Raw genomic sequence first — 144179 nt, forward strand, 5'->3', positions numbered from 1 at the left:
TTTATTTCTCGTTAAAATGCTATTTCATACCCCGACTAGCCCAAGAACATGAGACTCTCATTAAAAAATACGTTGTCACTATAAAGTTTGCCAGATCAGAACGGAGCACAGCAAGAGTCCTATCAGATTCTGAAGGTACATTAAATTATTTGCACTGTAAATTATATCCTATCAGCAGCCCGCGTCAATCTGCAACATATCATAAAATCTGCTGATCTTCACTGCCAGTCTGGGAGCTAAAAGAAATAATGTTATTTTACTATTATTTTACCGCTTCCTTGCGGTATGCTCGACTATATTGTAAGTCGTTTAAATACGCCGCGGCAGCGGCTCTTCGTTCTCCACGCAGCTCAGCACCACAGATAATATTTATATAACTGAAAATGTCTCAACAGGATGGGATAATATGCAAGCAAGCTTAACAATATATAATACAAGTTTTCATTTATACAACTCTATTAAAACCTTTAAATATCTCAGTGATTACAGACCTTTGTGAATTCACACGTAATGGCGTACATTGCTTAGTCTCGACAAAAGAGTGCTACATTCGCGTTCTCTACGACAACAACAGGAGATCTTACTCGCACAACTTCCAAATTAAGAAGACAAAGACATTAATCTACATCACGCATTATATACTAGTTCCTTTTTTAATCTCTGTTTAACATTTATCTTCTGTGTCGGTTTTATTACTCGCCGACGCAGACGTTTTCAAAAATAAATAATAAAATAAAAATACATAATTTTATGCAATGACACAATATGATACATCTAATTCTCTAATTACTACATAATATATTGTTTTTGTTTCTCTAGACGTTACAATGCCCCCTGGCAGCAATTCACTAACGTTGGAAATGTTCGGCAATATGCTGCCACTAACGTCTGTTTGGTTATTGTCTGTTACCTTGGTTGGATCATTCACTTTACACTTCTTAGTTCTTTTACACTGTAAGTTTAATTACACTTTTTATACTGTTCTTACACTTTGCGAGGTGACCGTCAACCTAGTCCCAGGGTCATTACATTTATTTGGCTCCCCCATTCGGGCTACGTGCGATCAGAAAACCTGGGAAAACTGCGCCGGAGCCATGGTCAACTCGCCTGGTTTGTTTTAATACCCAGTTTGATCACAAAAAGTTCAGATTCTATCCAATGTTCACATATAACAAAGGCTATTTGTGAGAGCATGTTAAACCTTTAGTCTCTTTGTTACCCATATAATATTTGTGTTTTGGATTGTAATGAAAGTCACTTATTATACATTTTTACAGTCGTATCATGAATCGTCCTTGCACTTACTCGCGACAATTGGTTTAAATTGTCTAGCATTCGTGCGAGTATATTTCATTAACATGACGAAAACATATTATATCTATATATCACTGAACCAATGAATACTTTGAGTCTGTATTGAATAACTCAAGAAAAAAAAAACAAATGTTTGTCACGTCATTTCGTGTCCACTAAACCCTATTTATGTTAGTGCATTAAACACATATTTGATAGTTCATTTGAATGACAACAATGTTGTACGGAGCTGGCGGCGCGAAGCAATTGTTGAGTAGCGTCGTCTGGAACGCCGCGTGCCGACGGCCGCTGGGTTCGACGACCGGCTCTCAGTAACAGCGACGTCGTGCTGACGTGGCGCCCAAGCAGTCGCGAACCGCGCTGAACCATTCGCCGATGTCGGCGAGTGGCAGTGGTTTACCGCGACCGGCTGGCTGGCGACACGGCACTCGTCTCGGCTTCTCCGCATGGCTCCCCGTCGTAGCGCATGAAACAAACATTCCACAACGGTGTACTGTCTTTAAGGACACAGATTACTAGCTGTGGAAGAAGATGCAACTTGTTAAAAGCGTTTATTGTTCAGTAAGCCGTCGCTTCACTGGTATGCATAGGATGGTTTGGCGTGATAACAGGTTTCTTGTGGCATTGTGACACTGGTATTCAAGGTTCGTCACACGCACATTGTACTACACATTTTCACTCACTCCACGGTTGGTACACTGCCAGAGCGTCTTTCAACACGTGAAAATGTTTCGTAACACACATACTAAATGTCCCCATCGAGCGATGTTCGTTTAAATCGACTCCGAACGGATCAATAACTACTGTTTTTATACACTGTCTATTGTTCGTTGAGCACTGCACTAGGACAGTCTGTCACTCAACACTAGACTTATCGACGTACATATTGGTGCAGATACAACAGTCATTTTCTGTCCCTGCTACACACAATATTCCGTCCTTTCCTCCATTGTTTATGCACACAGTTTATTTTTTAATACCTTTTAACTGTTCTTCGCATACTCACTCTCATCTACATGGCGTCTATTTGTTTTTACCTTATCACAACACACTTTTCATATTGTTACTAGGCGTATATAGCCCTTTTGTAAAATTTTTTAATTTTCTTATCAGTGTAGCTTGCCTGGTTATCACCCATCTATCAAACAGATTTTACCATGTGCATGACAGCTTGACTTGGGCATATTGCTCAATAAATACTTCATTTAGCACTAGCATTATTTTTAATGATTTTTCCTATATGACTACAGTGTAGGTTCCACATTGGTTGACTTAATTCGCGTATCGCGTAATGAATATTCAAGGGCGTGTAACCAGTACACAGGCTTCAATTGAAGCATTGCTATATACAAAGCGGAGTTTCCACGGAACGGGCTTGTTTTTTGATTAGCTTATGCTCCAGTGTCGTTCTCAAATCACTACTGGCAGCAAACATCACATAATTGTTGCATATCACAAAGTCCATGTTTGGCTAGTCAAGACTCTCTCTCTCAGGGTTCCTTATTCTAATACAATTACAACAGTTATCTTACTATATTAGATTGCGTCATTAATTGCACTTACACACTACACATAGAAAATGGTTCAAGAAATTAATCCTTTGTATAATGATTCAAGAAATTAATCCTCACTTTATCAACAAGAAGATTGTTCGTTGCTTAATGAGCATATAATATTTTAAATGGCTCTAATTGTCTGTAAACAAAATCTTTCCTGTGTAAGCTATTGCCTACTTTCTGAATCCACTTCCTCCAAGTTTCATTACACACAAATTTCTTTCTTAATACTAACATACTTATATTCTAAAACACAATTAAAATCTTCTTACAACTATTACTCTTTATATGTGATATGTCACTGAATAAATAACTTCACATCTTTACGTGGATACAATCCTTTGATCTACCCCGTATGGGGATGTGCTAACAAATAGCTACATTCGTGTGGCACGTTTATTACTTCAAAGGGCCCTGAATATAGCAATTGCCACTTACTATTCTGTTTTAAGGTGGCTGAGGATTTAGGGTGGTTACGAATAAGTACTAGATCTCCTACATTATATTTCTGTTCGTTAGTTACACCTCGGTCGTACTTCCTTTTCCTCTTTGCCGCACAGCTGATTAGTCTGTTCCATATCTTTTCCATCTTTTCCTCCCTTGTTTCTGCCTTGACTGGTAGTCTCGGCAAAGGCATGAGCCATTCATTCGGTGTCTCATTAAATCCATTCAATATCTCTACCGGTGGATAGCCTGTACTTGAATGGGGTGTTAAATTGTCTATTTCTACAAATTTCGGTACTAGCCCTGGCCATTTTGTATGTCGGTTCCCTATGTAGATTCTAAGGAACTTATTCAATTCTCTGAATATTCTTTCAACTAGACTTGCTTCGGGATGGAACCGGGATACCAGAATATGCTGTATATTTTGTTCCCGTAGGTAATTTTTCCAAGTTTGACCCGTGAAATAAGAAGCATTATCAGTCGTTATGGCTTCGGGTTTTCCCACTTGAGGCAAGTATTCTTGATTGATCCGCCTGACCATGGTTTTGGCAGTAGCTGATTTTATGCAATAAATTGCCAAGTATTTGGAAAAAATATCGTACATGGCCAGTATATATTTCATACCTCCTCTGGCCATGGGATAGGGACCGGCTACATCCACAGATACTATTTGAAGCGGCCTGAGCGGAACTATGGGATGTAGTTCAAACTTAGTGGATCTATTATAATGTTTTGCTTTTTGACATATCACGCAAGTTCTAACTGTTGCCTGAATCTGGTGTTTCATACGGGGAAAGTAGCAGTATCTCGCCATGATCTCTGCACACTTTCCAATCCCTGCATGGCCCCATGCCAAGTGCGTGTGCCATATCATAACTTTTACCGACTGGTTAGGTATACATACTGCCCAGCAGTCTTCTTTCGTACTAAGTTTATGATACAAAATATGGTTCACTATTTTAAAACCTTGCTCATCTCTATTGTTAACACCCTCTTCAATATTATTAAAGATTTTTTTTCACATCGGATCTGCCCTTTGTAATTCGAACATGTTTTTACATATATATATAAAAATCCTTCATGTAAGTATTGTCACGCACTAACAGCACTTTATACTCCGCGGATTACTCTAACATTTCTGCTAAATCCGGTAATCCTACCGGCAGTCGCGACATAGCATCCGCTATTACGTTATCTTGGCCTTTTATGTACATAATCTTTATCCGGTATTCTTGTAAGACAAGCATCCATCTTCTCAGCCTGGTATGGAATAGTTTGCATGACATCAAAAAACTTAACGCCTGGTGGTCACTATACACTCTAATCTCCTTCCCTTGTAGATAATAATTAAACTTTTTCACAGCCCAGACTACTGCAAGTGCTTCCAGTTCGGTTGCCGAGTAGGCTCTCTCGCAGCTAGTTAAAGTCCTACTGGCGAAGCCGATAATCTTTATTGTTGTCGTGTCGTTCCTTCCCCCCACTGAAACAAGCACGCTCCGAGGCCATAGGAACATGAATCCGTCGCAAGACAAAAATCTTTTGACAGATCTGGGTGCTGCAAAATATTTGCATTCAGTAGGGCGGTTTTAATCGCTTCGAAAGCTTGTTGACATTTGTCAGTCCAAACCCACTGCACATTTTTTCGTAGTAGATTTAGTAGTGACGCGTCATTTAACAACTGATTGGGCACGAACCTTCTGAAAAAAGACGTGAGCCCAAGGAACGCTTTCAATTGTCTCTTAGTGCGGGGGCTTGGAAATTCTCGGATCGCCTCTAGTTTTTTGTTGTCTGGGCGGATACCAAGTGGTGTAATAAGATGGCCTAAAAATTTAATTTTATTTCGTCCAAATTTTGACTTTTCTAGGTTTGCTGTCACACCTGCTTGCTTAAATCTCTCTAGTACTCTACGCAACAATTCCATATGTTCGTCCCAAGTAGCAGTAGCGATTACCAGATCATCAACATATACAGTGATTTTTTCTAATAAGTCTGGACCCAATACCGTGTCTAATGCAGTAATAAACACTCCAGCACTCACATTCAATCCGAAGGGAAGTACCTTGAATTGGTAACTTCGCCCTCCGAATATGAAAGCTGTGTACTTTCTGGATTCCGGTGTAAGGGGAATTTGCCAATATGAACTTTTCAGATCGACCGAGGTCAAGTACTGTACTCCATGAAATTTTTGTATCTGCTCATCTAAATTCTCAGGGCGAGTCCGGACAGGTATGATAATTTTGTTAATGTCCCTCGCATCCAACACTAGCCTGATTTTTCCATTGGCTTTCGCCACTGCTACAAGAGGACTACTGTATGGAGAGAAGGAGGGCTCAATGATATCCCACTCTAACATCTTCCGAATCTCTTTAGCTACCAATTCCCTCCTCGACCAAGGGATGGAGTAAGTTGCTCGACAGTATGTTTTGTGGGGCATCACCTCTATGTGATAGTGGTACCCTTTGACTATTCCTGGTCGGTCGGTAAATACCATAGTGTATTCCGATAGCAGCTGCGTCAACTGTTGCTTTTGTGTATCGCTTAACCCTTCAGATTCCTGCACTTTGGTTTGAAATGCCTGAACATTTATTTCAAAATTTCGATCCTCTAAATTCGGATAATAGAGGTCTGCTGCATGTGAAAAATCATCAAGGTGTAGTACCCAAGGGTTCCTACCTTTGATATTGATTCGATTACAACACGGCACAAGTACCTCCTTCGATTTCATCATAGATAACTCAATCCTCCTACCCCTATTAACTATGCTTAATTTCCCCAAGGAGAGGTCGATCAATGCGTCCCTCTCACGGAGAAAATCTACTCCCAGAATGCAGGCCACCTTCAATCCTTTAACAACGAGGAACGAGCTCACTATGGCTTCGCCCTCCTTACAAATCTCCACCTGCACCTGGTACTTAACTGATTGGCTCTGTGCACTAATGGCTCCAGACACCTTACAATTATTAACCGGGAAAGTCGGAATGCTATGTCCTTTTCCCAGTGCCTTAAATAACTCCATACTCATTACACTTACTGAGGCACCTGTGTCGATGATTATACTCACTGCAACATCATTGATTTTCGCTTCGATAATAGCTTGCACATTTTCGTTATTATCTTTCTTACATTCATGCGGTTCGTTCAGTAGATCTTTATCCATACTGCCACCGTCGTTGTATCGCAGCATACGTATCCCAGGTATATTATTATCACTCGTGTTGCTCTCACTCCATCCCTCGGCCATCGATGGAGAGCATATCGAGGCCGATTCTAGTTTGTTGGATTACTTACTTGTGAAGTACTTGGACGGCTATTGTCCGCGACCTCCACTATATGTACACTCTGATTTGTCGGCCGCCACGGCTGCGCAATAGGCGCGTTTTGCGGTGGTGGTCTATTGTTGTCATACCGGTCATTACCCTGTCGCTCTGGGCTTCTTCGCTGAGTTTGCTGCCAATTTCGATTACTATCACTATAATTGCTCTGCCACTGACCTCGCGCATTCTTCCAGCGGTTGGTCCCTGACATTCCGGATTCGTACCGGTCGTCAAATCGACGCCTTTTGTTATAAGTTGTTTGTCCATACCCGTTCTGGCCTCTACCATTACTACCATTTTGCGAATGTTCTTGCCGCTTGTTACCACCCCCACCATTTCCATGGTTGTGGTTTTGGGCACTACTATTTCTGTCATGTTTACATCCTGACCCATTATTCCGCGAGTGATCACACGCTGATTTTGCGTCTTCCTGTATCAAGTCTATAGAGTCTAGAACAGACAGGAAGTTTTCCATATCACTTTCTGGTACGTGTATTAATTTCTCTTTGATATGAATGGGTAAATGTGATTTTAGTAGTCTTATTATGTCTCTAGGTGATATAGGCTCGTCCCAGTAGCGTGTTTTGTTTATATATTTTTCAAAATACCGTCTCAAATTCCCCAGACGAGGTGAGTGCGGTTCGGGATTATATACTTCTTTTCTTAGCCGCTCTTGTATACAAGGCGACCAATATTTCGATAGAAATGCCCTTTCGAACTGTTCATATGTCATGCAGCTGTCTGCCACTTCTGTAGCCCACAACGCTGCGTCCCCTTGAATGTACGACATTACGTATTGAATTTTCTGTGTTTCGTTCCACACACTGGGCAAGATATTTTTAAAGCTTTTTATGAATACTACTGGGTGTACTGATTTCCGTTCAGTAGTAAACGTTTGAAATTGTCTATTTTTGATTAAACTTTCTTCCACTAATATTTTTGAACTACATGGTTTTGCTCCTGGGACATATGCTGTGTGCTCCGAACCGAAGCTACAGCTCTTCGCATTATCGACTACAGATTCCCCATTGTTGTATCGCGTATAAGTTTGTGCGTTGCCAAAACCATGGGCTGTTGGCGACAGAGGTTCCTGTTCCAAATGCTTTCTGCTTTGTGCTAAACCCTTCTCCAGGTCGGATATCCGTTTGTTCATATTCACTTGCCACTGCGGAATATCCTCACTGAGTATTTGTTTGATGGTTTGCACGTCGTTCTGTACCTGACTATTTACTGCGGTACTGAACGATTCGGAGCCTCTATTTGCTATGGCTGCTTGTACTTTGGAATTAATGTTCTTGTCAATCTCACACTCCTTCACTTCTAGCCATGAGTTGAATTCTGTTTCAATTTTAGTTGCTTGTTCGTTCCACTTCTGCTCTACAAGCTGCGTGGAATCTATTTCTAGCTTTTCTACTCGATTGGCTAATACACCTATTTCGTCTACCCTGTTAGTGTTTGCTACTTGCAGGTTGTTGACCTGTTCAGTCAGCTCCTGCACGGCCTTAGGTATCGACTCATAATTCTGTTTCATATCTGCAATCTCTTTTTTCATGTTTTCTAACGATTGCACAAGTTGCTGGTCCCGCTCAGCTTGCCGGCGATCTCGCTCAGCTTGCTGGGCAAGTAAATTTTCTGCTAGCCTACGATCTCGCTCAGCTTGCTGGCGGTCTCGCTCGACTTGCTGTCGCGCAAATTCTGCCTGGTAATTCAGCACGCGCTCTAATATAGCCTGAAGCGAATACCCACCAGGCAGATTACCACTCTCTGGTTCCTGCTTTTCTGGTGGTGGTACAACTTCTTTCTCTACATCCCCTTGAGGACTAGTGGGCTGTGGCACCACTTCCTGTGCCCCTGCCCCCACATTCTCACATGTTATATCCTCAAAGAGAGTACTAGTACTACTTGAGGTACCCGGTTCCACATTTCCTGCATTAACTAATTGTTGTTCCTCAGTATCCATATTGCTCGGACGTTGACTACGCAACTTAACCATATTCCTAAATTGCTTACTAAAACACAAAGTCTGACAGTTTTGCCCTTTGCACATAAAATACGTTAATTTATCTACACTAACTGCACACTAAAAATTACTATCTACCATCAACTTTGTCCTGTCACAAACACTAACATCAAACTACGCACAATATGCACACCACTAGCGAAATGAGATCACTTCACTGGAGCTCGACTTCTACAAACAGGACAACTACACTGTAGTCTTACCTTTAGTTTATCTTATCTCGGGGTTCGGCTGCCCCCGGATTACGTAGTCGTTACAGCTTCTCAGTACTATCAGGATCGTCTTCTCAGACTCGTTTGTAGTAGTACGTTTTGTCATGAAAGAGTGTTTACACATTCATTAATACATAGCATTGATCATGATATACATACATACATTCATCACTAAATACATATATATCTATACATACATAACAATCAACACTGAAAGAAAAATACATAAAATTTTATATTTGTGGCCACTGCAAATTCGGGCCCCGCGTTTTTGGGCGACAGTTTCGCGTAAACTCTCTCGCGAATTGTTAAAATGTTGCTCTTTGGTTTATTTATTCTCTTTGTAACAACACATTTACGAAAAGAGTTACGTGAAATACTTTTAGCAACGCTGTGCTTTGCTTTTCTTTATCATCATTACCTTTTAGCGGAATAAAATGTATAAATGGAAGTCTTATTGTTCTGTATCTGGCCTACAATTTAAGGAACGATTTTTCGTAACTGCAACTCATGCTAAGAATCAATATATCTTCCCTACTTCATAGTGATTAAAAGTTGAAATTACTTTGTTCTGAACACTGATGTTACAGTTCGTATGATCGTTCGAAAACACAAGTTCGCAGTGGATTTTATTTCTCGTTAAAATGCTATTTCATACCCCGACTAGCCCAAGAACATGAGACTCTCATTAAAAAATACGTTGTCACTATAAAGTTTGCCAGATCAGAACGGAGCACAGCAAGAGTCCTATCAGATTCTGAAGGTACATTAAATTATTTGCACTGTAAATTATATCCTATCAGCAGCCCGCGTCAATCTGCAACACATCATAAAATCTGCTGATCTTCACTGCCAGTCTGGGAGCTAAAAGAAATAATGTTATTTTACTATTATTTTACCGCTTCCTTGCGGTATGCTCGACTATATTGTAAGTCGTTTAAATACGCCGCGGCAGCGGCTCTTCGTTCTCCACGCAGCTCAGCACCACAGATAATATTTATATAACTGAAAATGTCTCAACAGGATGGGATAATATGCAAGCAAGCTTAACAATAAATAATACAAGTTTTCATTTATACAACTCTATTAAAACCCTTAAATATCTCAGTGATTACAGACCTTTGTGAATTCACACGTAATGGCGTACATTGCTTAGTCTCGACAAAAGAGTGCTACATTCGCGTTCTCTACGACAACAACAGGAGATCTTACTCGCACAACTTCCAAATTAAGAAGACAAAGACATTAATCTACATCACGCATTATATACTAGTTCCTTTTTTAATCTCTGTTTAACATTTATCTTCTGTGTCGGTTTTATTACTCGCCGACGCAGACGTTTTCAAAAATAAATAATAAAATAAAAATACATAATTTTATGCAATGACACAATATGATACATCTAATTCTCTAATTACTACATAATATATTGTTTTTGTTTCTCTAGACGTTACACTGACTAAAGGCTCCGAGTTAACACAAAAGGAAGAAATCTGGATACACAGGCTTTAGCAAATCAAAAAATTAAGATAATAATAATAATATAATATAATAATAATTTGTAATAATAATAATAATTTTTTGTTTTTGTTGAGTAAGTAATTGACAGATTAAAATTTACGCCGTGAATTTATCGAGCTTCGCACGTCCGAAGATGTACGGAACGTAGCCAGGGCTCATTATATATTTTTTTTATACAAAGTCTAACATCTTACCTGAGCTTCAATCATGAAAATGGAGTGACTAAAATTACTAAAACAAAGAAAAGCATACGATTAAATAAAACATGTATTCATTTTAACATATACATTACGATATAACTGACACTTACGTAAAATTATAGGGAAATAATTGCAGATCATTCACAAATGACAGCGACTTATTAATTCTGCGGCTCTTTTCTGCTAATAAACATCAATATGGCTAACTGTGGAGCCGCACAAAATATTAAGTCCTTCTAGGACAACGAATGACATGAGAGTGTGCTGATGCCTACTGGCTGTGACAAGAGAGCGGTGTTAATTGCTTTATTTTGCATTCTCTTGTCTTAAAAAATCGATACATATAATCTAAGTTAACTAAATTAAATATTGTCTGTGCTCGAGTGCAAATGGTTCCTTAAAAGGCCTAGGATTACCGATAATGAAATGGTGAAGTAATAAAGGAGAACGTAGTATTTTAATGTATATGTACAGACGCATGTAATATAACATATCTAATTTCTGTAAAAATATTTGTTTCATGTGAAATATCATTTGACAAAGTCGTGGGCATTCCTCAAAAGCATCGGGTACCATGAGGGGTCTGCGCTTTGAAGTCCTTTTGAAGGATGAATAAAAGGACAGTGCAATGAGCCAAAACACTCCCGATTCATCCAACGATTTTGACATCCAACAATTCATCCGAACAGAGCATATACCTGTGTCTGAACTTTCTCTTGTTTTGCTCCCTTTTCCCCTCTTGTTTCTGTTTCAGGCATGAGGGACTGTAACTTTCTTACTGAAAAAAATTTGTTTTATTCTGTTATCGAAATATGAATGTATAAAATACCTGCAAATAGAGCTATCACCTTGTAACCAAGAGGTGATAAGAGGTAAGTCACGTGATGTAACTGGATAAGTTAACACGATTTTTTGTGCGTCAAGACAATATTGTGTGTCTATCTGTAGTTGAAAAAAAAAACAGAATGAAAGACCATTAAGTATTACTGTAGAAAGTGACAAGTGAAAGAACCACGTACGAGATCACCTAATCTTAGTAACATGGACAGTAATAACGAATAATAAGATTTTAAAATACCGAAGAACACACCGGCACAAGTGAAAGACAGTATGTGTCAAATATTTTGTGAAGTGATTCATTGGGCTCCGCTGTATGAGTGTGAACCGCACAGCTTCGCGCAATCGCGCATTGATGTGCTACATAAGCAATTTCGGTGTCAGATGGAATATTATGATCTCTGTAGAAAAACAGTAAATATGTTGAGGTTGATCCTGTATCGTCACATTCTTATATCTTCACTTTTTCAGCTTGGACAGATGGGACTACGCCTATTCATTAATTAACAATAACCATTCAAGTGAAGCAGTAGGTGAAACAATCGTTATAGTCATTGGTTCAAATGGCTCTGAGCGCTATGGGACTTAACATCTGAGATCATCAGTCCCATAGAACTTAGAACTACTTAAACCTAACTAACCTAACGACATCGCACACATCCATGCCCGAGGCAGGATTCGAACCTGCGACCGTAGCGATCGCGCGGTTCCAGACTTGTGGCACCTTTTACTGCAGAGAAGACGGAGGGGTTTAGCTGTTCTTCGAGGCTGTGAAAGAAGATAAGTGAAAACAGATTAATTGGTGGTTGTGTTGGACGGTGTCAAAATGGCCACTCGCGCGGTACCTAAATTTACGCGAGAGTAATTCTCACCATTTTGAAGAGCTTTCAGTCTTCAACGTTTCGATTTCACGGTCAAAACTTGGCGGGTTTTCTGCCTTAAGAATAATTCTGTCTATCTGCTCCATTGTCGCGAAACGTATTTTTTTCCTCTTCCGGGTGACTGAGACGTTTCACAAAACGCAGAGCAGTTTTTACTAATCTACTTATCCGTAAGTGACTAACAAGATCATCATAATCAATTACGTTGCCCTTGTGTTGTTTGGGGTTTCTCTGTGTCCTGTGATACCCTGTACATCCCGACATTCGTCTTCCTCTCTTGTTAGTGTACACGTGGAATTATGAGTGACTGATGTATTTGTAACTGTATTGATAGGTAGATTACTTGTATTTTGTATTGCAATACTGTTTGCCTACCTGAGGGTTATTTGGCAACTGAATGTTTCTTTGTGGCTATTTCCTTTAGTGGCTATTTCCTTGTATTGCTGTGCTGTGAATACTGCCACCATATATAAACCGTGCAGGCCTTATATACCGTCTGAATGCAATTTTAATGGTTTTTTTTAACTGGTAAACTGTTTAGAGAAGTTGTATCGTTTCGTGTTTCTTGAAATGGTGTAAATGTCTATTAGTTTCTTGTTTTTCTACGTTGTGAGATGAGTATGTACGGATATCATTGAGGTGCCCTACGGCATTCTCTTGTGAATTTTTCTTATTGTTTTGTTAATTCCCCGCTACATTGGTGGAAAAAGGGAAACATACTCTTCCAGCTCCTCCATTCGTAGCAGATTGCCCAATGGAACACGTCGTGTTTTAATTTCTTTGCTACGTGATAGTCAATGGGTCCCTGCATACACATGCCGTACAAGTAATCTGTGATGTTATAGTAGTTTTGCTGTATTATGTGACACGTTTCCAGCGCTTGAAGCTCGTTCGCTTCTAGTTCTCTTAATTGTGCTATACCCACGTGTTGCACTCACGTGACCGCTCGCTGACAGTCCCTGGTTTCAGTTGATGGAGACCTATGTTTGCACCTACATGCATTGTTTCTCCGCAAATGTACACCTGCGGTCAAGGAGTAATTAATGGCCGGCCAGTGTGGCCAAGCGGTTAAAGGCGCTACAGTCTGGAACCGCGTGGCCGCTACGGTCGCAGGTTCGAATCCGGCCTCGGGCATGGATGTGTGTGATGTCCTTAGGTTAGTTAGGTTTAAGTAGTTCTACGTTCTAGGGGACTGATGACCTTAGAAGTTGAGTCCCATAGTGCTCAGAGCCATTTGAACCATTTTAGTAATTAATGTCTGAACGCCGCAGCTGTAATCCGTGTTAGCGATAATGTCGATAATGTCGTATTCGATGAGTTCTGTTTGCCTTTAATATTATCGCTTGTTAGTATGGCAATCAGGCCCTACTGCCGCATCACATATCCTGTTTCTAAGTTTGCATGGTATACATCTAACTGTGACTTCCTCTCAGTTCCCTATCGCATTGTTTTGGCCCATGACCCAGACCCCAGCAACTGAAGCATTTATGAACAGCCACAAAATCTTTGCTGTGTGAGGGCTCTAAATGAATATAGACTCTTTCCGTTTGCAGCAGCAGAAGACGAAACCTTCACGTGATTTCGAGGACATTATTATCTGTTCTTTTAACCTTTGGACCTGTTTTGAACGTTATTTTAAGTTCCTCATACAACTCTTCCTTAGAGATTTGTTCGCTTACTTCGATGTCATATAATTCTTCCAGGAAGTCCCGATCAGGTAGAGTAATTGCGACCTGATATACTCCTAGGAGAGGTCGGAATTTCCTCAACTCTTCACATCTATTATCTTTTAGTTGGGCTATCTTTTCTGTGATTGCCCTTCAATCTGCTTTTGCTTCCGTTCCCAAAATTGTGTTTACTGTGGATCGGATTCCTTTAATTTTAACTTTGTTTTGTCTTGGGTTGGCTGTTTTAGTGACGGTTTAACATATGGAGTTGGTGTTTTGTTTGTTTTTCGACTTAAAAAAGAAGGTATTCGACTGTTTTGATCTCGTTTTGCTCTGTGCGTTTTTCTGCTTTGCTGTATGGTTTTGAAGCTAAGCCAGCGACAGAAACTGCCGCAAAAGAGAGTGGAATTGAGTCACTTTCTGCTCTCAGCTTGTGATTTTATACTTTGACATCTGCCATTTCCAATTTTACGCCGTATTCGTGCCAGCGCATCTGGTGCATTGGGAATAGATAGTTCTTTGCGTAAATGCTGATCGTCTCATCTAAAGAAGTAAGGCACGGGTGCTCATTTTTTTTAAATATGTCTCAGTCTGCAGTTGGCGCTCTAAAAAAAAAAGTTAGTAAGGATTTAGAGACTGTTGTTGTTGTGGTCTTCAGTCCAAAGACTGATTTGATGCAAGCTACTCTATCCCGTGCAAGCGTCTTCATCTCCGAGTAACTACTGCAACTTACATCGCTCAGAATCTGCATTGTATATTCATTTCTTTATCTCCCTATATTATTTTTACTCTCCACACTTGCCTCCAGTACTTAACTGGTGGTCCCTTGACGCCTCAGAACGTGTCTTACCAACCGATTCCTGCTTCTAGTTAAGTTGTGCCACAAATTAATCTTCTGCCCAATTCTACCCAGTACCTCCTCATTAGTGATCTACCAATCCAATCTTCAGCATTCTTCTGTAGCATCACATTTCAAAAGCTTTTTTTCTCTTCTTGTCTGAACTGCTTATAGTCCATGTTTCACATCCACAAATGGCTACAAATTCTTTCAGGCTTCATGACCCTTCAAACTACACTCGTGGTTAACAAAATTCTCTTCTTCAGAAACGCTTTCCTTCCCGTGGCCAGTCTACATTTTATATCCTCTCTACTTCGACCATCTTCAGTTACTTTCCTGCCCAAATAACAAAATTCATCTAGTACTTTAAGTGTCTCATTTCCTAATCTAATTCCCTTAGCACCACCTGATTTAATTTGACTACATTCTATTATCCTCGTTTTACTTTTGATGCTGTTCATCTTGTATCCTCCTTTCACAACAGTGTTCATTCTGTTCAACTGTTCTTCCAAGTCCTTTGCTATCTCTGACAGAATTACATTGTCATCAGAAAACGTCGTGGATTTTATTTCTTATCCCTGGATTTTCATTCCTACTTCAAAGTTTTTTTTGTTTTCCTTTACTGCTCGTTCCATGTACAGATTGAATAATATCATGGATAGGCTACAACCCTGTCTCATTCCCTTCTCAACACTGATTTTCCTTTCGTGCCCCTAGACTCTTAAAACTACCCTCTGCTTTCTGTACGAATTGTAAATTGCCATTCGCTCCCTGTATTTTACCTCCTCACCTTCAGAATTTGAAGACGTTATTCCAGACAACATTGTCAAAAGCTTTCTCTCAAACTACAAATGCTAGAAACGTAGGTTTGCCTTTCCTTAACCTAGCTTCTATGATAAACCATAGGTCAGTACTGCCTCGTGTGTTCCTATATTTCTACAGAATCCAAATTTTTTACCCCAAGGTCGGCTTCTACGAGTTTTTCCATTCGTCTTAAAGAATTCGTGATTTATTAAACTGATAGTTTGGCAAAATCACACCTGTCAGCACCTTCTTGAAGTCGGAGGTTATTTCCCCTGAGTCACACATCTTGCCCACCAGGTGGAAGCGTTTGATAATGGCTGCCTCTCCCTAGGCTGTCAGTAGTTCGAATGGAATATTGTCTACTCCCGGATCCTTATTTCTCTGTCAAATTTTTCATGTACTAATATATCTCCCATCTCATTTTCATCTACGACCTATTCCATTTCCATAACATTGCCCTTAAGTACATTGGCCTTGTATAGACCCTCTATACACTCCTCCCACCTTTCCGCTTTCCCTTCGTTGTTTAGGATTGGTTTGGCATCTGAGCTTTTTATATTCGTACAGGTGGTACTCTTTTCTCCAAATATCTCTTTAGTTTTTGTGTGACATATGTTCCCCTAGTGATACATGCTTCTACATCCTTACATTTGTCCTCTAGACATTCCCGCTTAGCCGTTTTTCTAAGAAGCTTAATTAAAGAAGATAAAATTAAAACCCAGTGACTGCTGCATGTAATAATGCGTATAATTTCCAGCCATTTAGTCTGTAATTCAGAGCGATTCCATAGTGAAACATTCTTCTTTACAGCAAATATGATCTGCTCTGTGAGGATGCTCTTTTACTGCAAGTCGTAATACCACAATACATTATTAGTACCCAATTAAATTATGTTACAGGAATATGCTTCTATTTTATCATGTTTCCTATGTGAGATTACCAATACTGGTCTACAGCTGTTGCGTAGCTGGCGTATCAGAGAAGCCTGCCTGTGTGGCCGAGCGGTTCTAGGCGCTTCAGTCTGGAACCGTGCGGCTGCTACGGTCGCAGGTTCCAATCCTGTCTCTGGGATGGATGTGTATGATGTCGTTAGGTTAATTAGGTTTAAGTAATTCTAAGTTCTAGGGTACTGATGACCTCATATGGTCCCATAGTGCTCAGAGCCATTTGAACTTGGTTTAAATTACTAATTTGTGAATTTAATTCCCTAAATTTTTGGCTGTAGCCGTCTTTTCCTCTCACAAATCATCTCTGAAAGTTTTGTGAATTAATTTTATGTTTTTGGTAATCATGATGATGTCTTAATATAACCTTAATTTGATCTTACCGACGTCTAAAACGACATAGTTACTCTGTTCACACGTGTGTCATCTTAATCACAATTCTTGTAAATTATATTGAGTGAAGGCATCATAGGCTTAACCAGACGAGGTCAGAAGGCAATAAATTATCGGCATCCAATAAATGACATTAAAGAATTCTGTCTTCACTCTATGATGCATTCCTAATGGTATTTCCAGTACTATTCGAAAGATGTTTCGTAGCTGGGAAATCAGGGATTATAACTCAAACGAATGGTCATCAAAGCATGTCTTTTAATCCTAGCCAGTGCAAGAGTTAATTGTTTTAACGTCCTAACATAAACGTTACAGCGTTAATCTCCGTCATCATTTGACTACATAAACTAGCCAATACCTGACCCTGTAGAAGATTTTTCTCACCGGGTGACAACTGCAAGACAAGTGAGAGAGCTCTAATTGGATCACAGAGTACGAATATCGGTAGACCACGTAATCAAACACGTGCAACAAGTTTTCTTATTTTTAATTTACGTCGACTACAAATTCAGGTGACTATGTCTCACCTTTCTATGGAATGAACAGTTCCTCCTTTCAAATGTTTTGATTTGCACGCAGAGGAGTAACAATGACTTTCCATGCATGTTACCTGTAAATAAATATGTAAGAAAAAGATAAACAGATGTATTAACAAAACAGAAGTATATTTTAAAAATAGAAAAACATTATCAAACTGAATCATATCAGCATTTCAGTTGATGTTGACATTATGATAATCAGTAGACTATGGTCGGTCCATAGATAATCATACACCACTAGATACTAAGGAACTGTAAGCTGCGTGATAGGACCAAATTAACAGCCTTCTGTTTTTGGTTTCAACACAAATATGCGAAACATTTTACTCAGGTTTTGGCAGTCACTTTTATAACAACCATTTGTGTAGCATTTACATTAATGCCCACAAAAGTAGTACAACACATTAGGCACTGGCAGTGCGGTAGAAGACCTTGGAGAGAAGGTGCAAGGGGCGTAGCACATTACGAAGTGATGGTATGATATGCCATCGTTGATGGGAAGGCGCAGTTGGTGGAGGCGCCTTCCGGTGTGGCTCTAGACTATATAAATGTTGAAGTGGAGGCACAGGTGGTGGAGGCGCCTTGCGAAGTGGCCGTAGACCAGATTGCTGTTTTAGTGGAGACACAGGTGGTGGAGGCGCCGTGCGAAGTGGCCATAAACCAGATTGCTGTATTAGTGGAGGCACAGGTGGTGGAGGCGCCTTGCGAAGTGGCCATAGACCAGATTGCTGTTTTAGTAGCACAGGTGGTGAAGGCGCTGTGCGAAGTGGTCGTAGACCAGACTGCTCTTTTAGTGGAGGCACAGGTGGTGGAGGCGCCTTGCGAAGTGGCCGTAGACCAGATTGCTGTTTTAGTGGAGGCACAGGTGGTGGAGGCGCCTTGCGAAGTGGCCGTAGACCAGATTGCTGTTTTAGTGGAGGCACAGGTGGTGGAGGCGCCGTGCGAAGTGGCCGTAGACCAGATTGCTGTTTTAGTGGAGGCACAGGTGGTGAGGGCGCCTTGCGATGTGGCCGTAGACCAGATTGCTGTTTTAGTGGAGGCACAGGTGGTGGAGGCGCTGTGCGAAGTGGCCATAGACCAGATTGCTGTTGGATTTGAGGTGCAGACACAGTAGGCTCCATGCAGTGTGGCCGCAGTAGCTGCACGGAAGGCTGATGCTGATGAAGTGACACCGGATATGGCTGTTCCACAGGTGGCACAACTGAGACAGTTGTGTTTGAGGTCGTACCTGCTGATGCTGTCACGGTGGACAGGCACACCAGCTGCAACAAAAAATCAAAATTAGATCACATCATCACAACTTACCATTCTCTAGACCAACACAAAATGTGTGGGTTCTTGTCTGTGAAGGTGATAGCTTGCACTCAGTGTACCAGCCCTTGTAATCTACATTCGTAAGCATACATCTCAAATATTCATTGCTGCTCTGCTGTTGAGGGAGCTGGGTATTAAATGAATCCTGTGTGTGATATTGTGTGTCTTGTGCAAGATATAGTTCTAACTGTGTCTCATTCCCATACGTTGTGTGCCAATAGTTGCCTACAGAAACAATGATACTTACCCCATGTAGACAGTTTCATCTATTCTTTTCCTTGACACTGGTGTACAATCCAGCCGATTATTATCCTCTCTCAACAGGAGTGTTTTGTTGTTAAGACATAGGTTACCGTATTTTGGACAGAATACCATACAAGACTCAGCCTTAAATATTTCGCCATTTGTACGATGTTCACATCCAGAAAACCTTGAATTTAGAATAACTTTGACTATACTTTTTTGGACACCGGTACACTACAAGAGTTTCTGAAAAGCCATAGATATTTGTGACATGAAATATATGAATACGTACGTAAAGGTGATGTTCTCCGTCTGGGTGTGTGTGTGTGTGTGTGTGTGTGTGTGTGATTTTATGTGTGTTTATACTTGTTATTGTTGTTGTGGTCTTCAGTCTTGAGACTGGTTTGATGCAGCTCTCCATGCTACTCTATCCTGTGCAAGCTTCTTCACCTCCCAGTACGTACTGCAGCCTACATCCTTCTGAATCTTGTTAGTGCATTCATCTCTTGGTCTCCTTCTACAATTTTTACCCTCCACGCTGCCCTCCAATACTAAATTGGTGATCCCTTGATGCCTCATAACATCTCCTACCAACCGACCCCTACATCTAGTCAAGTTGTGCCACAAACTCCTCTTCTTCCCAATCCTATTCAATACCTCCTCATTAGTTATGTGATCTACCCATCTAATCTTCAATATTCTTCTGTAGCACCACATTTTGAAAGCTTCTATTCTCTTCTTGTCCAGACTATTTATCGTCCATGTTTCACTTCCATACATGGCTACACTCCATACAAATACTTTCAAAACGACTTCCTGACACTTAAATCTATACTCGATGTTAACAAATTTCTCTTCTTCAGAAACACTTTCCTTGCCATTGCCAGTCTACACTTTATATCCTCTCTACTTCGACCATAATCAGTTATTTTGCTCCCCAAATAGCAAAACTCCTTTACTACTTTAAGTGTCTCATTCCCTAATCTAATTCCCTCAGCGTCACCCGACTTAATTCGACTACATTCCATTATCCTCGTTTTGATTTTGTTGATGTTCATCTTATATCCTCCTTTCAAGACACTGTCCATTCCGTTCAACTGCTCTTCCAAGTCCTTTGCTGTCTCTGACAGAATTACAATGTCATCGGCTAACCTCAAAAGTTTTTATTTCTTCTGCATGGATTTTAATTCCTACTCCAAATTTTTCTTTCGTTTTCTTTACTGCTTGCTCAATATACAGATTGAATAACATCGGGGAGAAGCTACAACCCTGTCTCACTCCCTTCCCAACCACTGCTTCCCTTTCATGTCCCTCGACTCTTCTAACTGTCATCTGGTTTCTGTAAAAATTGTAAATAGCCTTTCGCTAACTGTATTTTACCCCTGCCACCTTCAGAATTTGAAAGAGAGTATTCCAGTCAACATTGTCAAAAGCTTTCTCTAAGTCTACAAATGCTAGATACGTAGGTTTGCCGGGTACGATGCTGACGTGAGGTCTGGAACATGACAAGGAATTAGAATTCAGAAAGCGGACGTAAATAGTTTGATACTTAACTTTATTAATGATGAACGTCGCTATTGACGGCACATGATTCGCAATATCAATATCAATAGTAACTGAATATGGCGCCTTCCTAGGTCGTAGCAATTGAGGTAGCTGAAGGCTATGCTAAACTATGTGGTGTCTGGCGGTGACGCCACAGCTTCTAAGATAAGTCGTAGGATCACTATTGCCTCACGTGTTCCCATATTTCTACGGAATCCAAACTGATCTTCCCTGAGGTCGGCTTCTACCAGTTTTTTCATTCGTCTGTAAAGAAATCGCGTTAGTGTTTTCCAACCGTGACTTATTAAACTGATAGTTCCGTAATTTTCACATCTGTCAGAGCCTGATTTCTTTGGGATTGGAATTATTATATTCTTCTTGAAGTCTGGGGGTATTTCGCATGTCTCAGACATTTTTCTCACCAGATGGTAGAGTTTTATCAGGACTGGCTCTCCCAAGGCTGTCAGTAGTTCTAATGGAATGTTGTCTACTCCCGGGGCCTTGTTTCGACTCAGGTCTTTCAGGGCTGTATCAAACGCTTCACGCAGTATCATATCTCCCATTTCATCTTCATCTACATCCTCTTCCCTTTCTATAACATTGACCTCAAGTACATCGCCCTTGTATAGTCCCTCTATATACTCCTTCCACCTTTCTGCTTTCCCTTCTGTGCTTAGAACTGGGTTTCCATCTGAGCTCTTGACATTCATACAAGTGGTTCTCTTTTCTCCAAAGGTCTCTTTAATTTTCCTGTAGGCAGTATCTATCTTACCCCTAGTGAGATCTTTATCTTCTAGCCATCCCTGCTTAGCCATTTTGCACTTCCTGTCGGTCTCATATTTGAGACGTTTGCATTCCTTTTTGCCTCCTTCATTTACTGTATTTTTATATTTTCTCCTTTCATCAATTAAATTCAACATTTCTTCTGTCACCCAAGGATTTCTACTAACCTTCGTCTTTTTACCTACTTGATCCTCTGCTGCCTTTACTACTTCATCCCTCAAAGCTACCCATTCTACTTCTCCTGTGTTTCTTTCCCCCATTCTTGTCAATTGTTCCCTTCTGCTCTTCCTGAAACTCTGTGCAACCTCTGGTTTAGTCAGATTATCCAGGTCCCATCTCCCTAAATTCCCATCTTTCTGCAGTTTCTTCAGTTTTAATCTACAGTTCATAACCAATAGATTGTCGAGAGACCACATCTGCTCCTGGAAATGTCTTAAATTTAGAACCTGGTTCCTGAATCTCTGTCTTAGTATTATATAATCTATCTGAAACCTGTCAGTACTTCCAGGATTCTTCCATGTATACAACCTTCTTTTATTATTCTTGAACCAAGTGTTAGCTACGATTAAGTTGAGCTCTGTGCACACTTCTACCAGGCGGCTTCCTGTTTCATTTCTTACCCCCAATCCATATTCACCTACTACGTTTCCTTCTCTTCCTTTTCCTACTATCGAATTCCAGTCACCCATGACTGTTAAATTTTCGTCTCCCTTCACTATCTGCATAATTTCTTTTATCTACTCATACATTTCTTCAATTTCTTCGTCATATGCAGAGCTCGTTGGCATATAGACTTGTACTACTGTCGTAGGCGTGGGCTTCGTGTCTATCTAGGCCACAATAATGCGTTCACTATGTTGTTTGTAGTAGCTTAGCCCCACTCCTATTTTTTATTCATTATCAAACCTACTCCTGCATTACCCCTATTTGATTTTGTATTTATAACCCTGTGTTCACCTGCTCAATAGTCTTGTTCCTCCTGCCACCGAACTTCACTAATTCCCAATATATCTAACGTTAATCTATCTATTTTCCTTTGTAAATTTTCTAACCTACCTGCCCGATTAAGGGATCTGACATTCCACGCTCCGATCCGTAGAACGCCAGTTTTCTTTCTCCTCATAACGACGTTCTCTTGAGTAGTCCCCGCCCGGAGATCCGAATGGGGGACTATTTTACCTCCGGAATATTTTACCCAAGAGGACGCCATCATCATTTATCCATACAGTAAAGCTGCATGCCCTCGGGAAAAATTACGGCCGTAGTTTCTCCTTGCTTTCAGGCGTTCGCAGTACCAGTACAGCATGGCCGTTTTGGTTAGTGTTACAAGGCCAAATCAGTCAATCATCCAGACGGTTGCCCCTGCAACTACTGAATAGGCTGCTGCCCCTCTTCAGGAACCATACGTTTTTCTGGCCTCTCAACAGATACCCCTCCGTTGTGGTTGCACCTACGGTACGGCTATCTGTATCGCTGAGGCACGCAAGCCTCCCCACCAACGGCAAGGTCTATCGTTCATGGGGTGGGGGGGAGGGGGGGTGTTGGTACTTATGGGTGCTGAACGCTGAGGTTATTGGTGCCCTTAGACGCATTATAGGAAATGAATCTGCACAAAATTAGTAAAATGCGGTCATACACGCAAAGGCAGTGGGAAAAGACTAAATATGTTATACAAAGACCGAAACATACGTAAAACAAGAAAGGAGCTAAAAGCACGCCACAGGAAATTGTTAGTGTCCGGCCACTAACATAAAACATGGGTGAGCCAGTCACTCTGAAAACGAATTAAATTCTACCCTATAATCTTGGTAAAAACATAAAACTCTAATCACATTTGTTTCATTATTACGTAAAAGAGATTGAAGAAGAGTCAGCACACAGGCCACGCTCCACTGGTCAGAAAATAAAACGCAGTCCGTTAAAACGTGGTGCACAAATCTGTATAACACAAGCACTGCACGGTGGAGGGTCCTGTCGCTGGAGCAAGAAGTTATGCGTCAAAGGGCTGTGGCCTATGCAAAGAGGAGTGAGGAGAAACTCGTTCCGTTTATGTGGCTGGAAGGAAGTACACCACAACTGTATTGTGGGCTTTACTAAACACAGCTTATTGGCGGTCGTTTCCAACCAGTCGTCCTCTCTCCGACGCAAGATCTCTTGAGCTCAACAGGGAGGTGGTAGCATGCAGGGGGATGGCACACTGAAATACAAAAATACCTCCCCCCCCCAGGGGGCCCGCCCCCCTTTTTGGGGGGGTTCATGTTTGTCTCCTATGGGGACCCAGCCTTTGTAGCATTTCTTCCCTTCCGAGCTGCATGTCTATCCTCTTGCTATTCTTTTTCCCATCCCTTGGGGGCATGTCTGGGATGTTATTGGTAAGGTTCTGCATTGCCTGTTGGTGACATAAGAGAAGTCCCACCTTGATTTTTCGCTCCATTTTCCTTTCTTTGTTTTCCTTCTCCTCTCGTTCCTCCACTTCAGCGTTTGTGGTTCCTCTTTCTCTTTTTCCCCCCTGTGCGCTCCTCAAGGCTTGCCCACGCGTCTGAGGCATAACAGGTGTCTGGGTAACACGTAATTGCCAGCCCCAGATTGACAGGTAGCGTTTGCACATGGCCCCTGGTACAGGACAGGCCCAGGGAGGGGTGATTGCCTGAGCTGTAACCTTCGAAAATTTCTGATCTGCCCCTCAGTCAGATGTTCAAGAGGTGTGACCTGAGGTGTGAACAATCACCTAAGGTGGGTGCGCCCCCTTGTGAACGGAGCCCTCAGTTTTTAAGGAGCCCGCAATGAGCCAATCATCATCCCAGTCATCGTCTATGAAACGTAAATGTAATGAGGCTGATGATTCAAAGTCCCTTCCCGTAGCACCACGGTTCCTCATGGCATCACATACTGAAAATGGTCAGTCCTTCACCATGGTAAATCTGTTCATTATTCAAAAGGTGAGGATGCAATTGCCGGACCTGTGAAATCCTGCTCTCGTTTACGGAATGGCACTTCGCTTTTGGAACTACTTCTGATTCTCTAGCACAACAATTCCTTGCTGCCTCGCTTCTCCATGGTCACCCTGTTCGTGTTGAGGCCCATAGAACTTCAAATTTTTCCCACGTTGTAATTTATACCCGGCTGCTCGACGGTCTAACTTAGGCCATAATCCAATCTTACCTCTCTGATAAGGGTATCATTGCCATCCATCATGTAATGAAAAAGGTAGATTCCTCCTTAGTGCCCACCCGCACTCTTTTCCTCACCTTTGATAGAGTCGCGCTGCCGTCCAAGATCAAAGCAGACTATGAAATTATCACAGTCTGGCCACACATTTCGAACGTGATGTGCTGCTACCAGTTTCATCGTTTTAACTACACTAGATAATCTGGTCGACACCCAGGTAAATGTGTAACCTTTGTAGGGATGCACACGAGGGCGGTTTTTTTGCCTCTTTCTCCCCACTGTATCAGCTTCAATGGCGGCTATGCTTCCTTGTTCCATGTATCTTCATGAGTGGGCTGTACAAGATATCTGGGTAACAATAAAAGTGCCTCACACAGTCGGTCGCAAGTTACTGGCTAGTCGGTCGCAAACCCTGCCGTCTCCTGTCCGGCGCCTATAATTCCGTTCTTGTTACGCCTCGCTCAATGAAGGACATGGCCATGCAGACATGCGACCTCGAATTTAGCTCTGAGGTTATGAAATCGCCCAGTGTCAAGGTACAATCGCCATCTCCAAGGTAGCATCGCCATCTCCAGGTCCAGCTGTGCAACAAACCGTCAAACTCCCGCCTGAAGGGGCGAAGCCAGCAGCTACACAACCGGTATGGCGGAAAGGGCAGAAAGAGTACTCCCGTATAGACTTCCTCTGTCCCTCCAGCCAAACAAAACCCGAGTCTTCCTCTAACCCGAAAGGCTCGAAGAAATCCACCAAAGGCAAACAGTCTTGTCCTTCGCCATTTCGAAGATCGTCTTCGAGGGTGTCGCCGCATAGTACCTTAGCCTGGCCGGCCTCTATATCGCTGGTGTACGCCACTAACATTTTTTTATTTTTATTTTATTTTATTATTATTATTATTTTTTTTTTCATTGGACTCCATGGACCGACCGCACAAGCAAGCCAGCGCTTCAGTGGAAGCCATGGAGCACGATCCTCCTGCTTTTGCACCCTATATTAGTGACTCTACACTGGCCGTCACTCGGCAACCGGCGAGTTGACACCCCTATATCTCTTCCTCATCATGACTGTCCTCCAATGGAATGTTCTCAGATTTTGGTCCCACAAAGACGATTTACGGCTGCTTTTAGCATCACATCATCCCGTTGTACACTGCCTTCAGGAAACGAAATTGCGCCCTCACGACCACTTTGAGCCTTCACATTACTTACCGACTTGTTTTCACCTTCCCCCTGAGGTCGGCATTCCATCTCACGGGGGTGTCGTGCTGCTAGTATTGGATGACATTCATAGTCAACCCATCGCCCTGACTACCCATCTTCAAGTTGTTGCAGTTTGCTTTTTCGTTCACCATCTGACTTTTTCCCTCTGTGCCATTTATGTTCCTCCATGATTCGATGTCACCAGGGCAGACTTCCTACAGCATATTGGGCAGCTGCCTCCACATCTTTGCTACTCTGTGATTTTAGTGCACATCATCCCCTTTGGCGTTCCCCCGGGACCTGTTGGAGAGGTGCCCTCTTGGCTGACCTTCTTAACCATCTTAGCCTCTTCTGCATTAACACTGGAGCACCCACTTTCCTCTCCGACTCCTCGCACATCTATTCCAATTAGGACCTATGCTTTTGCATTGTCCAGTTGCCCATCGTCATGGATGTGTGTGATGTCCATAGGTTAGTTAGGTTTAGGTAGTTCTAAGTCCTAGGGGACTGATGACCTCAGTATGGGCATACACTTGCATGGGGTAGGAGTCAGCGACGGATAATACACAGGAAATGGTCGCTCAAGTAGATGTCAGAAAAAACGGACCACTCAAGATGTGCTTTTAGCTCCTTCCTTGTTTTACGTATGTTTTGGTCTTTGTATAACATATTTAGTCTTTTCCCACTGCCTTTGCGTGTATGACGGCATTTTACTAATTTTGTGCAGATTCATTTCCTATAATGCGTGTAAGGGCACCAATAACCTCAGCGTTCAGCACCCATAAGTACCAACACCCCACCCGCCCTCCCCCTCGCCATGAACGATATACCTTGCCCTTGCCGTTGGTGGGGAGGCTTGCGTGCCTCAGCGATACAGATAGCCGCACCCTAGGTGCAACCACAATGGAGGGATATCTGTTGAGAGGCCAGACAAACGTATGGTTCCTGAAGAGGGGCAGCAGCCTATTCAGTAGTTGCAAGGGCAACCGTCTGGATGATTGACTGATTTGGCCTTGTAACACTAACCAAAACGGCCATGCTGTGCTGGTACTGCGAACGGCTGAGAGCAAGGAGAAACTACGGCCGTAACTTTTCCCGAGGGCATGCAGCTTTACTGTATGGATAAATGATGATGCCATCCTCTTGGGTAAAATATTCCGGAGGTAAAATAGTCCCCCATTCGGATCTCCGGGCGGGCACTACTCAAGAGAACGTCGTTACGAGGAGAAAGAAAACTGGCGTTCTATGAATCGGAGCGTGGAATGTCAGATCCCTTAATCGGGCTGGTAGGTTAGAAAATTTAAAACGGAAAATAGATAGCTTAACGTTAGATATATTGGGAATTAGTGAAGTTCGGTGGCAGGAGGAACAAGACTATAGAGCAGGTGAATACAGGGTTATAAATACAAAATCAAATAGGGGTAATGCAGGAGTACGTTTAATAATGAATAAAAAAATAGGAGTTCGGGAAAGCTACTACAAACAACATAGTGAACGCACTATTGTGGCCTAGATAGACACGAAGCCCACGCCTACGACAGTAGTACAAGTCTATATGCCAACGAGCTCTGCATATGACGAAGAAATTGAAGAAATGTATGATGAGATAAAAGAAATTATGCAGCTAGTGAAGGGGGACGAAAATTTAACAGTCATGGGTGACTGGAATTCGATAGTAGGAAAAGGAAGAGAAGGAAACGTAGTAGGTGAATATGGATTGGGGATAAGAAAGTGTGCACAGAGCACAACTTAATCATAGCTAACACTTGGTTCAAGAAACAGAAAACAAGGTTGTATACATGGAAGAATCCTGGAGATACTGACAGGTTTCAGATAGATTATACACTCCTGGAAATTGAAATAAGAACACCGTGAATTCATTGTCCTAGGAAGGGGAAACTTTATTGACACATTCCTGGGGTCAGATACATCACATGATCACACTGACAGAACCACAGGCACATAGACACAGGCAACAGAGCATGCACAATGTCGGCACTAGTACAGTGTATATCCACCTTTCGCAGCAATGCAGGCTGCTATTCTCCCATGGAGACGATCGTAGAGATGCTGGATGTAGTCCTGTGGAACGGCTTGCCATGCCATTTCCACCTGGCGCCTCAGTTGGACCAGCGTTCGTGCTGGACGTGCAGACCGCGTGAGACGACGCTTCATCCAGTCCCAAACATGCTCAGTGGGGGACAGATCCGGAGATCTTGCTGGCCAGGGTAGTTGACTTACACCTTCTAGAGCACGTTGGGTGGCACGGGATACATGCGGACGTGCATTGTCCTGTTGGAACAGCAAGTTCCCTTGCCGGTCTAGGAATGGTAGAACGATGGGTTCGATGACGGTTTGGATGTACCGTGCACTATTCTGTGTCCCCTCGACGATCACCAGTGGCGTAGGGCCAGTGTTGGAGATCGCTCCCCACACCATGATGCCGGGTGTTGGCCCTGTGTGCCTCGGTCGTATGCAGTCCTGATTGTGGCGCTCACCTGCACGGCGCCAAACACGCATACGACCATCATTGGCACCAAGGCAGAAGCGACTCTCATCGCTGAAGACGACACGTCTCCATTCGTCCCTCAATTCACGCCTGTCGCGACACCACTGGAGGCGGGCTGCACGATGTTGGGGCGTGAGCGGAAGACGGCCTAACGGTGTGCGGGACCGTAGCCCAGCTTCATGGAGACGGTTACGAATGGTCCTCGCCGATACCCCAGGAGCAACAGTGTCCCTAATTTGCTGGGAAGTGGCGGTGCGGTCCCCTACGGCACTGCGTAGAATCCTACGGTCTTGGCGTGCATCCGTGCGTCGCTGCGGTCCGGTCCCAGGTCGACGGGCACGTGCACCTTCCGCCGACCACTGGCGACAACATCGATGTACTGTGGAGACCTCACGCCCCACGTGTTGAGCAATTCGGCGGTACGTTCACCCGGCCTCCCGCATGCCCACTATACGCCCTCGCTCAAAGTCCGTCAACTGCACATACGGTTCACGTCCACGCTGTCGCGGCATGCTACCAGTGTTAAAGACTGCGATGGAGCTCCGTATGCCACGGCAAACTGGCTGACACTGACGGCGGCGGTGCACAAATGCTGCGCAGCTAGCGCCATTCGACGGCCAACACCGCGGTTCCTGGTGTGTCCGCTGTGCCGTGCGTGTGATCATTGCTTGTACAGCCCTCTCGCAGTGTCCGGAGCAAGTATGGTGGGTCTGACACACCGGTGTCAATGTGTTCTTTTTTCCTTTTCCAGGAGTGTATAATACTAAGACAGAGATTCAGGAATCAGGTTCTAAATTTAAGACATTTCCAGGAGCAGATGTGGTCTCTCGACAATCTATTGGTTATGAACTGTAGATTAAAACTGAAGAAACTGCAGAAAGGTGGGAATTTAGGGAGATGGGACCTGGATAATCTGACTAAACCAGAGGTTGCACAGAGTTTCAGGGAGAGCAGAAGCGAACAATTGACAAGAATGGGGGAAAGAAATACAGGTGAAGTAGAATGGGTAGCTTTGAGGAATGAAGTAGTAAAGGCAGCAGAGGATCAAGTAGGTAAAAAGTCGAGGGCTAGTAGAAATCCTTGGGTGACAGAAGAAATGTTGAATTTAATTGATGAAAGGAGAAAATATAAAAATACATTAAATGAAGGAGGCAAAAAGGAATACAAACATCTCAAAAATGAGATCGACAGGAAGTGCAAAATGATTAAGCAGGGATGGCTAGAAGATAAATGTAATGATGTAGAGGCTTATCTCACTAGGGGTAAGATAGATACTGGCTACAGGGAAATTAAAGAGACCTTTGGAGAAAAGAGAACCACTTGTATGAATGTCAAGAGCTCAGATGGAAACCCAGTTCTAAGCACAGAAGGGAAAGCAGAAAGGTGGAAGGAGTATATAGAGGGGCTATACAAGGGCGATGTACTTGAGTTCAATGTTATAGAAGGGGAAGAGGATGTAGATGAAGATGAAATGGGAGATATGATACTGCGTGAAGCGTTTGATAGAGCCCTGAAAGACCTGAGTCGAAACAAGGCCCCGGGAGTAGACAACATTCCATTAGAACTACTGACAGCCTTGGGAGAGCCAGTCTTGACAAAACTCTACCATCTGGTGAGCAAAATGTATGAGACAGGCGAAATACCCCCAGACTTGAAGAAGAACTGTATGGTGTGCAGGTGAAGTCGGAGTTGCGAGAAACTTACATGCCTGACACACCAGGAGGAGTACCGCCGGATGGTAAGTGGAAGTTCCCCAGCCTCAGCACAGTGGCTGGGTATGGGACTGTCCTAGAAGCCTGTGGTCAGCCAGAGCCCCTCATGATGGACAGCGTCACTGATCAACTAGGGAGGCCGCGCCGATCTGTGCACCTGCACTTGTACTCCAGATGTGAATGCACGAAAGCCCCATAAAACTGAAGGAACTGCGCCCTTGCCGCTCCCAAGAACCTGCAGCTCAGGCATTTTAAGATATTCTGTGAATTCAGGGTTCTGGACTTCAGCTCTGCCAGGTGTGACAACCACAACAATCCGGAGTAAAAAATGAGGCCCAAACCTGTCTTCGCAGCCCGCTCCTCTATCCTCCGCAGTGTAAGTTGCAAGTGACGTTTTGCTATTGCAACATTGGCGGAGGAACAGAAAGCAGCCGATTACTGTAGACATGATGCTGTTTATGGCTATGACAAAGAGGGTAACAAATCACTGCCATGAGGGAAACCATTCTCCTGCTGAAAACGATCTGACAGCGAGCCCCCAACTCGGATCCTAAAATAGCGCTGAAACTGGAAAGACCGGATGAAGATGGGGAGCTTCCCGCAAAAGCTACATTGATGCGGTTGAGCGAGAATACAATGCCACCAAGTAGTACCATACACCACACTGATATCGAAGAATATTCCAATTCAGTGATGTCTACATAGGAAAGCCTGCTGAATAGCCACCTCTAGCAGGGTCAGGTGCTCGACAGTGGACCGAAATCTTCGGAATCCACACTAAGAGTGTGGCTTGGTCACTAACAGCCAAACCATACGACGGTTAACGATTCGCTCCAGGGTCTTTCCTACACAGCTCGTTAAAGTGACAGACCGATAACTAGTGGGACATGTGTGCTCCTCTCCTGGTTTGAATAGAGCTACCAAAGTTTCCTCTCTCCACGAACTGGAGAAGTTACTCATCTGCCATATAAGATTAAAACATTCAAGGAAGACTTCTTTCGACGCTGCTGGCATATGTGCAGGCATGCAGTACAGGATCTGGTTGTGTTCGGGTGTAGTCACACGAGTCTCAGACAGCATTGATTACAGCTCCTAATGGAGAAAGGCTAGTTGTAAGTTTCGAAATTGTTTGAACCACTGTCCAATTTTATCCACTCTGCAATCGCACGGTAGCGATGAAACGCCGGATATTGGCGGCCATTTGCAGTAGTTTGTGCAAAGTCCTCCGCCATCGCGTGAGTGGTGTGTCCAGGCGCTCTTTGGAGACACTCTCATGTCAGCACTGTGACTATTTTTCAGCGACTGCAATTACCAGGAATCGACGTGATGTCTCCCCATACTTTTGTAGAACAAGTGGAACGGTGGATGGAGTCCAGAGACGCTTGCCATGATCTTTCCTTGTTCTCCTTAATCACACATCGGGCATTTGCTCTCGCGACTCGAAAGGCTATAAGGTTGTCTGCCATAGGGCGGCTTTTGTATATTACTGGACGGCACCCATCCGTCCACCAAGGCACAGATCGCCTCCGAAGATCACCTAATGGGTTTGAGACGGATAAGTCAGTGGCATGATGGATCACTTGTATGATATGGTCCTCCCATTCCTGAACGTTGTTGCAATGTTCGAACACAGCTATCTGGCTGAACACCACCCAGTTACCCCTGATGACCATCCATGTCGGTGGCTTCTCTCCATGTAGTGCTCCATCAAGTAGGTGTATGCGGAGTGGGAAATATAGTCACTGGAATGGAGGTCGTCAGTGACCTCCCACTGAACAGTCTGTGAGGGCTGGAGAACAGAAAGAAAGATCGATGGCTGAGGATGACCCAGTAGCAGTACAGTAGTGACTGTGAGTACCCGATTTTAGGAAGCACAGCCCGTGATATATCATGAGGCTCTCCGAAGCCCGACCCTGAGGACAAACAGAGGCCGAGCCCCACAAAACATGATGGGCACTGAAATCTCCCAGTAGGAGGAAGGGTCTAGGAATTTGTTCGACAAGATCTATGACAGTCTCAGAGTCGATCGCATCTTGTGCATGGAGATACAGTGAGCAAACTGTTGTTCTCCAAGCCCATGAATTTTGCCAACAACTGCTTGTAGGTCGGTAGCCAGGGAGGAGAGCACAAGAATGATGCATGTTACTGAGACAGCAGCACCCCCTCCCCCCCTCCCTTTGGCTCTGTCCCCACTTGCGTGATCCTTCCAGTGAAGATTAAAGCCACGTACCACAAGGGTGTCAGTGGCTTTAAAGTGTGTCTCTTGTAAACATAGGCGAGTTCCTCACCTAGCAGTTTCAGTTCCTCTGTAAGTGTCCTCGACCCATTAATTTTCCACTGTAATATGGAAACCATCTTCCAGTCTTCATCGGTGGTGGATGCTTGGCCTTTGATTTTTTTGCCCTGGGTAGGCTTTGAGGCCAATGCCGCGGCAGGGTAGTGGCACCGCTGGATGATGGACCAGACTGAACCTTTGAAGGAACCAGGAGCTTCAAAACATTAAGAACAACAGACTTGTCTGATGTTTTAGAAATGGGCTTTGAAGGAATTTCAGTGATGCAAGTGCACTGGGAAACGAAGGTCCTAGTACTGACACTAGCAACCTCAGTTTGGGTACCAACATCAGTCTGCGGAATTGGCTGTTTAAGAGCAGACGCAAAGGAGGTAACAAACTTTGGGGGCTGAATGGGCGTATAGATCGTTTTGGCCTCTCCATATGAAATATATTTAATTGTTTTTAATTCCTGAATCTACCTTTCTTCAAGTAAGAAACTGAAGTCCCTACTCTAGACAGGGTGATCGCCAGAGCAGTTTACACACTTTGGTAAAAGGTGAAACTTTCTCAAAATTCACCTCTTTTCGTTTAGTTATAAGAAACACGTTCTAGCAACAATGTGCGTTCTCTTACTCAGTACTGACAATCTGTGTAAATCTCGTTCGGAGGACTGGCTAAACAAGTTCTCTTTTTCAATTTGGTGTTGGTACCCATCAGCGTCCCACCCTTTACACTGGGGGTGGGAAGAGAAGATTCCGAAGGATCCATGGTTGTCTCACAAGCAGGTAGGGAACTAGGAGTCCATAGGTTGCCCACTTATGACTGTTTCACTTCAGCAGCCATGCATCTCATCAGCGCACAGCACACCTTGAGATTAAGGAGCTTTTTATAGAGGTTATTACCATACTCGCGATCCGAGCAGTGAACGTAGGATCCTTGTCCCTGTGACACACAACTTTCCACTGCCGCACCATACTGTGGTCGTTGAAGCATGCCCAGAGCATATGGTGACAGGACATGGGCGGTGCTTACCAGTCCCCAGCTCAGGAACTCAAGCGTCGCCAAGCCCTTAGTCAGCAAGTGAATGCTGAGCCTCTGATGGGAGGTGATGTACTATGAAAAGCACAAATTCAGTGGAATGGGCAGCAGGTGGAACTTATTCATCATCCCTTGTTATTGTTGATATCATTGTTCAGTCTGTTACTTGTACGTTATCTCACATAGGAAGTAATCCAGCTGTAATCGGTAAAACTAAATGCAGTGTATGAATCAATCAGTATGGAAGGAGGAAACTTCACGATTTGAGAGTATATGTGATATTATTTCAGTGATTACAAAATAGTGAAATCTACAAATAACTTTACAGTAGGAGCCGACTTACCACTATGAGCTTGCACAGCCTCTGCCCTGGAGCATGAACTGATGCGATTATGGAAAGTCTCAGAAAGCCGTTGCGTTCCTCCCTGATCCGTATCTGTTGTAAATGGTCTTTGATATCCTTTATACTGGCAGTGGAATAGAGTTGACGTCCGATGTGGTGCCACACATGTTCTATCTTAACGGCCATGGCACTACCGTAACATGACACAGACAGTTCCTAAAGACACTTTCCATGAGTGGGCAAGAATTGTGCTGTGGAAAAATGGCACCATGATACTGTCACAACAGAGGTAACTATGACGAGACGTAATGTCCACAGCTGTGCCATCTGATTTCCCTCTGCCACTACCAGACATTACCTGAAGTCATACCCTATGGCTTCCCACACAATGAATCTAGCAGTCAAACCGCTGTGCCTCTCCAACACATTGTGGAGGCTGGCCGGCTGGCCTCGCCTGTTCATCCTGTCAGTGGGCAGGTGGCCGCTCCTTCAGCAGGGTCCGAGCAGGCACACGGGGGCAAAGGCTTGCTGGTTCTTGGGAGCTCCAACGTTAGGCGGGTGATGAATCCCCTTAGGGAAATAGCGTACAGGGCTGGAAAGAATTCCAACGTTCGCTCGGTTTGTCTGCCGGGGGGCCTCATCCAAGATGTGGAGGCGACCTTGCCTGCGGCTGTCGAGCGTACGGCGTGCAGTCGTCTGCAAGTAGTTGCTCACGTCGGCACCAATGATGCCTGTCGCTTGGGTTCTGAGGCGATCCTCAGTTCGTACGGGCGGCTGGCGGATTTGGTGAAGACCGCTGGCCTCGCACGTGGGGTGCAAGCAGAGCTCTCTATTTGCAGCATCGTTCCCAGAGTGGATCGGGGTCCTTTGGTTTGGAGCCGAGTGGAGGGTCTCAACCAGAGGCTTCGTCGACTCTGTGACGGTCTTGACCGCAGATTTCTAGACTTGCGCTATTGGGTGGGAAATTGTAGGACGCCCCTAGATAGATCAGGGGTGCACTACACAAAGGAAGCGGCTACTCGGGTAGCAGAGTACTTGTGGTGAGTACATGGTGCTTTTTTAGGCTAGGCAGTAGTGCGAGGTGTCCTGATGAACACTCACCAGTCGACGTGCAGGCAGGGAAATCTGGACGCGCTCAGTGTAAAGACACTTCAGCTATCAAGATATTAGCAGTAAATTTACAGAGTGTTCGGAATAAAGTTCCTGAATTTACTGCCCTCCCGGAAGCGTGTGGCGCGCAAATTATTCTCGGGACTGAGACCTGGCTGAACCCTAAGATAGGAAGTTCTGAAAAATTTAGTGAGGGTCGGAACGTGTATCGGAAAGACAGATTAGACACCGTAGGAGGTACTGTCTTCATTGCAGTTGACAAAAATATTGTGTCTACTGAGGTCGAAGTAGAGTGTGATTGTGAAGTTATCTGGACACGTTTAAAAGGGCTAGGAGAAATAAAGTTAATTGTTGGGTGTTATTACCGGCCACCAGGTTCCACCGTGACAGTTCTAGAATCATTCAAAGGGAGTCTGCATTCTGTACCGCAGAAGTACCCGGATCATGCTATATTAGTCGGAGGCGACTTCAACCTACCTAGTATAGACTGAGATGTCTATGGATTCATTACAGGTGGGTACAGACAAGCCATCGTGTGAATTACTTTTGAACACATTATCCGAAAACTGTCTTCAGGAGCTAAATCGACAGCCAACGCGTAATGGAAATATTTTAGATCTGGTAGCCACGAACAGACCAGACCTCATCGACGGTGTCAGTGTTGAGACAGGGATTAGTGATCATGATGTTGTCATTACGACTATGGTTACGAAAGATAAAAAGTCGGTCAAGAAGGCTAGGAGAGTATTCTTACTAGAAAGAGCAGATAAGCAGTTGTTAACATCCCACTTAGTAAATGAATCGACTTCATTTACTTCCGGTACGATGAACGTGGAAGAATTATGGGCAAATTTTAAACACATTGTAAATCACGCATTGGAGAAGTACGTGCCGAAAAAGTGGGTTACGAACGGAAAAGACCCACCGTGTTTTAACAGCGCAATTCGGAGAATGCTCAGGAAGCAAAGACAGTTGCACTCGCGGTACAAGAAAGATCAGGAGAATGAGGACAGGCAAAAGTTAGTAGAGATTCGTGCTGCTGTAAAAAGAGCGATGTGCGAAGCATACAACCACTACCACCGTCATACCTTAGCAAAATATCTTGCTGAAAACCCAAGGAAATTCTGGTCTTACGTAAAATCGGTAAGCGGGTCAGTCACTCACTGATCAGTCTGGCCTGGTAACGGAAGACAGCAAAACGAAAGCTGAAATTTTAAATTTAGCATTTGAGAAATCTTTCACGCAGGAGGATCGTACAAACATACCACCGTTTGAGTCTCGTACAGATTCCCGTATGGAGGGCATAGTGATAGACATCCCTGGGGTTGTGAAGCAGCTGAATGGGTTGAAAATAAATAAATCGCCAGGTCCTGATGGGATTCCAATTCTGTTTTACAGAGAACTCTACTGCATTGGCACCTTACTTAACTTGCATTTATGGCGAATCTCTTGTCCAACGTAAAGTCCCGAGCGGCTGGAAAAAAGCGCAGGTGACGCCTGTATATAAGAAGAGTAGAAGGACGGATCCTCAAAATTATAGACCAATATCTTTAACATCGGTTTGTTGCAGGTTCTCGAACATATTCTCAGTTCGAATACAATGAATTTCCTTGGGACAGAGAAGTTGCTGTCCATGCATCAGCACGGCTTTAGAAAGCAATGCTCCTGCGAAACGCTACTCGCCCTTTTTTCACATGATATCTTGCGAACCATGGATGAAGGGTATCAGACGGGTGCCATATTCCTTGACTTCCGGAAAGCGTTTGACTCGGTGTCCCACTGCAGACTCCTAACTAAGGTACGAGCATATGGGATTGGTTCTCAAGTATGTGAGTGGCTCGAAGACTTCTTAAGTAATAGAACCCAGTACGTTGTCCTCGATGGTGAGTGTTCATCGGAGGTGAGGGTATCATCTGGAGTGCCCCAGGGAAGTGTGGTAGGTCCGCTGTTGTTTTCTATCTACATAAATGATCTTTTGGATAGGGTGGATAGCAATGTGCGGCTGTTTGCTGATGATGCTGTGGTGTCGTTGAGTGACTGTAGGAGGATACAAGATGCCTTGGACAGGATTTGTGATTGGTGTAAAGAATGGCAGCTAACTCTAAATATAGATAAATGTAAATTAATGCAGATGAGTAGGAGAAAGAATCCCGTAATGTTTGAATACTCCATCAGTAATGTAGCGCTTGACTCAGTCACATCCATTAAATATTTGGGCGTACCCTTGCAGAGCGATATGAAGTGGGACAAGCATGTAATGGCAGTTGTGGGGAAGGCGGATAGTCGTCTTCGGTTCATCGGTAGAATTTTGGTAAGATGTGGTTCATCTGTAAAGGAGACCGCTTATAAAACACTAATACGAACTGTTCTTGAGTACTGCTCGAGCGTTTGGGATCCCTATCAGGTCGGATTGAGGGAGGACATGGAAGCAAGTCAGAGGCGGACTGCTAGATTTGTTACTGGTAGGTTTGATCATCACGCGAGTGTTACGGAAATGCTTCAGGAACTCGGGTGAGAGTCTCTGGAGGAAAGGAGGCGTTCTTTTCGTAAATCGTTACTGAGGAAATTTAGAGAACCAGCATTTGATGCTGACTGCAGTACAATTTTACTGCCGTCAACTTACATTTCGCGGAAAGACCACAAAGATAAGAGAGATTAGGGCTCGTACAGAGGCATATAGGCAGTCATTTTTCCCTCGTTCTGTTTGGGAGTGGAACAGGGAGAGTAGATGCTAGTTGAGGTACGAGGTACCCTCCGCCACGCACCGTATGGTGGATTGCGGAGTATGTATGTAGATGTAAATGTAGATGTAGATGTAGATGTAGATGTAGAACCTCTCCCCAGGTGCCGCCACTCTCGCCGACGGTGGTCATTCAGAGTAGTCGGCAACCACTAACCAATCGCTGAAATCATTGCAATGGCTTTAATTATCAGCACATGCTTCTCTTCTACGTAGCATTTTGCGTTGTGTTACTAGCAGTCTACACATGGGATGGCAATTGAATAGTCTGACTACAACTAGTCTCTGACCAACGCCGCGAGACGATACAGAATGTTGCAAGGATTCCATTACTTGTTCTCGGATAGCAGGCACAGGAGTGGCTACGTTCCTTGTGGTGGTTAAACGTAGTCAACTGGAAACATGACAAGGAGTATGGCTGCCCTCAGGTTCCCATGCAGTTGATAATCGGGCCACTGTCTCACCCTAATCTCCTTTAAATCATGATATTGCTCTATTCGGGCAGCCCGCTAGATGGAGACCCACAACGATCCCTCTCTCAAACACTGTTGGTTCCCAATATGCGATAAGCGGTATCTCAGTCTCCTTCACAGAGATCACACATCATCTGACTCTGTTGACACCCCATACATACCCTTCCAGGCCTGGTAAAAAGTATACACATGAACTCTAGTGATCAATCTACATGTCATTGAGAACTGCAGCTCTTAATAATTTACATACAGTGCACGCTGACGATGAGTTCTTGTGCAGTATTAAATTGATATCCGACCATATCTTCTGGGTGCTTCAATATTTTTCTTAGGCATTGTATAAGCCGAGAAGACTCAGACAATAAATGAAACGTGTCATAACTAGGATGTCATGAAATGACATAGTCGTAAGGAATTATCTGGAGGGAGACTCCATGCAGGCTAGTTCGTCTGCCTAGTGCAACTTTTTCTGTTCGACACCTGTTCCGCAACTTGCACATTGAATGTGATAATGTCAATTAACTTCAGATGAAACAATAATGGTCGTCTCAGGACGTAGTTCCCAGAGAACTCAAGTCGAAAACATCAGAGATACAAAAGGGAATCTCCTAATATTTAAAATGTACGTGATAACAACTTGGCCACAAAGTTGGCAAAAAAGCCCTGTAACGTAAGGTACAATAGGCAATGAGCATCTTTAAATCTTACAGAGAATAGGAAATGTGAAAGGAACCCCTCACAAGAAAATGAGCATGTCTCGGCGCTAGAGGAAGCAGTGGATGTTAATTAGTAACGTTTTGGATGATACAGCGAAACGATTTAGAAGAGATTCTCTATGGTGCGATAATTGGCAACTGACCCCAAATAACGAAAAGCGTGAGGTCATCCACATGAGTGCTAAAAGGAATCCGTTAAACTTTGGTTACTCGATATATCAGTCAAATCTAAAGGCCGTAAAAAAACTAAGTATCTAGGAATTAAAGTTACGAACAACTTAAATTGGAAGGAACTCATAGAAAATATTGGGGGGAAGACTAACGAAAAACTGCGTTTTAGTGGGAGGGCACTTAGAAAATGTAAATGATCTACTAAGGAGACTGCCTACACTGTGCTTGTCCGTCGTCTTTTAGAACTCCACTGCGCGGTGTTGGATCCTTACCAGATAGGATTGACGGAGTACATCGAAAAAGATGGACGGCTCGTTTTGCACTATCAGGAAATAGGTGAGAGAGTGTTTCTGGCATGATACAGGATTTGGGATGGACTTGATTAGAACAAAGGACTTTCTCGTTGCGGGGAATATTCTCATGAAATTCCAGTCACCAACTTTCGGCTCCGAATGCGAAAATATTTTGTTGACTCCGACCTATACAGGGGGAAACGATCACCATGATAAATTAAGGGATATCAGGGCTCGTACAGAAATATGTAGGTGTCCGTTCTTTCTGCGCCCTATACGAGACTGGAATAACAAAGAATCTTCCATCCCTCCGCCAAGCATTTAAATGTGATCTCCTGAGTTTCCATGTAGATGTAGATGTAGATATCCTTGAAATAACTGTGAGCAATGCAGATCAAATTGAGTAGGATTCTGCAACATTGATGAAACATAAGATCAGGACATAACGATGTTCCAAGAAGTAACTGTTGTGCAAGGCGAAATTATGAACGAAGTTAGCAGCTGTAGCACCAGTAAACAGAGCAGTCGACGCCCTGCAGTAATTGTTTGTATCCTAACGTAGACTCGAATGGTGTAGCATAATAAAGATGCAGGAATTAGTTGGTACAATGCGTGAACATCCTCTGAGCTAGACAGCTTAAGTAACATATAGGTTGAGAAAACATTGTGCTTGTCGTTAGTCTAAGACTAACTGAGAACATTGTAGAATACGTTTGGCAACTATGTGATGGTCGATTTACTTTCTGGAGTGGTTCAGAATTATTTTGCTAAATTCACTCGATATTTTCTTGACATATAGGTGAAATATTCTGAAAACCAAAGAAGTCCTGCTATAAAAAGAAATGGCACCGCAGACTATCACTCCTGGTCGTCAGCTCAGGGGCGTCTGCTGAAGCGCCTTCACTGGTCATTGGGGCTCAGTAGGGAGTGTGACTCGTCGCTGAAGACAACTCTACTTCTGTCAACGAGATTCCAGGCCGAAGACGTGTCTGGAGACGCCCTGGGCAGCGAAGGGATACCAACCTAAATGTCGCCCAACACACGACCCGATAACCAGCAGTAATGGTGAGGGGTGGCAGTTCCTTTCATAGCAGGACTCCTTTGGTTGTCATCTGCGCCAACATTACAGCACAGTGGTACGCCCAATCGACGATATTCTACACTCCGGTTTATTGCCCTTCATGGCAAGTCACCCAGGATTTACGTTTCAGTATGACAATGCCCTCCCACACACGGCAAGAGTCTCAGCTTCTCGTCTTTGTGCTTGTGAAACCCTACCTCGGCAGTAAGATCAACAAATATCTTCGAAATTGAGAACATTTGGAGCATTATTGGCAGAGGCCTCCAATCTCGGAATTTTGACGTTCTGATGTGCCATTTTGACAGAAGTTGGCACGATATCCATCACGGGACATCCAACGGCTCTATCAATGAGTGACAAGTCGGATAACTGATTGCATAATGCCCAGAGGTGGACTTCACATTTCGTGAAGCTTTTTCTCTTGAATAAACCATCCCATTTTTCTGAGACTTGTAAGAGGTATGCGATGTATGCGCTGCCTGCAACAGGCAAGACTTAGGAGAGTCTCTGACCAGAGAGCAGTATGTAGTTAGTTGTTGCTTGTCGCTGGTCGACAGTGGTCTGCGTGAGTCGGCAGTGGTCGGTAGTCTGCGCGTGTCGGCGCGTGTCGGCAGTCTGCTCTGGTCGGGACTCTGGAGGATGAGCATTATCGTATAGGGTAAAGAAGCAGCGTTGCGCATATCTAGTAATGTATGTTAACTGTCATCCAATTTCTTTCAAAAAAATGCCCCAATAATAATTTTTATAATATAAAGTAATTTTCTTAAAAAAAGGCATTCATTTCAATTTAAAGATTTTATTCAATGGATTATCTTTCCTTTCATGAATCACAAAGCATAGGCCAGTATTGCACGGAGCTGAGCCGAAATTTTTTTAGGTGAGAGCAGATATATTCGGAGTTTTTATTGAGGTAAGAATTTTTGCTTTTTTATTCAGAGTACAGGGCCGTGGCGCAGCGTTGCTGTCGTCATAAAATTTACCAGGTTACTGAATTTTTTTTTATTATTTCCGGGTTTAGGAATTGAATTTTGTGTTTACATTAAATGTGAATGCATTTCTGCATGGAGACTATAAATGGGAACCAATTTTGTTCAGAGGTTACAATATTTTTAAAATTCATTTAATTAATATTTACGTGGGGAGGTTACACTTGGTTCATGGTTCATTTTCATTTTTTATTACGATTTTTGTGGGGAGGTTACAGACTTCAATCCCTTATTTGCCTGTACGTGTTTATCAAATTTACCAATTTTCCCCCGTTCGGGTGACATCCTCGTGGTGCGTCCTTTCTCTTATAATGTATTCGGTGGTGTAGGCCCACTTGCTGTTGTAGTTCACTGCGCATGGCTACAATCTGCTGGACACGATCGTTGCGCTGATAGCAGTCATAGCTGTGCTAAGATCTGCTATATCAGTCATCTGAGGTTTTGGTGCCCATGTGCCATGTTAGCGTAACAAGGTTAGGCCTACTATTATTCCGTGACAGAAATGACAGATGTGGTACTCCATTAAGGCCTGCCCGACTGCAGCATCAGCCATATGCGTGAACTGTATGCCGATGGACTTGCACAACGCGCCATTGTATCTGCAAGACATTTGGTAGGACATTCTAGAGACTTGCAGACATTAGATCACTTGCAGCAATGTCAATGGACTGTCGTAGGCCTCGCACGGGTCGCACGCCGGAGATGGAGAAGCAGGTATTCAGGCATAATGGAAATGATCGAGATACGGGTATGACAAGAGTTGTGGTTGCCGCAGGTACCAGCCGTACTCTTTTATGGTCAGTTCTGCACGAGCAGTTGCTTTATCCCCATCATAAGTGTGGTGTCACCGCCAGACACCACACTTGCTAGGTGGTAGCCTTTAAATCGGCCGCAATCCGGTAGTATACGTAGGACCCGCGTGTCGCCACTGTCAGTGATTGCAGACCGAGCGCCGCCACACGTCAGGTCTAGAGACACTTCCTAGCACTCGCCCCAGTTGTACAGCCGACTTTGCTAGAGATGGTTCACTAACAAATTACGCTCTCATTTGCCGAGACGATAGTTAGCATAGCCTTCAGCAACGTCATTTGCTACGACCTAGCAAGGCGCCATTATCATTTGCTATTTATCTTGTGATGCATGTACTGTCAGACCGATGTTCACCAATTATGGATTAAAGTTAAGTATTCCAGAAGCTACGTACTTTTCTTCCTACTATAAACTCCTATAACTGTTCCAGACCTCACGCCAGCCTGCGTGAGCTTAGACGTGTGCCTTTCGGCTACCAATCATAGTGGCTTGGCTGTCTTGCCAAGTCACAACAATAAGCAACATATGCAAGCTCGTCGGTTAAGGAAACCACCAAGCCTGGTTACAACTCTGCCAATGGCTTCTACAGCAACTGCTGAAGATTCACAGTTCAGAGTCAAATTTTATTTATAAATGAGTGAGGATTTACGAGAGATCGCCAAGTAAATAAACGTAATGGGCACGCCTGGGCAGATGCAAACTCTTGAGGAATTTGCAGGTGAGGCATCGGTATGGCTTTGGTATCAACGTACGGATAGGAACTGTTGGTGGCAGACTCGCGGGACCATACTCCTTACCAAACTGACTAACATGTGTTGGTTTCTGCGAGATGAGGTACCAGAGCTACTGGAAACGTTTCCGTTTCAGAACGACAGCGAATATGGTTGATGCGCGACAGGCCACCACTGTCGTTCGTCATGGGAAAAGTTTGTCGGCGGTGGATTGGTAGAGGAGGTGGACCTGAATATGGTGTATTTCTGGCTATTCGGGCGCTTAAAGCCACTGGCGTATTCCCGACCCATCGACAGTGTATTGACGATACATAACCGTGAATATGACGCAATCCGAACGGAACCGGTGCATTTGAGTGAGTGCGTGGTTTACTGCGAGGAAGGCCTAAGGGTGCCTCACGATGCGTGTTAACGACATGCAGCACTGTGGTATCCGCGTGCTACGCAGCCTATAGTGTTTAACTCTATATAACACACACACTGAAGCGCCATAGAAACTTGCATATGCGTGCGCACACAAAATACAGAGGCAGAATAGGGTGCTGCGACCGGCAACGCCTTTATGAGACAACAAATGTCAGGTGCAGTTGTTAGACCGGTTACTGCTACTACAATGACAGGTAATCAAGATTCAAGCGAGTCTGAACGTGGTGATATGGTCGGCGCACAAGCGATAGGCGACGGCCTCTCCGGGGTAGCGAGGAAGTGGGGATTTTCCCGTACGACCATTTCACCAGTGTTACGTGAATATCAGGAATCCCTTAAAACATCAAATCTCCGACCTCGCTGCGGCCGGAAAAAGGTCCTGCAAGAACGGGACCAAAGACGACTGAAGAGGATCGTTCACGTGACAGAAGTGCAATTCTTCCGCACATTGCTGCAGATTTCAATGCTGGGCCATCAACAAATGTCAGCGCGCGATACATTCAACGAAACATCATTGATACGGGCTTCCGCAACCGAAGGCACACTCGTGTACCCTTCATGGCTACACGAGACACAGCTTTACGCCTTTTGGGCTCGTCAACACCAACAGTGGACTGTTGGCGACTGGAAACATGTTGTCTGGTCGGACGAGTCCCGTTTCAAATTGTATCGAGCGGATGTACGTGTACGGGTATGGAGACAACATCATGAATCCATGGACCTTGCTTGTCAGCAGAGGACTGTTCAAGCTGGTGGAGAGCCTGTAATGGTGTGGGGCGTGGGCAGTCGGAGTGATATGGGATCCCTGATACATGTAGATACGACTCTGACAGATGACACGTAAGCATCCTGTCTGATCACCTGCATCCATGTATATCCGTTGAGCATTTCGACGGACATGGGCAATTCCAGCAGGAAAATGCGACACCTCACACGTCCAGAATTCCTATAGAGTGCCTCCAGGGACACTCCTCTGAGTTTAGCCACTTCCGCTGGCCACCAAACCCCCAGACAAGAACGTTATTGAGCATATCAGGGATGCCTTGCAAAGTGCTGTTCAGTCAAGATCTTCACCCTTTCGTACACTTACGGATTTATGGACAGCCCTATAGGACTTATGGTGTCAATTCCCTCCAGCACTACTTCAGACATTAGTCGAGTCCATGCCAAGTCGTGCTGCACCACTTCTGCGTGGTCGCGGGTGCCCTACATGATATTAGGCAAGCGTACCAGTTTTTTTGGCTTTTCAGTGTAGATGGGAATGAGCTGACAGATTAGTCCATACCTCAGTAGGTATTATTGGTTTCAGATCTTTGTAAACACTTTTCTTCTCGTTCTGGACAGTTCTATGTCCTGAAGAAATATTTGACACTTTTTGAAAACATATGTGTATGTATAACACTATAATGGCTCTATGTACTGGGTCACTGAGACGTGCCGGTATATTTATGTTGAAATTGTGATATGCCTGATCGATATGAAGCCAGACAGCGATGATACGTTTATTTCTACTAAAATAATGAATTACATCTACGTTCCGTTAAACGTGAACAGCCGGTGCACGATTCCTTGAACATTCGTATCAACGAGTCGTATTTTGGGTTGAGGTACATGCAGCTCACTACACTGAGCAGAGATTGTTTTCCTCCATCTAGTTCGTGTCTCAGCATTTGCTGGTTGACATTCTTCTTTAGTCTTCGTAGCGTAACACATAGCACAAGGTAATGTTACTCCAGTATACACTCCTGGAAATGGAAAAAAGAACTCATTGACACCGGTGTGTCAGACCCACCATACTTGCTCCGGACACTGCGAGAGGGCTGTACAAGCAATGACCACACGCACGGCACAGCGGACACACCAGGAACCGCGGTGTTGGCCGTCGAATGGCGCTAGCTGCGCAGCATTTGTGCACCGCCGCCGTCAGTGTCAGCCAGTTTGCCGTGGCATACGGAGCTCCATCGCAGTCTTTAACACTGGTAGCATGCCGCGACAGCGTGGACGTGAACCGTATGTGCAGTTGACGGACTTTGAGCGAGGGCGTATAGTGGGCATGCGGGAGGCCGGGTGGACGTACCGCCGAATTGCTCAACACGTGGGGCGTGAGGTCTCCACATTACATCGATGTTGTCGCCAGTGGTCGGCGGAAGGTGCACGTGCCCGTCGACCTGGGACCGGACCGCAGCGACGCACGGATGCACGCCTAGACCGTAGGATCCTACGCAGTGCCGTAGGGGACCGTACCGCCACTTCCCAGCAAATTAGGGACACTGTTGCTCCTGGGGTATCGGCGAGGACCATTCGCAACCGTCTCCATGAAGCTGGGCTACGGTCCCGCACACCGTTAGGCCGTCTTCCGCTCACGCCCCGACATCGTGCAGCCCGCCTCCAGTGGTGTCGCGACAGGCGTGAATGGAGGGACGAATGGAGACGTGTCGTCTTCAGCGATGAGAGTCGCTTCTGCCTTGGTGCCAATGATGGTCGTATGCGTGTTTGGCGCCGTGCAGGTGAGCGCCACAATCAGGACTGCATACGACCGAGGCACACAGGGCCAACACCCGGCATCATGATGTAGGGAGCGATCTCCTACACTGGCCGTACACCACTGGTGATCGTCGAGGGGACACTGAATAGTGCACGGTACATCCAAACCGTCATCGAACCCATCGTTCTACCATTCCTAGACCGGCAAGGGAACTTGCTGTTCCAACAGGACAATGCACGTCCGCATGTCTCCCGTGCCACCCAACGTGCTCTAGAAGGTGTACGTCAACTACCCTGGCCAGCAAGGTCTCCGGATCTGTCCCCCATTGAGCATGTTTGGGACTGGATGAAGCGTCGTCTCACGCGGTCTGCACGTCCAGCACGAACGCTGGTCCAACTGAGGCGCCAGGTGGAAATGGCATGGCAAGCCGTTCCACAGGACTACATCCAGCATCTCTACGATCGTCTCCATGGGAGAATAGCAGCCTGCATTGCTGCGAAAGGTGGATATACACTGTACTAGTGCCGACATTGTGCATGCTCTGTTGCCTGTGTCTATGTGCCTGTGGTTCTGTCAGTGTGATCATGTGATGTATCTGACCCCAGGAATGTGTCAATAAAGTTTCCCCTTCCTGGGACAATGAATTCACGGTGTTCTTATTTCAATTTCCAGGAGTGTATATAGCTGTAAAACTTTCTTCTTCGGAGCTCTCTTTGAGCAAATTGACAACTGCAACGTAATCTTTGCTCTCCCGAAATGTATGTTGTGTGTTACGCACCACTGTCTTCTATTTGTGTAAATAAATTCATTGTACCTTTTGGAGCAGATGGTCATCTACGACCTTCTAATAGGATGTGACTGTAACAGTTGTTGTATCACTTCTCACATTAGGGCTGGTGGCCTGACTGTAGACATCGTGCCTTGAAAATGAAGGACCAAGGGGTCGAATTCTGGCAAGACCACGGAATATTCTATCGGCCATTATTCTTGCCTTTAGCTCTCAATGACGTGAAGTTTACTTCAAACAAACGTTCTTTTGATACCACATTGGATTTATAAGTCTGCTTTCCCTGGTAGGTTTACGTAAATGATCGTGAAATGCCAGAACTTTCGCTCAATTTAATGATTTTCATCAGGAAGTTAAGCCACTATGGTTTACTATTACTAGAATTGTTATTATTGCCCCACCAGACGAGGGTATTTTACCGCTCCCCTTACGATGGTATGGCGCCTGTGGGTTGTCATATTATACTGATCTACTGCGGTATTTCAGTGCTGACTTGAAGTTACTGTTCAGCGAAGTGTCCCCCACTGACCTGGTCTAAATCCCAAAGTGAGGGCCTCTAGGGTTCCTCATGTCAGTTGGACTGATCGGACCGGTGACGGATTTCGCGTTCTTACTTTCTTCTCTAACATATATTATTATGAAACTTCTTGGCTGCCTTATACTGTGTCGGTAGAGCACTTGTCACTTGTCTGCGGAAGGCAAATGTCCCAATTTCGAGTCTCTGTTCCTCACACAGGTTTTATATGCAACAGGCCTCATCTGCCATATTAGTGAACACTCTGCTGCACTGTGAAAATTGCGTTCCAGATATAATCTTGATAAATACGACGGTAGCTGCACTTGAAGTCTTCACCACCAAGTGTGCAGAACAATTACGCGTACAACATAAATATTTGTGAAAATAGTGAACACTCACGGTATATCCCAATTAACCATACAACAACATATAATTTTACTTAACTGAAATAACGATTTTGTTGAAGAAACAGCACTGCATTACATAGCTACCAGTACTTTTTAAAGAAGGTACCCCATCAGACACAACAGAACATTACGGGGCTACTAGGCAAGAACGACCTCAGACCGTTCCCATACGCAGTCGAGAAGGTGGAAAGTTTCGATGTGATACTAGCCCCATGAAACTACTCATATCCTTCAAGTATACGCGCAACCTCCCCGTAAAGAAGGTCATGTATCCACTAAGAAACAGCTCCAAGTCTTTGGATTATGCTGCAAGTTGATAAAGTGTATTGCATTATGAAGCTAACCCATTAATATACGTTTTACTGGTAACGCTGTTATCGCTTCCTGTTGTAAATTCATTTCACTAGTCGTAATAAAGATACAATTCTTCATCCACGTTCGTAATTAAACACAAGCGTCTGCATAGTGCTAATTGAGCTTGGTTGTGATAGTGTCCACCGCCTTAATCTTAGGTACTGTGTCTGAGTGATGGTTTGCGTACACCCAAAGCGCCTCTAATGGGTAGCATAGCCCGAAGTCTAAATCACGCTGGAAGCGACAGTTTGGTAGAGAGATGCCGAATCTATTGAACGTGAAAGGTTACATCGTAGAAGCATTACTGATCTATATGTCCACACTATATTTGAAGCACTTCAGGTTATCACAATTAAAGCTCTGCAGTAAAATTAGAAAATGCGTATTAGACAAAAGACAAATCTTAGTCTAGTATTTTGCAGCGTTAAATCAAATAAGTCTTACATAAGGTACAAAATATGCAAGTGCGGGCACTTAAAACTCTTGCAGATAATCGTAATTACAAATGAAGTAAAGAGGCGACAGTGAACACAGCGGAACTTACCTGTAGCTGGACAAGATGTTTCAAGCCCACGAAGCTGAAGCTCGGTTTTCTGCTTCGTATGAACCACTGATAGATGACGTCTGTCAGAAATTAGCGCTCTAGATAACAATCTGGGCGATTAATTAGAGTCTGTAGCTCCTTTAAAGCACACGAAATTCGAATCGATACTTCACACACGAGGATTACCGACAGAATAAATGCTAGGCAACGGCGCTCGCCGCTTCAGCCCGCACTGCATTGTTGTAAGCCCTCCCGGCCATCATTATTAAGCAACAGATCCAATATACTCCGCAAACTGCTGACCACCAAGCAATTCCCTGTTGATGATTCGCAGCAGGCACACAACAGTTGAGAATAGTCTGGTACCGAGCGCCACGGGTTTCGAATCCGCGCCAGACGACATGGACCTCGATTACCACTAGAGGTCTCTGCAGCCGTCGCGCCATAAGTCGTGGCTGCGGGCGTTCCTGGCCCACATATAACGTGAAGGCGCCACGGTAGATCACGTGGTCCCAGCAGCCAATAGCGGCATACCGTATCCTGTATATAAGCACCTCCTTCTCGCTCAGCTAACGCATACGCAGCCTCTACACCTCCCGCGATCCCCCTCACCCGCTTGTCTCTCCTATCATTTCCCACCCCCGTCCGCTGCCACGCCTGTGTTCCCACATCCCACCCGCTCTCCATATCTCCACTCTCCATACCCTTGCCCAAGGTGGCTTCCGCCAACTCCCCCTCCCTGATTATGCCCTCAGCCCCTCCATCTGCCCCTCCTACCAACTTTGATCCTCCTCTTCCACCCCCTGTGTTTTTCTCAAGAGCACCCTGTCTCCATTCTCTCCTTCTTCTCTTCCTCCCTCCCTCCTCTCCCCCGAGGCTTTCCTTACCCTCCCCCTACTTTCTTACCTGCCCCTCCCCACTCCTCTGTCACTGGCATCTACACCCTCCCCTCTCCCTCCTCCCCCACCTTTTCCCCTTTGGCAGGGCCCCAGACTCGTTCACGAACAGTGAAATTTCGCGCGCCGGAGATCATCGCCTAGTGTTCGTGTGTGCCTTCGTGTTCGTGTTCCATTGTTTCATCGTTTGTGCTCCATCGTTCGCGTGTGTCATTTCTGTCGTCTCTGTTAGTGTCCACGTTTCTGAACTTTTATTTTGGGCACTGCCCCGTGAACGGCTCTGTGTATTTTAATTTGGTACGTCTACTGTTGTTTATCAACCATGTCAGTTTTTCGATGTCTCCTTATATATAGTTGGTCCTATCTGTGGCCGAAGAGCGGCGTAGTTTGCCGCTGCCGGCCTACCTGTATAAGATATGAAAATAACAATAAAAAAATCTCAGCTAAGCAGTCTGATATTGTTGGAGTCTATCGACATGTGCCAGCCGATGTGGCCGAGCGGTTCTAGGCGATTCAGTCTGGAACCGCTCGACCGCTACGGTCGCAGGTTCGAATCCTGCCTCGGGCATGGATGTGTGTGATGTCCTTATGTTAGTTAGGTTTAAGTTCTAGGGGACTGATTGACCTCAGATGTTAAGTCCCATAGTGCTCAGAGCCATTTTTTATTGACATCTCGACTACAGAGAGTGTGTTTACCGTACTTTGTTTTCATTTACGAGTGGACGTTGTGGATTCTTTTGGTTGTCGATTGTGTCCCCATTGCTTCTGGAGTGTTGTCGTCGTAAGGTCTCGCTCGGTACTCCGTCGTTGTTCGTGTCCGTCCTTTCCCGTCCATTTCTTTGTTTTTGGGCTGCTCCCGTTTGGTTCCACCGCGCTTCGTTCTCGGCAATCCCGCGACCGCTCTGGTCGCGGTTCCAACAAATAGTTAGGAAAGCACACACCACTATGCATAGTTCTTGAAAAGAACAGTAAATATGGGGCTTGCGATGGTGGCCTTGTTCCATCTTCTTCGGGCACGCGAGCGACCAGTGGAAACTGTTGCTTACGTTCTCCGCACCTCTTTGGCGTGTACAGTGGTACGCTGGACGGCACTGCGCACTGGGTTTGCCCTGGACTTACCGCTTTACAAGAGGCAGTTTGGCTCCCTCAGAAATAGCCGGTTTTGGGAGCTCTTTACGACAGAAAATTAATAGTGGAAATTTTCCACGTCAAATGGACCCGGCAGACGTGGGGTGACTTGTATGTCTCGCGATTAAATAGCCATACGCAGGCAAAACCATATCCGAGGGGTCTCTGTAAACAGGACATACTTGCACTAGAATATGGCGTCCACAGAGCGGCAACCAACTTTCCAGTAGCTTAAAGGACAACAACATGAATCATTGACTAATTTAACCTCGTAACATCAGCCGAACAGACTTTCGTATGTTGGAACTTCAGCACAGCTGAGAGCATGGGGAATCTACTTCCGTTCTACACTGTCGATTCAAATTAATATGATCAGCTGTCAAAACTCTATATAACCGCCTTTTGCAGTGTGGACTGCTGCGAGACGTGCAGGAAGAATCAGAGAGTTTCTGGAAGGTATCGACAGGGATATGCAGCCATGACAACTCCAGTGCTGAAGCCTAGGTTCCTCGGGTGAGAATGCGTGGAACGAGCAGCCCGATAGACGTGGCGCCATAGAGTATCGACTGGATTAAATCCTGTGTGTTTGGTGGCAAGGCAAGTACGGTTAACTCACGCTGGTGGTCCCCCCACGACGCACGTACTGTGTGAGCTTTGTGACAGGTTACAATGTCTTCCTGGTAGATGCCATCGTGAAGAGGAAAAACAAATTGCATGGAGATAGATGCATACTTATGGTGATCCGTAGTGCATTCCAGAATGTCGAAGTTACCGAGGCAATGGAACATAAAACGCCATTAATCTGAAAAGCCTACTTGTTGCCACTCCCTCAGTGGACGAACAGTTGCGACACTGGCGTGGGAATTCCAGCGTTCGTCTTCAATGAACAGCAGTCTGCTTGGGTTCATGAGCCATACACCTGCTTCGGAAGCCCACACGCAGCAACGTTTGCTGAACCGACGTTGAGGACACACTGTTGGAAGCCCCTAAGCCCCTAGGTTCATCTGAGCTGTCAGCTGATCAACAGCTTCACGTCTATCCCTTTGTACACCTCTATGCAACCGTCGTTCACCATTGTCATCTATGGCCTTCCATGCATTGCAGATGCCTTGGCGCAAGTTTTGAATAGCTACATTTTGCCATGCACGGTATAAATAAACCACAACTCCGCGCAACCTGTTTCCAAATGTAACTGTTTCTGAAATGCTTCCACCCTTTGCCCGAAATCCCACGGTCACGCTGTTTTGGACGTCAAATAAGATTCTCCATTTCCGCCATTTACGCTCTACATACCCTGCACGACACAGTTAGTGCTGCCACCTATCGTGTGTGAGAGGTTATTACGCTACGACACGTTGACGTCAACACAGGCGGTGGTCACATTAATGACACTGGACGGTGCATCTGCCGAGGATACTCCGCTGTTCCGTATCGTCTAATGACGATCGCGTCGTTCTAAGCTGATGAAACAGCCCCTCTTTCGGATCATCCGGCAGGGCATTCTACACTCCTGGAAATTGAAATAAGAACACCGTGAATTCATTGTCCCAGGAAGGGGAAACTTTATTGACACATTCCTGGGGTCAGATACATCACATGATCACACTGACAGAACCACAGGCACATAGACACAGGCAACAGAGCATGCACAATGTCGGCACTAGTACAGTGTATATCCACCTTTCGCAGCAATGCAGGCTGCTATTCTCCCATGGAGACGATCGTAGAGATGCTGGATGTAGTCCTGTGGAACGGCTTGCCATGCCATTTCCACCTGGCGCCTCAGTTGGACCAGCGTTCGTGCTGGACGTGCAGACCGCGTGAGACGACGCTTCATCCAGTCCCAAACATGCTCAATGGGGGACAGATCCGGAGATCTTGCTGGCCAGGGTAGTTGACTTATACCTTCTAGAGCACGTTGGGTGGCACGGGATACATGCGGACGTGCATTATCCTGTTGGAACAGCAAGTTCCCTTGCCGGTCTAGGAATGGTAGAACGATGGGTTCGATGACGGTTTGGATGTACCGTGCACTATTCAGTGTCCCCTCGACGATCACCAGTGGTGTACGGCCAGTGTAGGAGATCGCTCCCCACACCATGATGCCGGGTGTTGGCCCTGTGTGCCTCGGTCGTATGCAGTCCTGATTGTGGCGCTCACCTGCACGGCGCCAAACACGCATACGACCATCATTGGCACCAAGGCAGAAGCGACTCTCATCGCTGAAGACGACACGTCTCCATTCGTCCCTCCATTCACGCCTGTCGCGACACCACTGGAGGCGGGCTGCACGATGTTGGGGCGTGAGCGGAAGACGGCCTAACGGTGTGCGGGACTGTAGCCCAGCTTCATGGAGACGGTTGCGAATGATCCTCGCCGATACCCCAGGAGCAACAGTGTCCCTAATTTGCTGGGAAGTGGCTGTGCGGTCCCCTACGGCACTGCGTAGGATCCTACGGTCTTGGCGTGCATCCGTGCGTCGCTGCGGTCCGGTCCCAGGTCGACGGGCACGTGCACCTTCCGCCGACCACTGGCGACAACATCGATGTACTGTGGAGACCTCACGCCCCACGTGTTGAGCAATTCAGCGGTACGTCCACCCGGCCTCCCGCATGCCCTCTATGCGCCCTCGCTCAAAGTCCGTCAACTGCACATACGGTTCACGTCCACGCTGTCGCGGCATGCTACCAGTGTTAAAGACTGCGATGGAGCTCCGTATGCCACGGCAAACTGGCTGACACTGACGGCGGCGGTGCACAAATGCTGCGCAGCTAGCGCCATTCGACGGCCAACACCGCGGTTCCTGGTGTGTCCGCTGTGCCGTGCGTGTGATCATTGCTTGTACAGCCCTCTCGCAGAGTCCGGAGCAAGTATGGTGGGTCTGACACACCGGTGTCAATGTGTTCTTTTTTCCATTTCCAGGAGTGTATTTACTTATTAGTCACCAGCAAAAGCAAATGTTGCGTTTCACAGTTTGGCGCGTGGATTGTTAGATTACTGAGATTGGAAAACTTGCAAAGAGAAATGCATAGTTTTAAATCAACTATAGTGGAAGTTTGTGAAGTACGGTGATAGCAAAAACAAGACAAAGAGAAAATTACCAAATATGCAGCAACTAGTCGCAAAATCATGTTTTATTTATTCACTTTTACAAATCGATTTCAGCTCATTAACAGCCATCATCGGTACTAAAAATACAAGAATAAAAATAATTAATAAATAATGGCTGTTAATCAGTTGAAATCGATTTGCCAAAGTGAATAAATAAAACATCATTTTGCGACTGGTTGCTGCATATTTGGTAATTTTATCGTTTACGGTCGCTGCACGACTTGGGAACCACATGGAGCCCACAATTCATACGATAAAGAGAGTTCTGATCTGGTGACTACTGGTTTGTTAACATATAATCAGATAGGGATAGTGCAGGAGTAAGTCTATTACTGAACAACAAAAAGATAAAAGCAGGTATTTCGAGGTGAAATGTTCGCTGATGCTTCCCACCGATGCTTATCGTCTTTTTATAGAGTTCTGCGACCCATGGGACTAGGAGAAAGTAGGTGCTAACAGGTATTAATATTACCGACTTATTGGTTTGATACGATACGATCGAATTTTGAAGGTAGCAGGGATAAAACAGACGGAGAATAACATTATTCAGAACCTGTCCAGTACTTGGACTGCAGTCATAAGAGTAGGACATGAAAGAGAATCAACAGTTGAGAAGGAAGCTAGAAAGGGCTGTGCCCAACCTTGATGTTATCAATCTGTACTTTGAGGAAACATCAAAGGATGCGAAAGAAAACTTTTTAGATCGAATTAAGTCTTCCGGGAGAAGAAATAAAAACTTTGAAGTTTGCCGATACTATTGTTATTATGTCAGATACGACTAATGATTTGGAACACTAATTAACGAACATTCTCTTGACAGTACGATACAAGGGCAATGGAACATAAGCTAATTAAATCAAGCGATGCTCAGAGAGTTAGGTTACAAAATAAGGCACTAAAAGAGTGGAGGAGTTGTGCTATTTGGGCAGGAAAATAAATGGTGATGGTCGAAGTAGCGACGAAATAAGATTTAGACTGGCAGTGCCAGGAAGTTTTTCTGAAGATGAGACATTTGTTCAAAATGGTTCAAATGGCTCTGACCACTATGGGACTTAACATCTAAGGTCATCAGGCCCCTAGAACTTAGAACTACTTAAACCTAACTAACCTAAGGGCATCACACACAACCATACCCGAGGCAGGATTCGAACCTGTGACCGTAGCGGCCGCGCGGTTCCAGACTGAAGCGCCTAGAACCGCTCGACCACACCGGCCGGCAGAGATTTGTTGGCTTGGAATATAAATCTTAAGTGTTCGGAATTCCTTTCTGAAGAGATCCCTCTGGAGTGTAGCTCTGTGCGGAACTAAAATGTGGACGATAAGCAGTCCAGAAGAATATAAGCTTTTGACATGCGGTGCTACAGAAGAATGCTGAAGATGGAAATGAGCGTATGGCGTCAGTGGACGGAAGTTCACAGGCGGTAAGTTCGGCCGTCAAGTGAAAGCCTTATTGAGTGCGATGCCACATTGGGCGACTTGCATGCCGACAGTGGGGTGAAATCATGATGAGGTCAAGACAACACCCAGTCCTGGAGGGGAGAAAATCTCCCACCCCAGCCGGGAATCGAACCCGGGCCCCCTTGCGTGGCATTCGAACGCACTGACCGTACAGTTTATTTATTTATTTATTTTAAAATCTCATTTTGTTCGCTTTCGTTCGTTGCATCTGCTCCGGGTGGACGTCTTAAGACACCCGTTTTAAGTTCGTCGTTGATCGATTAACTCAGTTCTTTTTATTATAGAGAGAGCTAACCCTCTGACCGAACACGCTGAGCAACCGTGCCGGCGCTATTGGGGCGGACATGCTGATGATTAAACGAGTGGATCGAATAACTAATGAGGAACTACTGAATAGAATTTTGCAGAAGATAAATTTGTGGTATAGCGTGACTAAAAGAAAGAATCATTTAATAAGAGTCATTCTGAACTATCAAAGAATCATCATATTAATGTTGGAGGCAAATCTAGTGGTACACATTGTAAAGGTAGATCAAGAGATGAATACAGTAACCAGTTTCAAATGGATGTAGGTTGCAGTAATTAATCGGAAATGAAGAGGCTTCGATAATGTAGGGTAGCATTAAACCAGTTTTCAGACTAAAGACAACAACGACGACAGAAGGCTCTACTAACCAAGTTAGCTGCATCTGAACACCAACTACCCCAGTAAATTGTTAGAGTGATTTCCAACAAGAAAATCGTAGTAATGGGTGTCTCTAGGATGAGATATATATTTTAGAAGCAAATCAGCAACTTTAATTTTGCTGTTCTTACTGTTGTCAAGCGGAGATGACAGCCTGACAGTAGGCGACATACATTGCATACATACACCGCAGAGTGCCTTCGTCCTGCCACCTCTCACTGGCATAACCAGTAGTAAATCTCGCCTAGGGTCTCTGCGAAGTGTCTGAGAACATTTTGGCTTTAACATACGTTGTCCCTTATGCTATAATTTATCAGCGCTAGTTTCAACCAAAGACCCTTCACTCAGATGCATTTGCTCTGGTGTTGGCGTAAATTTCTTTTTTGGAACGTTTAGCTGGAATAAGCCCAAACAAATATTCCTCGTTACATGTTTCATGCGACGCCCTGTGTTAAAGAAAAAAAAGAAAAAGGTCCGTTTGTTTCCCGCTACATCTAAAATGATTTTTATAGCGGAATTTTTTGTACCCAATAGATATAGCGGTCCCAGATTACTCTAATGTACTCGGACAGCGACTCCCGCGCCGCCCTCCCGCGTTCTGTATGCTACCACCATACAAAGGCGCTCCTCAATCGCGGATCGCTCAATGATCACCATTCAAAGATAGGGGAAATTAGAGCTCGTACTGAGGCGTTCACAGTCGTTTTCCCTCGCGCTATCCGTGAGTGGAACAGAGGGGGGGGGGGGGGGGATATTAGTTCGGCTCAAATTGTGCCCTCCGCCACATACCGCTTGATGGCTAGCGGAGTACCGGGTGATCAAAAAGTCAGTATAAATTTGAAAACTTAATAAACCACGGAATAATATAGAGAAGTAAAAATTGACACACATGCTTGGAATGACATTGGCTTTTATTAGAACAAAACAAAAAAAAAACAACAAAGTATTGCTAGACGCGCGAAAGATCTCTTGCGCGCGTCGCTTGGTGATGATCGTGTGCTCAGCCGCCACTTTCGTCATGCTTGGCCTCCCAGGTTCGTGCGATTATTGGCTTTGGGGTTACCTGAAGTCGCAAGTGTATCGTGATCGACCGACATTTCTAGGGATGCTGAAAGACAACATCCGACGCCAATGCCTCACCATAACTCCGGACATGCTTTACAGTGCTGTTTACAACATTATTCCTCGACTACAGCTATTGATGAGTAATGATGGTGGACATACTGAGCATTTCCTGTAAAGAACATCATATTTGCTTCGTCTTACTTTGTTATGCTAATTATTGCTATTCTGATCAGATGAAGCGCTATCTGTCGGACAATTTTTGAACTTTTGTATTTTTTTGGTTCTAATAAAACCCCATGTCATTCCAAGCATGTGTGTCAATTTGTACCTCTCTATCTACATTATTCCGTGATTTATTCAGTTTTCGAATTTATACTGACTTTTTGATCACCCGGTATATATGTAGATATGTACATGTAGAGTACTTATCAGTTTTCGTGTTTTACTGTCCCTGCTAATACATGTAGATGAAACCGTTTTATTTCAGTATCCTAATCTCGGACCATCCTCTCGAAAAGGTGCGTAAAACTCCGTTTTAAATATCTTTTGTGCGTAACGGGAAACAAATAAAGCTTTTGGTAGGCACTGGGGTACCGCATGGAACATGTCTCCTTCTTCTCCTTTGCCTTGAGCCTTTGTTCCGCATCGACTCGAGGCCGACCGACCTCATCCTCCTGGAAGTGACGCTTCAACACGCACAGCTACCCGGGCGGTTCGTCGCATGGAACATGTGAGGAGAGTTATTAGGTTGGGCTGACTCCAACTACACACTGCAAACGCGAAATTACGGGTATCTTTCGAAACATCATACAGAGACACCTTGTATAAACAAAGTTGCTTATTCAACTTTTATAGTCCTGTCTTCCTCAGTTGCGTGTAATATTACGGTATATTAATAATTTTTACTTATGGACCGTCTGACAGCAACTGAATAAAACACAATTTTAGTGCCATACGCGTTTCGCCTTTATTTTCTGCAAGGCATCATCAGTGGCCTGGAATATGTACATATGTTAGCTATTTCATTTACATTTTTGTCATTGTGCCTATAGGTTATAAACAGTTCTGGTGGTTGGTATTTCCTATTAAGTAGTAATGTTTTGAACTGTACTTACAGGTTGCATGGACAATTTCCTACATATTACGCTCCTGTTGCATTTTTGGTGTTGTTCTTCTTCTATGAACGCCAATTTGCGGTTTTTTTCGCCATTCCACAACACTATGCACAGAACGCTTGTTTTAAAGCAATGTTTTGGTTTCTGTTGACGACTGTCAAATGATTTTGCCAAAGATCGAATGTTATACACACCAAAATAAACACTCACACACACACACACACACACATACACACACATACACAAACGCACACACGAATGCATACATGAACAGACCACAGATACTTCAATAGTTACACTCATAAGTTTGGCAATAACATTCGATCTTTGGCAAAAACATTTGACAGTCGTCAACAGAAACCAAAACATTGCTTTAAAACAAGCGTTCTGTACATAGTGTTGTGGAATGGCGAAAAAAACCGCAAATTGGCGTTCATAAGGAGAAGAACAACACCAAAAATGCAACAGGAGCGTAATATGTAGGAAATTGACCACGCAACCTGTAAGTACAGTTCAAAACATTACTACTTAATAGGAAATACCAACCACCAGAACTGTTTATAACCTATAGGCACTATGACAAAAATGTAAATAAAATAGCTAACATATGTATATATTCCAGGCCACTGATGATGCCTTGCAGAAAATAAAGGCGAAACGCGTATGGCACTAAAATTGTGTTTTATTCAGTTGCTGTCAGACGGTCCATAAGTAAAAATTATTAATATACCGTAAAGTTGCTTATATTTTTGTTTTTCCAACAACAATGAAAATAAAGAAGCAGCCTTGATTCTAGACATTTAAAAAAAAGTCAATAATCTCCATGAGAAGTGCAGGACAGCGTGAATACAAAATAGTTGTAAATTCTTTGATGAGATAATGAGGTTATTCCGCATATTTAAGGATATGAACATTTAAATGTGATGTGTGACTAAAAGTCTAAAGAAGGTAAAGAAAGTGATGGATAAGAGATAAGTACAGGGTTATTACAAATGATTGAAGCGATTTCACAGCTCTACAATAACTTTGTTATTTGAGATATTTTCACAATGCTTTGCACACACATGCAAAAACTCAAAAAGTTTTTTTAGGCATTCACAAATGTTCGATATGTGCCCCTTTAGTGATTCGGCAGACATCAAGCCGATAATCAAGTTCCTCCCACACTCGGCGCAGCATGTCCACATCAATGAGTTCGAAAGCATCGTTGATGCGAGCTCTCAGTTCTCGCACGTTTCTTGGTAGAGGAGGTTTAAACACTGAATCTTTCACATAACCCCACAGAAAGAAATCGCATGGGGTTAAGTCGGGAGAGCGTGGAGGCCATGACATGAATTGCTGATCATGATCTCCACCACGACCGATCCATCGGTTTTCCAATCTCCTGTTTAAGAAATGCCGAACATCATGATGGAAGTGCGGTGGAGCACCATCCTGTTGAAAGATGAAGTCGGCGCTGTCGGTCTCCAGTTGTAGCATGAGCCAATTTTCCAGCATGTCCAGATACACGTGTCCTGCAACGTTTTTTCCGCAGAAGAAAAAGGGGCCGTAAACTTTAAACCGTGAGATTGCACAAAACACGTTTACTTTTGGTGAATTGCGAATTTGCTGCACGAATGCATGAGGATTCTCTACCGCCCAGATTCTCACATTGTGTCTGTTCACTTCACCATTAAGAAAAAATGTTGCTTCATCACTGAAAATAAGTTTCGCACTGAACGCATCCTCTTCCATGAGCTGTTGCAACCGCGCCGAAAATTCAAAGAGTTTGACTTTGTCATCGGGTGTCAGGGCTTGTAGCAATTGTAAACGGTAAGGCTTCTGCTTTAGCCTTCCCGTAAGATTTTCCAAACCGTCGGCTGTGGTACGTTTAGCTCCCTGCTTGCTTTATTCGTCGACTTCCGCGGGCTACGCGTGAAACTTGCCCGCACGCTTTCAACCGTTCCTTCGCTCACTGCAGGCCGACCCGTTGATTTCCCCTTACAGAGGCATCCAGAAGCTTTAAACTGCGCATACCATCGCCGAATGGAGTTAGCAGTTGGTGGATCTTTGTTGAACTTCGCCCTGAAGTGTCGTTGCACTGTTATGACTGACTCATGTGAGTGCATTTCAAGCACGACATACGCTTTCTCGGCTCCTGTCGCCATTTTGTCTCACTGTGCTGTCGGGCGCTCTGGCGGCAGAAACCTGAAGTACGGCTTCAGCCGAACAAAACTTTATGAGTTTTTCTACGTATCTGTAGTGTGTCGTGACCATATGTCAATGAATGGAGCTACAGTGAATTTATGAAATCGCTTCAATCATTTGTAATAGCCCTGTAGTTTTGGTGGAGAACGTGTCCTGGAGAAGAGATTGGAAAGAAAGCTGCTTCGTAAAGTTTAGATCGGAACGCAAGTTTATCGTTGCTAACATTCGTTAACCAATCACGAAAGAGGGTTCTATACGTGCAAGAGATTTCTATATATTGGAACATTTGAAATAAATTTTCTTGTTATAAGACGTATTTAGAATTGGGCATTAAATTCCAAAATATTTTCTGGATGAGGTGGGGCTTCTAGTTATAATGTAGGAGCTATTTTATGGAGATTTGAGTGGAAGAAACCGGGTGAGTTGAAAAAATTTCTTGAGCATTTCTAAGGGAGCACAAATCTACGACTGACTCAAATAGGCGAAAACAAACTACAACATAAGGCAAATGAGTAATTTTCAGTGGTGATATAATTAAGGTAAGAGAGCAACTATATAAAAAGACAACAGCCAGTAGATTCCTTGGATAACACGTTTCTCGTGACTGAAGACAGCGGAAAATAGACAATGTGGTCAGTTCAGGGAGGCTGTTGTCCGATTTAAAAAAGTGACGTTCATGGCTCCTGTTTGTTGTGACTAGAAACTCGTTATCTCTTTAGACTCTGAACGCTTTTTAAATAATAAACTGATTAATTAAATTCAATTATGTTAATATTTTGGCTATTAGACGATGAAAAATAGTAAACAAATTCTTATACTAAAATGTAAGTGTAGAAAAGCAAACACGATTATGTGGATCAGGTTTTATTTCCGCTTAACTATCCTCTGACTTAATGGCAGGTTTAACAGAAAAAGCAATGAATGAAATCTTCTAATATTACTTTTGTTTACTATTACAAACGGCATCAAAATGCTTTCGTCTCTTTTCTTATGAAGTACGAATGTAATAATCGCAATAGTTTAATAACTTTTGTAATACGAAGACATAATGGAGACTACTTAACTTTTTGCGAAACAGTTTGGACTAATCCTTTTCTTTTGCAACACGGAGATAGTAGTAGCATTTTACATAATTTGTTTTAGTTCTGCTGTTGTAGTGCTCATGTTGTCATGATTCCGGCTCAAAAATATCATCCACTGTGGGTCAGTGATCACAACCATCGAATAGTTTGTGCAGACATGGTTTTTGATGAAGTCTATATGTTTCTGGCTTTTTTGGGATGTCCAACTCATCTTTTACCAGTGTCTCACGTTCATCTGCTAACCTCTCTGTCTGTTTGAACAACACAAAAGAACCTCTGTTATAAATGGCCTAATCTTCACTCCGCTGTTTTCCAGTGTCGTCCTCACGGCAATGATTTCCGTACAGAAACGAGAAACTGACATCCTATAATGTGGAGTATACACCGTCGAAACGCCACTCGAATCGGAATCCTCTATCTCAGAAATTACCTGATCTTCTGTTAAACCTACGTATAACAAATGTTATGTCCAACAAAGCTTTGTCGTAAAATATGTACAAAATGCGCTGATAGAGCGAACACCAAACAGTGTCAATTCAAGGGTAAGTTTATACAGTAAAACAGTAAATCAGTCGTGTTAGTACAAACTTAATGCAGTATTACAGTGCATCGGCATGAGTTTATTAATAACCAACCGCCAACAGCAAAACATTAAATACTCGATTACAAACAACAAAAACCGGAAGATTGCTGAAACAACTCATTTCAACATAAAACAAGTACACTGGTCTTGGAAAATCACAGTTATACATGCTGCGACCTACTGTAGACAAATGCCTGCATAAACAAGAAAAAATACGTAGCGCCCAACGTCCACAAACGTTGTGTTCTGTTCGATGAAAATAAAGACTCATAAGAACAGAAGCTGAAGCAGTGGACTGACATTTGTGTTACATCCAGGAGTTGAACCTGAGTCTTTTAGTTACTAGGCAAATGTGCTAGACATTACACCGCCGTATCGAAGAAAAAGTTGGGACAGCTACGTCTCCGGAAAATGTAATTCCATAAAGAGACTCAGTTCGGCAACGAAAAAATACAACTGAAGAGGCATGGTCGCTTGGTTTCAAGTGTTACGAGGTCCAGTGGGAGTATAGATGTGGTAACTGAGCAGTTTGATACACACAAGTTTGCAATGAACGCGGTTGGACGTAGCGAGTTAACCACCTTTCAACGTGTGGTGATAGCAGCGGTATGACTCAGAAATCTGAGGTCAACAGTGTCGAGGGACACTGAAAAAACGTGTGTGAAAATATAAAACATAGATGTCACGCGGTGGAGCGTCGAGGATGGAATAACGCCAGTATTATGGAAAGGACAGACTGCTGCTCGCCACATAGAACTGCTTACATGTAGAGAATATTGTTTTATACTGAAAGCGTATTGCTTTGGCTGTATTTCTATAAAGACACAAGAATTCTTCGCAATGTTAACAGTAGTTCTAGAGCGTTAGCGTATTTAATTCGATTTGTTCAACATCTTAAATAATATTCAGTTCTTATTTTGTTACACGACAATACTTTCAACTAAATTGTACGAGGGAGGTTCAAATGAAAACCTTAAATATTTTTTTAAATATTATTTATTGTGCAGAAGTGGTACAAAGCTGTACCACTTTTCAACATAATCTACCCCACGTTCAATGCACGTCATCCAGCGCTTACAAAGTGCATAAATTCCTTTAGAAAAAAAGTTCTTTTGGTAGTCCGCGCAATCACTCATGCACTGCGTGGCGTCCCTCTTCATCAGAACGGAACTTCTTCCTCCCATTGCGTATTTGAGTGGTTCAAACATATGGAAATCACTTGGGGCAAGGTCTGGTGAGTATGGTGGATGAGAAAGACACTCAAAATACAACTTTGTTATTGTTGTGACTGTTGTATGGGCAGTGTGGGTCCTGGCATCGATGATTTCAGCCGTAAATAGAAATATTAGAAAAGGTAGGAAGATTTTTCTGTTTAGCAAAAGTGACAAAAAGCAGATTTCAGACTACCTGATGGCTCAAAACAAAAGTTTTGTCTGAAGTACAGATAGTGTTGAGGATCAGTGGACAAAGTTTAAAACCATCGTACAATATGTGTTAGATGACTATGTGCCAAGCAAGATCGTAAGAGATGGAAAAGAGCCACCGTGGTACGACAACCGAGTTAGAAAATTGCTGCGGAAGCAAAGGGAACTTCACGGCAAACATAAACATAGCAAAAGCCTTGCAAATGTAGCAATTTGCAATAATGTAGCAATAAATTAAATGTCGCGCTGTAGCGGGTACTTCTGAGACAGGCTGAGCCTCGGCCATCACATCGTACTCACAGTTTGTCATGCCTAGGTCGGCCACGCGCGATCGCTACGGTCGGAGGTTCGAATCCTGCCTCGGGCATGGATGTGTGTGATATCCTTAGGTTAGTTCGGTTTAATTAGTTCTAAGTTCTATGGGACTGATGACCTTAGAAGTTAAGTCCCATAGTGCTCAGAGACATTTTTTTTTTTTTTTTTTTTTTTTTTTTTTGGTCGGCCACGATTTATGTGATATTGTCGATTACTGCTTATTTAACGTAAGGACGGGCTGAGTCTAGACCGAAATATCAAGTGTATTAAAAAAGAAACAGTATAGCTGTTTATTATATAATACACTTAGTCATCAGTAACAGAGTTACTCGTAAGTACCTTCAGGGTGTTAGAAGACAACTGCATGGAAAATATGTAAGTAGGCTATGTAAGTAGGCTGTTTATGTTTTCTTATTGGCAACGTTACGTAGCGCTCTGTATGAAAATCACTGGCTGTTCTGTGTGCAGTCTGTGGCTAGTTTGTATTGTTGTCTGCCATTATAGTGTTGGGCAGCGGCAGCTGGATGTGAACAGCGCGTAGCGTTGCGCAGTTGCAGGTGAGCCGCCAGCAGTGATGGATGTGGGGAGAGAAATGGCGGAGTTGTGAAATTTGTAAGACTGGATGGCATGAACTGCTATATATTATGATTATTAAGGTAAATACATTGTTTGTTCTCTATTAAAATCTTTCATTTGCTAACTATGCCTATCAGTAGTTAGTGCCTTCAGTAGTTTGAATCTTTTATTTAGCTGGCAGTAGTGGCGCTCGCTGTATTGCAGTAGTTGGAGTAACGAAGATTTTTGGTGAGGTAAGTGATTTGTGAAAGGTATAGGTTAATGTTAGTCAGGGCCATTCTTTTGTAGGGATTTTTGAAAGTCAGATTGCGTTGCTCTAAAAATATTGTGTGTCACTTTAGTGAATGTTTGAGTACGTTCAGTTTTGCTCAGCTGTTTGAAAAGCAAATAGTGTAAGAGGTTTATCAGCACAGTAATTTATAAATTGTTCTAAGGGGACGTTTCAAATACAAGAGATGCAGAAATATGTCAGTAGATAGAGAATCTCTCCAAATTTCGGTCTGTTGTATCCATGGTAGGGTATTTGCACTAGGAGGGAGCCACGTCAGTAACTGTAGACGAAATATCCTCTCCGCATTGTGACACTGAAAGAGTTTGTGCCAGCAAAGACGCAACCTAACTAATAGTTTTCGAATGCGGGATGCTGCCAGAGTTCCCCCAGTGCTTCGTGGCATCGAACTGACGTTAGCCCCATTACAAACGAAGCCCATATTAAGATCTATAAAATGAGTTAAATATGGGGAGAGATACTCCAGCCACTCATGTGTGTCAATCCTGTATCCCTTTCAGTTTTCACACAATCATCTTCTGAAACCCGAGATGTATTTCTCAGTAACCCTGTATTTTACAGTACACTGTCCATCAGAACTATCATAGGTCAATACAAATATCGGGATACAAGTTACCAAACTCAGAAATTGCTCAGTTTCTGCAGTTCCCTTGTAGACAAAGGGGATAAAGGCTAATATTTACACACTATAAACACATTTCCAGTACAGTATTGGTATAGTACTAGGTTCGATGTGATAAGTATACGTAAAAGAGATTTCTGCACCGCTGTTTTTATTTACCAGTTCATCTACTGCTACACCTGATGCACATACGTACTTTGTCTCATGAATTACTAAGCAGTGTATTGTAATTCACCGAGTTTCATTTACCTTTCAGAACAGTCATCTTGTATCATATTACAGAACACGTAACTATCTCTTCATTCTGGAACGCATTACTAACCAAGAGTAGAGGAGCCAGAAGTAAATGAGGGTCGGTCTGCATTGTTCCCACATTTATTCATTATCGCATCAGTAGATGTGGGAACATAGCAGTGATGGTGTCACTGGATGACATCATGGGTTTTACCCCTCACATCATCGCCCTCCCATCACTTCCCACCTCTCCTTTCCCCACTCCTCCCTTTCCTCTTCTCTCCCACCCTTCCCTCCAACCCCTCTTCCCTGTCCCACCTGGGAGTTGGTGGTGTTATATCAGTCTATGCTGAGCTGTTCATGTCGAAGGATCATTTTATTTCATCACTTTCTGGAATGTGCAGGTCCTATCCTGTTGAACGAATTTTCCAGTACCGCTCGAAATTGGCGGGAAAATATCAAGAAGGTTCAAGGATTACACTATACAGCAGCTAAATTCCTTACATCACTCTTACAGATCATAAATATTTAAAAAAACATAAGAACAACTACAGATCCAATGACGTATTGTAGTGCCCCCAGAATTTTACGAAAGTCTGGAGTCACTTGTGTTCCAGCCGCTCCAACAAATGTTATTTTGTAGTGGGTTGGAGCATAAACAGATACACACTGCCGCAGAACGTTACTTGTGCAGGCTAACCGAGAAAGAAGAGCAAAACCGGGCCAACAAGTGACGCGCTTGGTTGCAGCAAAGAGAAAAGAAAAACTTCCGGCCCAGAATTCCGTGGACGAATTTCACGCACGTAAAACATTGGTGATTGTTGTGTGTTGTGGACAGACAACGGAAGAAAAAAAGATTTTTATTAATAGTGACTTGGCCTAGAGCAGACGGACATGTACACTCCTGGAAATTGAAATAAGAACACCGTGGATTCATTGTCCCAGGAAGGGGAAACTTTATTGACACATTCCTGGGGTCAGATACATCACATGATCACACTGACAGAACCATAGGCACATAGACACAGGCAACAGAGCATGCACAATGTCGGCACTAGTACAGTGTATATCCACCTTTCGCAGCAATGCAGGCTGCTATTCTCCCATGGAGACGGTCGTAGAGATGCTGGATGTAGTCCTGTGGAACGGCTTGCCATGCCATTTCCACCTGGCGCCTCAGTTGGACCAGCGTTCGTGCTGGACGTGCAGACCGCGTGAGACGACGCTTCATCCAGTCCCAAACATGCTCAATGGGGGATAGATCCGGAGATCTTGCGGGCCAGGGTAGTTGACTTACACCTTCTAGAGCACGTTGGGTGGCACGGGATACCTGCAGACGTGCATTGTCCTGTTGGAACAGCAAGTTCCCTTGCCGGTCTAGGAATGGTAGAACGATGGGTTCGATGACGGTTTGGATGTACCGTGCACTATTCAGTGTCTCCTCGACGATCACCAGTGGTGTACGGCCAGTGTAGGAGATCGCTCCCCACACCATGATGCCGGGTGTTGGCCCTGTGTGCCTCGGTCGTATGCAGTCCTGATTGTGGCGCTCACCTGCACGGCGCCAAACACGCATACGACCATCATTGGCACCAAGGCAGAAGCGACTCTCATCGCTGAAGACGACACGTCTCCATTCGTCCCTCCATTCACGCCTGTCGCGACACCACTGGAGGCGGGCTGCACGATGTTGGGGCGTGAGCGGAAGACGGCCTAACGGTGTGCGGGACCGTAGCCCAGCTTCATGGAGACGGTTGCGAATGGTCCTCGCCGATACCCCAGGAGCAACAGTGTCCCTAGTTTGCTGGGAAATGGCGGTGCGGTCCCCTACGGCACTGCGTAGGATCCTACGGTCTTGGCGTGCATCCGTGCGTCGCTGCGGTCCGGTCCCAGGTCGACGGGCACGTGCACCTTCCGCCGACCACTGGCGACAACATCGATGTACTGTGGAGACCTCACGCCCCACGTGTTGAGCAATTCGGCGGTACGTCCACCCGGCCTCCCGCATGCCCACTATACGCCCTCGCTCAAAGTCCGTCAACTGCACATACGGTTCACGTCCACGCTGTCGCGGCATGCTACCAGTGTTAAAGACTGCGATGGAGCTCCGTATGCCACGGCAAACTGGCTGACACTGACGGCGGCGGTGCACAAATGCTGCGCAGCTAGCGCCATTCGACGGCCAACACCGCGGTTCCTGGTGTGTCCGCTGTGCCGTGCGTGTGATCATTGCTTGTACAGCCCTCTCGCAGTGTCCGGAGCAAGTATGGTGGGTCTGACACACCGGTGTCAATGTGTTCTTTTTTCCATTTCCAGGAGTGTATATTAGTATTGTATCGGTGAGAAAATTATTTATTTTATTTGGTTGAATTCAGTCGTGTGCGAATGCCCTAAGAAAGTGTGGGCTTACTGTTTAAAGAGGCAGTGAAATGGTGTATTGAATTTTGAATACAGAGTATGTTAACAGCAACTGAATTTCGAGAGAGTCTTTATTTGGAATAGATAATAGGATTTTGCAATAGTAGATGAATTTTCACCTTCTTCACAATATAGAATCTTCGGAGAAGAGTTTGATGCAAGCAGAAGACGCCGGAGCTGCGGGGAAGCTGAGCCTGTATCCGGCATTCAAGTAAGTTCACTCTGATAGTCCAAGGAGCGCGGCTCTAAGTTTTAGAAAAGATACAACAGGGCACCGCAGTATTGCAATAAATTCTAACAAAAACCTCGGTTGTAAGGAACCAAACATATTACATAAAATGGTACCAAAAACATTGTCTTTAATGACGCAAAGAATTTGTGAAAAGCGATATCAAAAACTCGACTTATAAAGACCTTGAAAACAGTACGTCAACACAGCTCTATAATAACACTTCTACCATCCGCTACCAGCTCCGAGCAGATGCGTGGTGCTAGAAAAGTGGCTGTGAGCACTATGGGACTTAACATCTGAGGTCACCAGTGCCTTATAACTTAGAACTACTTAAACCTAACTAACCTAAGGACATCACACACATCCATGCCCGAGGCAGGACTGGAACCTGTGACCGTAGAAGTCACGCGGTTCCAGACTGAAGCGCCTAGAACCGCTCGGTCACCAACGGGCGGCAGCGTGTTGCCGAGCGGCTGGACCGCCGACAGCTCCGAGCAGAAACGCCGTTACTGCACTGTGGAGGGACGGCTGACAGGTAACCAACACGCAACGCAGCAAACAAGCAACGCAAATATGCCGTGCAGTACTCACACTTAATTACAGTGCTACAGATCATCAACATAAACATCTGTTATCAAGTGGTACATATCACAAATACCACTAACTGAGATGAGAAGTGCACATTGTTCACGAAGACGTATTTTGAAAAGTCTAACAAACAGAGTATTTACTGTAAAAGTTTTTACGGAAAAGACCATGTGTGCTACATTGGACACATTGCATTCAGCAGCTTCTACTAAATTTGTTCCTCGTGGTCAAAAGACATTAAACGTCGTATACATAGACAAGCTTGTGGAGCTATAGAGCATCTAACAGAATGGTGTTTGATAAATGATATTATCTAAATTTTACAAATGCGCTTTGTACACCACTGTATACAAATAAAATACTAGCAATTAAAATTGCTACTCCATGAAGATGACCTGCTAGAGACGCGAAATTTAACCGACAAGAAGACGATGCTGTGATATGCGAATGATTAGCTTTTCAGACCATTCACACAAGGTTGGCGCCGGTGGCGACACCTACAATGTGCTGACATGAGGAAAGTTTCCAACCGTTTTCTCATAGACAAGCAGCAGTTGACCGGCATTGCCTGGTGAAACGTTGTTGCGATGGCTCGTGTAAGGAGGAGAAATGCGTACCATCACGTTTCCGACTTTGATAAACGTCGGACTGTAGCCTAACGCGATTGCGGCTTATCGTATGGCGATATTGCTGCTCTCGTTGGTCGATATCCAATGACTGTTAGCAGGATATGGAATAGGTGGGTTCAGGAGGGTAATACGGAACACCGTGCTGGATCCCAACGGCCTCGTATCACTAGCAGTCGAGATGACAGACATCTTATCCGCATTGCTGTAACGGATCGTGCAGCCACGTCTCGATCCCTGAGTCAACAGATGGGGACGTTTGCAAGACAACAATCATCTGCACGAACAGTTCGACGACGTTTGAAGAGGCATGGACTATCAGCTCGGAGACCATGGCTGCGGTTACCCTTGACCCTACATCACAGACAGGAGCGCCTGCGATGGTATACTCGTCGACGAACCTGGGTGCACGAATGGCGAAACGTCATTTTTTCGGATAAATCCAGGTTCTCTTTACAGCATCAAGATGTTCGCATCTGTGTTTGGCGCCATCGCGGTGAACGCACATTGGAAGCGTGTATTCGTCATCGCCATACTAGCGTACAACCTGGCGTGATGGTATGGGGTGCCATTGGTTACACATCTCGGTCACCTCTTGTTCGCATTGACGGCACATTGAACAGTGGACGTTACATTTCAGATGTGTTACGACCCGTGGCTCTACCCTTCATTCGATCCCTGCGAAACCCTTCATTTCAGCAGGATAATGCACGACCGCATGTTGCAGGTCCTGCACGGGCCTTTCTGGATACAGAAAATGTTCGACTGCTGCCCTGGCCAGCTCATTCTCCAGATATCTCACAAACTGAAAACGTCTGGTCAATGGTGGCTGAGCAACTGGCTCGTCGCAATACGCGTCACTACTCTTGATCAACTGTGGTATGGTGTTGAAACTGCATGGGCAGCTGCACTTGTACACGCCATCCAAGCTCTGTCTGAGTCAATGCCCACGCGTATCAAGGCCGTTATTACGGCCAGAGGTGGTTGTTCTGGGTACTGATTTGTCAGTATCTATGCACCCAAATTGCGTGAAAATGTAATCACATGTCAGTTCTAGAATAACATATTTGTCCAATGAATACCCTTTTATCATCTGCATTTCTTCTTGGTGTTGCAATTTTAATGGCCAGTAGTGTACAGTCGTCCTGAAAAGTATCCGAACGACCTGAATTGCATTTCGCCTGATTCGCATGTAACCCACATAACGCACCTGCCTAGCAGGTCCTCTAATCGCTCCTTGGTACAGTCGTTTGACTATTGAAAATGGCTCCAACAAGTCATCCCTAGAAAACTCGGCTCTGTAAAGCAATAACTCAAAATTTAAAGTAATACCACGATACTATAAATATCAGGGAACACCTTATCACAAATATGACTGTCCTTAAGGCTTGTAAGCTCACATTTATTGCAATAAATGACATACCTGAAATCTTACCCAGGTCATGCAGACTAATATTTCGTGATTGACAGAATCTAACAGTCATCCCTGACTAGGCATACAGAGAGTGATATACCTCGATTTTAGACAGTATCAGTTAGCAAATATCAACTTTAAATTACATATCGTAAACTTTTTTAACGGACGCAAATTCCTACCCAGCATCTATTGCCCCTGTTAACGAACTACGAGAGATGTTAAATATTGCTTCTTCACAGGTAACTTACTTGAAATGCCGTGAGGTAAGGCTTTGTGTTGGACAGGGATTCGAACCCAGAACCTAATCGGATAGCTATCGAAGCACAATCAACTGTGACATATCGGATTTTCTCGGCAGTAGGTAGATATTTTAACTGAAATGACAAGACGAAACATTAATTTTTTGCTTCCCAGGACTCCAACCCGGAACCTATAGCTGTTATATTCTAGAGAAAACGAACGTTAAATATGGGTTTGTTACATCAGCAGCGACATGTGAGCATGTTTGAACTAGAAATAATACGTCGAAGAGTTCAGTCAGCTACCGAATTTTTCTCCAACAGCAGCTCGGGAAAGCATCCTTGAACTTCAGTGATCTCTCAAATAGTCCTGTGTCTGACTGGGAGTCAAAACCGTCAGATATCGTTAGTGTTGACAACGAATGAAAATGCATTAAAAATCCAAATTATTATCCACCAGCAGACAGGTGTTCTCATGCTAGAGCTTGATAATACATAATGAAAACTTTAGTGCCAGGCCAGCATTCGAACCTATTCACGCGCAGTATGTGGATATGTTGAGGAATCTGCAGTGTCGAACAAACAACAAATTGTAGTCTAGCTGTATTGTCACGAAGGGATCAAATTCCGCGTTAAGGGCGGTCTGAGTTGCATTCCAAGTTCAGAACCAATTTTATCGACATACAGAAGCTCAAATAAAAGATGGAATAAAGGTCCTGTGACCCTACATAGAGTTTGTTTCGTCACTAGAAATAAATAACTTGTAGAAGAAAGGATACTGGTGAGAGAGTTCTCACATTTCGCCAATTCTGACTTTATTGTGATTCAACCTTACGTCTACTTAGTACAGAAGGAATATCATGTTTAATGTGAATTTCAGATCACAATGCCATTATACTTTCTTCACTTGGCGTAGCCAGAAGAGATTAGAATCTATCTCTCCCCATTAAAAATCACAGTTATGAGTTGGAATCGAACCCAGATCATCAACACAAGAACCTATCACCAATCCAACAGACCACCAACGCCTCTTCTATATGATTCATTTTCTATCATAATACCGTTGCGGCACACTCGATAAGAATTCTGACACACAGACTCCCTCAAGTGGTTTGGAGCATGTTCGGTACATTCATTTACTTGGTTGACCGAATCGCCATGAACTAGCTGCATCGGGTACGCAGTGCATACATTCGTCTCTATTTTGTAATCACCGAAATAAATTCAGGTAATTGCCACCCACGCAGAACTTCCAACAGTGTAGGATGCAGATATTTAAATAGAAAGTGTTCCTTTCCAGTTGAGCTACTCTATTGCGCTATCTGTTTGTTGAAAACGTGCTGTAGTGCAAAAGAAAAGCTGTAACTGTCTGCCTCTCAGAAGTCTAGACCCGGCCATCTGGATTATATCAAAGCACTGTGGAATGCGGAAGTTCTGGAAGAAGTGTTGTCGACTTCTGGAGGCGCTTTAGCTAGATGACAGCTACTAGCGTCTTCTACAAGTTATTTATTTCTAGTGACAAAACAAACGCTATGTAGGGTCACAGGACCCTTATTCCATCTTTTATTTGAGCTTCTGTATGTCGATAAAATTGGTTCTGAACTTGGAATGCATCTCAGACCGCCCTTAACGAGGAATTTGATCCCTTCGTGACAATACAGGTCGACTACAATTTGTTGTTTGTTCGACACTGCAGATTCCTCAACATCTCCACATTTTGCGCGTGAATAGGTTCGAATGCTTGCCTGGCACTAAAGTTTTCATTATGTATTATCAAGCTCTAGCATGAGAACGCCTGGCTGCCGGTGGATAATAATTTTGATTTTTAATGCTTTTTCATTCGTTGTCAAGACTAACGATATCTGACGGTTTTGACTTCCAGTGAAACAAAGGACTATTTGAGAGATCACTGTAAGTTCAAGAATGCTTTCCCGAGCTGCTGGTGGAGAAAAATTCGGTAGCTGACGTCTCTTTGTGTGTAGTCAACAACGGCATGTGTGGGGTTCGATTCCCAGTCAGCACTGAACTCTTCGATGTATTATTTCTAGCTCCAAATTGCTCACATGTCGCTGCTGATGTAACATACCCATATTTAACGTTCGTTTTCTCTAGGTTCCGGGTTGGAGTTCTGGGAAGCAAAAATTAATGTTTCGTCTCGTCATTTCAGTTAAAACATCTAGCTACTGCCGAGAAAATCCGATATGTTACAGTTGATTGTGCTTCGATAACAATCCGATTAGGTTCTGGGTTCGAATCCCTGTCCAACACAAAGCTTTACCTCACGGCATTTCAAGTAAGTTACCTGTGAAGAAGCAATATTTAACATCTCTCGTAGTTCGTTAACAGGGGCAATAGATGCTGGGTAGGAATTTGCGTCCGTTAAAAATGTTAACGTTATGTAATTTAAAGTTGATATTTGCTAACTGATACTGTCTAAAATCGAGTTATATCACTCTCTGTATGCCTAGTCAGGGATGACAGATTCCGTCAGTCACGAAATATTAGTCTGCATGACCTGGGTTTGAATCCATGTGCAAAACGAGACGGTTCGTCGTGTCATTTGAAGTTCATACATATTCTCAACTAGCTGCTCGTGAATAACCTAAATTTTTAATGTCATTTCGTGTTAAATAACAAGTACGATATGTTACTTTGAAGAATAAATCATGAATACGACGAACGTACTAGGTGCATTACCTATCTGACGTAATAATGAGAGTGGTAACATTTCAGGTATGTCATTTATTGCAATAAATGTGAGCTTACAAGCCTTAAGGACAGTCATATTTGTGATAAGGTGTTCCCTGATATTTATAGTATCGTGGTATTACTTTAAATTTTGAGTTATTGCTTTACAGAGCCGAGTTTTCTAGGGGTGACTTGTTGGAGCCATTTTCAATAGTCAAACGACTGTACCAAGCAGCGATTAGAGGACCTGTTAGACAGGTGCGTTATGTGGGTTGCATGCGAATCAGGCGAAATGCAATTCAGGCCGTACGGATACTTTTGAGCACGACTGTGCGTATACACACCTTTCCTGGTCTTCTGTTTATGAAGCACCAGCCAAATTTACTTCAGTAACCAATACGTGCAAGAAAGCGGTGGTAGGCACAGGCGTTCTTTAACTTCAACTGTGAAGCACGGACGTTATTGGAAGTTATTTCGCATCATACAGGACGAGCAACAATAATTAGATCTGTGTGTATACATAGAAATTGTGGTGTCACCGCCACACACCACACTTGCTAAGTGGTAGCTTTAAATCGGCCGCGGTCCATTAGTACATGTCGGACCCGCGTGTCGCCACTGTCAGTGATCGCAGACCGAGCGCCACCACACGGCAGGTCTTGAGAGACGTACTAGCACTCGCCCCAGTTGTACGGACTACTTTTCTAGCGACTACACTGACGAAGCCTTTCTCTCATTTGCCGAGAGATAGAATAGCCTTCAGCTAAGTCCATGGCTAAGACCTAGCAAGGCGCCTTTAACCATTTCTAGAGAGAGTCTCACTTGTATCATCAAGAACGCTGTATACAAATGATGGATTAAAGTTAAGTATTCCAGCAGCTACGTACTTTTCTTTATAGCATTCATTACGTATCCTGTTTCAGACCTAACGCCAGCCTGCGTGAGTTGACGCGTGCATTTCGGCCTCCTCTCTCAATTAGTGTGCGTTGTGTTGGCTAATCTGCCGACACAACAAATTTTGGCGACGACTCTCAAAAGAGGATTTAGCGTTCGTAGTGCCCTAATTTACTTGTGTCATGGCTTCGCCACAATCTCCAGATGTACTGTCCGAATTTAATCGCTTACAGAATCAGCAGACGCAGGCCTTATTGGATGCCCTTGGACAGCTCGTCCAGGGTCAACGTGCACTGCAAAACGATGCGGCCGCCGCCGCTTCATCGCTACCGCAGCCACAACACGCAGTTGCAACACCATTCCGTAATTTTCAAGCGGACGTGGAAACATGGACGGAGTGGTCACGCCAATTTGGATTCCATCTCGCCGCCTACAGAATTGAAGGTAACGAGCGGCAGCCCCATCTCCTTTCTTGTGTCGGTGTGTCCACCTACCGTGTGATAGTGAAATTGTTTCCCCGACGCGACGTAGCAACTCTGTCCTACGAAGAAATTTTGTCTGCTTTAGATGACTATTTCAAGGAATCAGTCAATGTCGTTGCAAAAAGGTATACATTCTTTCGTACAAAACGTACGGCCAGTCAGACTAATAGGGAGTGGGTTGCAACTTTGCTAGGCCTTACTAGGGATTGTGCTTTTGAGTGTGAATATGGACTCCCTTATTCAGATACTATGGTGCATAATGCAATTGCACAGAACGCTTCTGATGTTCGTATACGGGAACAGATTTTGAAACTTGTGGTGTCACCGCTAGACACCACACTTGCTAGGTGGTAGCTTTAAATCGGCCACGGTCCTTTAGTACATGTCGGACCCGCGTGTCGCCACTGTCAGTAATTGCAGACCGAGCGCCACCACACGGCAGGTCTAGAGAGACGTACTAGCACTCGCCCCAGTTGTACGATGACTTTGCTAGCGACTACACTGACGAAGCCTTTCTCTCATTTGCCGAGAGATAGTTAGAATGGCCTTCAGCTACGTCCATGGCTACGACCTAGCAAGGCGCCATTAACCATTTCTATAGAGAGTCTTACTTGTATCATCAAGAATGCTGTATACAAATGATGGATTAAAGTTAAGTATTCCAGCAGGTACGTACTTTTCTTTATAGCATTCATTACGTATCCTGTTTCAGACCTAGCGCCACCTGCGTGAGTTGACGTGTGCATTTCGGCCTCCTCTTGCCCCACAGTGTTGGCTCTTCTGCCAACACTACAAAACTAGTCAATCCCTCCCTTCAACAAGTGATAGACATATTCGATCGGCAAGACACACTTGACTTTGCTCAGGAATCATTTGAAACTTCGCCAGCCGTGTGTCACATTAACCGGCCCGCCGGGCGAGCTGCACGGAACTGTAAACAGCCCTCGCGCACGTCCGCGCAGCCACGTGTGCCGTGCAAGCACGCAAATGCAGTGATAAAATCTTGCCCGCGGTGTGCTATTAGACATTCGCGTGAGAATTGCCCGTCACGCCAAGCTATTTGCTTTTTCTGTAATAAAAAAGGACATGTTCAAAGTGTTTGCCAGAAAAAGCTTAGATCGGACACTCACAACCATTCCAGGCCCTTTGCTTCACGCCGGAATCGAACCAAGACTACACGGGCTCGTGAACCTTCGCCCATGGAAATTCATGTAGTTAATGCCACTCCGTCCAGTGCTTCTCTCTCTCACAGTGACTGTGTTCGTCCCACACAAAGTGTGCGTCGGCGTCGACGGAAATCACATCAAGTCGCAAGTGATTCTGTACCAGTGTCAGTTCACGTTGCACGAGACAGTCGCTCTTGTCGTCAGCAGGACAATAAACGTTTTGTAGACTTGGAAATTAATGGCAACATGATACCATTCCAGCTCGATACCGGAGCTGCGGTTTCACTACTCAATCATGACACGTACAAACAACTGGGCGCATCTCCGTTGCGTGCCGCAAATGTTCAGCTCACCAGTTATTCAGGACAGCTTATCCCTGTGTTAGGACAGTGCAGCCTTCTTGCAACATACAAGGGACAAACAAAACTTGTGTCATTTTAGGTTCTTCGTTCTTCTTCTGCAGTGAACTTGTTTGGTTTGGATTTATTTCAGTTGTTTAACTTGTCTATCGTAAATCAGGTCCTATCAGTGAACCAGACTGTGCCTCCCGCCAGTGTTTCTCGTCTATGTGAGGAAGTTGCAGACATTTTTGCACTGGGCCTTGGTTGCGCTAAGAACTATGAAGCACATTTGGAACTAAAAGTCAACGCGTAACCGAAATTTTTCAGAGCGCGCAATGTTCCCCACGCATTGCGTAATGAGGTCGCAAGAACATTACACGATTTAGAATCACAAGGTGTAATTGAACGTGTGCAGGCTTCTCTCTGGGCTTCACCCTTAGTAATTTTGACAAAACCTTCCGGAAAACTGAGACTTTGAGGGGACTTCAAGGCAACTGTGAATCCGCAACTAGTGATTGCCACTTTTCCCTTACCCCGCCCGGAAGATCTTTTTGACAAACTGTGCCCGGGTAAATATTTTTCAAAGTTGGACCTAGCAGATGCGTAATTGCAAATACCGGTGGACGCAGAATCCCAGCGCGTCTTGGTGGTTACAACGCATCTTGGTTTGTACCGATTCAAAAGACTGCCATTAGGGTGTGCATCCGCCCCTGCATTGTTTCAGCAATATTTACAAACTGTTTGTGCGTCGGTCCCTACTGCAGCAAACTATCTGGACGATATTGTGATCTCCGGAAAGACAGAAGACGAACATTTCGACAATCTCCGGACGTTATTTCAGGTCTTGCGACAAAATAGTCTTCGCTTGCGGAAGGACAAATGTGTGTTTTTTGCTCGTGATTTGCCATATCTGGGACATGTACTCAATGCCCAAGGCATACAACCCAGTCCAGAGCACCTCCGTGCCATACAAGACTTGCCTTCGCCGCAGAATTTGAAGCAGCTACAGAGTGTGCTGGGAAACATTAATTATTACAACCAATATATCCCCCATGCCTCTTCCATTTCAGCTCCGCTTCATCGCTTACGCCGTAAAGGTGTTCCGTTCGTCTGTACGACGGAATGCGAACGCGCCTTTCGCCAGTTGAAATCGGCGTTGCTTTCTAATACTTGCCTTACGCCATTCGATCCCCAGAAACCCCTTTTGTTGATGGTAGATGCGTCAGATTTCGGGATCGGAGCTGTGCTTGCGCACAAAGATGGTTCGCATGATCGCCCTATTGCCTTTGCGTCCAAATTGCTGTCGTCTGCGCAAAGAAATTATTCACAGATAGAGAAAGAAGCTTTGGCTCTCGTATTTGGTGTTACCAAGTTTCATGATTTCTTGTATGGTCGTCACATTACCATCATCACAGGCCACAAACCTTTGACATCGCTTTTTCATCCGAACAAGCCTGTACCTCCACGTACAGCGCAGAAATTCATTCGCTGGTCTATTTTCCTCTCGCAGTACCGCTACGATATCTTGTACCGGTCCACTGCTAAGCACGGAAACGCCGATGCGTTGTCCCGTTTGCCTGTTGCTGAGGATAGAGCATTCGATTCTTCCGAACTTGCTTGCATGTTCATTGATGCGGAAACTGATGACGTGGTCGAATCGTTTCCGATTGATTTTCGTCGTGTAGCTACAGCCACAGCTGCTGACCCTGTCCTTGCTACCGTTTTGCGTTTTGTTGCTACGCAATGGCCCTTGTCAAAGTCACGGATCGAGGATCCGTTGGTTCGCCGATTTTTTGCTCACAAGGAGAGACTTTTTGTACGACGTGGTGTTTTGTTGTTGCGTTCTGATAATGATCAGTCCAGGGTCGTGGTCCCACGTTCGTTACAGTCCTCTGTCTTACGGCTTCTCCATCAAGGACATTGGGGTATCGTGAGAACGAAACAGCTTGCTCGTCAGCACTGTACTTGGTTCGGAATCGATGCTGCGATTACGCATATGTGCTCTTCTTGCATGGTGTGTGCCGAACAACAATCCGCACCGCCGCGAAAATTCTTTGCTTGGCCAAAAGCCACTTCCCCTTGGCAACGCTTACACATCGATTTTGCTGGTCCATTCTGGAATGCTCGATGGTTGGTTGCGGTAGATTCATTCAGTAATTTTCCATTTGTTGTCTGGATGTCTTCCACGACGTCATCTGCCACCATCCAAGTGTGGTCTGCTATCTTTTGCATTGAAGGTCTTCCACAGACTATTGTTTCCGACAATGGCCCACAATTCATGTCCGCAGAATTTCAGTCATTCTGCAAGGCCAATGGTATTCAACATCTGACATCCGCGCCGTTTTCGCCTCAGTCAAACGGTGCCGCTGAACGATTGGTCCGGACTTTCAAGTCACAGATGTTGAAGTTGAAAGAGTCGTATTCTCGGGAGGACGCGTTGTTGCTCTTTTTGTCCTCGTACCGCTCTCAGCCCCGGGATGGTCGCTCGCCGGCTGAGTTGCTCCATGGTCGTCCTCATCGAACCTTGATGTCTTTGCTGCATCCGCCGCATCAGGTTCCTGTGCAGCGGCAGACTCCTGCTTTTCCTCCAGGCGACGTTGTATTCTATCGCAACTATCGCGGTTCACGGCGTTGGCTCGCAGGGCGCATTCTTCGCTGCCTCGGCCGCGCGATGTATTTGGTTTTCGGGGCCTCTGGTGAGGTGCGTCGGCATCTCAATCAGCTGCGCCTCTGTCGTCGCACTGGTTCTGCCGCTCCCCGTCTGCTTTCAGCGACAGTGCCGTCCGGTCAGCGCCCTGGGGACCCATCTACTGGCTCGCCTCATCCTCAGGTGTTACCGACGATGCCTTCCAATTTGCCCCATGGCGACGCGCCGCCGCCGCCGCCGCCGCCGCCTGTTCTCCCACCGGCGCCGCCCGCAGTGGACGCTTCGCTGCAGCCGCCAAGCGCTTCCCTGGGTCACGCGCCGCCGATCGCTTCCCGTGACCAGCTGTCCTCCGCCATGGAACTCTTGCCCGCTCCGGACCACATAGCGTCATCGCGCGTCGGATACCCCAACGCAATGGAGGTCGACCCTTCAGCCCCTCCTGTCTCTTAACGGGCGCATACACCGCATGTTGACGTGCACCCTGGACTAGGTTTTCAGGCGTTTCCTAGCTCCCCTCGGACCGAATGGCCGGGTGCGGGTGGCACAGCCTCGTCTGTTGTTAGGCTCCCCACCTCATCGCATACGTCAACATGGGGCCCTCACCACGGCGGGCGGAAGCCTTATAACACGACCGTTCGCCAATTTGCGTGGGAGGAATGTGGTGTCACCGCCAGACACCACACTTGCTAGGTGGTAGCTTTAAATCGGCCGCGGTCCATTAGTACATGTCGGACCCGCGTGTCGCCACTGTCAGTGATCGCAGACCGAGCGCCACCACACGGCAGGTCTTGAGAGACGTACTAGCACTCGCCCCAGTTGTACGGACGACTTTGCTAGCGACTACACTGACGAAGCCTTTCTCTCATTTGCCGAGAGATAGTTAGAATATCCTTCAGCTAATTCCATGGCTACGACCTAGCAAGGCGCCTTTAACCATTTCTAGAGAGAGTCTCACTTGTATCATCAAGAACGCTGTATACAAATAATGGATTAAAGTTAAGTATTCCAGCAGCTACGTACTTTTCTTTATAGCATTCATTACGTATCCTGTTTCAGACCTAACGCCAGCCTGCGTGAGTTGACGCGTGCATTTCGGCCTCCTCTCTCAATTAGTGTGCTTTGTGTTGGCTAATCTGCCGACACAACAGAAATGATTACCAGTAACCGTAACTTGAAAATCTTTGGAACCTAAACGAACCGGCTGGCATACAGCATTTCTTTCCGAGTGAGTGTCTTGGCAGCCGCGTTGCGTGAAGTTCTCTGGAGGTATACAGCGAGTACGAAGCGGAGCACAAGTTTATTTTTAATTTAAATGGAAATTTATGGGTAGGTGGGGAGTAATTGGTTCCGGCGTATGGCAGAAGCGTCCCAGTTGTAGGCACGTAATCGCTTTTCAAATTACTTACTTATAAAATTTGGTTTAACGTCTGGGCGGTTTACCGTCTCGTCTTTATTCGCGCAGAAACATTAATTTCATTCGCCACATTACGCAATTTACGTGCAACTGGCTTTAGTTTAGAGCAGGTATTTTGTCAAAACCTGTTTTCCATATTTCAGAGTAATCAATTTCTGAAAGTTTTCCTTGTTACATAACGCATGTTACAGCTCAATGATTCTAGAGATTATATTCGTGTGGAAAATTCTGTTTCAACATATACATTATTGTGTATCTATGCGTCAAAAGTATGAGGCGCGGTGACTCAGTGGTAAGAAGCAACTGGAGCTAAAATAAATTTAAAGAAATCTTTCAAAAAGAATATAAGATAAAAGAGCCAAACCCAGAATCAGATGCGCGTATCCAAATCACGAAAAATTAAGAGCGTTGACATGGATCACACTACCGCCGTCAACTGTAAACACCTAGCAATTAACATATGGATATTTATACAGAAACATAGTCCCATACATTTAAACACGATCGAGAAAGCAATCCTTTTCAATTAACATTTAATAAACTAAATTAATTTCTTGGCAGAAATTCTGCCTCCAAAACCAACATTGGCAAAATAATCACGTCTGAATCGCGGTACTTCGTGAACCGAAGTCATATAAACAAAATAGAATATGATACACTAACGCTTGCCACTGTCAAAGACTATAGTAATAAATCCAAAGCTTTCATTATGTTCAGTACATGTAAACAATGGAAATTGATAGCAGGAAGTCTTGTGGTATATTTGTTAAATGAAATAGCCACATGCAGTTTTAACCCTCAGACAAATGTGCAGCACACATCCGACGAACTCTCCCATCTGAAACAGTTCCTAATCGAATGTAACTACATTCAACTCAGAATCCTGAGAAAGAAAATGACCAAAGTCGAAAAAGTGTACAGAAAATCAATGGAACATGAGAAAAGGAGTGACACTGGACGGGAATTTGCACATAGCGATCGCGCAGCAATCCGAACAAATGTGCTAACTCGAGACATGCCACCAACACTGAGCTCAGCATGCTACAAAGCAGTCAGCAGAAATTACCTACAAATTCTAAACTCCACAACATAGAATTAGGGGAGTCAAATAGATTTTCCACTGGTAACGTAAACAGACTAGTATGTAAGAATATGAAAGAGATTTTGAATATTCTCAAACTGAAACTTTCCATCATCTACAGAACTTGTTAAACGTTGTAATACATCGGTGTACCTAAATCCAGACGAAATGTGGTATTCTAATACCAAGAACAATGCAGGACAGCCAATATACTATATTTTAAAATAAAAGGACAGAAGAATAATACAGTGATGAAACAATACGCAGATACGCGCTTTTTTCAAATATTTAGCTTTTACAACTAAACAGAAACAGTAGTCAATGTTCAGTGTAACTTGCTTCCTTTACGTGTCCTCCTTTTTGTTACTACAGATTGTAGCACCAGTCCACATTTCTAACACGGATGCAGAAAGTGTGTCGGGTCTAGATGTGCCATGGCACAACAAAACAGAACACACGTTTGATGTCTTCCACAGATTTCGCAGTGCAGAAGCAGCATTCAAGTCATAGTTTCGCGTTTCTTGATGAAAGACTGTAGGAAGCTTTCTAATGACTAGGATAAAGCTCGCTGTGTTAACAACGAGAGGACAAAACTCAAAGATGGATGCCAATAGCATTATTCTTATAAAAGACACACGCAGCACTGAAAGCTATAATATTGATAACAAGTGGTATAGTTTCTTGATGAAACTTACGATGTCACAGTTCCAGTACATAACAGTAAGAATGCTTGTTCATGAAATTTTTGACATAAATCACAGTCACATATCTAAATAAATTTCCTATTTACAACCCACTCCGAACTGCACACGGAGACCCGATTCATTAAGACAATTATGTGTACAGCGTGCAACCAAGATGTTAATCATGCAACCCCTGCCTACAACTATACCATGCAACTGCCCCACCCCAACATGGTCACTCGACTCCCGAACAAAACTGATCAGCCCAAAACACTTTGCTCAGTGCACATTGGCGAACACCATATTGCTTTATACCGTAATACCTCAAGCTCTATTAATTAATTGGATGAGTTACACATCATCTGAAAAAATCTCCACAGTTACAACTTCGTTCACTTTGTCCAACTTACCTGTCACCTAACAAATTTTCGAAATACCTCAAGAATGCCGTTGCAGGGCTATCCCTTGTCTGCAATCACCAACACAAGTCACATTGGCAAAACATACATCACATAATAAATTTTCACTACAGTACCATACCATTGTTCATACTTGATAGTCTTCATTCTGACCACGAGATAATGTACTAACGGCACCATTTTCTGTTGCCACCTCTGTAAGTAACTATTACTTCATTGCTTCGTTAATTTGTCATAACCAAATCTCTTGTTCTGCTTATAACAATTCACTACAGCAGCGAACTTGTGATATAGTGTGCGTTTTCTGTTATTTGCTTCTTAAGAGCCTAGGTGATCATTAAATTAAATCACTTTACCATTTTGTTTTACTTCAATAATATTCGTTTATAACTGCATTTGTTAATATAGCATATGCAACTGAAGCCTTTGGATATTTCTTAATCACAAAAAATTTGTTCCTCAATATGATTTGAGTCATTAATATTTCAATCTTACTTCAGTCAAATGATTAGTGTGCTTTATGCTGATGCAAAAATAAATGTGTTCTCTTAATTAATTAATATGTTCACCACTCGCTTTTCAGAAGTATCTAGTCTAGATATACAGTATTCATTCCTTTTACGGGGTAGATGGTGACAGCCTCGACGTGGCCTACCCCCCCAGTATCGTGCCGCACAACGATCGCATTGCGAGAAGAAAATCGAAATGCTCAGAACGAGCTGCGACACGAGAAGCAAATGTCACCACCAAACGGCGGCCGGACGTAGTAATACCTCCCGACCCTCACAGGCGAAGTTACGCAAGAGAGCGAGACAAATGCCTCAGTTTCCCCCCCGGAGCCAAGTGCGTGGACGAATACGTATATGCCAAGTTAACATAGAAGGATACACGAGGACAAAAGGAGACATCCTCACAAAGCTACTAACAGAAGAAAAAATTGATGTGCTGACCTTGCAGGAAACACATCTATCAGAAGAAAATATCTCCAGACTTCTAATACCAGGCTATGAAATTGTGGGCTATAAAGCCCATAATAAACACGGTATTGCAACACCGATCAAGAAAGAACTGGTTGATAATATTGAGGAAACTATGCACCACGAATTTGCCGTGGGAATCAAACTAAACGATATGACTGTGTATAACGTGTACAAGCCACCTTCAGAAAAATGGGAACAACCTGTTTTACCTAACCCACAACACCCTGCAGTCATAATTGGCGATTTTAACTCCCATCACCCCAGATGGGGCTATCAGTCTTGCGACAAAGAAGGACTCATGCTGGCAGACTGGGCAGATATAAATAATTATACATTAATATACGATGCAAAAGATACCCCCACCTTCTGTTCAGGAGCGTGGGGCACAACATCAACGCCCGATCTTTGTTTTGTCTCATCTGGAGAAACTGGAATAGCACTTCCGTCCAAGAGAACTGTACTGCCGTATTCCTCGGAGCCAACACAGACCAGTTATTATAGACCTTGGGATCCAGATACCAGTAATAAAGAGCCCCCCTATAGCCCGCTGGAACCTCAGGAAGGCTAACTGGGTTAAGTTTAAAGATACCATTGAAAATAATGTAAACAGAATTCCCCCAATTCCAGAAAATTACGACAGATTTACGAAGTTAATTATCAAAGCGGCACATAACTCAATACCAAGAGGAGCGCGGAAAGAATACATCGCATGCTGGACAAAGGAGTGCGAACAACTACTCGATGAATACAACAAAACAGAGAATCCAGAACTAGGAGAACAGCTCATAAGAGCTATGGACGAGGAACGCAAACAGAGATGGCAAAAGCGGATGGAACAAATGGACTTTACGCACTCCTCACAGAAGAGCTGGAGTCTACTGAGGAAACTTGGCGGAGCACAATTCAAGGGACGGAACATCAATAATAAAATGACCCCTAACAAGATATGCTCTTCTATACTACAAACATCCAGAATCCATGCCTCCGCCTCGAAGAAAAAAGAACTTCACCAACTGATGAACGAAGAGCTAGATGCAAGCGAGGAGGAAGCAGGTTTAGCGAACTGGGTAACACAAGAAGAGATAAATATAGCACTAAAGAAAATGTTACCTGGTAAAGCAGCTGGCTGTGACGGCCTTCTTCCAGAATTCTTGAAGAACCTCGGGCCAAAGGGAAGAGTATGGCTGTCTTCTCTTTTCTCTAATATCATAGATACCAGCCGGTTACCAAAGCAATGGAAAAACGCACAAGTCATAGCCATACAGAAACCAGGGAAAACAGGAGAGAATGCTAAAGATTATAGACCGATATCTTTATTGTGCACCACTTACAAGCTGTTTGAACGAGTCATCCTAGGCAGAATAGAAAGTAAAATAGAAGCTGCTCTTCCCCCAGAGCAAGGCGGTTTTCGAAAAGGAAGAGACTGCTGCGACCAAGTTCTCGCCCTAACCACTTTCATTGAAAGAGGTTACCAAAACAAAAAGAAAACGGGCATGGTATTATTAGATCTCACCTCAGCATACGACACCGTATGGACAAAAGGGATACTGTATAAATTGTCAAAAGTCGTGAAATGCAAGAAGATCATAGATCTAGTCAGAAATATGTTGATAAACAGGAGATTCAAGGTATCTCTGAATGGGAAAACAAGCAGCTACAGGACACTACAAAATGGTCTCCCCCAAGGGTCTGTGCTGGCTCCATGCCTTTTCAATTTATACATAGCGGACATCCCAAACCTGGAATCTCGTTCTTTTATGTATGCAGATGACATCGCTATCGCGGCTCACGCCAACACTTTCGAAGAACTGGAAGAAATTTTAAACAGGGATCTGGAACGACTACAACAATATTATGACAACTGGCACCTCAAAGTAAATCCGACTAAATCCGTGGCATCAATAATGCACTTGTGTAACAAAGATGCAAATCGTGAGCTAAAAGTGCAAATAAAAGGTAAATTGTTGAAAAACGATAGAACGCCAAAATATCTGGGTGTTAAGCTAGATCGCACTCTCACATATAAGAGCCACCTGTACGAAGTCGCCCAAAAAATGAAAACAAGAAATAACATCATAATGAAACTGGCAGGAACAACCTGGGGATGTTCCACTGAAACTCTACGCACATCAGCACTGGCACTTCTGTATAGTGTAGCGGAATATTGCGCACCCGTCTGGGCCCGCAGTAGGCATGTCAGATATATTGATGTGCTACTTAACGAGACAATGAGGCTCATAACAGGAACAGTAAGACCCACCCCGAAACCTTGGCTGCCCGTCCTTGCCAATATCGAACCACCCTCGATTAGACGTGAAAGAGCAATCCAGAGGTACAAAGAAAAGTTCAGGGACCTACCTCCTCCCCCTGACAGATTGATGTCAAGAAATCCCTTTTGGAAAGAACTCAAACAACAGATTGATATCGATAACCTGTGGAAACAGCAATGGCAGGAAAGCAAAGTGAATAACAGTTTCCTTATTGAGGACCCATCTCAACGAGTTCCAGGCTTCCAACTCCAACGTAGAGTGTGGGTAACTCTAAATCGTCTGCGGACAGGTGTTGGTCGGTGCGGATATTTGTTGAAAAAGTCGGGTTTCTCCCAGGACCCCAATTGTGAGTGCGGAGAGAGTCAAACCATGCAGCATATAGTTGAGTGCGACGTACACGGACTTAAGGGAGGAAATCTGATGGACATACATGTGATAAGTGACCAAGCACTTTTGTGGCTGGAAACCCTGAAAATTTTATTGTAAATCATTGCTAATGTTAATTTAAATTTTTATGTTGATGTTTGTAAGTGTATCACGCTTTGCCTGTAGCTGAACGATAAATAAATAAATAATTCCTTTTACTCGTCGCAGATGACTCTCAGGTATAGGAATAATATTTTGTCTTGTTGATACTACACTATCATTTTCACATAACATGCACATATTATCTAAATGATTCAATGTTTCATCAGGTCAACATATCTCATAGTATACTCAATTTGTCCCACCTTGCTCACTTCTTTTAAGCTTATCCATAGGTAACTACTCCCTTCCTTATCCCTGACAGAGAGGTGTAATAAAGGTAATTGGCTTAGTTCTGAATGAAATCAGAGAAACAGTTGATAATATTTCATTTATTTATTTATTTTATCTGATCTGATTAGGCCCATTAGGACCTCTGTTACATCAGACCAGGGTTTCACACATACGGTATCTGTAACAACAGAGTTATCTACGAAATAATAAGTTTAATATGACAATTAGTATCAAAATAATGTGAGAGTCTGATGTGGTAGTGAGAGTACATTATGCTAACTATGAACTAACAAAGTTAATACATACATTACTTGTACAACTGAAACTACAGCCACTTATAATAATAATATAAATAATTTTAATAATGATAATCATAATAACTGTGATTTAACAACCATAATGATAGTGGTAGATATAAGATGAATATCCAGGTATACTAAAGTGATGTTCTCTGTTATAGGGAGTTCTGAGAAAAGGAATGTTAAGGAAACTGCTTTGGGTAATGATACCGGAAATAACGAAAATCAGATTGGAAAAAGGATTGAAGAAAGGTAAGCAGTGCGTGCAGGGACATTGGTGATCTTGTTGTTGATTTAGTAAACATGTCACCACTTATTTTCTGAACCTAGAAATGTTATTTGTTTCTGTAATATAATGCATGGGGTGGATGTTTCAGAGTCGCTTTCCTGCTACCGACAAAACTACGAGAAGGTGGCTGAACGATGGAGTGGGACAGAAAGGATTTTGCTCTGATGGGAATGAGTGTTTCTGCTGTGTTATTCAGACAAGAGCTTTAAGGTCGAGTAGAGATATGAGGAACAGTGTTGATTAATAAGAGAGTAGAGAAGTCAGAGGTTATGAAAATCTCTGCATTTGTCTCTACAAACCCAGGATAGTAGTGCAACTGACGGTGAAATGTTATCAAAGAGTGCAACATCGCAGATATAACGAACACAGGTATTGATTACCAATCCTAGACGCCGTGAGCTTTCCTGAGAAATTGCTTGCAGGATAACATCGCTGTAATAAAAAACTGGAAATGTAAGTGTTTATACAAGTTTCTTTTCGTGTCAAGAGAAAAGAACTTTTTACATTTATGTACTGCACGAAGAGATGCTGATGACTTCTTTCATGTTACAGCTGCAAGTTTAGTCCACTTTAGATTTTCATCTATTGTTACTCCTAGACTCTTCATTGAAGGAGAGAAGTTGACACTTGGCCCATTTAGGGTTAACGTTTGTAGGCGTTCACGATATTTCGGGCTAATGAGCCTACAATTTCCATTAGTACCTCATGGGTTTTGGATGGGTTGTGCTTTAACCTTATGCACTGTAGCTGTTTTGATTGTGGACACAGATCTGTCTTGAGATTCTCGATAGCTGTCTTCAGATTTACAGGTTATGCACCTTGATATAACTGGATGTCTTCAGCGCACACGAGATATTTGCAAAAGGGTAAGACTGATGATACATTACTTACGTACAATGAAAATAATATAAGACTAACACCGAACCTTGGAGGATGCCTGATTCTTGATACTTTCTGCCTCTGTTCTGATTTTATGGCGTCGGAAGTGACGCTTAGCTGACGAGACGTCAGGTATGAGCGAAACAACAACACTTCACTTGGCTCGAAATTAAGGCTACTGAGTTTGGCAACTAAAATGTAGTAGTTGACGTCAAAGGCTTTTATGAAGTCTGAGAAGCATATGACAGTTGCCTCTTGTGCATCCATGGCAAGCTTCAGGTCATCTGCTACCTTCATTAAGGCAGATGTTATGCTACAACGTTTATGGAAGGCTGATAGATCTTCATCTAGTAGATTGTTTGTAGTTAGGTAATCTGTTAATGTTTTGGTCAGCCTCTGAATACGTTCACTTTTCTCTGCACCTGCTAGTCTCAATGTCTGCAATACTGCTGCCTTCAGTGACATTCCTTGAAGACTTTGAAGTTCGTCATGAAATCCGTATTTACAAGCTTTATGTAGCTCTTGAACTGGAGTGAAAGGACTATAACAATTTATGTCAGAAGCTTTGTGTTTTATTACTGAATCCTTTTTATTCTTCTTTTGCGTCATGGATTTCAATATTGACTATGATTCTTCTGACACTTATATGTTTTGTTCCATAACATTTAATACTTCCAATACTGCAATTTAAAAATTAACAAAATATATGCAGTGCTTTATATAAGTAGTAGCTACTATAGTATATACTTTCACAATTCTCAGTTCACTTAGCTGCATTTTGCGTGAAAATGCTATGAGACGAAGAGGCCATTGAGATGCACTTTAATAACTTTTCTTTTGTCCATGAGACCAACTGTCTGTTAACACACAATGAATCAAAGTATACCTACACTTAAATCACAGGTGAAGCTGCACAAGGAGTTTCATCCAGTGCGTCCAGTTGTGAACAGTTGTACTGCACCTTCATATAGGTTAAATAGCTATAAGAGACTCTGAAAGGCTTACACTCTTGAGAGGTGCTTTTCTTTGACGAGCTCATACCATTTGGTACAAAGGACGAAAGATTTAGTCCTTCCATAAAATGCTTACTTACCTCTTTGGATGTTGTGAACCCATACACTAGCATACGAGTTTCTAGAACAATAGATATTACCAAGCGTAATTTGTTAAAACTCAAAAAAAAATCGCCAGAGTGAGATGATAGAACTGGTCGATGTGTTAGAGTTTTCTTTATCTTTCAAATAATTTTCCTTTAATGGGAAATATGATACTCAACTAGGAAGTCTTGCTATAGGAAACAGTTTATCGAGCACTGTGGCCGAGATTTTTATGGATCATTTAGAAGCCAATTTCATTACCAAATGCCCACAAATTTTGAGTAAGATTCCCACTTATAGTACTAGGGTTGACTGAAAACTATTGCCTCCACCTCCGTAATTCTTCAACAGTTGGCAGCATTGATACGCGGTAGGTACTTGCTTGTTCCGTAGCCTCTTCTCTACAGCTCCAGTTGGCGGGAAGACTTAGCATTGAGCGGTGGTGTTGTTACAGTGTAAAGTATGGAACCCTGCACTGACGGTCGGTCAATGCGATTTAAGCAACGTGCAGTCATTAAATTCTTGACAACAGAAGGTGTCATCCCAAAGGAGATTCATCAGAGGATGAACGCAGTTTATAGTGATTGTGTTGATGTGAGTACTGTGCGTCGTAGGTCGAGTAAGTTTAAAGATGTTGAGGGGGGAACATTTGACAAGCATCACAAATAAAGAGTTGGATGTCCTGTGACGGCAACCACCGAGTTTCACAAGCAAAATGTTGACCGATATATCCAGGACGATCGTCGTATCACTCAGAAAGAAACTGCAACCACAATCGGCATTTCACAAGAACATGTGGGTCCCATTATTGCTTTTGTTAGCTGTCGAAAGATCTGTGCACGATGAGTAACCCGGATGCTGACTCCTCAAATGAACGCACGCAGTCTTGAAATTTGCTAAGAACTCTTCTCGCGTTACGAGAATGAAGATGACGCCTTTCTCCATTCCCTTCTGGCAGGAGACGAAACGTGGGTACATCATTACGACCAGGAGACGAAACGTCGGACTATGGAATATCGAAACAAAGATTCGTCCCAGAAAAAGAAACTCAAGACGCAGCCCTCAGCTGGAAAAGTCATGGCCACAATGTTCTGGGATGCAGATGGTGTTATCCATGTTGGTTTCCTTGATCGTGGAACAACAACAAATTCAGAGCGTTACATCACACCGTTGTGAACTCTGATATAATGGATGGCTAACAAGGGTGCGAAAGGAAAAGGGAAATGTTTTCCTGCAGGGTGACAATGCCAAACCACACACTTCACATGCGTAATACAGCAGACCTTCAGAGGCAGAATCTCACCACCGTATGGCATCCTCCATAGAGTCCAGATTTAGCACCGTCTGACTCCCATCTGTTCCCGATAATGAAAAACGATCTGCGGGGACATCTTTGGCTTCTAATGAAGATGTTGGGAGAACTGTGAGACTGTCGTTGCGGAAACAGTGTGTCTACATCTTCCTTGAATGCTTCAGAATACTTGTTCATCGTTGGCAGATATGTGTCCAATTGGCTGTCGATTATGAGGAAAAGTGAATACTGAAATTAAAGATCATATTCTAAAGATTATTTCTGCATTTGATTTACTAAAATATTCCCATCCAAACCCAGTTAACTAAGGTGGAGGCATTACTTTTCATTCAGTCGTCGTAGATATTTCTTCGTACTAGTAAATTGCAATGAGGAAATGGGGAAAGAGATGGTTGTGAAATTTAATAGATGTACCCAACAATAGAATCTGCAGCTGAGTGAGCCGTATGCGGCCCACATTCGTGCCGTTTGTTCTTCGGCATTTTGTCACATCGAGTGACGCCTTGTTTCTTCCTTACTTACTGGAATAACGATGTTGCTGGCTAGCCTCCTTGAGTGGCAGGAGGATCAGTTATCGATATTAGTACTGTCGAACTATCTTTGGTGTGACAGCTAGTATTTCCGGGTGGTGGTGGTGTGTGTCATAGTCAGTTGGTTGGGATGGAGCAGCGAGGAAGTCTCCGCAGTGTGAGGACAGGCCGGGACTGTTGGCGGCGTGCACGCACTGTTGGATCGTGAGGCGCTAGCTTCGAGAGCGACGAAGTTCGTTGCCCACGGAACCTGGACGCTGAAGTTCAGTGATCAGTTAACCTGTTATGAAATCTCAACTATTGTGACACCTTTTCGTTCATTTGCGGGTTGTTGCTCCCTGGGCCATTCGGGCTAGCAGCAACATATGATGTGTTGGAGTCGGCAAAATCTTGCAGCCGTCTTCATACATTGTGATTAATTATTAAATTGACTGTTACTTGCCAGTGAAGTGCACCAGCGGTATTTTATACCCTGTGGCCGTTACCGCCCCAGTTACCTGCCCTGGTCATTAGTGTTGTTTTCTTGCAGTGTGCCTTTCCTCATCCTGTTGATGTTGTCCGGCAGAGTGTGTAGTTTGATAGCCATTTAAGTTGTTTGGTTCATATTTTGCTTAGAGTGGTTATTGTTCCTTAGCTGTATTTCGCCGCCAATTTCTGAAGACGTAATGCTCTTCATATCTTCGTCCTCGGCCGATATTTTCCATCATTGTGCCATTGGTCGGACGGAAGGGAATTGGTTAAATTGTTGGTCAGTCCTTGGGCCATCCCTAGTTTGGGTTGCCATCCGATTATTTAACTTCACCTCTTGGCTGCCTGTCTCACCTCACCTTACATTTGAGCTACCTTCTCAGGCTGACCCTTGGAAACTTCTGAGCACCACTTGTTTTGTTTGTTTTAGATTGTGATTTCATTTTAGTCTGAAGTATTGTGTGAGGCCTTCAGTCGTGTATTTATTCAGTTCTTTTTAAGGCCTTCAGCTGTGATAATTTAAAACTTTGAAGATTGTTTTTATGTTTGAAAAACATTTTTTCCCCAAAAATTTGTTCTATCTGAAATTGTTTGTAATCCAGGCCTTAACCCATTAGTTGTTCGATGTGTTACATGTGGCCTTCAGCCGACGATTTACGTTAACCCCTTTTAACAACGCCTTGCACCATGTGTATTCTTTAAAGGAAAACTGTTTATAAGAAGGACGGGGTTTATTTTAAATTGTTTGTCGGTCCTTGAGCCTTCAGCCGTTGTTTTAAATTTGTTTGTGGCCTTCAACCATGCAATAAGTTAATATTACGTTAATTAGACTTGCAGCTGTCCAGTTGTAAGTTTAAAAAGAAGTTTCTTGGTTAGAAAAAATTATTTATTAATGTGTTTTAATTATAGTTGTCCTTCAGACGTGTAGTGTAGGCCTTCAGCCGCTAATTGTTTTCAATTGCACGTTTTTTTTAATTTCACCTTCTATTTTTTAATCACTTTTGATTTCTAAGCCAGGCCTTCAGCTGTTCTCGTTTTGGTGTGGATTTGGGCCTTCAGCCCAGAAAGCATCTCAAGTTTTGTTTTAACTAAGCCTTCGGCCGTATGGTCTAATTGTGATCTTTTAAAGCAATTTGTAAATAACTGGTTCTTAGAAAAGTAAAGTTTTGTGTTCGATCGCGCAACTCACAGTAACTGTTTGCGGCCCAATCCACAATCGTAACCTTATCCTGTGTGCTCTCTGAGTATCTACAAACCTGGTATCAAATGGTGGCAGAGCGTGGTTACGATTGTGATATCCCCATTACAGTTACTTGTGATTTGAATTGTATTTCTGTTAGTGTTGCACCACGTTGTCTTGGTTGTTGATTGTTTCAGGTGACCTATTTTAATGATGGTCAGGCAGTGCCCGGGGATCGGTCTGTTGAGGATGGACCTTCTTGTTTATGAGTTGGCGATAAGGCGCCCGTCGATTGAGGGGAGTGTTACGGACTTAGTGGCCAGTTTGCGTGCTACAGTTCTTCACCTAGTTGATGTCACACCAGATGTGGTGAGTGAGACAGAAGCAGCCATTCAATTTTTGTTTAAGGCTACTAGGGGCCTATGGGACACCATTTGTGTTTTGGAAGGCACTCAGTTTTGTATCCGTTACCACTTGCAATGTATATATTCTCTTATTTTATGTATTGTAGGATCGCCAATGTTTATGTGATGTATCTGACCAGTTTTGTCTTAAATCATAAGCAACCAATCTTATCGGTAATACCGGGTTTTATGGATTACAGCGAGGGAAGAAAAGTATATTCCAATGTATTTTATTTTTGTATATTTTATAAATGAAATGTAGCCTCGACATTTCATTGTATCCGAAGAATGTTATTTATTGTACCAATCTACTTCAACAGTGATGCATAGAACTGTACAGTTATTTTTGAACACTTATTGAAAATATTTTAAGGAATTTCGATGGAATAGTATACATATTTACTAAGTCTTGTTTGCTATAATAGAGCCTGGTTGAAGGATGCATCCTGTATTTGTGCCGAGGCATTGTGATGGTTTGTCCCAATTTGTGGTGCTGCACAGTGAATTGTATTGCTGGTGGGCGTTTTACGCCGTTCATATTTGTAAAATGTGTACGCACACAAAGTATTATATATGAGAGCTCTGTCTTCATCTCATTTACGAGCACTTAAGCTTTTTCACAGATAACACATGTATTACTCTCTATTATGTTATAAATAAATATTCCAAACCTGTCCTACTGCCCCTTACAATCATAGCACTATTTAGAAAGCTGTATAATGTCGACAGATGAAAAGACTTTACGATATAAAGCCTAAAAGTATCTTTAGTGAATGTATTTTGACGTCAACAGAGTTAGCTCCACATGTTGTCAGTGCGCCTGAGCTTTTATTTGTGATAGATTATTAGGACGATGGTAACATTGACAATACACCAGATATTTAACAACATTTTACGATGTAATAAGTGTCCTACTCATCGGATCTTGTGGGACTCTCGCAGTCAAAGGCTGCCTTTTGATACACCCTGTGCTTCGTTTTTGTAGTTTTTTGTGTTTAGGTAACTTTTGCAGTGTTACTTGAAAATGGCCCTAAGACCTAAATTGCAATCGTAATACTAAATATTTCATATAGTCAACGGTGACTATGATGTCTTTTAAGAAAGATTCACTGAGTTCTTCATGCGCAGTGGCATCTGCCAGTTCGGTCTCAAAACGTTAATAAAGTTACAGTTATGATTCGCTTGGTTGGGCTGAAATTTTTATCAATTAAAAATAACCTGACAACAGTTCAAGATAAACAATCTACATTTTACACACTTGAGTGTTCTTAAAATCTCGTCATTAAAACAAAATTTGCAACAGACATGCAAAACCGAAAACTACTTTGCAATAAATCTACAGCATTTTACAGCTACTCACTGTAATATGCAATTTACCTTGTATTTCTAGGCACTTCTGAGACTACTTGTGAAACAAGAAGACAGAACAAACCAGCCACTAAATGTCACCTACTGTAACACATAAGTCAAAAACAACCCTCATCCTAATATCTTGGAATCACACTGGACCGATCACTTACATACAGGACTCACCTCACATTACTAGCAGAAAAGCTAAAACCAGGAACAACATTATCCAGAAGATAGCTGGAACTTCCTGGGGTGCACAGTCTGACATTCTCCTTACAGTGGCCTTGCATCTCGTATACCCTGTGGCTGAATATTGGCACCTGTCTGGCACAGGAGTGTGCACGCCATTAAGATTGAAGTTCAGCTGAATGATGCCACGAGAATTGTAACGGGCAGCCTGAGACCAGCCCCACTGTCTTGTCTGTTTGCTCTCAGTAGCATCGCCCCACCACATTTGAGACGACAAGAAGCAGCAACCTGGGAACGGTAAAAGATTAATAACGTAAAACTTCCCCAGAGGCTACCCGCCAGGAAATAGTGCTCAGTCCACCCCGCACGCGTCTCAAATCAAGAAAATCCTTCTGGACAGCTCGAGAACCCCAACGAATCAAGATTGAAGATGTGTGGAAGTAGATATGGAAAAACGACACCAGCATACTTCGCCGTGGCCTCGAAGACCCTACATGCATACCAGGCTTTCAATTACGTAGAATAACCTGGTGTGTGCTGAACAGAATCCGATGTGGACATGGAAGAACTAAGTCCTTCACGTACAAATTGGGCCTCCCAGACTCCCCGATGTGCAACAGAACAGTCTGTTGAACACATTGTGGAGAAACGTTCCAATAGATGTTTTAATGGAAGCTGGGGTGACATAATCAACGCCTCGCTAACAGCACTGGATTGGATAGACTCTCTGGACATCAGTTTGTGATATAACTAGTGACCATAACTCTTGTACATTCCGTTTGTCATGTATAAATATTTCTTTTGTATTGTGTAAATATTGCCGTAAACTGCTTGTGTCTTTCCATACGATAAAAAATAAATAAATAATAGAGTAAATCTGATTGTTTAAAATTATTTTTATATAATTTATGTATATAATTTCTGTGGAATCAGGCATTGCAATAATATGGCTAGTACAAATGCATTTTCTTTCAGTACGGTAGCATTTTTTCTCATGCAAGTGGTGGTTCTTCTGTAATAGGGGAGAATTCCAGATTATCAGATAGTTCCCACTTATCGGATAGTAAGGTTTCTAATCAAGTAACGGCTGCACTCTGTCGGAGGTAGCAGGAACTGTTACGTATTGGTTGGGTGAGACGCCATTTTGTGTTTTGCCGCAGTACGAAGCGCGCTTTCTAATGAAGTGGTTGCCTGAGTGAATTCGAAGTTCGGAAATATTCTGTAGACACCGACTAAATGTAAGTGTATATGGTTTTATGTTATATATAGTAGGAAACCTTATAGTTTCAACTTCTGAACAATAGTTCAAAATACTGTGTCCGTTAAATGCTGTCTTTTTTATACGCCGGTCTTTCCTTTCAAGCGTCGGTTCCTTTTATCGGATAGTGGGAGGGTTCTAATTATTGGATATCTGATAGCTAGCTAGGTTTTTTTCTTTTTACTTGCGTTACATTTATTTTCTAGATGTCATTGTCGAAACCAGTAAAGAAAAGGAAGCAGTGGGACCCACAAGCAATGTTAGACGCAGTAAATGCCTCTAGAGAGAATAAATGTGTGTATTTGAAAGCAGCAAATACCTACCACGTTCCCAAATCAACCATAGAAGACTATGCAAAGAAAAAAACTTAAAATGTTGAAAGTTTCGTTAACAAAAAACCAGGAAAATCTTGTGAGTTAGGAAATTACTTGTAGGAAGAATTGGTACGTTGTTGTAAAATATTGGAAAGTAGGTATATTGGGTTTCGGTCATGTGACGTAAGGCAACATGCTTTCCAATTAGCAGTGAGAACATCCATTAGCGCTTTCAAGAGGGGCTGCGGGAAAAAATGGCCCAGAAATTTTATAAAGCGTCATCCCTGTCTTAGTTTAAGAAGACCAGAGTCCGTTTCTTTGGCTAGAGCTAAAGGTTTTTCGAAGCAAACAGTTGATTCCTTTTTCGACCTTCTCGAACCTGAGCTAGAAAAGATCGGTTTCAATGCTGCCAAAGTGTTTAAAGTAGATGAAACTGGAATAGCCGTTGTCCAAAATCGATGTACAAATGATATTAGTTTAAAGGACAAAAAGCAGGTAGGATGTTTGTCATCACAAGAAAGAGGATCCCTGATGACACTGGTAACTTGCATGAGTGCAGCTAGCGTGTTTGTTCCGCCGCTGATCGTCTTCCCTCGTAAAAACATGAAAGTGGAATTGTTGAACTGCTGTCCTCCAGGAACAATTGCAAGCTGTCGTCCCTCAAGATGGATTCAGCTCCATATTTTTACAGATTGTTTCAAGTACTTTTTACAGTTTACAAGCAAGAAATCTGCGGACAGCCCAGTTATAGCTACTGATATTGGATGGGCATTACTCCCACACGAGGAACATTGACGTGATTGAACTAGCTCGGAAACATGGTGTAATAATCGTGTGTCTACCACCTCACACAACACACAAACTCCAGCCATTAGATGTAGCCTTCATGGGACCATTCAAAACATATTACAGCTAAGAAATAGTCTTTGAGGTCTAACAGTACCTTTAGGGCAGATACCGCATATCAAGTCGGGGAATTGATGGGTAAGGCGTATGCTAAGTGCGCAGAGTGCGCTGAATGGTTTCAAAAAATGCGGCATCGTCCCCTTTAACAGAAATGTTTTTTTCGGAACTGGATTTTATCCAATTGGTCCATGGGCATGAAAATACTCCTGACAATGATCCTGAACCTCTGGAGCCCAGCCAAACGGAAAAAGTTGTTTCACCTTTCCATGTGCATCCACTTCCCACAGTTAGTCAAACAAATGCAACAGCACGTCCCACAGGTTTAAGCCGGTACAATCACTAACTCGCCTTTCTAGAAATCGCTTGAACGAAAGTTGCAATTACAAGGCCCGACAGATAAGCCTAGGTTTGAACCAGGTCCATCAAACACAAAATCAGCCAGAGCCCTGTCAGAACGTTCATCTTCGGATAGGTCAACAGGTGCAGCATTAAAAACGCCTGCAACAGGACAGAAAAAAGGGAACCAGAGGCAGCGTTGTTCATCTTCCTCATCATATCAGGATGACTGTGCTCCTCTCGGCTCCACTGATGACGAAGACAGTGCGAATGAGTAGTGCCGTGCAATCACGCTTACAAATTGGACACAAGTGGCAAACAGTGGATCTGTTGCACAAAATGTCTCCGTTGGGTGCAGGAATTGTGTTCTGGCGTTGCCAAGAAAGGATGGAAAAAATTTGTATGTGATCATTGTAACAAATTAAGCAAGTAATGCACGGTAAACAAATGAATAACGTCTTTATGCTGTGTAAGTAAGGTTTTTGTATGTTATCTATTAAAAGGACTTAAAAGATAAAGTATGTTTCTTCTTATCTCGAATTGTACTGAATCCTGACTACTATCCGATAAGAGGAAACCAAATTTAAAAACACTGTAATGCTCATAAATCAGAGAATGTGCAATTTGTGACCAAAATAATAGCAATAATGAAAACCTTGGTAAGGTATATTTTATTGGGATGCTTGTGGCATGTGAAAGTGTATTTTATTTTAACATAGCGTGCAGTTAAGTATGTCAGATATAATTATTGAGTAGATTTTTCAATTTGGCTGTTCAATCGGATTGCACTTCAGTAAAACTGGCATCTGTACTTAAGTGAGCTCGAAGCTTATTTAGTTCAGCCTTTTTCTAGTACTTTCAAGTGGTAAGTGTTGATTGTTAAGAGCCTCAAGGACAAGCGTTTGTCCATCATTACCTTCCCAATTAAACAAGTGTTAAGCATACTGTAGTGAAGCTGGTAGTTTCTGACAAATGCTTAATGTTGCATGTCCAAGCTATCCTGTAGTTTTCCGTACGTCCTTGCCAAGATGAATTATTTTCAGCAAACACCATTTCACATACATCAGTTATATGATTTACATCGAACACAAATGGGTCAATTTTTTCTTGTTTTGCAAATGCATAACCAGCAGCGAAAACAAACGATGAGTTTCCAGTGTCCCAGAACGCCTCTTCCCCATCTTTTCGTATCTTCGCATTTGCCACAGTTACCCTCATTTGGCTTCCACTCGCCAGTCGTTGTTAACACGAATTATCTAACAACAGATCATGTATGAATTTCACCTATCACAGATTATTCAGCGCTTATTACTCTTCCGGCTGCACCAAGCTATAAAGCATAAACAAGAAACTGAAACCACTGCCAATTAATCCCACTGCCAGCTCATTCAAATATAGGGAGATAATTTCGTATAAGCAGCTAGTAAAAAGGGGTTCTAAATTCAGTGACTCGTAGTGAACTCCAGTCCATTTACTTTACGTAATACAATGTCCCTTCTCAGACACCGAGAAGATTGCCAGGTGATAACCGCGTCAACGACGGACGATGTTACGAATTTTTCAGCGAACGAAACACGAAACCTAACTGGCTGCTTCAGCTGTTCAAGTTGCAAAACACGCGTTAAGCTAAACGAGCAGTTCTAGTCCAAGAACCACCAATATACGCTAAAATAAACAGGGTCGAAATTAGATTTTAAGATAATGGTTTTTAAGAAGTTGTTCTAGTGGTTATATTATCGCCTCAAACTTTTTTCTGTCAGTTGGTGCAGTTTGTAACGTCTCCTGGCAAAACACATATGTGGTAAAAAAAGAAAAATATAATTGTACTGGATGATTGTAATTATATTTCTACATGGACAATGACTGTGTGAACTTTATGTAATAAAGAGAAACCATTATGTGTTATGTTTTATACATGTGGAGAATTATGTACCGATTTTTTTTAAAGGTAATATCTGTGTCGGCGAGTACTGAAACCGCCACAGACGATACTTATTAAATATCAAACAAAGATGAAAATATGTCACAACGAGTATAAATAGTAGTGACCGAGCATTAATTTTTCTGTCGTCTTCTTCGAGTTACGTGAGTAGGAAGAGCCTGTGACGCTATATTGTATGCTTGTGTAGCATTCTTTTGTCAAGACTGAGAGAAGGACGCCATTAGCTATTGATTTGTAAAGGTGTGTAAGAATTTAATCTGTCTAAATGTTTCGAATAGAGTTACTTCGTGAAAACTTGCATTATGATTTGTAATAAGCGTGCCTGGTATTTTATCCCATCCTTTTAAGACATTTTCAGCTATTTAAATATTATTCGTGGTGCAGAGCTGCGCTACGAACGAACGAGCCGCTGCCGCGGCGCATCCCTCCGCCACACACCGTCAGGTGGCTTGCGGAGTATGGACGTAGATGTAGATTCAAACTGCGTTAAATGAAGCCAATCATACCGCAAAGAAGCGGACAGGTAATAGTGAACTAAAATTATTTCTTTCAGCTTTCGGGAGTGCAGGACAGAGCAGCAGATTTTATGATGTGTTTTACAGGTGACCGCGGGCTGCGTATGATGTATTATTAACAATGCAAAAAGATAATTTACCTTCATGACATAAAATAAATCTTACTATGCGTAGTTCTGGTCTGGCAAACATTATATTAAAAACATTTTTTCTCTGATAAAAGTCTCATGTTCTCGTGTTAGTCGTGGTACTTATTGTTGTTTTACTTTTAATAAAAATCCACTGCGAAATTTTCATATTGAACAAACATTGCGTACTGTAACTCAGTATTGGTAACGAAATAATTTTCAGTAACCTTCTCAATAACTGTAAAGTAAGGATGATAAGTTGAACTTCATAGCGAGTTACAGCAACGAAACAATGTTCCTTTTATAGAAAACCAGGTCCAGAATAATAAGAACATAATATATTTTGTTTTGTTGAAAATCAATGATCCAAAGAAAGTCACAGCACAGCATCCCTAAAAAGTATTTCAGGACTCTTTTCATAGCAACAAATTTTATTTCATATATTAGTTGTTACGCGAGCAATAACAAAGCAGAGACAGCGAAACTTGCAGTTACAGATGAGAATAATCACTTATTGAGTCTCGCATATTTATGCTCTTACTGTGTGATAAGTACATTGTAACCAAAGCGACGTTTGTTTTTCATGTCGGTTTGTTTCCGGTGCGTAGAGCGGTTTTATCGTGGAGACCGATGGAGTGTTTAGCATTAAAGCGAGACAAAACGCCAGCTGTCGTCGCGAATGCGCTCCTCTTGCAAAGAGAATGGCCTTTTTGCGTTCGTACGAAAACATCTCTTCTCACTCGACAGCAGCGTCGGTACTTGTGTATGTACTGGAACATGTCAACAGGCTTCTGTTCGATCAATCCTACGGATAGGGACTAAAATTTAAATAATGTAAATGACTGTGTAATTAATTGGTGTAATAATCTCCTTATTTTACAGAGAATGGCCGGCAGAGCGGGGTTGGCGGGACTCGTTTCGCAATTTATTTAATGTCCTCCTACCTAAGTATAGTGTCGATTCACCACTCGTTGCTCTGCATTCGTAGGTACTATGCAGAGGATGAGAAAAGCAGCGTTGAAGAAAACCACCGTCCATACTTGGGATTAAAAAATCTGCGTAACTCCAGTAACAAGATAAACCTGTAAATCTCTGTTATTAACGGGCAAAGTGGGTGCTTCCTCCCTTCATTGAAAATGTTTGTTTGTAGATACTGATGTTTTATTACGGTCCTTTTTATTTATTGTGTCACCAAGCCCACATTTACGTTGGTAGTACATCTACTACTAGTTCGTGCAGCTTATATCAGACGTAAGACAGCCAGAAAAGTGCTAAGTCCAACCCGAAATATTACGAGATTCCCACAGGCAACGCACTGTTACAAAACGAGTTCACATGCGGTCCTTTTCAGTGGATTCTTCGAAAGAAGATGCTCGCCAAAATGTTCTGTACATGCATACGGAACACGCAACGCAGAATATTCACAAAGGCCGATAGTTTCACAAGCGGTTTATTCTGAGACCAACATTCCAAACCCCTCAAAGCTTCACCGAAATGTCCGTAATTGCATCTGTTAACACGGCGGTATAAACCGAGCGCGATTTACCCCTCATTTCTTCATCTCTCACATAATTTTTTCGGACACTTTTAACAAGACCATCTCTTCCGACAGCGAGTCCATGACTGACTGAATGCCGCCGCTCACAGGGCATGTAACTCATTCAATTACGCGGGAAAGACTTTTCTCTCATTGGTTCATCAAAACGATCATCCAATCACATTAACCTTTCATGATCAATTTCGCGCGCAAACTGCTTTACTCCAATCAGCATTCGCAGATGCATCTACTTCATTTGATATTGCAAAACTGTACAAAATATACCACAAAACCAAACTAAACGAAAATCGAAAGAAGACTATGCTTGAAATATACTTTAGAACTAAGTATCCTCTTACTGTCTTTCTGGCTGCCTTGTTACAGAAGCAAACGCTTCTAGACATACGTCATCCACTAGTTACGGGGATCCACTGTTTTCAGAACATCCTGGTTACGTAACACTTCCTACTTACGGAAGGTGTAACACATTATAAAATTGAAATTTGACGTACGTCCCTACATAAAAACTCACATTCCCTCTCATCTACTCCCACCCTAACACAAAATATAAATATAAACTTTTAAACTGTTATTTTCCTTACGAAACCAAAATTATTAAAAGTTTAGAATTAAAGTTCTTTAAAAATAACTTGTGCGCACTGAGAGCACCGTTGGTATTTTCAAATGACGAAGAAACTTAAACTGCCTTGATTCCTGTCTGAATTTCCTTTACTAAGTGTCGCTTAAGTACTTTTTAAATATGTTTTTTTTTATTTTTTCAAAACTATTAAAATTATCCGCATGAAAATTTTACACACTGTTCTTCTAAATTATAAAAGTTCCTATACCAAATTTGAAAACAAACACACCATTTTTATCATAGTTATTTAGTTTCTTATGTGAGAGGAATAACTGATCTTAGTATCCTCCACACAGAGCAGTTCTCACGGTCCGCACACCACGACAGATGGCATTATGACGCGAGCAGTCGACCATACAACGGCCGGGACTGGAGGCTTCATTGCCAGCCTCCAATACAGCTTGACCTAACGGAATAAAACTTATTGCAAAACTCTGCAGCCGTGTAAATAGCTGCGACGTTACAAATGGAATGGGGTTTGTTACGTAACAGGGATTAATTCCACGTTTGGGGTTCTGAGCTGCAATACTAAAATCAAATTTACTGAGAAACGCACAAAAAAAAAAAAGGAAGCTCTGCTCGCATAGTCGCCTTGCAACTTCGCTCAAACATGCAAACAACAGAATCAAGAAACTTAAAAAATCATCAGTCTTTGGGATTTAATAAATCTGCCACAAGTATGTAGCACTAATATTGTTGACTAATAAGTATGTGTGTACCCAGAAATGCACGTATTTATTCAAAACTAGCTGGCAAAGAGAACACTGCTCGTGTATCCATTTTTTTTAAAATTTTCTATTAAAAACGTATCGTTTCCGTACGCTGGGAGCAGTTTAGTTAAAGTCTCTATAGCAACGCCTCCTCATAGTTCTATAGACGCCTGGTCTTTTTGCTGACCGCGTTTTGCGTTCGACAGTTGAAAGCTGTCAAACACGCTGCCATGTGTAAAAGATTTCCCAAGTTGATTCGACAGTAGAAGTGTCTTAGCGATAAGGAATAAATGTATTAAACTTCATGCTTGTTGGTGGATTTTTTCACATATATCTACATCTACATCTACATCTATACTCCGCGAGCCACCTTACGGTGTGTGGCGGAGGGTACTTATTGTACCACTATCTGATCCCCCCTTCCCTGTTCCATTCACGAATTGTGCGTGGGAAGAACGACTGCTTGTAAGTCTCCGTATTTGCTCTAATTTCTCGGATCTTTTCGTTGTGATCATTACGCGAGATATATGTGGGCGGTAGTAATATGTTGCCCATCTCTTCCCGGAATGTGCTCTCTCGTAATTTCGATAATAAACCTCTCCGTATTGCGTAACGCCTTTCTTGAAGTGTCCGCCACTGGAGCTTGTTCAGCATCTCCGTAACGCTCTCGCGCTGACTAAATGTCCCCATGACGAATCGCGCTGCTTTTCGCTGGATCATGTCTATCTCTTCTATTAATCCAACCTGGTAAGGGTCCCATACTGATGAGCAATACTCAAGAATCGGACGAACAAGCGTTTTGTAAGCTACTTCTTTCGTCGATGAGTCACATTTTCTTAGAATTCTTCCTATGAATCTCAACCTGGCGCCTGCTTTTCCCACTATTTGTTTTATGTGATCATTCCACTTCAGATCGCTCCGGATAGTAACTCCTAAGTATTTTACGGTCGTTACCGCTTCCAATGATTTACCACCTATGGCATAATCGTACTGGAATGGATTTCTGCCCCTATGTATGCGCATTATATTACATTTATCTACGTTTAGGGAAAGCTGCCAGCTGTCGCACCATGCATTAATCCTCTGCAGGTCTTCCTGGAGTACGTACGAGTCTTCTGATGTTGCTACTTTCTTGTAGACAACCGTGTCATCTGCAAATAGCCTCACGGAGCTACCGATGTTGTCAACTAAGTCATTTATGTATATTGTAAACAATAAAGGTCCTATCACGCTTCCTTGCGGTACTCCCGAAATTACCTCTACATCTGCAGATTTTGAACCGTTAAGAATGACATGTTGTGTTCTTTCTTCTAGGAAATCCTGAATCCAATCACAAACTTGGTCCGATATTCCGTAAGCTCGTATTTTTTTCATTAAACGTAAGTGCGGAACCGTATCAAATGCCTTCCTGAAGTCCAGGAATACGGCATCAATCTGCTCGCCAGTGTCTACGGCACTGTGAATTTCTTGGGCAAATAGGGCGAGCTGAGTTTCACATGATCTCTGTTTGCGGAATCCATGTTGGTTATGATGAAGGAGATTTGTATTATCTAAGAACTCATAATACGAGAACACAAAACATGTTCCATTATTCTACAACAGATTGACGTAAGCGAAATAGGCCTATAATTATTCGCATCTGATTTATGACCCTTCTTGAAAATGGGAACGACCTGCGCTTTCTTCCAGTCGCTAGGTACTTTACGTTCTTCCAGCGATCTACGATAAATTGCTGATAGAAAGGGGGCAAGTTCTTTAGCATAATCACTGTAGAATCTTAAGGGTATCTCGTCTGGTCCGGATGCTTTTCCGCTACTAAGTGATAGCAGTTGTTTTTCAATTCCGATATCGTTTATTTCAATATTTTCCATTTTGGCGTCCGTGCGACGGCTGAAGTCAGGGACCGTGTTACGATTTTCCGCAGTGAAACAGTTTCGGAACACTGAATTCAGTATTTCTGCCTTTCTTCGGTCGTCCTCTGTTTCGGTGCCATCGTGGTCAACGAGTGACTGAATAGGGGATTTAGATCCGCTTACCGATTTTACATATGACCAAAACTTTTTAGGGTTCTTGTTTAGATTGTTTGCCAATGTTTTATGTTCGAATTCGTTGAATGCTTCTCTCATTGCTCTCTTTACGCTCTTTTTCGCTTCGTTCAGCTTTTCCTTATCAGCTATGATTCGACTACTCTTAAACCTATGATGAAGCTTTCTTTGTTTCCGTAGTACCTTTCGTACATGATTGTTATACCACGGTGGATCTTTCCCCTCGCTTTGGACCTTAGTCGGTACGAACTTATCTAAGGCGTACTGGACGATGTTTCTGAATTTTTTCCATTTTTGTTCCACATCCTCTTCCTCAGAAATGAACGTTTGATGGTGGTCACTCAGATATTCTGCGATTTGTGCCCTATCACTCTTGTTAAGCAAATATATTTTCCTTCCTTTCTTGGCATTTCTTATTACACTTGTAGTCATTGATGCAACCACTGACTTATGATCACTGATACCCTCTTCTACATTCACGGAGTCGAAAAGTTCCGGTCTATTTGTTGCTATGAGGTCTAAAACGTTAGCTTCACGAGTTGGTTCTCTAACTATCTGCTCGAAGTAATTCTCGGACAAGGCAGTCAGGATAATGTCACAAGAGTCTCTGTGCCTGGCTCCAGTTCTGATTGTGTGACTATCCCATTCTATACCTGGTAGATTGAAGTCTCCCCCTATTACAATAGTATGATCACGAAACTTCTTCACGACGTTCTGCAGGTTCTCTCTGAGGCGCTCAACTACTACGGTTGCTGATGCAGGTGGTCTATAGAAGCATCCGACTATCATATCTGACCCACCTTTGATACTTAGCTTAACCCAGATTATTTCACATTCGCATTCGCTAATAACTTCACTGGATATTATTGAATTCTTTACTGCTATAAATACTCCTCCACCATTGGCGTTTATCCTATCCTTGCGGTATATATTCCATTCTGTGTCTAGGATTTCGTTACTGTTCACTTCCGGTTTTAACCAACTTTCCGTTCCTCATCGAGGTGGTCGCACACATGCTCGATTAGGTTTTAATCCGGAGGGTTTGGTGGCCAGAGGAGTACAGTAAACTCACCCTAATGCTCTTCTAACCAGACACGCACGCTGCGACCTGTGGCAGACATTGCATTGTCCTGCTGGTAGATGTCGACGTGCCTCGAAGAAAGAAGAAACTACATATAGATTGGACATGGTCCCCAAGGACAGATGCACACCTGTGTTGATCAATTGTGCCTTCCAGAATGACGACATCACCCAGCGAATGCCACATAAACATTCCCCGTACCATAACACTCCCTTCTGATTCCCAGTTGTTTGCTTTCAGACATGCCGTACACGCCAATGGAATCTGGTTAGATGGCCTCGGGCAAGTACAGAAAGGGCAACAGCCTCAAAGGGTACGGGGCAAAGTCAGGACATGCGGGGACCAAGCAGCAATCGGTATTGTAATTGTAAACTGTCGAAGCTGCATTGGTAAAGTACCGGAACTTCAAGCGCTGATAGAAAGCACCGAAGATGAATTCTTTATAGGTACGGAAAGCTGGCTGAAGCCAGAGATAAATTCTGCCGGAATTTTTACAATGGCACAGACGGTGTTTATAAAGGATAGATTGCATGCAACCGGTGGTGTCGTGTTTGTCGCAGTTAATAGTAGTTTATCCTGTAGTGAAGTAGAAGTGGATAGTTCCTGTTAATTATTATGGGTGGAGGTTACACTCAACAACCGAGCTACGTTAATAATTGACTCCTTTTACCGACCTCCCGACTCAGCAGCATTAGTGGCAGAACAACTGAGAGAAAATCTGGAATACATTTCACATAAATTTCACATAAATATTCCCAGCATGTTATTGTCTTAGGTGGAGATTTCAATTTACCAGATATAGACTGGGACACTCAGATGTTTAGGACGGGTGGGAGGGACAGAGCATCGAGTGACATTATACTGAGTGCACTAGCCGAAAATTACCTCGAGCAATTAAACAGAGAAACGACTCGTGAAGATAGCATGTTGGACCTACTGATAACAAACAGACCCGAACTTTTCAACTCTGTAAGCACAGAAAAGGGAATCAGGGATCATAAGGCCGTTGGAGCACCCCTGAATATGGAAGTACATAGGAATATAAAAAAAAGGGAGGAAGGTTTATCTGTTTAGCAAGAGTAATAGAAGGCAGATTTCAGACTACCTAACAGATCAAAACGAAAATTTCTGTTCCGACACTGACAGTGTTGAGTGTTTATGGAAAAAGTTCAAGGCAATCGTTAAATGCGTTATAGACGGGTACGTGCCGAGCAAAACTGTGAGGAACGGGAAAAACCCACCGTGGTTCAACAGCAAAGTTAGGAAACTACTGCGAAAACAAAGAGAGCTTCATTACAAGTTTAAACGCAGCCAAAACCTCTCAGACAAACAGAAGCAAAACGATGTCAAAGTTAGCGTAAGGAGGGCTATGCGTGAAGCGTTCAGTGAATAAGAAAGTAAAATTTTATGTACAGACTTGACAGAAAATCCTAGGAAGTTCTGGTCTTACGTTAAATCAGTAAGTGGCTCGCAACAGCATATCCAGACACTTCGGGATGATGATGGCATTGAAATAGAGGATGACACGCGTAAAGCTGAAATACTAAACACCTTTTTCCAAAGCTGTTTCACAGAGGAAGACCGCACTGCAGTTCCTTTTCTAAATCCTCGCACGAACGAAAAAATGACTGACATCGAAATAAGTGTCCCAGGAATAGAAAAGCAACTGGAATCACTCAACAGAGGAAAGTCCACTTGACCTGACGGGATACCAATTCCATTCTACACAGAGTACAGGAAAGAACTTGCCCCCCTTCTAACAGCCGTGTACCGGAAGTCTATAGAGGAACGGAAGGTTCCAAATGATTGCAAAAGAGCACAGGTAGTCCCAGTCTTCAAGAAGGGTCGTCGAGCAGATGCGCAAAACTATAGACCTATATCTCTGACGTCGATCTGTTGTAGAAATTTAGAACATGTTTTTTGCTCGCGTATCATGTCGTTTCTGGAAACCCAGAATCTACTCTGTAGGAATCAACATGAATTCGGGAAACAATGATCGTGTGAGACCCAACTCGCTTTATTTGTTCATGAGACGCAGAAAATATTAGATACAGGCTCCCAGGTAGATGCCATTTTCCTTGACTTCCGGAAGGCGTTCGATAGAGTTCCGCACGTCGGCTGATAAACAAAGTAAGAGCCTACGGAATATCAGACCAGCTGTGTGGCTGGGTTGAAGAGTTTTTAGCAATCAGAACACAGCATGTTGCTCTCAATGGAGAGACGTCTACAGACGTTAAAGTAACCTCTGGCGTGCCACAGGGGAGAGTTATGGGACCATTACTTTTCACAATATATATAAATGACCTAATAGTGTCGGAAGATCCATGCGGCTTTTCCCTGATGATGCTGTAGTATACAGAGAAGTTGCCGCATTAGAAAATTGCAGCGAAATGCAGGAAGATCTGCAGCGGATAGGCACTCCGTGCAGGGAGTGGCAACTGACCCTTAACACAGACAAATGTAATGTATTGCGAATACATAGAACGAAGCATCCTTTATTGTATGATTATATGACAGTTGAACAAACGCTGGTAGCAGTTATTTCTGTAAAATATCTGGGAGTATGCGTGCGGAAGGATTTGAAGTGGAATAATCATATAAAATGAATAGTTTGTTAGGCGGGTACCAGGTTGAGATTCATTGGGAGAGTCCTTAGAAAATGTAGTGCATCAACAAAGGAGGTGGCTTACAAAACACTCGTCCGACCTATGCTTGAGTATTGCTCATCAGTGTGGGATCCGTACCAGGTAGGGTTGACATAGGAGATAGAGAAGATCCAAATAAGAGCGGCGCGTTTCGCCACAGAGTTATTTGGTAAGCGTGACAGCGTTACGGAGATGTTTAGCAAACTCAAGTGGCAGACTCTGCAAGAGAGCCACTCTGCATCGCGGTGTAGCTTGCTGCCCAGGTTTCGAGAGGGTGCGTTTCTGGATGCGGTATCGGATATATTGCTTCCCCCTACTTATACTTTCCGAGGAGATAACGAATGTAAAATTAGAGAGATTCGAGGGCGCACGGAGGCTTTCCGGCAGTCGTTCTTCCCGCGAACCATACGCGACTGGAACAGGAAAGGGTGGTTATGACAGTGGCACGTAAAGTGCCTTCCGCCACACACCGTTGGGTGGCTTGCGGAGTATAAATGTACATGTAGATGTAGATGTAGATGTAGAGTATAAAATTTCATTCATCTCCGAAGGCCACCTGTCGTCACTCGGCAGCCGTCCAGTCGTGGTGCTGGCGTTGAGATTCCAGCCTTCGTCGTCGGTGAACAGCAGTCAGCGAGGGTGTGTGAACCAGGCGGAATACATGGCAACGTTCGCTGAACAGTTGCTGAGCACACACGGTTCGTAGCCCCTTCTTTCATCTTGGGAGTCGGTTCCTCAACAGTTTCGCATGTATTTGCCCGTACACATCACCGTAGCCACCGTTAACCCCTGCGGTGCCCCATAGTTGCTTCGGCGCCGATTTGGGATTGTTCTATTAAGCCACGCTCAGTATGCTTTAACCAAGGCGACATGCTGACAATTTACAAATTTACTCGTTTCCCAAATAGTACCATCCTTGGCCCTAATGCCCTTTTGAACTCCAGATAAGACGCTCAGATTCCGCATTACGGTAATGGCTGAAATGATTCCCACGTCCACCCCCTCCACCTCGCCCCTCCTCTTCACGACACGCTTGGTACACTCTCGCAGGTTCGAATCCTGCCTCGGGCATGGATGTGTGTGATGTCCTTAAGTCAGTTAGGTTTAAGTAGTTCTAAGTTCTAGGGGACTGATGACCTCAGAAGTTAAGTCCCATAGTGCTCAGAGCCATTCGTACATTCTCCACTGCTAGTGCTGCCACCTGCTGTCTGTGAGTGGTTATCACATGTTGGTGACGAACAAAGGCGGTGGTCACATTGAAAAAGTTCAAAGAAAGGCAGCACCTTTTGTGTTATCGCGATATATGAAGAGAGTGTCACAGAAATGATACAGTATTTGGGCTGGACATCTCACGAAATTCCAATCACCAACTTTCTCCTCCGAATGCGAAAATATTTTGTTGACACCGACCTACATGGGGAGGAGCGATCACCACGATACAATAAGGACAATCAGATCTCGTACGGAAAGACATAGGTGTTCATTCTTTCCGTGCGCTAAACGAGATTGGAATAACAGAGAATTGTGAAAGTGGTTGGATAAACCCTCTGCCAGGCACTTAAATGTGATTTTCAGATTATCCATATAGATGTAGATGTATGTGACAGGACCGTGTAGTAGCAACTGCTTGGTGCGCTGTGCGGAGAGTCCATCATTTGTACAGAGTGCCTATAGCGATTAGTAGAGAGAGCGGACACGGCACAAAACACTACAAGGCTAAAGTAGATTGGCGGAGGTTGCCAAACGGTAAGTTGCTTCTGTGGAAAACTGTTCTGAACCGGGCCCGTCTGCACTGAACGCAGATCGGTTGTAAATTCAGATTTACATCTACATACATACTGTAGAAGCCACCGTATGTTGCATAACGGAGCGTACTGTAATATAATGTTTTCACTTCTTAAGCTTACCTCACTCAATCTGATTCGTGTTCGCATGGTAGCGACGTGTTGCGCTCTATAGAACTGTTTTTGTGGCTACCATTTTGGGCTGTGTAAGAACTGATTTAGGATACAGATGTCAGATTGATTCTGCCCTGAGTACTCCACCTTGCCAGTTCTAAGTCAGCTTTAGACACATTCCTGTGAGTCGCAGAACCACCATCAAACAGCCACAAATCGCTGCTCACCTGGTCTCTCATAGAGAACAAGAGCGCTCCTGTCACGGTTCCTTGGGGCACTCCTGACGGTACATGTGCTAAAGGCAATCGTAGGACACCTGCAGTGCCGCACCTATCACTTCAAGCTTTATGTTGCAAACCTGAGATTCGTGAGTGTGCACATTTTGAAATGCGCAGCACTTACATATTTACTTTCTTCGTAGCAACCGCGAAATAGTTTCAGTACAGTGATTGTCACGAGACACCTCAAGATTCTTTCGCATCATAACACACTCCTGTAAGTGTTCCAACCCGACCATCGTGTACACACACACACTGTTTCATCAGTGACCCGTCGATTGGCGTCCATTGCACAAGTGAGAACTGTCTTGGTTAACCCACACATCAGAGCAGAGCACGAAGTTCCCAGTATTAATCACGTAGATACGGAGCACACATCAATTTAAATGCTGTATCCCTGACTAAGCACGAAAACTAACACACCCGTTTACTGACACATCAACAATCCGCTGTCTCTTGTTCATCACCGCCCTTCCACTAGAATGTCTAGTCACGATAGTCAATAATAAGCTCTCTTATAGGAGAGATATTATAAGTAGGCTGTTTAGGTTTTTGTGTTGGTGACGCCACGTAGAGCTCTGTATGAAAATCGCTGACTGCGATGGGTGCAGTCTGTGGCTGGTTGAACTCATTGTTGGAATATTGGCAAGTGTTGCGCTGGGCAGTTGGATGTGAACAGCGCGTAGAGTTGGACAGTTGAGGTTGAGTCGCCAGCAGTGGTGGATGTGGGGAGAGAGATGCCAGAGTTTTGAGAGGTTGCTATGAGCGGACGTTCTGGACGTGTGTCCGTCAGAAAAAATAAATTTGTTTAATTGGATGTCACAAAATTATACAAAATAACTTTTGAACGCTACTAAGGTAAATACATTGTTTTTTCTCTAACAAAATCATTCATTTGCTAACTATGCCTATCAGTAGTTAGTACCTTCAGTAGCTAGAATCCTTTATTTAGCTGGCAGTAGTGGCGCTCGCTGTATTACAGTAGTTCGAGTAACGAAGATTTTTGTGAGGTAAGTGATTCATGAAAGGTATAAGTTATTGTTAGTCAGGGCCTTTCTTTTGTAGGGATTATTGAAAGTAAGATTGCATTGTGCTAAAAATATTGTGTGTCAGTTTAGTGATGATCAGAATAAGTAAAGAGAGAACTGTTTGAGTACGTTCAGTTGTTTGAAAATCAAATAACGTAAGAGTTTTACCAACACATTCTGTCTATACATTCAAAGGGGACGTTTCAGTATATACATATACAGCGAATAGGTGTGTTGTTTGATGGTACTGACATTTACTACTAACTGTAGTCAATAATATAAGAGCAACATGCCATGTACTTCTTCAGTACGCCATTTACCGCACATCTTCGGTGTGGCGCAGTATAAACAAAAGAGTTAAGGCGGACGTCAATTCATTAGCGGCCGGTTTTCTTTCTAGATTTTGTGCTGCTTGTCATTTTCTGTTTTGGACAATTTTTTCTGCTCTGCTTACCTACGTACATTCACAGTCGTTGTATTGCTGGAATTTCGTTTCGAAGGAAGTCTTAGATAACGAGGCCCTCTAATACGATATGGTAACATCACAGCCACCATCAACTGAAGGTCTATCAAGACACACAACACTTTTACAGAAAACCGTTCTCGAAAAGGACTCTCCACAAACGTATGTCGGTGTTTGTGTGATCACCGATTTGCGTTACAAGTGAAAGTGGCTTCAGCAATAATGCGACAATGTCACATTATTTTACGTGTAACATCGATACATGTACAATATCTGCTGTGTGCTTGTAGAAGGACTAAGTCCTGCCAATGATGTCTTCCACTTAATCCACAGTCTGTTCATTTTCATGTTCAGATGAAGTAAAACTGTTGATCACCGCACCAGTCCCACTTGGATTAGTGACAACATGAATGACGGAAAATCAGCAGTAGATATTTAGCATTTCAAACCTCACCCATTTCAGTTGTGTTCTGAAATCATAACACTGCATAGAGCTCAAAATAAATTCACTAACGCACAATACGATTCCAGGCAGTACCAGAACAGACAGAAAACCATTTCTGTTAACATATGTTCCAAATAATATACGTAAAGCATCAACAAACATTTAATCGAGACTTCAATTAACGTTTGAAAGCACTACAGATGAGGACAGGCGATGATCAACGATAAAACAATATGAAATACACCCATTACGAAAATCATAGAAATATTATTTGATCTCTCATTAACTGGTGGCAGCTGTCTCATTAAAATAGCCAAACGTGGGATTGAGTATGAGGTTTTATTCGGAAAATATGGTTCGATAGGCCTCAAAAAGGAAACGACAGTGAAAATCCGATGAAACTTTGGATAGACGTGTTGGACAGTGTCTCTAGAGCGCCAGTTGATCGTCTCACTTTACTCTTTTCAGTTCTGAGCACACAGTAAGCTCCTAAAATGCCTGTAATTAGTCTTCTGCCACATATGGGAGCCCACTGAAAGGCTTCGCCTGATCTCATGCAACCCCACATAACATAGCTGTCATGCATTTCCTTCTTCAAAACAATTCTCGGCTGCACACTCCAGGAGCAGTGATGACGCCCCTGCAGCATTTTCGATGGGAAGTGTTTGATTGCCCACCATACGTCTCGGACTTTGCCCCCTACGATGTACATGTCTGCTCACACGAACCCCACGGGATATGAATACAACATTTTGGTATAGACAACAAACTGCAGACCAGCGCAGAGAAGTGGCGGAATGCTTAGGCGGCTGCTTTCTATGGCGAGGGTATTGGATGAAAGGTACAACGCTACGAAAAATGTCTAGGTCGGAGACGGGATTTTCTAGAGAAGTAACTGGAAGGTGTGGCAAAATGTTGCAAATAAACGATTGATTCTCACTTAGCGACCAATTGGGACTTACATTCCGAATAGCGCTCGTAGAATGCATATCCCAATCACGAGAGAATGTACCAAGGTACCTTGTTTGATTTTAAGTTGCGATAACTGAGACTAGCTCTGTATAGGAATATATAAATATAATTTAAATGACAACACTCACATGGCTTGAACTTAAACAGTGGGTAATAAAATTGAACTTACATTACACCTGATTACAAAATGAAGTACAAAACACTGGCACAGATAATATTCATAAATTATCATCAGTCCACAAACCAAATGGACAGGAATAACTGTGGGATAAACAATTTTAGCCATGTAAGTTCGTGAAGTTGGAATCGGTAAATTCTTTCATTAAATTCAGTGTTAACTGTAACTTAAAACAACTTAGCATAAAGAACACTACAACACAGTGGATAACACCAAATAACTTTTCGGACAGTCTATAAAATGAGTCTACTAACCAAACAAGGTCAACAAGAGCCAGTGACTATGGTTCAGCAAACCCACATTGCCTGTGAATTCTGTAGATACAAGTTACAGACAAGGTTCCAAGGCCTCATGCACATCGCCGTTAAGACGACGAGGTAGAGAAAATACATGCACTGTGGTGGGACGTGAAGTAGGTAATTGCTTAGCTACATAGTCGAAATTATTATATCATGCTTCCGATTTCATATCCTAGCACCACATGGGTCAGTTTACAGTGCAGCACCTATGCACAGATATCATAACGACATACACAGCATTTGCAAATAGATGTCACAAGTTTAAACAATACAGTTACCTCCAATCATACTTGAAAAATTCAAATTTGTAAACTCAGGCACTGCTTCACAAATTGAATTTCAGACCAGAAATAACTGTTCATAAATTAACTTTTAGCAACTGGAGATACAACACGTGATATAAAAATCTATTTCCCTATCCAACTGTATTTCAGTAACAAATAAGTATTCGAAGCATTTTATATGGAGAATTTTATTCGAATATACTGTTCCTCCAAACACACCCAACATACAGAGTGAATTACCAAAAACTTGCACAGCTAATATTGCAGAAATGGAGAGAGATATTGATGTGCGGTTTCCATAGAATGGCTTGGTAGTTAGTGGCTCGTATTATTAGCCAATCACCAGACTGTAAAAGTAATTAGACAGCGTATTTTTGTGCAAACATACACATTTTAAATGGAACCATGCCTATTAACATTATCAGACAAAAGTAAAATAAATTATAATGTCAGTGGTGTTTGTTGCAGGATTGTAGTGCGAGTCGTCCACGACATATCATCTTTAGAAAAGTTCTCACAACAACACTTGAACAACACCTGTGTTAGCATACACTAAAGAACAGCACAAGTGTATGCACTAGTTATGTGGATTCTGAGCACTAACAAGCGAACTGACCGTCACAGGTTGTGTTCAAAACAAAAATCGGCAGCGGCAATACACGCTTCCCGTCTGTTACGAAACAGCTGTTGCACACGTGCTAGCATTTCAGTGAAGATGTCCGAGCAGGCTGCAGTAATACGTCGTTAGATATCATCGGATGTAGTTGGTATGTCCTTGCAGACATCTTTCCGCACAGAAAAAAATCTACAGTTGTCAAATCCAGGGCACAGGCCGACCAATGTACAGGTCCTCCGCGTCCAGACCAATGATTGGGTAACAGTCCGTGTGAAGATATTGTGTGGAACATCATGCTCTATGACTGCACAGCCATCATGTTGGTACCACAGATTCCTCCTAGTCTGCAGAGGAAAGTCTATCATCTGTGGTAGATAGTCTGTTAGCAAGCTGCGATAATTGTGCGCGTTCGGTGATCCATCTATGAAAGACGGGTCTATGAGCTGGTGGTTCACTATCCCACACCTCACCCTTAAGCTCCATGGGCGCTGATGCTTTACGCTCCATGTACGCTGACGTTCCACCTGACGAAGGCAACGGGGATTGTCAACAGACCAACAGGGCTCGTTTTGGTGATTTATGTGATCATGATTGGCAAATGTGGCTTCATCGCACAAGATACATCATACATCTCCAGTACCCTGCGTAATGCCCATGTACATACGTTAACATGATTATCATAATCGCTTCCATGTAGCTCTTGACGGAGAGAAATGTAATGGGGAGGAACCTATCTCGATGGACAAGGAGTAGACACTTTCCTGACTCACGCCACTTCTCTCTTTTTATCCTGTCTTTTTATGTAATCACCCTTCTGTATTTTTGTAAAGCCAATTGGCTGAAGAGTGGTGGACTGTGCCGCTCTCAGCACTCCCCTGACCATACAGGGAAAGGGAATGAAATTACAATAAAGAGAAAATAGTTTTCAGAATGAATCGAATACTTACTAAGGCAGGGTAAATAATATTCACCAATTTTTGGAGGACTTGGATTGCATTAAGGTCTAAGCCGGTATTCTGATCCAAATAATTGCAACAGCAACAACAGTTTTTCCCTCTTCTGTCGTCATTTGCTTCCTTCTGTTACGTTGCCTAGGTGTTACACTACCACTTTTGCGTAACTTGTTAAAGAGTGCAAATAATTGTCGGGATGGTTGATGTTTATTGGAATGTCTTGCCACGTACATAGTAAAAAGACGAGCTGCATTCTTCCTACACTCCCCATTGGTAAATCCCATCGTCCGCTCACGACCTACTGCTTGGACTGTCACGCAATGACTACCAAGTCGCAATGCACTCAAAGAACACACAAGCGCACTGTATGCAGACATAGCAACGTCGTACCTAGGAACTACGCCGGTTGAATAGCACAAACAAGTGTCAGTGAGGAACCTTTTCAAAATACGGTATCTCATAAACTACTCGCGCTAGAATCCTGCAAGAAATACCACTAACTTACTAATTTAATCTACTTTTATCCTGTTAAAGACAACAGACATTTTTCATTTAAAAACTGTATGTTTGCACATAAAATTCACTTTAGAAATGTTATTTCACTCTGTTTATTGGCTAACAGTACGAGCCCCTGACTACCAATTCATCCTGTGAAAACGGCACATCAGTAGCAGTTTGTATTTCCCCAATATTTGCGGTGCAGGTTTCAGGCGATTGACCCTGTGTATGAAGGAAAGGTATTTTTACGCCACCACAAGGTGCGATTAGATCACACATTATTCTCTTAAAAACCGAGCGAGGTGGCGCAGTGGTTAGCACACTGGCCTCGCATTCTGGAGGACGACGGTTCAATCCCGTCTCCGGCCATCCTGATTTAGGTTTTCCGTGATTTCTCTAAATCGCTTCAGGCAAATGGTGGGATGGTTCCTTTGAAAGGGCACGGCCGATTACCTTCCCCATCCTTCCCTCAACCGAGCTTGCGCTCCGTCTCTAATGACCTCGTTGTCGATGGGACGTTAAACACTAATCTCCTCCTCCCTCCTCTCTTAAAAAACCATGAGTTTATCACAGACATGTCGAAAGTAATTTCAGACTTCAGTATGAGCTAATAGCAGCCGTTTCATGGTGTGAGAATGCGTTTTCGGAAATGTAGAAAAAGAAATAGTTTTTCCAGAATGAGATTTTCACTCTGCAGCGGAGTTTGCGCTGATATGAAACTTCCTGGCAGATTAAAACTGTGTGCCCGACCGAGACTCGAACTCGGGACCTTTGCCTTTCGCGGGCAAGTGCTCTACCAACTGAGCTACCGAAGCACGACTCACGCCCGGTACTCACAGCTTTACTTCTGCCAGAAATACTTTTTAATTAGATATATTGGAGAGTGACCCTATAAACTTAATGATTAGCTATGAATTTTAAATGAGTAGAAAGTGTCTCTAGAAGTATCTAAATGTTTCAGAGCTGTAGACTGCTATGAGGCAACCCGCCCGCATTATGCAGTCATGCAGCCACGCCACAAGCCCAAACAAGTTTAGATAACAGTAACAACAAAATGATGGCAACACAAATTAGCAAAGGTTTTCAATTATATATCAATGGAAATGTTACAAGAACTTAAATTTAGCAAGCAGACCTGCACTGATCTGTCCTTATTCTGTTGTAGTCCTGAATACAGTGGACGATAGCTACTATCACCTCTAAAATGATCAGTATGCGCATTCTTGGCAGTGATGCGAAGGGATAGAATGTTGAGTATGCGTCTTCTTGGCAGCGATCTGAAGGGATGTAGAGCCATGCCGACTTCTGTGCCCCTGACCAGGTGCGCTAAGTTTCTCCATTGAGGGTCCATGGCCCAAAACAGCTCGATCCTGGTGCTCCCACAGATTCTCGATAGGGCTTCAATCCGGGGAGTCTGATGGTCATGGCAGTAAGGTAAACTCATCCTCTTGCTATTCTTATCATGCATCTACAATGCGAGCTGTGTGACCCGTTTCATTGTTCTGCTTGGGAGATGCCATGGTGCTGAGCCAAAAGACACTGCATTGGTGCTGAACACGCTTCCCAAGGATATATGCATACTTTTATTGAGCCATTGTGCCTCCCAGAACAACGAGATCACGTACGGACTGCCACGAAAACATTCCTGAGACCAAACACTCCCTCCTTGCACCTGGAACTTCCTGACAGTTGTCACCCATGTGTCCGATGGAGCATAAGACGTTATTGTTTTCAAAAAACCACCTGTCGCCACTCAATGGATGCCCAGATGTGGTACTAGAGTGAAAATTCCAACCTTCATCGCCAATGAACAGCAGTCAGCACGGTTGAATGATCCAGTGACCACTGGAGTGGCCCACACGCAGCAACGTACGCTGTACGTAGTTGAGGAGACGCTACTCGTAGTCCCTTGGTTGATCTGGCGGTCAGTTTCTCAACAGCAGCGCCGTCTGTTCGTCTGTACACATCTCCGCTGCTATCATTCATACCTGTCATCTATGGCGCGTGATGCACCACGTCTGCCTCGGTGCCGGTTTCGGATAACGCCAATTTGCAATACAAAGTACACTTTAAGCACGGTGGCACGCAAACTGTTCACAAACTCAGACGTTTCGAAAATGCTTCCACTTTTGTCCCGAAATCCAATGATCATCCACTTTTGGACATCAAATACATCAACCCGTTTCAATATAACGACAACGACTGGAGCTTGTAATTTTCAGTTGCGATGCAATTTCTGCGGCGAATCAACAATGTGAGGGTCTGAGGGTTACAGTAAACAGGCAGTGGCGTATTGGATACAAGCTACTAAACTCCCAGGAGAAGTTAAATGTGGTGACTGTAGCCGCTTTAGTCTCTAGGAGAGAAGTCATCGCTGAGCCTGTAGTTTTCAATCACAGTGCAATTTCAGTGTCTCACTGTTAATGTGAGGTTCAAATGGCTCTGAGCACTATGGGCCTTAACTTCTGAGGTCATCAGTCCCCTAGAACATAGAACTACCTAAACCTAACTAACCTAAGGACATCACACATATCCATACCCGAGGCAGGATTCGAACCTGCGACCGTAGCGGTCGCGCGTTTCCACACTGCAGCGCCTACAACCGCTCGGCCGGCTGTTAATGTGAGGGTCCGATGGTTACAGTAAATGGGCAGTGGTGCATCGGACACAAGCTACTGGACTTCCAGGAGAGGTTCCATGTGGTGACTGTAGGCACGTTAGTCTCTTGCAGAGAAGTCTTCATGGAGCCTGTAGTTTTCAATCTCGATGCATTTTCTGTGGCGCATCGACAGTGTGAGGATCCCAGGTTTACAGTAAATAGGCAGTGGTGCTTCGGATACCAGCTACTGGAGACCCAGGAAAGGTTCCATGTGGTTACCGTAGCCGCGTTAGCCTCTTCTTCTGTAGAGTCTATAGTTTTCAGTCGCGATGCTCGTTCTGTGTAGCATCGACAATGTGATGTTCTGAGGGTTACAATAAATGGGAAGTGGTTCATCCGAACATGCAACTGGACTCCCATAAGAGGTTCCATGCGGTGACCATACCCGCTTTAGTCTTTTGGAAAGATGTCGGCTTGGTGCCTGTAGTTTTTAATCGTCATGTAACTTCTGTGGCACTTCAGCAATGTGAGGTTGCGAGGGTTACAGTAAACCGGCACTGGGGCATCAGATAGAAGCTACTGGACTGCCAGGAAAGGTTCCATGTGGTGACCATTGCTGCGTTACTCTCTTGCATAGAAGCTATCATGGAGCATGTAGTTTTCAATCGCCATGCAAGTTCTGTGTTGCATCGAGAATGTGAGGGTGCAAGGGTTACAGTAAATGGGGAGTGGCGCATGGGTTACAAGCTACTGGACTCTGACGCTAGGTTCCATGTGTAGATTGTAGCCGCTTTAGTCCGTTGGTGAGAAGTCGACATGGAGGCTGTAGTTTTCATTCGCGATGCATTTTCTGTGGCGCATCGACAATGTGAGGGTCCGAGGCTTCCAGAAAATGGGCAGTAGTGCATCGGATACAACCAACTGGTCACCCACGAGACGTTCCATGTGGTGACCGTAGCGGAGTTACTCTCTTTGAAAGAACTCGCCATGGAGGCTGTAGTTTTCAATTGCAATGCAATTTCTGTGTTGCATCGTCAATGTGAGGGTACAAGGGTTACTTTAAACAAGCAGTGGTGCATCCGATACAAGATACTGGACTCCCAGGGAAGGTTCCACGTAGTGGCCATAGCGGAGTTATTCCCATTGAGAGAACTCGCCATGGAGGCTGTTGTTTTCAAATGCAGTGCAATTTCTGTGTTGCACCGTGAATGTGAGGGTGCGAGGATTACAGTAAATTGGCAGTAGTGGATTAGATACAAGCTATTGGATTCACAGGTAAGGTTCCATGTGGTGAGTGTTCCCGCGTTATTCTCATGGAGAGATGTCGGCATGGAACGTGTAGTTTTCAATAGCGATGAAGTTCCTGAGTCCTATCATCAATATGAGGATGCGAGTGTTACAGTAAACGGGCTGCGGTGCATCGAATATAAGCTACAGGACACCCAGGAAAGGTTCGATGCGGCGATCGTAGCCACGTTAGTCTTTTGGAGATAAGTAGGCAGAGTGCCAGAAGATCTCAATCGTGATGTAATTTCTGTGTCGCTTCATGAATGTGAGGGTGCGAGATTTACAGCAAATGGGCAGTGATGCATCGGATACTGGCTAATGGACTCCGAAGAGAGGTTCCATGCAGTGGCCGTGGCCGCATTAGCCTCTTGCAGAGAAGTCAGCATGGAGCCTGTAGTTTTCACAAATGTTGCAATTTCTCTGTCTCATTGGGAATGTGATGGTGCAAGTGCTACAGTAAGCGGGCAGTTGTGCGTCGGGTATAAGCTACTGGACTCGGAAGAGAGGTTCTAAGCGGTGACCGAAGCTGCGCCAGTATCTTACATGTACACTAGCAGAATGAGAAGTAAATATCCTCGGAGCAATGTAGCAGTTTATATCACTTAATGAAAGCAGGTCTTCCAGTCTTGACTGTATCAGACTGTATATCATTTACGTTAGTTTCAGAATATGCTGATGCATTAGGTCCATACTTAACAATCATATACAACCGTTCGCTCGACGAAAGATCCGTACCTAAAGGCTGGAAAGTTGCACAGGTCACACCAATAGTCAAGAAAGGTAGTAGGAGCAATCCACTAAATTACAGGCCCATATTGTTAACGTCGATATTCAGCAGGATTTTGAAACATATATTGTGTTCAAACATTATGAATTACCACGAAGAAAACTGTCTGTTGACACACAGGCAACAGGCGTTTAGAAAACATCGTTCCTGTGAAACACAACAAGCTCTTTATCCACATGAAGTGTTGACAAGGGATTTCAAATCGATTCCGTATTTCTGGATTTCCAGAGGACTTTTGACACTGTACCACATAAGCGGCTTGTAGTTATTTTGTGTGCTGATGGAATATTGTCTCAGTTAAGTGACCGGGTTTGTGATTCCCCGTCAGAGAGGTCACAGTTCGCAGTAACTGACGGAAAGTCATCGAGTAACACAGAAGTGATTTCTGGCGTTCCCCAAGGTAGTGTTATAGCCCCTTTGCTGTTCCTAATCTATATAAACGATTTGGGAGACAATCTGAGCTGCTCTCTAAGGTTGTTTGCAGATGACGCTGTCGTTTATCGACTAATAAAGTCATCAGAAGATCAAAACAAATTTCAAAACGATTTATAAAAGATATCATAATGGTGCAAAAATTGGCAGTTGACCCTAAATAACGAAAAGTGTGAGGTCATCCACATTAGTACCTTGAATTCAACTTCATACCTAGGTATTACAATTACAGACAACTTAAATTCGCTTTTTTTGGCAGGACACTTAGAAAATGTAACAGATCTACTAAGGTGACTGCCTACACTACGCTTGTCCGTCCTCTTTCAGAATACCGCTGCGCGGTTTGGGTCGTTACCAGATAGGACTGACGGAGTACATCGAAAAACTTCAAAGAAGGGCAGAACGGTGTGTATTATCGCGAAATATGCGAGAGAGTCTCACAGAAATGATACAGGATTTGGGCTGGACATCACTAAAAGAAAGGCGTATTTCGTTGCGATGTAAGCTTCTCACGAAATTCCAATCACCAACTTTCTCCTCAGAATTGGAAAATATTTTGCTGTCACCGACCTACATAGGGAGAAACAATCACCAAGATAAAATAAGGGAAATCAGAGGTCGTACCGAAAGATACGGGTGTTCGTTCTTTCGGGGCGCTTTACGACATTGGAATAATAGAGAATTGTGAAGGTGGTTCGATGAACCCTCTGCCAGGCACTTAAATGTGATTTGCAGAATATCCATGTAGATGGATGTAGATGTAGATGAATCGTGAAACAATTTTTGTGTTGCATCGTCAATGTAATGGTGCGAGAGTTCCAGCAAATGCGTAGCTGTTCATCGGACGCAAGCTACTGGACACCCAGGACTTGTTCCATGCGGTGCTCGTTGCCACATCACTATAGATGTACTCTAGCTGAATTACTCCGGCAATGACCTCGAAGCTGATGTAATTACCCAGCAGCCGCCTAATGGCTATATCTCTCCTGAAAGAGGTATTATTCTCTTGGAGGGAAGTCGGCAGGGAGCCTGTAGTATGCTAACGCGAAGCAATTTCTGTTTCGCAACGTCTATGTGATGGGGCGAAAGGTACAGTAAATGGGCAGCTGTGCATAAGTTTCAAGCTACTGTACACCAGTAGAATGACTCCAACAATTTCCTCGAGGCTTATGTAATTGCCCAGCTCCCCCCTAATGGCGAGACAGCTACTGAGGTCGGCATAAAGTCTCTTGGAGAGAAGTTGGCATGGAGCCTCTAGAATGGAATCGCGAAGCAAATTTCGTGTTGCATGGTCAATGTGAGGGTACCAGAGTTACACTAAACGAGCAGCGTGAATCATTTAAAAGCCTCTGGTCTCCCAGGAGAGTTTCCAAGTGGTGACCGTGTAACAACAACAACGCTATACTATTGTACATATAATAATTTTTTTCTTCTGATTTTCGATAAATTAGTGTAATCGATGTTCTGATTTCATTTCTTTTTTGTTTCATGCCATTGTGTTAAAGAAACTGTAAACAATTTTAGATGTGAATATTAATATTTATGTCAAATTTCAAGCAATGTTATGATAGAAGTGAAGTGTAACTAATTTTGACACTATTATAAGATGTTAAAGTTGTAATTGTGCGCCTGGTCCATACGTAGGCAAAGTATTAGGATATGTGGAATGCAAAACCTTTGGTGAATACCCTGTCTGTTGGGGAGCGGTAAAAGGTGGATGGCAGGCGAGCGCGGGAAAATACACACGGGCGCGGTACGGCATAACGGGCTCAGCAGTAGTAGTCGGAGTTGGGCATCGGTCTGAGAAACACGTTCTGGATCGAGGAGGCTCTCCTGGAAAACGTGATTTCGTTGAGCCTCGGATGGGACGTTTCCGACGCCTATACAGCATGGCAATATTCCATAGGCACTAAACGGAAAAGTGTTGCGACGCCAAGAAGAAGCAAAGTGCCGATACATCAAGAGCCATTGCTGTGATTGTATGTGTGCTCTGTGCCTCGCCATCTCGCCGCCCGCCAACCGCCACATCGATACAAACAGGTTTAACTTTTAGTACTGTATTCGTGTGGACCAGTGTTACTTTTGTTCCATACTGTTCAATAACAACTTAAATTTTACCAGAACTGTCCTATCATTTAATTATCCTCACAACTAACCTAGATAGGGTCCTTTCCACATGTTGTGCAATCCGAGTGTCCCGAGATGAAGATTTAAAGTTTATGTTAATAATAATTACCTGCAGACCTATCTATGTTAGAATGATGTTTAAAGAACTTTGTTGTTAATGAATACATAGGTAAATATGTTAATAATAATTACCTGCAGACCTATCTATGTTAGAATGATGTTTAAAGAACTTTGTTGTTAATGAATACATAGGTAAATAACATAGTCCTGACAAAGTTGGAAGATAATGTCGAAATCGGTTTAGTAATGAAATTTAATTAATTTGAGATAAAATTAATGGTAGTTAAATGAGCAGGAAATAAGACAAAAAGAGTAGTAACTCATATATTGGAAATCTTGAATGCTTAATACTTCCAATAATCAAAATTTTCAATACAGTGATCATAACAGTTTCGGTGTCTCCCCTTCCCTCCTTTCTTTCTTTTCTATTCATTTGAATTCTGAAGTGTACTGAACTGATTTGACCAGCAAAGTTAAAGTCAATATAAAACCTAAATTTATCAGTGTTTTACCCTTTTCAAAATTGACATTGTATGTGTGTTTCGAAAGTGCTGTTTCTAGGGTAACCTATGCCCGAATTTAATCAGATCAATAGACAGCACGAAGTTCATAGTAAACGTTATAGTGTGATGTTGTGTATTTATGGCTTGTCCATATTAGTACAGAAAGTGAAATTATTAGTTCAGTAGATTTTCTGGTTCTAAAATTTACCATATTATGTAGTGTTATTACGTGTTGTTATGTATGAACGTACATCAATTTGTACGGGGAAGAAACTTACTTAATGCCTAATTAGGCTGGCGACCGTATTATTAACAATTTGGTAACATCTGCTGTGTTATTTCTAGTTCGTCCTAACGTGTGGTTACACTCCGAAATTGCTTGACGTATCATTGTTTTTACTGAGTGGGTGTACGTCCGATTTGCCTCCATTCAGGTACACGCGGTCAACATATGTACCAAAATCCTTCCTTATAAGGTGAAGCCCGTCAACTTACCATAGTATAGGCTTTAAGAGTATCGTGCGGCCGAACGCGCGCGTTACAACCGTAACAGGGACAGTATCATATATGTACACTAGCAGAATGACCGACAATGTGTCGAGGCCTATGCAATAGCCCAGCATCGGCAGAATGGCGAGACAACTTCTGCAGGAAGCATTAGTCTATTGGAGAGAAGTCTTCTTGTAGCCTGTTGTATGCAAGCGCCGAGCCATTACTGTGTCGCATCGTCAATGTGAGGGTATGAGGCTTACAGTGAATATGAAAATGGTGCAGCGATTACAAGCTACTTCCAGGATAGGTTTTATGCGGTGACTGTAGCCGCGCCATTATCGTAGATGTACTCCAGTAGAATGTCTCCGACAGTGTTCCCAAGGCTCAGGCATTGTCCCAGAACCCGCCTGATTTCAAGACAGGGCGGCATTAGGCTGTAATATACAATCGCGAAGCACTTTCTGTGTTGCATCGTCAATGTGAGAGTGAGAGACAACAGTAAGCGAGCAGCAGTGCATTTGTGCACTGCTATTGGTGCAGCTACTGGACTCCCAGGATAGGTTCCATGTGGTGACCGTATCCCTGCCAGTTTCAAAGAAGTGCACTATCAGAATGAATCCCACAATCTTCTCGAGGCTTGTGGAATGGCCCAGATCCGGCCTAGTGGCGGTACAACTCCTCAGGGTGGTGTTACTCTCTTGTAGGGAAGACGGCAGTGAGCCTGTAGTACGTAATCGCCAAGAAATTTCTGTGTCACATCGTCATTGTGATGGTGTGAGGGGTACAGTAAATGGGCAGTGGTACATTGTTACAAGCTACTGGACTCCCAGGAATTGTTCCATGCAGTGACCATAACCGCGCCAATGTCATAAATGGACAATAGCAAAATAACTTCGACCACTTCCTCGAGGGTTGTGAAATAGTCCAGCAGCCGCCTAAGGCGAGACAGGTCCAAAGTAGCGGCATTAGTTTCTTGGAGAAAAATTCGTAATGTAGTTTGTGCTGTGTAATAGTGAAGCAATTTCTGTGTCACATTGTAAACGTGAGCATGCGAGGGTTACAGTAAATACGCAGCAGTGCATCGGTTACGGGCAACTGGACTCCCAGGAGAGGTTTCTTGCGGTGACCGTAGCCGCGCCTGTATCATTGATGTACACTAGAAGAACGCATCTAACAATTACGGCGAGGCTTATGAGATAGCTCAGCGCCTGGCTAAAGGCGAAACAACTTCTGGGGGCGGCATTAGTCTCTTCTAGAGAAGTCGACATGGAGCCTGTGGTATTTAAGAGCGATGCAATTACTGTATCACATCGTCCATGTGAGTGTGAGAGGGTTGCAGTAAACTGGCAGCGGTGAAACTACTGGACTGTAAGAAGCGGTTGCATGCCGTGATCGTAGCCCCACCCGTATCATTGATGTACAAAAGTGGCTCTGAGCACTATGGAACTTAACTGCTGAGGTCATTAGTCCCCTAGAACTTAGAGCTACTTAAACCTAACTAACCTAAGGACATCACACACATCCATGCCCGAGGCAGGATTCGAACCTGCGACCGTAGCGGTCGCACGGTTCCACACTGTAGCGCCTAAAACCGCTCGGCCACACCGGCCGTACAGAGGCCTATATGCCTCTGTACGAGCCCTAATCTCTCTTATCTTATCTTTGTGGTCTTTCCGCGAAATATAAGTTGGAGGGAGTAAAATTGTACTGCAGTCAGCCTCAAATGCTGGTTCTCTAAATTTCCTCAGTAGCGAATCACGAAAAGAACGCCTCCTTTCCTCTAGAGACTCCCACCCGAGTTCCTGAAGCATTTCCGTAACAGTCGCGTGATGATCAAACCTACCAGTAAAAAATCTAGCAGCCCGCCTCTGAATTGCTTCTATGTCGTCCCTCAATCCGACCTGATAGGGATCCCAAACGCTCGAGCAGTACTCAAGAATAGGTCGTATTAGTGTTTTATAAGCGGTCTCCTTTACAGATGAACCACATCTTCCCAAAATTCTACCAATGAACCAAAGACGACTATCCGCCTTCCCCACAACTGCCATTACATGTTTGTCCCATTTCATATCGCTGAGTAATGTTACGCCCAAATATTTAATCGACGTGACTGTGTAAATCGCTACACTACTAATGGAGTATTCAAACATTATGGGATTCTTTTTCCTATTCATCTGCATTAATTTACATTTATCTACATTTAGAGTTAGCTGCCATTCTTTACATTCTCTTGGAGAGAAGTCTGCTGGTAGCGTGTAGAATTCAACCACAAAGCAGTTTCCTTTGTCGCATCGTCTATGTGACGGTACCAGTGTTGCACTAAATGGGCAGCGATGCATCGGTTGGAAGCTACTGGACTCCCTGGATAGGTTACATGTGGTGACAGTAGCCGCACCAGTGTCATAGATGTACACTAGTAGAATGACTCCGACAATGTCCTCGAGGCTTGTGCAGTAGCCCAGAACCCGCCTAATGGTGCGACAACTCCTGACAGCGCCATTGGTATATTGGAGAGAATTCGGCATTAAGGCTGTACTATGCAATTTCTGTACGCACTGTCAATGTGTGGGTGCGAAGGGTACAGTAAACTGGCAATAGTGCATCAGATACAAACTACTGGAGTCCCAGGAAAGGTTCCATGCAGTGCCCGTAGGCACGCCAGTATAATAGACGTACACTGGCAGAATGACAACGACAGTGTCCTCGAGGCTTCTGCAATATTACAGCACCCGCATAAAAGCGAGAGAACTACTGAGGGCGCGATTAGTCTCTTGGAGAGACGTCGGCAGGGAGCCTCTAGTATGCAATCCCAAACAACCTCCGCGTCGCATTGTCAATGTGAGGGAGCTAGAGTTACACTGAACGTGCAGCAGTGAATCGGTTACAAGCTACTAGACTCACAGGAGAGATTCAATACGATGGCCGTAGCCAAGCCAGAATCATAGATGTACACTAGCACACTAACACCGACAATGTCCTCGTAACTTAGACAATAGCCCAGCACCCGTCTAATGGCGAAACAACTCCTGAGGGAGGCATTAGTCTCTTATACAGGAGACAGCAAGGAGCTTGTAGTATGCATCACGAAGCAGTTTCTGTGTGGCGCACCTTCAATGTGTGGGTGAAAGGGTTACAGTAAATGGCCAGTGGTTCATCGGATACAAGCAGTGAGGAATCCACTTGTACGTGGAGCACGATTTTGTCAATTATTTCATGAAAAATGAAATGAAATGATCACCACATGTAGAAGATGTTGGCTGAGTTTCATAATCAATTGTAAGTATGGGTGAGCGGAACGGAGTAGCAGTTGCCGTTGCACTCTGTCAACGGTACTACATAAGACTTTAGGCTAGTAGCTCGATGTGAGAATTTAGCTGTTGCCCATGGACGCAGCATAATATAGTTTTGTAAGGTAGATAAATTTTGTATACTTAGTTTAAAACTATGCAGCAACGTAAGTGGCTTTTGCGAGCTTAAAAGTACCGTCCCTTGAATGTAGGAACCAAGTATTTGCCATCAGATTTCTTGTATAGGTTCTTTTGGTATGCACGATTTGTACTATCTTTTGTATTTTGTAATTCTGATACGGACACTAAGTCTAGAATCTATTTCGTCAAACGATATAAGACGTTTTATCTGGTAACTATCCAAGTATTGTTAACTACGTCAGTAAGTGACAATTGTAGAACAGTTGAGAAGTACACCGATTTTGAAGTTTTATTTATTTATTTATTTAAAAATTGTTCCGTGGGAGCAAATTAAGGAGAAGTCTCCATGGTCATGGAACGAGTCAATACATGAAATTATAACACGATAGTAGAAACAGATAAAATGAAATACAAGAAACGTATTCAGGCGACAATTCGTAAGTACGGTTTGCATAAGATTATATGAATTTAGGAGGTCTACCAGCATCCTTTTCCTTGCACAGTCACTTATACAATTAATATTGAAGTCACCACATATAACTAACTTTTTGTATTTCCTATAAAGTGAACCAAGAACCTCCTCTAGCTTTAGCAAAAATGTTGTGAAATCGGAGTCTGGGGATCTATAAATAACAACAGTTAGAAGTTTAACTCCACTAAATTTAACGAAACCTGCACAACATTCAAACACCTTTTCAGTGCAGTACTTTGAAACATCAACTGACTCAAATGGGATACCGTTTTTCACATACATGGCTACTCCCCCACACCGTAAAGAGCTCCAAGAAAAGCTGCCAGCCAACCTGTATCCTGGTAAAGGAAGCCTCTGAATTATCTCCTTATTTAAGAAGTGTTCAGATATACCAATAATTTCAGAGTCAACATCTATAAGCAGTTCACTAACTTTATCTCTAATACCTTGTATATTTTGATGAAATATACTAATTCCCTCATTACTCGGATACCTAAGCTTTGTCGAAAGTGGTTTCTTTGTTAGAGAGACTTTCCTTAAGCAGGAACACCTATCAGCTGACTTCAATCTGAAAAAGGTGCAGCTCTAATACCCACTAGTACAGGAATTTTCCCATGAGTGATCCCACCACCCCCACCTATGCTGTCACCTATAAGCTTTGACAACCTCCACTTTCCATACCTGTTGAGGTGCAGGCCATGTCTAGTGAAACCCGTCCTGCTGATAGACTCCACCAACACCACTGAAATGTGGCTCATGCCTTCTGTCATCAGCGCACCCCCAAGTCTCATGTTATTACGCTTGAAGGCTGTATTAAGATGAGGGCGATCGTGACGCTGAAACAGTTCCACGAAATGCACATTCGTGTCGCCAGTTTGAGTGGCTATCTTTTCCAGGTCACCATCTATGTCATACTCCCCATTCCTATCAACACTATTACCAGCCCCACCCACAATCACTACCTGTTCCTCTTTAGTAAAATCCCTACATAACCCCCTACGTTAAAAGTCACCTGAGCCAATCCTGCATTAAGCTTCACAATGCTGGTGACCTGGTACTCACTCCCCAACACTTCCTGCAACTGCTGGTCTGCACCTCTACCATGAGAACTACCTAACAGCACAACCTCCTTCTTTCTCTTAGACTTTGCAACTGTCCTAGCCACCGTAACTGCTGAGGTCTGCTACATACTTCCTACATCTACAGCTACTAGAGATTCCTCTCCACTAGACTCTGACAGTTGGTCATATCTATTGCAAACATCAATAGTAAAACGATCTGAAAATCTCCTTATCCTAGCAGATCTATTGCCAACAGCCAGCTCCCATTCCCCAACCCCCTTCTCCCTCCTCATCCTATGTAGCTCCTCCTGTGCGTTTTTCAACTGCACCTGAAGGGCACAGATCTTACGCTCCTGCTCCTCTATCAACTTACTCTTGCTACATAACCTGCAGTTCCAGGAGAGGATCTCACCAGAATGCCCACTGGCTTCCCCACTGCATTCCCCCCAGTGAAAATACTTCGAACAAGTCTCACACCGCAATCCACTACTCACGAACCTATGGCAATGCCCACACTTCTCACTCATGGTAAAATTTTACAGTTATTGAAACAAGAAAACTACTTTATCTGAGTCCCGCTAGTACAATAAGATGTTAAAAAACTGACTGCAATAACCACAAACTTACTCTACAAGGAAGTAACTACTATTATTACCAGTATTAATCAACAGCAAATGAGAGTATAACAAAAGACTAATACAGAAAGAAAATCAAACGTCTAACGACACAGTAACGAAACCGAAAACAGTTCCCAAAAATTTCTTCTGAAATTATTTCACCAGAAAATACCAAGAACACCGGTTGAAGACTACTAAAGTTCCTAAATAAACCACTAAGTTAATGTATCATATTACTTTTGGGAGGGGAAACTTTATTTTGAAAACATTTTTTTAACTAAAGAATTCGTTCTTAGCATATCCCCTTATCAGTAACTCATCCTCTTCCACCTCGTGTTTATTTAAATCCAATGAATATGTTTTAAAAGAAATGATTTTTCAATCAAAGACAAAAAAATTTGCACAGAGCTGAGCCAACATCCAAAATTAACACTGAACATTAGCAAGGTTATTCATTTATCAACTAATCTACTGACATTATTTGTATGAAGCTATTTTACGGCAGGCATTGCACTTCGCTGAGCCAAGACTGAATATTTTGTTTCTGTACTATGGAGAGAATAGAATATCAAGACTACATCCTTTGCGACTCAAGAGCTGAGGAGAATGTATTTCAGTGTTTATTTGCATAGGGAATTTTATCAGTTTATTTCTCACGGCCATTGAACTCTGTGCTCACGAGAGTGAGTAAAGTTCAGAGAGATTGATTTCGTTATACGCATTATATACTGGTTTTCCAGATTAAGTGGTTTAATTTTTCTTTGGATTACAGTAAAACTGATTAAGCACAGCATTTTCTCAATAATGCAACACACAGTAAATTTGGATAGCACAAAGTTATTGTTTTTTAAAGAACGTTAAACTTGGTGACGGCTCTGCCAGTCGCTCGCCTTGTGAATTCTTTGATATTAAAGTAGTCAGATAAATATATTCTGTTGTATCAAGCACTCTGCAGCGCTAATAGTAATTTTTCCACAGTTCATTGGCATTCTTATGCTCCACCTTATTCTTTTTCGTTGAGTGCTGAAATGTTTTCTTTGGATCTGCACCCTGTACGTTATTTACGATGCCGCGCAAAACTGTTAAGGTTTCGGCGCGTAATCTCACAGTTTAAAATACCGAAATAGACGATTTTCCTATTGTTGAAAACTCTGCGGCGCAACCGTTGCAAAGCACTATGCCTATAGAAAACGTGAGTTCCGCAGATAATGAACAAATTCCTGACAGTATAATTTCACCAACTATTTTGAGTAGTAATCAGACAGTAGATTCCGGTATTGCGGATGCCGCTGATCTGCACATGGCTGATGTGCACAATTCGAAACTTGATTGTTTACCGAATCGGGTCAATGAACTTCCCAATTCTAGCCGGCCACTGTGGTCTAGCGGTTCTAGGCGCTTCAGTTCGTAACCACGCGGCTGCTGCGGTCACAGGTTAGAATCCTGCCTCGGGCATGGATGTGTGTAATGTCCTTAGATTAGTCAGGATTACGAAGTTCTAGGTCTAAGGGACTGATGACCTCAGATGTTAATTCCCATAGTGCTTAGAGCCATGTGAACCATTTTTTCCCAATTCTAACAGTCAATCTGAATGCCAACAGAATGCCAGAGAACACGGATGGGCAAAGTATCAGTCCGTTTTAAAAAATCCGTTTTACAGATTCCGTAACCGGTAATTATGCAGATAATGCGACAAACGAGACGGCCATGGTTGTGGATGATGTCTCTACACAGTAAAACACCACACAAGCGACGCTTCAGAATCTCATGAAAATGTTGGCTCACCTGAATACTCGGTTCAATGAACGGATTAATAAAAACGATGAACAATTTTCCATCATACGACAAATACGAGTTGACACCACCACTCAGTTCAATGAACGATTTAATAAAAATCAGAAACAATTTTCCATCATACGTGACGCGCTTAATTTTACACAGAAACAAGTGATAACCGTTCATACAGATAGACACAGGTATTAAGGCCAGTGATAAACGTCTTTGCGATAAAATTGCAGCTATAGCCAGGCAATGTGCAGACAGCACTAAACCTTTGTTAGATGACATTAATGCTTGAAGATAACAATGTAGTTAAACGTATCAGAATATTACTGAGATATTAACTATGACCTCTTTTCAGCCGCATGACATTGTCACCTTTTCCTCTGACGCTACCGTCAGCAACAGCGCTTTGATAATCTCTGAAAACATTAATTCGTGCCTACCAAATCTGATAAAAAAGCTAAGTCTCTCAAGTCAGAAATTTCGTTACATTCCATTAATACTGACGACAATACCGACTGGAGTGACGCATATGGCCTCTGTTGAGTCAGCCACACAGTCTGGTACAGTTAATAGTGAACATATCAAGCCCCATATTATGCATGATGACACTAACAGTAAAGAAGTTTTCTGTCAGCCCAAAAATGGTACACACAAGGCCGCCTTTTGTCGAGAAAACCTTCCATTCACATCACAGCTTTCCGCTTCATCGTATGCTTCAGTCAACCCTTGTGCTCATGAACACTATTCCCCATAGAGTGATTTGCAAACCAGACTCATACAGCAAAATCAAACCTCAACGAATAACTTCTATTTCCCTCCGATTAATAATGCGAACAATCAAACATCAGATGCCACATTCAGCCTCAACAAAGAACAGAGTTTGTTTCCTTCCGTGACGCATACCAGAAATATATTACATTGTCAATGCGTCACAACGTTAAATTTTTTGAAGAACAAGACGGCTTCCCTTTCACTGAATCTTTGGGTTGTGGAAGTAATACAGGCCAAAAGCAAACTACATACACCGCTCACAGCCTACTGAAATACTTAGCAGGCCATTCTGGGAAGCAAAATTTTTCTAAAAATGCTTCTGTTCAATTTACTGTTGCTACGGATTCCTGTGAAACCACATAATATATCACCAGTCCGTTTATCTCTTTTAAACCAGCTGCGTATACTCATGACAACCTACAGTCAGAACGCAAAATTAACAGCTACAAGAAGACGATGTCTATTACTACAGAAAATAAAATACAGAATTTAAGCACAGATGTAAATGTTATTTTGAGCAAACCGAGTTTTACTGTCGACGATAAGCTATCCCAATCACGTCACAGCCCGTAAGAATGCTTGTCACAACAGTTCCAATTTATTTCAACAGCCCACTCCTAATTCTAACGAACAACATATTCACTCCGATGACGTTGGAGAACTACAATTGACATCAGCTTTCACAAAAAAAAAATTATCTTCTGGCACCGTTAATCTTACACTGTCAAGCAACACTGGTGACATTTCAGATAAAGTTTGTGAAACCGATGAGAGTAATACTTTCAGCACCTGTACAGAAAAGCCTAAGCCACGAAAGCAACGTCGTAGGAAGCTTATTCAGAAGACCGGTATATATGCAGATGTCATTTTGTGCGAACAGGATTTTATCTACGACCAATCAGTTATATCTAATGAGAGAGCCAATCAGGATAATGCCAAAAACAGTTCCAAATTATTTTCGCAACAGGTAATGCAAGAGGAAGAAAATATTTTATATTCAATTCACCGTTTATTTAATACAAGCAAACACGCAAACTCAGATATATCGACCCGACACTGTTCTCCTACACAAACTGAAACAACTCTTATAAAGCTAAGATTTCTCGAATGTTACAAATTAGCCAAGGTCAAGGGCAATGCGTAGTACAGCGTATTGAAAGCATAGAGGCCACGGACAGACAAAGTGTGATATCTGCAACAGGTAAGTGCCATTCCGTCCTAGAAACCAGCAGCGGCGCGGTCGACAATACGGCACGTCACAGATTACTGCAAAATAACGTAGCGCTACGCCGACGAAACCAAAACTCTGCTCCGCATATTTCAAGCCCACTGACGCCAACGCTACTTCCTTTTACTCGCAAAGCCAATCTGATTTAACAACAGTGCTCAGATCGTATCAAATCAATCGCAAATAATCAGCAGCAAATCAGTTAACAACAAAATAACCAGAGCTCTATGTCAGCAGCGCCAGACTGTCATGCAGATTTATTTGAAAATATTGAATTCCAAAACTAAGCACCTCTACATTCATCTGAATAATATTATGCCAAGCCAAACACAGAGCTGGATCACTTACATTGCGCTTTGTATATACAAGATAGCAGATTCTCCCATTACGTAAATTACATTTTATACGGTTTTGCTTGCCCGGACTGCGACGTTTCACACGATTTTGACACTGATACTCTGAATTTGTGCATTTTTATGTATTTTGACGCTATGCAACACCTGAATATGTACTAGATAAGTGTTGAATTTAAATTTCCATCGTATAGCAATAACGAGAAACTACTGCAATACCAATAAGGTAAGTTTTAGAGCCAAGAATACAGATGCGATTATGAACAAAATTAGACGCACGCTGTTTTCAGCACCAAGAATTTCAGATGAAAATTTTGCGGCATTTATTCTACGAAATTTCTATGTAATCAGCCATGTTATTTACGCTACAGGTATGCACCAATTGTGAAGACATAAATTGTTTCTTCAGTTCGACATCTTGCATTCTGAAGACATTACACTACTGCTATTTGTATTTTTGTTAACACTTTTCAGCTCTGTATAAATTTTTTTGCTATTTTTCAGGAACTATGCTAATTGCCAATTTTTTTTACAGATGTGCGTATTTATATTGCCAGCTTTCATATATGCTTATTCTGATTTACACATGAGTGTACATAATAATATGACACAACACAGATCTTTTTTACCTGATGCTTTTCCCATGCTTATACAAATTCTATTGGTACCTTTTTTTCACGTATCCTTGATTAGTCAGCATTTCAGTGGATGGCGACGTGCCCGGTAGGGAGAATCTTGCAGGACGGTTCTCTTACTGTAAGCTAAGGCCTTGCACATTTTTCTGTTTTCATACGCATGTACATGAAAACAACAGCTGAAAGAGACAACATTTATTTTGACATGTGTTCCGCGGATCACATCCCCTGGGTGGTCTGACTGCTGCAATGTGTAACTCGAACATTTTTTTCGTAATAAGAATTTGTGTCCTTGGTATACTGCCTCTATATACGTCTTATGTTCATTTATTTGTGATGCTATTTTGTCTTTACTGATACCATGTAATGTGCTATTTTTATGATACTATGCTGAAATTTATGTTATTATTTAATGAATTATCATTACATTTTTTGTTAGGTTAGTCACTCTTTGTATTTTATAATGTTGTCATGTTTCATTTATGTCCAGTTTTGTGCTCTAATTTGCTCTATATCTCTTGTACTTGATGATGTCACCGGTTTACTTGCTTTCACTTACGTATATTTAAGAAATCAATGTACCAAGTAACTCATGTCCATTACATGTTCTCACCCATTTTGTATATTATGCAGAACCAATAGTCTCATTGTATTCAAACGAGACATTATGCTAATAAATAGAAGCACATGGGGGTGCAGAATATGCAGTACATAGAAAGCACGACATAAGCAGCTTATAGGGAATTAAACACCATTGACACTTCTCATACTGTTTCCTGGCAGGCCTTTATAAACATTTTCCTCTTGGTGTACTAGGTACATAAGGCAGATCGAATAGGATTTTTTTTTGCATTTTGTGTTAGGTATAAGAGTATTGTTAAATGGGTGTTCATGCCCTGAGCTGAATCGATGTTTTGGAATGAGGATGGAATATTGATGGTTAATAAGTGTTCATGCCATGACCTCCACTCCAATAATGAGGATTATATTAATATATTGATGATTTTTCTTAATGATATTCTATGATGTAAATATATATTTTGTGTAAAATCTGTCTTGCCTTGTGCCACATAATTGGAGGCTTTTGTGGGAGACTGTCACAGAAACAAAACAAAACTTTTTTTTACCATTACTTACGAGATTGGTTATGATATTGCCTTCTTATGTTAGCATGCATTACTGTTTATTTTCTTTTTTTCTGGTTAATAATCACATTCACAGGTTCCATTATTCCTGAAGTTCACCCTCATATTTCGATTTCTTATCTCCTGATTTCTTGTAATGTGTTACATTTATCTAGTCAGTAAGCTACACTCCTGGAAATTGAAATAAGAACACCGTGAATTCATTGTCCCAGGAAGGGGAAACTTTATTGACACATTCCTGGGGTCAGATACATCACATGATCACACTGACAGAACCACAGGCACATAGACACAGGCAACAGAGCATGCACAATGTCGGCACTAGTACAGTGTATATCCACCTTTCGCAGCAATGCAGGCTGCTATTCTCCCATCGAGACGATCGTAGAGATGCTGGATGTAGTCCTGTGGAACGGCTTGCCATGCCATTTCCACCTGGCGCCTCAGTTGGACCAGCGTTCGTGCTGGACGTGCAGACCGCGTGAGACGACGCTTCATCCAGTCCCAAACATGCTCAATGGGGGACAGATCCGGAGATCTTGCTGGCCAGGGTAGTTGACTTACACCTTCTAGAGCACGTTGGGTGGCACGGGATACATGCGGACGTGCATTGTCCTGTTGGAACAGCAAGTTCCCTTGCCGGTCTAGGAATGGTAGAACGATGGGTTCGATGACGGTTTGGATGTACCGTGCACTATTCAGTGTCCCCTCGACGATCACCAGTGGTGTACGGCCAGTGTAGGAGATCGCTCCCCACACCATGACGCCGGGTGTTGGCCCTGTGTGCCTCGGTCGTATGCAGTCCTGATTGTGGCGCTCACCTGCACGGCGCCAAACACGCATACGACCATCATTGGCACCAAGGCAGAAGCTACTCTCATCACTGAAGACGACACGTCTCCATTCGTCCCTTCATTCACGCTTGTCGCGACACCACTGGAGGCGGGCTGCACGATGTTGGGGCGTGAGTGGAAGACGGCCTAACGGTGTGCGGGACCGTAGCCCAGCTTCATGGAGACGGTTGCGAATGGTCCTCGCCGATACCCCAGGAGCAACAGTGTCCCTAATTTGCTGGGAAGTGGCGGTGCGGTCCCCTACGGCACTGCGTAGGATCCTACGGTCTTGGCGTGCATCCGTGCGTCGCTGCGGTCCGGTCCCAGGTCGACGGGCACGTGCACCTTCCGCCGACCACTGGCGACAACATCGATGTACTGTGGAGACCTCTCGCCCCACGTGTTGAGCAATTCGGCGGTACGTCCACCCGGCCTCCCGCATGCCCACTATACGCCCTCGCTCAAAGTCCGTCAACTGCACATACGGTTCACGTCCACGCTGTCGCGGCATGCTACCAGTGTTAAAAACTGCGATGGAGCTCCGTATGCCACGGCAAACTGGCTAACACTGACGGCGGCGGTGCACAAATGCTGCGCAGCTAGCGCCATTCGATGGCCAACACCGCGGTTCCTGGTGTGTCCGCTGTGCCGTGCGTGTGATCATTGCTTGTACAGCCCTCTCGCAGTGTCCGGAGCAAGTATGGTGGGTCTGACACACCGGTGTCAATGTGTTCTTTTTTCCATTTCCAGGAGTGTATATTGCACTTAGTACTCCTGTCTTAATGCTTGCATATACTACGATCACATTTTTTCTTCGTTTCGGCCGTGCGGTTTGAGGCGCCATGTCACGGATTGCGCGGCCCCTTCCGCCGGAAGTTCGAGTCCTCCCTCGGGCATGAATGTGTGTATTGAGAATGGAAGGTAGGAGACGAGGTACTGGCAGAAGTAAAGTTGTGAGGACTGGGCGTGAGTCGTGCTTGGGTAGCTCAGTTGGTAGAGCACTTGCCCGCGAAAGGCAAAGGTCCCGAGTTCGAGTCTCGGTCCGACACACAGTTTTAATCTGCCAGGAAGTTTCAATGTGTGTGTTGTTCTTAGCATAAGTTAGTTTAAGTAGTGCGTAAGTCTAGGGACCGATGACCTCAGCACTTTGGTCTCTTAGGAATTTTCACACATTTGAACATTTCTTTGCTATGGCCATAGCAGTTCTTGATTCAAGACAAATGACGATTGACTATTAAATATTTTCATTACAGATAAAGTGCACTGCGCTTATCAATCGTTCCCACATCCTTCCCTGTAGATATGCGCATTGTTAGAGATATAGGTCATTTAATGGATAGTCTTTATGAAGCCTAGAGGATGCTACACGACCTATAACGATTGTGTCTTTATTTTATGATTCTGTTTCTCTAATATGTACTCGTACAGGTCATACAGAGGCATAGTTATAAGTAATATTGCTATTTATGCACTTTGTTCTTGTAGAAAGCCATGTTGAGTTAGCTTTGATATTTTCGCTATGTAAAACAAGGCCACCTTGAGCCAGAAAGATGTTTTCTGGCGCATTAGCAATTAAGATCAGCATTTATTTCACGTAAGACCAGGCCACTGTGAGACTCAAAGAACATGTTTGTCAGTTTTGAGTTTTTAAGGTCAGCAGTTACTTCTTTGTAAAACGTGGCTACTTTGAGCCATAAATATAATTTCTGTAACACTTTATCGATATTAAGACCAGCATTTATGTCTGTAGGAAGGCTACTTGGAGCCTCTGATCGACATTTTCTGTTCAACGGTTTTAGATATTAAGATCTGCATGTATTTCATGTACTAGGCCACTTGCAGCCATTCAGTTCTTAATTTTAATGTTAGGTTTTCTTAAGTAATTATGTCAGAGTATTGGATTAACAAGGCCACTGATAGCCAGTATCCTAATTTTCACGACATTTTATGAGCAGTTTGTGCAAAAATTTATATGAAATGGCCATTGACAGCCAGGAACCTATGCATACTCTATAACGGCGAGTTGTTGCCAACCTATGACCTTCCATTAAGATATATACTTTATATAATGGCCACATGCAGCCATACTATGAGTATTTCTTATTACCTTCTTAAATAATTTGTCACCATGTATACTATGTAAAATGAGCTTGTAGCCATCTCGCTATTTTTCTAATATGTCTTACTAAGATGTCTTACCAATGCTATATGCATTATGATAGGTACATAGGCCACTGTAGGTCATTATAGAGGTTATCCATTACCAATAATACAGTCTTGCCTTGTTTGCTTAAATCTTTATCTCTTGTTTATTTAGCACATATGCTAGTATTGATATACTCACAGACAGACTGTTGCCACACTTCTCACTATTTGTATAGAATTGACATGTCATAATGTACAGCACTATAGCTTAGTCCAGTTCATGGTTTTATTAGGATATTGTGTCTTTACTGTTCACTGTTCCCATATTTATTAGAAATTGTCATGTTGCAACACTCAGTATAGGTTGATTTAGAACTTACATAGACATTTGGCTACATTCATTAGGATATGTTCCACTACCCTACCTCCGTCTTACTGCTTCTCACCTTCCATCATCCAATTTCCTCTCTCTACTCATGGCACTGGAGCTATTGGATATCAGGATTAATATTCCAGTGTAACTATGCACGATATGGATCGATGAAGAATCTTCATTTCAAATGTTGTGATAATGATCATCATTACAGTACTGATGTACTGAGAACGACCATATTTGGGCGTTGGTAAATATGGTACCAGGTACGAACTGTACCTTTGTACTGGAGTGAGACTATGGTGACTTGTTTAGCTGTTCTTGGACGCTGGACCAACCTGCTACGGCTACTGCTGCGATGTGAGACTGCGGAGATTTGGACTCCGTAATGCAGCAACGTCTGCATGGTTATAAGCTTCAGAAATGCAACAATCTTTCCTTAACAATTTTTCCATTATTTTCTTGACAACTAGGGATATAGTTTACTCGTAGTATCACTAATGTTATGCATCTTCTAGCAACATGAATTTATAGCTTTTTGCATTCGTCATGACCAAACTTTACATTTACTACTTATACATCAGACACCGGCTTGCTCAAGAGCCCAATGATTTGTACTGTGTTTAGGGTTACATTGTAATTATTATGTAACAGATAGACACCTCTGAACCAAAGATGTTGCCTGAGTGGCAGAATCGATTGTAAGTAGGGGCACACAGAGTGCAGTAGCAGTTGCCATTGCATTCTGTAAAAGGTAGGATGCAAAACATTAAGCTAGAAGCTAGCTGTGAGAATGTAACTGTTGGTCTACGTAAGCAACACAATACAGTTTTGTAAGGTAGATAAATATTGGGTATTTAGTTTTAAGAATACAGCAACGCAACTAACTTTTGTTAATTTAACAGTACTGTCCCTTGAATGTAGGAACCAAGCATTTGCCATCAGGTTTAATGTATAGGTTGATTCGGTATTCCCGATTTGTAATATTTTGTCTATCTTGTAATCCTGATACAGACAAGTTAATTTTGGAATCTATTTCGCCAAACGATGTAAGACCTTTTGTCATGTACCTATCCAAGTATTGTTAACTATGTCAATGGGTGGTAACTGTAGAACAGTTGAAAAGTTACTGATTTTGAAGTTCATGTAAAATAATCGATATTAGTTTTTGTAAAGGAGAAACTTTATTTCGAAAAGAATTTTTGAACTAAAGAAGTCGGTCTTAGCATATCCCCTTATCAGTGCGTCATCCTCTTCCACATCGTGTTTATTTTAATCCAATGAATATTTTTTAAAAGGAATGATTTTTCAATCAGAGACAAAAAAATTTATGTGCCAGAATCAGAAATGTATTAATTTTTGTAACAATTTCAATGTGATCAGCATTGCAAGGCGCTGAACCAACATCCAAAATTAACACTGAACATTAGCAAGGTTATTCATTTATCAACTAATCTTCTGATATTATTTGTATGAAGCTGTTTTACGGCCGGCATTGCACTTCGCTGAGCCAAGACTGAATACTTTGTATGCATACTGTGTAGAGGACAATACCAAGATTCCATCCGTTACGACTCCAGAGCTAAGGAAAATGTATTTCATTGTTTATTTGCATAGGGAATTAAATCAGTTTATTGCACAGGGCCATAGAACTCGGCGCTCACGAGACTGAATAAACTTCAGAGGTATTAATTTCGTTATACACATTACATACTGTTTTTTTTAGATTAAGTGGTTTAATTTTTCTTTGGATTACATTAAAACTGATTAAGCACACCATTTGCTCACCAACACAAAACACAGTAAATTTGGATAGCACATAGTTATTTTCCTTGAAAGAACGTTACAAAGCTACTGGACGCCGAGGTGAGATTCCATACATTGGCTGTAGCCGCTCAAGGGTCATAGATGTTCTCTAGCGAAATGACTCCAACAATGTCCTCGAGGCTTATGCAGTATCACAGCAACTGCCTAAAGGCCAGAAAAATCCTGATGGCGGCGTTATTCTCTGGGAGAAAAGTTGGCAGGGAGCCTGTTGAATGCATTTGCATAGCAATCTCAGTGTCGCATCAGCAATGTGCGGGTGCGAGTATTACAGTAAATGGGAAGCGGTGCATCGGCTACAAGGTACTGGACTCTCAGCAGAGGTTCCACGTGGTGACCCTAGCCATGTGGGTATAATAAATGTACACTATCAGAATGACTATGACATTGTCCGTGAATCTTATACAATAACCCATCACCCACCTCATAGCGAAACAACTCCTGAGGGTATCATTAGTCTCTTAGAGAGAAGTCGGCTGGGAGCCTGTTGTATGCAATCGCGAAGCAATTTCTGTGTTGCATCGAAAAGGTGAGGGTGCGAGGTTTACAGTAAACGGGCAAAGGTTCATTGGTTACAAGCTTCTGAACTCCCAGGATAGGTTCCATGCGGTGACCGTAGCCGCGCCAGTCTCATAGATGTACACTAGCAAAATGTGTCCGGCAATGTCTTTGATGCTTATGCCATAGCCCAGCAACTGTCTAATATTATTGAACAACAAATTTGAAGTGAAAGTGTAAACTGTATGATTTTGAGTTAGTGATGTTTATTTCAGTATAAAATGATACAAAATCATCATCTTCATAAATATTTAGCGCTAGTTTCTTTTTTAAAGTGATCTACATTATTGTATAAATAACTCGCTAACTAAATATTCATTCTTGTTCCAAGATTCAGCATAAAAAATTTTAAGTGAATCATTACTTGAATTATGTAATGTGTTATGCATTGATAATTTTTATTGCCATTCTGGAGGTACAAAACTAACATATTAAGAAAAAATGAAGATAATATTAAATGACTGAAAATACTTTGTAAGTCTAATTTGTACCAGAACTATGTAAATCACAAAAAATATGTAAATTAACTGGTCACATATGTATATAAAGGATTACAAATGTTAAATGTCCATGTGAACAATATATACAATTACATATTTTGTTCAGAGGGAAATTCAGAAGATGACTGTTCTCGCTTAGCTTGAAATTTATACTCATACTCGGGTATATCCCCTATGGCAGTCCAGGAGTAATCTGCTATAATATTAGGGCTCCACTTTCCGACATTCCTCTTCTCAAATGTGGTAATATCTTGATAAAATTGCTCCCCATGTTCATCACTTACTGCACCACAATCTTTGGGGAAGAAATCAAGATGACTATGTAGGAAATGCAGTTTTAATGTCATGTTGCAACCAAGTTTTCCGTAAGATGAGAACATGTTGTATACAGTCTCCTTGTAATTTATTGCTCATTTGATTCCTAATGACTGTAAACAGACTGTCTTAAACTATTCTCGTGCATGCTTCTCATCACCTTGCATGATTCCATCAACAGTATAGTATCCAAAAACTCTCGAATCTGTGGGCCTACAAAGATGACGTGCTTTACTTTGGCATCACTTAAGCAAGGGAATTCGTCACCATCTTTGTTCATTCCCTTAAGAAAGTTTTTCATGAGACCCAACTTTATGTGCAAGGGTGGGTTTAGAATCTTTCTACGGTCTTCTAGAGGTTCACTCTCAATGATCTTTATACCTGGTTGAAGAGATTTTCTGGTTGGCCATTCATGTTTACTGTAATGAGATGCACGAGCTCGGATATCCCATTCAAAGAGAAAGCAGCAGTGTACCCTAACCGCATATCTATAGCAGTGCAACCACTTACAAGACACCACAAATCAGCCATTGAGAGTAATTATACTTGGTGGCCTCTAGTAAATTGCCATGTTTCGGTATGACTCTTTCATATGCACACTATGCCCAACTGGAATAGATTGTAGCTCATTACCAACATGTAAAAGCACTGCTTTTAAGCTTAACTTTGACGATTCAATAAAGAGACTCCACTCATCAGGGTTGTAATTAATTCTGAGAGACTTCATTAAACCATTTATGTCTACACATGCCACAAGATCATCTTGCATGTTAAAAAAGAGTGAACTGTTGCTCTCTTCTGTGGTAGAATGAAGCATTTACATTGCTTTCCAGAAAACTGCGGTGCTGCAATCTTGACGCTAAAATCTCAGCCTTAGCTTTAGAGAGCCCAAACCTCTAATGATATCACTTAACTCATTTTGAGAAAATTTTGTGGATCATCAGTTACTGATATATTTGGAAGAGACTCGGGATCTTTTGATGTACATTGTTTAGGACATTCAGAATTCCCATCAGAAGTAATCTCGTACTCTGTCGGTTGTTCAGGTATTGGCAGTCCTTTCCCAAGTAGAACTGGACGTATCGTAGTTGGATTGTTAGGATAGATTATGTCCGCTTCTTCCTCCTAGATATTCCATTCTTGATAGGAGGAACCATACAAAAGTAGCGCTCTCTGACATTGTTAGTTGGTTCACGCCAGATCATGTGCATATCACATGTGGAGCCCAGGATTTATCCTGATCACCTATTTTGCACCCAAAACAAAAACTGTAAGCCTTCTTAATCAATTGAGTTATTTGCTGTTTTTGTGAAGCAAAAGTCACTTCTCCACACAAATAGCAAAATGTGTCAGCACTGATAACACAAACTCGTGCCATTTTTGTTCACTTCAGTAGCAGTCAACTTGAACAACTGGTAGTTAATCTGGAAACAAATGTGCAAAAATTATTACATGCATTAACATAGTCACTGAAGTTGAAGAGGAGGGAGACCAAGAGATCACTAAAATTCATACCAAAATGTTTATA

At 43.1% G+C, this 144179-nt stretch overlaps 1 protein-coding gene across 1 annotated transcript; it reads right to left on the reverse strand.

The window, feature by feature from the left end:
* Positions 1-17888: 17888 nt before the first annotated feature.
* Positions 17889-98384, reverse strand: LOC126088238 (uncharacterized). Its single transcript, XM_049906367.1, has 2 exons — positions 98229-98384; positions 17889-18746 (listed from the first exon to the last, which is right to left on the reverse strand). The coding sequence occupies exons 1-2, from the start codon at positions 98382-98384 to the stop codon at positions 17889-17891; spliced, it is 1014 nt and encodes a 337-aa protein (XP_049762324.1).
* Positions 98385-144179: the final 45795 nt, after the last annotated feature.

This window comes from Schistocerca cancellata, chromosome 6, assembly GCF_023864275.1.
Source record: "Schistocerca cancellata isolate TAMUIC-IGC-003103 chromosome 6, iqSchCanc2.1, whole genome shotgun sequence".
NCBI lineage: Eukaryota > Metazoa > Arthropoda > Insecta > Orthoptera > Acrididae > Schistocerca > Schistocerca cancellata.

Bases quoted from the DNA above. Each gene is read 5' to 3' on its own strand.
- LOC126088238 (XM_049906367.1), bottom strand. From the start codon at position 98,384: ATGAGGGTAACTGTGGCAAATGCGAAGATACGAAAAGATGGGGAAGAG. The intron at 18,747-98,228 runs GTATGTGAAATG...TTTTTGTTGCAG, and splicing joins ATGTAAATCATATAACTGAT to CTGGTGTGCCTGTCCACCGT.